The sequence below is a fragment of the Peromyscus maniculatus genome, chromosome 12, assembly GCF_049852395.1.
Source record: "Peromyscus maniculatus bairdii isolate BWxNUB_F1_BW_parent chromosome 12, HU_Pman_BW_mat_3.1, whole genome shotgun sequence".
Classification (NCBI taxonomy): domain Eukaryota; kingdom Metazoa; phylum Chordata; class Mammalia; order Rodentia; family Cricetidae; genus Peromyscus; species Peromyscus maniculatus.
In genome coordinates, this window is record NC_134863.1 from 54541359 (window position 1) to 54685537 (window position 144179).

The following is a 144179-nucleotide window of genomic DNA, read 5'->3' on the forward strand; positions in this document are numbered from 1 at the left end:
GGAGGGAGGGAGGGAGGGAGGGAGGGAGGGAGGGAGGGAGGGAGGGAGGGAGGAAGGAAGGAAGGAAGAAAGAAAGAAAGAAAGAAAGAAAGAAAGAAAGAAAGAAAGAAAGAAAGAAAGAAAGAAAGAAAGAAAGAAAGAAAGAAAGAAAGAAAGAAAGAAAGAAAGAAAGACACTATCTGCATTTGTAAAAGACTATTAGGGTATGGTTTTCATTCATTTCTATGACCTACTACTCAGGCAAAAAGCTATTTTGTCAAAATACCCTTCATAATCACTTTACTGTTATTTTGTTTTAGTTTCTGGAGATGGGGATAGCTCTATGTAGTCCTGGCTGTCCTGGAACTCACTAAGGAGACTCACAGATCCTCCTACCTCTGCCTTCTAACTGCGGGGATTAAAGCATCTGGCTATAATTATGTTCTAAAGCAATCCTTTACATCTTCTTCTGGTCATTCTTGTAAATTTTAGTAAGATCGGGTAATCAGCCTTCATCTGGCAGAAAAACATCACCTTCTGGGAAGAATGCGGAATATCTCCAAACCTGCTATTGTTCAGAGTGGCTTAATAAATTACACATGGCTTTTTCCTATAGTTTGGCATTTTAGTTTTTAAGACATACAAAATATCATGATACTAACAGAATACCTTAATGTAACACTGCTTAAAATTTAGTGGAAGATTTGAACATTTTTATTTAGTTGTTTCAACAAAAAGGAGTATTTAACCATGTACCCTGCTATTATGCTATGGTAAAACAGCCCACAGCAAACGAAGTCCAGAAGATCCCTTAACTGAAACCCCAATTGTCTTAAGGCTACTATTGCTCTGATGAAACACCATGATCACAGCAACTTGAAAAGGAATGTGCTTATCTGGCCTACGACATGTCGTCACTGAAGGAAGTCAGGACAGGAACTCAAGCAGGGCAGGAGCCTGGAGGCAGAGCTGATGCAGAGGCCATGGAGGGGTGCTGCAAATTGGCTTGCTCAACCTGCTTTCTTATAGAACCCAATACCACCAGCCCAGGGACGGCTCCACCACAATGGGTTGAGCCCTTCCCCCATCAATCACTAAGAAAATGCTCTACAGGCTGGCCTACAGTGGATCTCATGGAGGCATTTTCTCAACTGAGGTTCCTCCTCTCTGAAGACTCTAGCTTGTGTCAAGTCAACATAAAACTAGCCAGGACACCAATCATTCCATAGTCTACGTAAAGTGTTGTACTTGCCAGATTTCCCAAGTATTAGCTGGGTAAAATATAGCAAGACAGACTTGGAGGTCTTTCAGCTACCCCCTAACACACAGCCCTGGGTGGTGGGCCAAAGAAGTCAATCCTTTTGGTGCCAAGCTTCTTAAATAGACTTCAGTTCTTCAAGATTTCTTTCTCTGGACAGTTTCTTCATATCAGTTCCCTATATATCTTTGTTAGACTGCCTCAGAGTCAAGAACAGCCCACCAGCCCAAATGTAATTCTCTTAAATTTGAGTAATAAGGAGGCCCAAGTTTTTGCACATCTACATATTAAACCAAACGTGACCAAAAAAATATGGGGGGGGGGGGAACAACACCAAATTTGAAGCCTCCCCACCTAGAGTTTTGTTCATTTATCACTTCCCTACAATATGAGTATCTACTCTGAGAACAGATGCAGAGATTACCCAAAAAAAGGAGCCAATCCTTTCAATCTATTAAGACTATTTTAAAATTTTCAAGTTGACTTAAAACTATGTGTAGAAATCTGAGTCTTTTTTAAGCTTTTTATAGATTCAAAAGTCCAATACTGAAGATAACTGAAGAAAATGTTTCCATAGTCCGATACATACACCACAAGGGTAGTTTTTAATCTTGTGCTTTACTCGGGATATCTGTATCGATTCTTCAAACCCAAGGAAGTATAAAATCAAACTGAGTTTTCAAAACCCGAGCACAGGTAGAATGGGTCAATGTGACCTAGTTGTCTTACTTTATGAACATACAGTAACCATTTTGTAGACTGCTCTTTCTTTAAACCTAATTGTACTATACTAACAATATACATACGAGGAAAATCTGCTTTGTGGCGGTTAAATTGTCAAAGCTCTCCTTAAGAACTGTGGGCCAAATCTAAACAGTTGACTATTCTAATACACACAAAAAGAATTTCCTGTCTTTATTAACTTATGTTAGAACATACAGATTGTACTCTTCATAGAGGAATGCCACTAAAATAAAAGCGGAGGTGTGAACGCTTACCTCTTTTAATATTCATATTCAATCCCCCTAGATTATCAGAGTTAAATATAAAAATTAACAGGCATAAAATACCCTCATATTTTCCAAATAGTAATTTAAAAACAAATTCCTAACCAAATCCAAGGTCAGCAAATAGTTACCAGATGATGAGAAATTTAAACTTTAAGCTGGCAAGTCAACTTTAGATCTCAAATCTAGTAATACAAAGGTAAAAAAAACCTTTATGTTAGGCTATATGTATACATATTTTCCTACCCATGTTGTAAGTTCTAAATGGGCCTTGTTATTTTGAGGAGAGTCAACCTCAGCCACAATCAGGAGGAAGAACAGTAATTTGTTTGCTGGGAATTGTGCGTACTTTGAAAATTCCAAAGCCTGTTTTTCATCTTTAGGGTATCATAGTACATGTTCTATAAAACTGCTGGCTGAAGCCTGAGTAGTAGTAAGGTCTGTGTTGAAAACACCAAAATAGTTCAGAAAAGTAGCCGATTTTGAGATATTTGCTTGGACTAGAAAAGATAATTTGAAAGAGAAGTTTCAAAAAGGTGAAATAAGCTTTTCTTCCCAGAATAAATTATTGGACTTTTTGCACAAGTACATTATTTGTACTTTATATAATTAATAAGACTTTGCATTTATGCTAAACATCTCTAAACTGTTACCTTTTTTTTAGACAACACTTTAGTGAGATGCATTTTTTAAGATATCCAATAAGCCATGACTACTACTAATCTTTGCCACTTGGAGGTACAGAGATTAACAGGCTATTCACTAAATAAAATGAAAATATTACCTATGGTTTCTAAGGCACACAGTTATCTACAACATCTAAAGTGGGATTTATTTGCTGGACCACAATAAGTTCTCAGAACATTTGCTGTAACTTGGGTAGAAATAGGCAAGTATTCACATTAGTCTCCAGTCCAAAAATGTATTTCAGCTAAAATATGTCAATCCTCACATCTGCAGTCACTTAAAGATGATCAGTATTGTGCTGGGAAGTTTCTGCAGCTACTTTGGGATGACAATACAGTGCTCAGGGTTTTAGAGGATTGGGCAAATTCTGTTCCCTTTTGTTCAACAATGCCTCATCTCCACTACATAAAACCTGGTCTCCAGTCCCACTACCGGGGTTATTACACAAAGTGATTACATTATAAAAGGCCTCCAGATCACTCTGTTCAAATGTAACAGCTGGTTTCAGGGATGTTCCAGGAGCAAGGGAACTTCCTCCAACAATTCTCAGGTTGATAAATTTGATTTTCCAAGTATTTTCCACAAAAGGGCTACGGATAAGTCCAAAAATTTGTTCAAATATGCCCAAGCAAGTATTTCCTCTGTGGACAGTCCCTGCAACTCCAACCATAACTAATCCATGAGGAGAAGAAGCACATTTTAGTCCTTGAGAATCGAGGTTGGGACTGAGAAAAAGAAATTCCTCTTTCACTAATGACAGTAAACGAAGGCTCACAATTTCTGCTCCTTGGTAGTCTATCACGTTTTGTTCTGAGGTGCTATAATAAAACCTAAGCTTGACATCATGCCAGAAGTGCTGTGGGCCCCATTCTTCTTGAGGTGGTCCCAGAAAAGGATTCTGAGAATTAAGAAGTTCAAAGAACCAGTGGCAGAATTCTTCTCCTAAGCGACGGAAATCAACCTTTTCAGCGTTTTGCTCTTCTTTTGCCTGCTGGTTAAAACAAAGACAGAGGAAAGTGAAGGTTCACCTCTCACAGCCAAAGTTCTAAATGCAAATGTATTGGTCAGAGCAAAGACCAATGAACTACATCATGCACAGAACAACTTCTTCCAAAAGGAAGAGTGTTGCTGGTTGGTTTTGCTCTTTTGGGGGTCCACCACCCAGCTCCCAAATAAATATACATGGAGGTTTCTTTTTTTCCCCCAGAGGCTATGTATCTTTTTTTAATTAAGAATTTTTTTATTCATTTTTACATACCAACCACAGATGCCCCTCTTCCATCATCCTGCCCCTCCCACCTCCCCCCCTCAACCCACCCCTTATTCCTTCCTCCAACAAGGAAAGGCCTCCCATGGGGAGTCAGTAGATCCTGGTACATTCAGTTGAGGCAGGTCCAAGTCCCTCCCCCTGCATCAAGACTATGCAAGATGTCCTATCACAGGTAATGGGCTCCAAAAAGCCAGCTCATGCACCAGGGATGGATCCTGATCCTACTGCCAGAAGGTCCCTTAGGCAGATCAAGTTACACAACTGTCTCGCTTATGCAGAGGGCCTAGTCCAGTTCCATGGAGGTTCCACAGCTGTTGGTCTAAAGTTCATGAGTTCCCACTAGTTTGGTTCAGTTGTCTCTGTGGCATATTAATTATAAATGTCCAGCCTTAGGTTGGCTTGTTTCTTGCCAGCTTTTCTGAACTTATTATCCTATCTATCTTTTGCCTGTGGGCTTTTACCTTTCTCTATTCCTGTATACCTTTCACTACTTCTTACTCTGAGGCTTGCTATGTAGCTGGGTGGCTGGCTCCTTGCATCCTCCTCCTCTCGAACTTTCTTCTTCTTCCCCCAGATTTCCCCTTCTGTATATTCTCTCTGCCTGCCAGCCCCATCTATCCTTTCTCCTGCCTTGATATTGGATGTTCAGTCCTTTATTAGACCGTCAGGTGTTTTAGATAGGCAAGGTAACACAGCTTCACAGAGTTAAACAAATGCAACATAAACAAAAGTAACACACCTTAATAATATTCTACAACAGAAGAAAAAATCTTCAATTTAAATTTTATCTAAGTAAAATTTAACAAGCCCACTGCTGGGTTCAGTGTCACACAGCTAAGATGTCAGCTACTCAGGAGGCTGAGGGAGAAGAAGGCTGGCTTGAGCACAGGAACCCAAGACCAGCCTTAGCATTCTCTCATTCATTCATTCATCCATTCATTCATTCTCTTACTCTCCCTCTCTCTTCCCCTTCCTACCCCCTCTCATTTCTTTTTTTTCAATGTGTTTGGGATCAAACCAGATAGATAACCCTAGACCTTTATCTTCTTCTTCTAAGAAAGGGTCTTACTCTGTATCCAAAACTGACCTGGAGCTTGCAATCATCATGTCTCTTATCTCCTGTATGCTGAGGTTACAGGCATCTAACATTCCACCTATTCTGATACCCTGTTCTCCTCAAAACCAATTCTAAAACAGTAATACAGGAATGTTATTTGCAATTCCGATGATTTGATCTTAGAAAAAGTTAAAAAAAATAAAAATAAAAAATGAACAAAGCCCTTTAAAATAATCAATATCAGCATGAATAGTCAATGACAATGGTTTGTGCATAGTTTTCCCTTGACTGTACACATCTTCCAAAACTTTAAAACAAGTGCTTCAAATGGATCCTTTTTTTTTTTTTTTTGGTTTTTCGAGACAGGGTTTCTCTGTGTAGCTTTGTGCCTTTCCTGGAACTCACTTGGTAGCCCAGGCTGGCCTCGAACTCACAAAGATCCGCCTGCCTCAGCCTCCCGAGTGCTGGGATTAAAGGCGTGTGCCACCACCGCCCGGCTTTCAAATGGATCCTTTATTGAATGTAAATGTCAAAAAAGGTGATTATACAAATAATTTCAATAATTAATAAAACTCATGAGGAATTTGCATTTTTCTAACATCATCATAAATTCTATTGAAAAGTAAGCTCTTATTACTCATTCTATCTGCTCTAACATAAAATGACTATTATTTTTTTAATCAGGAAAAGTTTGTCAGAACTTTTTTAAAAAATTTCCCTCTACAAAAAAATAAACAAAATTTTAAAAAAAAATTCCCTCTACCTTCCTTAAACAGATACTTCTAAAGGTGTTTGAAATGGGTAATTTTCCATGACCAGAATAAATACTATTTTTTAATTAAAAGGGAATATTACTATAAAAACACACCCTATAAACTAGACTCCATGAACCTATGTATTTCAGAACATAGTACTTTACCAAAAATAAAATATGTCTTATTCTATACTACATGGAGTGCCTGCAATTCACTATATTTGGCACAGAATGTGGTATTTAAGTTTATTTTCCTGGTCTTCACAATAAGCTTGATAACATATTATTTCTATGAGCATTTCTTTTTCTCCTTTCAGTATATTAAGCAAACAAGACCTTAAAACATCCTTTTTTAGCTGCACTATGAAAGAATAGTAACTATCCAGAGTTCAATCTATCAACTTTAAGTACTCAGTAGTGCGCACAAACACACACACACACACACACACACACACACACACACACACACACACGAGCAGCCAGGATTAATTGAAGTGGAAATCATTTTCTTCAAGTTTTTTAAATGAGTTTTTTGCTTGACTACCAAAGACAGTGGTCTTGAATAAGATAATAAATGAGATAAAGACTAGAAAAGACAAGTACTATGAACCATGCACCTCAGAGCTAGGATTATTTGCATAGTTTCAGACAGAACAAGGATTCAGAACAAAGTACAAATTTAGTGTACCTGTTCAAAGAGCTGGATGTCCTCTGTCTTTGTATCTGATTCTGCTGTCTCCTTCAATTTTGGTGCCTGTTTTTCCCAATAATCTTTTGCATACTGAATAAGATTGTGCTTTTCAGTAGTTGGGGGTACAAACACCCCGTGTTTTGCCAAATACTTAAATATGACTTCTCGGTGGACTTTTTTGCGCCTCAGAAGTTCTTCTACATTTTGGCTATAAACTAATATTGCATGAATAGCATCTAGAAAAAAAATAACCATAATTAATAGACAATCACAAGGCATTTGCAAATTTGCCCAACATCAGCAAAAATTCTAGTGAAAAATATTTTAAGCTCACGATATTTGCTTTTGCATTAAGATGGCTCTGGCTTTGAAAAGCAAGAAGTCGCTCATCCATTTGTTTGCTTTTTAAATCCTTTATACTTTAAACTTCCTTTACCTTGCCAGTGATGGTGCCGGTGTTGACATGGTGGTAATGAGTGGTGATTCAGCCTTTAGTCCACTTGGGAGGCAGAGGCAGGCAGTTCTCTGAGTTCAAGGCCAGCCTGGTCTACAAAGCCAAGTCCAGGGTAGCCAGGGCTACACAGTGAAACCCTGTCCCCCAAAACCAAAATAAATAATATGAGTTGTTTTAATAAAAAAATATTTGACCCAGGAAAAATTTCTCTGCCCCAAATATCAAAAAAAAAAAAAAATCTATAAACCTTGAAAAAGTGATTAAAATGACAGTATTTGAGATGTCGAGGAATGTTGTTAAACTCCTGATTCTACAGATAATCGAAGTTGGTAAGTGGCCGAATCAGGAAGTTGCTTTTAAATTAAAAAGTTGTGCTACAAACACAGACTAAAATGTATCTTTTGGATACACAACGGGTGCAAAATGGCAAATATTAACTTTTAAAAAGTGCACTCGTTACCTATGTCTTCCAAAGATCTTATTCCACGGGACACACAGTATCTGTGAGGCCCCTATTTCAAACTTTCCTAAGGCAATCCTCTTTTTCCACCCATTTCAGGGTAGCTACTACATTCGATTGTTTGGTTTTTTTGTTTGGTTGGTTGGTTTTTGGGTTTTTTGTTGTTGTTGTTTTTAATAGGGGGTTGGTTGTCACTTCTATTCCTTTCTTTACAGCAACATACGTATCATTACTGTATTTAGTAAGGATGTTTTGAATGGTTTATAAATTCAACGTACATATATATCCTTTGTGTCTTACATATAACCTTTTTTAATTTAAAAACAAACAAAAACAAAAAACTTGTGGTTTTGCCACTTCTCAACTTTATCTGTCCGATGAAGAGACTGAGCATTCCTTGACAGATATGGATTAAAGCCACCGGCCTTTTGTTGGGTGTAGTAGGTATTTACCTAGGAGACCCACAAAAGGCGTCTGTGTTCTCCCTTCCGGGGGGAAAGAAAACCGCCAGATCAGCAGCAGCTGATGCCCTCGGAGGACAGAAACTTAAAATGAAACACACACTCTGGGGCTTTCTGGAAATCACGAAAAAAACAAAAACAAAAAACGGCTGACTCGTACTCGGGCCATCAAGTCCACAAAGTTTTACCGGGTCGGTATCTGACACTCGCAAAATCCCGGGAGCCGCTCCGCTGCCCGACCCTGCGGCGTGGGGGACGGCAGAGCTGGGCAGCCGCGGCCGGAGCGGCCTCTCCAGAGCGGGTTCTGGCCCGGGGGAGCGGAGCAGCCTCCCCGGACCGGAGCGGAGCAGACCCGAGCGGACCCCGCGGAGCGGAGGGAGGCGGTACCTTGGCGGTCCACAGGCTGCACCAGGCGGTTGGTGACGGTGTCGCACAGGGCCATGATCTCGTCATCGTCCAGCAGGCCGAGCAGGTGACGGCAGCCCTCCGTCTCTAAGTGGCTGAGCCCAGACATCTCGCCCCCGGGGAAGGGGGCAGAGGACGACGCCACCAATGCCGCCCTCTCGGCCCGCCGGCCGGCCGGCGCCTTAGCAACAGGCACCGGAAGTGCCTTTCCAGCCGCTCGTGCCGGAAGGAAGGGGCTCGGAGATTCCAGCCCCCTGGGCGGAAGTGCGGGCTCAGAAAGTCGGCGAGGAGACGCGCGGAGGGGCGGGGAGCCCGACTTGTGGGTCCCGGAGCCGTCTTGGGAGTTGCGTCCCACCGATGGCGCTTCAGAGAGGCGTCGTGAACATTCACCTTCCCCCACGAGGGCTGGTTAGAAAGGAAACTTGAAACTCACCAGCGCTGCCTCCTTTAAGAGCGACCTGAAGGGCGGCGCATGCACGGGCCTGCGGCGGGGGTGGGGGTGGGGGGTGGAGAGCGCAAGCGAGCTCCCGTCATCCCCCGGGGCTGGCAGGTGGAAGCCCTCCTTCCCCTTCCCCCTCTGGTGGCCCGGGAGCGTTTGAATGTTTTGTCGTCTCTGGCCACACCTAAGTTAGGTGAGCTGATCCCTTGATATTCTTTAGCTGCGCAAGTTAACACACACTTTTAAACACTAGGCTGAGAAAATGTTTTCAAAGAACTGTAACTTACTGACCCGTGATTCCATGCTTGCCCACGGTTGTGTCCAGATCTCAGTTTTTAAAGGCAAAAACCACAAGGTTATATCAGTTAGAGGTGCTAGTATGGGTACAATTCTGATTGGTTAGCTTCTGCAGACTTTCCAGAAACCTTATCTTTATCTTAAACCTAAGGGGGAGTGGATGCCTGTCACCGTTCCTGTTGACTGCCCTCAGATGGGGGCATTTCTGTGCTTAAGCAATCACTATAGAGACTAGGGTTGGGATACTCTGTACTTTGCACTAATTCCTGGAATCCAGTCAACTGGTTCCAGTAACTCGAGGCCTATACCTAAAATAGAGAACATTTAGGCCTCATTTTTTTAAATGGAGGAACTTAGTCTCACACCCACCTTGTAGATGACTTTATAATTGAGCCCAAGGATGAGATAGGGGAACCCCAATTTGCAACTGGTTAGTCACAAGTACAACTGAAACAACCTGAGGCTTCAGATTTGCGTGGAATGTGCAGCTGAAGGGACTCGGTGCCACACAGTCTTGAGACTGTGCCTCTAGCTGCATGACCTGACGCCATTAGATTTGAATTAGTGGCTAGTATCTCCCACTGCAGTAATAGTTGCTTGGTTGGTGTGGGGGAAAAATAGATACACAAACACTCATCTTGGGTAGAAAGTAATTTGTGTTGTGAGTATAAATAGGAGAGGCTAGATTTCAGTTAGAGTTTTTCGTAAATACAGAATCACTGAGATTTGAGCAGGATAATTTATCGTTGCAGAGGCTTAGTTCTGAATTGCAAGATGCTTAACACCATCATCCCTACATTTCTACAAGAAGTAGTGTGCCCTTCTCTGATTTGATGCAAGTGAAAATACCTCCAGACTACCAAATGTTCCCTGAGAAGGAAAATCATCCCCAAGTGAACCACTGATTCACTTTCCAAAAGGGTTTCTGAGATGATGAAGATAGTTTAACATTGCCTAGTACGAACCACTGTCCACATCTGTCTTGAGATCTTGCAGTTTGGAAGTAAAACTGAATAATTTCAAATTTTACTTGAATTTGAGTCAAGTTTTAATATCCACATGTGGCTAGTGGCTACTAAATTGGATCATGCTGAACTAAAGATTTGTAGGCCTTTCTGTAGACATGTATCTTTTATGTTTGACCTCTGACTTCAATTCCTTTTTTTTAATTTTCAAAACCCATTAGTGCAGATAAGTCACAAGGGTTTCCTTATGATTGCTTCCTTAGACTCGTATTCTAGGTCTCTGCTTCAAAGCCTTTGTTCTTGCTAATTAACTTGAAATGGTCTTCCCTTCAGACATCTCAACTGCTCATTTTCCCTACTGTTTATTCAGGTCCCTACTTCAAAATATTACCAGGGAAGCCTCACTGCACTGGCCCATTCAAAGTCACCATCAACACCCTACTTATGTTTCCTACCCATTTCATTTGTCTGCAAAGTGTTTATATAATTTAGTATACTATATTGTTCATTGCTCTCATTCCACTCCCAGCCCTTTATAAAGTGAGCTCTGTGAGGCAAGCAATTTTTGTTTTATTGTGTTTACGAAGCCTGGCACATAGTAGATAAGCTATTTTTTAAGTAACATTTGTAATAAATAAATTGTGAAGCCCGGAGGGTTTTAAACAGAGGGATGAAATGATCGAAGTTTCAAATAGGATCACTTTAAGTAATGGTATGAAGGGTAGACTGAAGGAAACAAAGAGGAAAGAGAGCCCAATTTGGAGGCCAGTACTACTTTTTCTGTGTGATAGAAAATGGTAAGCTGAGGCAGAGTGGAAGATCTGATAGTCTTGGATGACTGCAGGCTTTGGTTTGGGCCACCAGAGTTGCCATTTGCTGAGAAAAGGAAAACTGGATGAAGTAGGTTTGAATGAGGGATATAATAGCTAAGAGCTCAGACTTTCTGGAACATGTGATGGTACCTAAGAAAGAATAAATCAAAGAAAGAAGGTCGCTGAATTAATCATGACCAGGCAGCAGTGAAAAAAGTGCATGCAATAGAATAGTATGAAGGCAGGTAGAGTTTTAAGGCCAGATACAGAATAGTAATGATTACAAATATGGCAAAAATAATAACAAGAAGGACTTGGCATCTGGCCCTTCATTTATTAAATTCTTACAACCTTGCAGCAATAGTTGTCCCATTTTACAGAAATATAAAGTCAGTTGACTATCCTTTTAAAAAGAATTCATTAGCTCTGTGAGCATCTTGTACATTTTGATCATTACATTAACTCCCTTCCCCATATCTTGTGTCTTCTTATATTTTAGACCTGTCAAAACCAGCTTGTGTTGCCAAGTATCCTTGGTTGTATGGCCTTCAGCTGGAGCATGGTCAACTTACCAGAGGCTAATTAAACTCTTAACGAAAACTGACTTTCCCTTTCTAGGGGCTAAAATTGCTACTCCTCAGCTAGATCAGGACTGTGTCCCCAACTTTTCCTGTCCTTGTTGGATTTGGCCTGGCTTGAGCTTGCACATGTCTAGTGTCTGTTGTGATTTCATATTTGCTGTTGCCTGCTGTGTCTAGAAGACAGTTTTCTTGTCATCTACCACCTCTGTCTGTCCCTTACACTCTTTTCATCTCCTCTTCTGAAGTGATCCATGAAACTTGGTAAGCAGAATACTGAATGTGTTAGGCGTGGGGGAGGTGATGAGCATTCACAGTTTCTTATTCTCTACACCTTGGCCCTTTAGGAGTCTCTGTGGTAATAACCATCTACTACAGAGATAGAATTTTCTGATGAGGGTTGGGAGATGCATAATGATAAGTCATTATGTCCACTTAGTGGTATATTATTGCTTAGATTTCCAGAATAAAACTACCATTCTAGAATTTGAGTACAGTCGTACTTATCTACATACCCTTTTATCTGTTTCTAATAACTATGAACTGAATACTCTTTGTAAGAGGTGAAAGACGTATACATTGTGAGGAGACACCAGAGTATACTCAGTATATTTTTTGAGAGGTAAATACAATTTTCTCATGGGTTAAACCATTTCAGGTATTAGTTCTTACTGTCTACTGACTATGTCATTAAGTGCCTTCCAATGGGAGTGTTTGAGAAGGCTCTGAATTTAAGAGATTATCGTATAGGGAAATATGGTACACTGTTGTTTTTATCTAGTTTCAAACCTTAGCTTGTATAAGAGATTTATGATAGATGTAAAGGGCATTAGCTCACAGATAAGCACTAGGGAAACCAGGAATCTTTAACCACACAGGCTTATCTCTTCATTGGAAGGGATGTATACCTGTTTTCCAACTGCAAGGCTGAAAGTGGATGTTAATAACCTAGTGATAACTCTGTTGTCTTAGGGCTAGGCCTGATGTGACTCTCCGAGAATGTTTATCCCAGACTCTCCCTCCTTAGACCTTTAGCTTTAGCTTTGTTTCTCAGTCAGTAGGAGCCATTCTTAGGGGAGATGTCCCATGTACTTTATAGCCTGGTGACCTTTACACTGTCTTTGTCAGAGACCACACAAGATCCTAGGACAGTAAGCTATAGAACCCATCTTCATGATAAAGGCTGCTTGCACTTTGCAGAAGAGTCTCACTGTTGCCATGCTTTAAGTTTTGTTGTGCACATGAGATTGAAATAATTGTTACCAGGAAACTTTTTTCCCCAAAATTAAACATAATGTGTCTAAAATAAACTGCATGGTGTCAGACTCCAGAGATTTGAACCAGCCCAGCTAAGTCGTGCTGAACGAAGTTTCCGTCTTAAATCTTGAGGTTTGTTTCTCTGCCAGAAGTAGAGTTTGCTGGGACCCGGATGATATAAATAAAGGGTTCTTTAACCTAATATTTAACAAGCTTCCACGTGATGCCGATTGTACTGCTCCAAGGACTACACTTTTTAAGTCATTGCTAGAAGATAATGAATTGTCCACTAAGTATGTCCACCAGACTTCGTCCTGTCCCTGAAATCACTGATTCTCTGATAAGCTTGTCTCTGGACTTATTTCCATTCATGTTTGTAGGTAAAGTTGCATGGCAAAATGGAAAAATTTGATCATCCAGTTAGGAAACCCTTCTGACTCTTAGGCATCTAATGAGCAGTGTTCACATTAACACTTGAGTTGTTAGAAGAATTGGAGGTGACACATGGTGGGCACATGGGAATACAGTTAATGAAAAGCCATTTTTCTTCAGTACATAGCACTCCTCAATGAGATGAACATTTTTTTTTTTTTTTGATGAACATAACATTGAATAACCATTTTAAAATCTCGATACATAACCTGAACTTGTGTCCTGGTTAACCACTGATTCTTCAAATTAGTATGAATTTTATGCTGTTCGGATAGAGCATGTTTGATTTGAGCATGAACACAAGTTTCTGTGCCGGGAGCTTAGTCATACTAAGGTATAAAGAACACTAATTACCAGATCATTAGTCATCCTTGACAGTATTAACGTTTGAAGTTTGAAGGACTATGTTGGCTCCTTGAGCTTGTTACAGAACAGCATGGCTCCTTCTCACTTGTCCTTCTTGGCACATACATTGTCTGCATACACCCTCTGCTCTTCCAACCATACCATGATACAGTTAGGGTTGGAGTATGTTTTTTTGGCTTTTTAGCCCCCAACTGTGGGCTGCATAAAACATATTTGTACATTACCCAGTGTTGGGTATGGTGGCAACACCAAAAAGATGGAAAAACTATGAAAGCAACTTAATTTGATTATCTTATAAGAGAACTTAGTATTATTTCCCCAAAATTCTTCCAGTTCCAGAAAAGGAAAATGGAAAGTTACCTAAGCAACAACTTATCTAAATATCATAATAGATTCATTGTTCTGAAAATAGATTACATTTAGTCTAAGATCATACATCCCTCAGTCAGAAAATTCTACATTTCAGTGCTAGAATATTCCATTAGCATTTTCATGTATCAAACTGTTGTAATATATGCAAATCACTTTAAGTCATCTATTCATTCCTTTGCTTTCAAAGATTTTCTTTCTATTTATACACCATTTTTCAAATTTTTAAGTTATACCTAATAGTACAAGGTTGGGTTTGTTTGGTTTTTGTTTTTTCTTGTTACTGAACAAAAAGAGGAGCCCTCATGTCCAAGACCACTTTGGGATACAAAGCCTAATTTTCATGATTTTCTTTTTAAATACTGGCATTAAAACCAGGTCCTCAAGTATGCCAAACATTCTTCCACTGCTGAACCACACTCGTAATCCTTTTTAAAATAAGGATGAAAATCCTGAGCATGGCAGGAAAGATGTGTCCCAGGGAATAAGATATACCCTGACACTGAGTGACTCCCTCATTAAGTTCCAGAAAGCACTTCATCTTTGAAGACACAAATGTTAACATACTCATTTCCTGACATCTGCTGAGCTCTAATACTTCCTTTTGCCCCAAGTCTACAGTGTCATTAGTATCCTTTACCTGAAGGGACTTCAGTAACCATCATTTTGTGTGTGCGTGTTTGTCTGTGTGCATGTGTGTGTGTCCACCTGGTGCCCATGGAGGCCAGAAGAGGGTTTTAAACCCCCAGGAACTAGTGTTAAGACACTTGTGAACTGCCATATAGGTGCTGTGAGCTGAACCCAGGTCCTGTAGAAGAGCAGCAAGCACTCTATAAACCTCTGAGCCACCTTCTCAGCTTCCCTCTATCAACTCTCGCCCCTGCATCGGACTTAAAAACAACAAAAGCATACTTGCATCATTTTCTATCATGTTTCAAAAAGTTTCAAAAACCTAAATGTGATAACATTAACTGAAGTATTCCAGTTTTAGGAGGCATAAAAATTTCTTATAGGCTGAATTCTTCTTGAAATCAGTATACTACATAAAACTGAACACTTGCATTATCAACAAGGACAATGTTTTATTGAACAAATCTATGTACAATACAAAAAGTTTCTTGAAATGAGACACTATTGTTGATTTATTGCAATTCAATGGCTCAGTTTTAATTTGTACTTTATAAAATGCAAAGTAAAATAATTTAATGTTCAACAAGGAAGCACAAATTTCCCTTCTTGCTGAATTTGTAATATCTTTCACATAATAACAATTCCAAAATGCATATGCAGCATTTGCTCATTCTGAAAAGGTGTTTTGACAGTACCAAATAAATTAAAAAATAAACACTATCATCCCTTTTAAGCTTTTCATTCATACATTAAACCAAACATGAAAATACAGCTAAATGTTCAGTGTGATTTGAAAAGAATCACAAGATCAATGATATAAATTATGTATTCATTATATATTGGTGGTTTCAAAAACATGAATATGGCTAGTGCCCAAAGTACCAGTGTCCTTGTCCATGGAGACTCCCTCCTGTGCGTCTTCTGTGTCTAGCAGCAAGGATTCAGGTATGCACTTTTCCTGACCTCACTGACATAAATTTTATTTTAAAACAAAGATGTGAAACTTGGTCCATGTAGCCTCCACACAAAAGTAGAAAAGAAGAAAGGAGAGGGGAAAGGATGTAAGACAAAGCTTCCTTTCCTTCTAGATCCCAAACCAGAACTGCTGCAAGTTCACACAGGAGCAAAATGCACACATTCTTTAAGAGGTAAAACTGAGAAATATGTCAAGAGGTAAGAAAAATGTGGTCAAACAGAACTTTACGTGACATTTTGATTTGATTATATATGAACCAGTTTTATCTATAAGAAAAATTTTCTCCTAGCAACACAAGTCAAGAGAAACCTTTAAATTAAGCTTAAAGACAAAATAACAGGTGGAATTTGTTTAAGACATCTTCACACAAACTTCAAAATTCATGAAAATATAACACTTTGTGAAATTATTTTTATAGCAGTGGTTACAACTTATAAAAAATAAAGAAATGGTAAAATGTTATTAACTGGAAAATGTACAAAGCAGAAATTATGTTTCAAAAAAAACTTCATTGTGCAAATGAACCAGTTTCCAAACAGAATTTTTATTACAACATATACTTTTAAGATGAACTAAAAGTCAATTATTACATTTGTAGTGTCAGGAAATATGGAAAACATTTTGAGTTGAACTTCAAGGATTTAGAACTAACTTATGAGTTGTACTTTTCTGTTATCTGTGTGTAAATTCCACAGCCTAATGTAGGCTACATAACAAAACTAGAACAAACTGAACTCTGACTGGAATGGACTGATGACTGTCACTGCATAGTCGCAAATGCCCATGGAAAGTAAGAAAATGCAGAACTTTAAAACAATTCTCTGATAGAGATTATTAGAAAACATAATTTCTAAAAGTCTGGATGCCACCCTGAAAGTAATGTCACATTTTTATAACCTCATTCAAGTAGCCATAATGTTCCAAAAATTTGTAATGTGTGTGATGAGGTTGCTGGAATAACTGGAACACTCAGTTGACAGTGATGTAAAATGTGTCTAAAGAATTTGCCTTTGTGTTTGTAGTCTCTTTATCTCACCTTAGAATAATATACAATTAGGTAAAGGAGATCTGTAAGCATCTTCTTTTAATAATAGATAGTTGGGAAATATCTAGAGGATTTTTTTAAATCTGTAAAACATTTGTTTTAATAATTCATTAAGTTAAAATCTTCCTTAGGAAAATTAATGGTCACCAAGGACAGTAATGCATTAACATATCTTATTGTGTTCCTGTTGTGCAAATTCTGGTGTAAATACTTCCTTAAATATGAAAATTATTATGCGAGCCAAATTTATCACTATTGAAAAAAGTACATAGTATGGCTTACTTTGGAATAAATTCTCCTAACTGAATAAAATGAACTCTTGATCTGATTCTTAACTGACATACTTTTAAGCCAATTATTTTCATAGGACCATACTTAGATAACTCACACTAATGTCTAAAGGACTTTACTATGAATCATCAAGCAATGTCCTAATACTATGTACAGATAGAAATATCCCAGTGTGCTTTTACCATTATTCACATTGAAGAATTTTCAATTCAGTGTTTTCCTTCAGTTGTCTAGCATATGATGGTCTTAAATTCTTCTCGCATCCCCGCAAAGTAACTGATACTTTTCTACTTAACACTGCTGCCTTTTAAATATAACTAACTGTCTTTACAGAAGTGGAATGCTGAACATTCTTATCAAGAGCTTATTAGCCAAGCACTGTTTCTGTTTTGATTTTAATTTTTCAATGGTGGCATGCCATTCACTGAACTTTGACCTGTCTACTTAATTATCAGGAAAAAATGTTACAATCTTTAGTAGATAGCATGGTGGTAAATCAAGCTTCATTTCTATGTATCAGCTTCTAAATTATATCACAAACTAAAGAGCAATGAACAGTTCTATAAAATATGTTTGACCAGAAGGGAAGACATAATGAATATGCATAACAAGAAAACAATTCCCATTTTCAGAATGTTTTACATTGTTTATTGTAAACCAGCTCCCCCTCCACCTTGTATTATAATGAATCAACTTTTTCCTTTCTTTTCAGTAAGGCCATAGCTGGTTTTTATTTCTGACTAGTTATCCAGATGTGTTTTCACATAAGCAAAACTGAACATGCTGCTATTAATCACCATAAACTTTTAAAAAGTGTGGTTTCATGGATAACTGGTACTTTGGGAGTTTTATAACCCTTTTGGAGTCTTAGCTGGCACATCTCCTTTGCAAGTTCATTCCAGAAAATGTGCTTTGTCTTTTCTTTAGTAATCCGAGACCACTCTAAAATTAAGGCCATCAGGGAAATAGCAAACTGATGATGCATTTTCTTGTAGTGTGTTTTTTTAAACACTACTGCATGATCAACACATCTGAGACATTATCAGGCACCTGTAAAATAAAATACGTGTTAATTCAAATTGTATAGATTATAGAAGAAAAGCAAGCCTTATATTTCTGGTTTCCATGTGTGCAAGTGCTTTGTAGTGTACATGTATGTGTATGCATGCCTGTGTGTGGGCACATGTGGAGACCAGAGGCTGATGGTGGATTATCTTTCTTGATCCTTCTCCACTTTATTTGAGCAGGTTCTCTCACTGGAACCCATAGCTCACAGATATTGCCTATCTAGCTAACCAGCTTGCTTGGTGATCTTATCTGAGCCTCCTGTGTGCTGGGATTACAGGTGAGGTACTATGCCAGCCTAGCATTTACATGGGTGCTAGGGATTTGAATCTAGTCCTCACCAATGCACAGGAAGGAATTTATCTGCTGAGCCATCTCTCCAGACTCTTATGTTTTGACAGCAATTTAGTTTCACTTGTTTTATATACTACCATGCTGATAAAAATGACTGTTTCTACAAATTCTATTATGTGAAACTCAGAATGAAGAAAAGCCACTGGTAGTAGAAAGAGTATAGTACCGTAGGAAAATCAGGAGAAAAGAGTGAACAAGAACAGTATCAGATTCCACAAGTTCATAAGCCTATACAAACAACTTGTGAATTTGTTGTTTAATCCAAAACAAGGATATTAATCTCATAAAATCATAGTGGTTGTGGATTTAAAGGAAACGTGTGAAATAGTGCTTTATTATCTGGGCCACAGATGTTAATAGTACAAAGATACATTATGGCTATATTGATAGTATCTTTCTATAGATAGAGCTACTGAAAACACATAAGACTTACTTTCATCATCGGAATCAAATCCAAAGAGTGTCTGACATTTCTTTTGTGCAAGATGAGCCTCAAGTGCTTCTGCATTACAGTAGGTGGTCAGGCATTTGCCACATCGTAATCTTTTTACTTGTTTTTTACATATGTTATCTTGATCAGAACAGGAATCTACTCGATCAGTCAGAAATTTTCTGCGTTTTGGCATACTAAGGTATCGTTCATCAAGGTAACTGGGAGGCAAAGGTCTGACATATGGCTTTGTTAAAATTAAGCCATATGAAGTATGTTCACTTGTAAGATTTGGTTTGGATGGTGCCTGAGATACTGACAGGGCACTGTGATCTTGTGATACAACATTCGGTAAAATAGAACCATTTTCTGTCCTGTTTCTATCTGTTTTCAGATTAGGATCTGATACACCTAACAGTGTTTGCTCTATTTCACTGTGTCCATTGACTAAGTCACTGGTACTATGACTATTTTCAGGATTTGGCTCTATGGCAGGCATCTTTTGGTCTATCAAGCTTATATTTGAAACAGTATCATCAGAATGTTCATTTCCATTCTGAACTAAACTGTCTGTTTTCTTTTCCATAGTGTCTATACATGTCTTTGGTTCTGTAGAATCTTTCCTTGATTTACTAGTAGAAACTGGCTGATAAATCATTTGGTTCTCATTACTAGATGGGTCTATTTCCTGATGATTAGGAACTGCTGCACTCAGTTGTGCAGATGATTCCGGTGTTTTGCTTAAGTAATGCTGGGCCTCATGTTCATATAACAGAGGAAGATCTTCAAAAAGCTCGTGGCATTCTGGAAAACTACACTGAGCTTGAAATATCCTGTGACTTTTTGTATGCTGAGCAAGCTGGAATGGCAGCTTAAATGACTCATTGCAATTAAAATGCAAACAAAAGTACACATTTGGATAGCTGTGTCTATTAAGGTGGTCTATAAAATGTTGAGAATCTTCAAATTGCCTTTGGCAAAATTTGCATTTTCCTTTGCTCCACTTCATTACTGTTTGCCGCACATTTAAATCAGTTGGATGTACAGTCCTTGCATGCATATTTAAAAATCCAATTCTTTTAAATATCCTTACACAGCCAAGAGCAGGGCACTTGAAGTTGCCTTCTGGGTCTGTAGCATATACATCTTTTGGATGGCACACAGTTCCATTGATTTTATGAAGTACTGATGTTTCTTGATTCAGGTCATAATCATCTTCATAATCATCTTCATTTTCTTCCTCTTCATAGTCATCATCACACTGAGGTAAAGACTCTGAGATATTATTGAAAGAAGTGTCTGGTCTGCCATTTTCAATAGCATTCTCTGGTATACCAAGGGGAATTTTTATGAATTCAGCCATGTGTTCACGAATGACCTCTTTGTTTCTATCACTGGAAGTAGTCAATGTCTCTATTTCTAAACCTTTAGTATTTGAATTTCCATTTTCAAAAGAAATGGACGATTTGGAACAGTTTATTTCTTCCAGAGTGATGACTTCTGGATCATCCTGTTGTGCTGTAGCAATCTGCTGTCTCTGGATCTTCTTAACATGGTTCTTTAAATGCTTCTGCATAAGTCCTCTGTTTCTAAATTTCCTACCACAGATCACACAGGAAAAACTGCCTTTTTTCTGATGAGCCTGGGCATGCCTCACAATGTGGCCACCGAGGAATTCCTTGTTACATAACATACACCGATGCCTTGGGACACTGTGATCCACTTTGGAAGTGTTTAGAGCAGTGAGACTTCTCTTCACATTAACATGCCCTTTAGGCTGCACTCCAGACACATCATCAAGATCAGTCTCTCCAGGGCTCTGATCTGGGACTGTGTCAAGCCCTTCATCCACACTCTGCTGGCCCACTGTCTTTTTTAGACTACCTGCAGAATTCTCCAGTGTATTTTCATTCAGAAGTCTCACTGCTGACTTATCACGCAGTAATGCCACACAGTTCTTCTTAATCATTACAAAGTTCCAAAACTCAGGATCAAAAAACAACCCCTTTTTCAAAATTGGCAGTAATTCAAAGCGAACACGATTTTGAACAGTACTTGTGCCTTCGATATACTCTTCATCAGGACGTCTGTAAAGCTCTTCAACAGTGTGGTAGGCCTCTAAGGAACGCTCAAGAAAAAAGACTGAGAGAGCACAAACCCTGACGATCTCGAGATCATTTGGCAAAAAATGTGCAATTGTCTTATAAATGAGACATTTAGTTTCAGGATCATCATGAAGATCAAGCTGGAGGGCACAACCACATATTTCAACACAAATTTGTAAACCTTCTTCCTCAACCTGGAAAAACAAAAAGAATCCCACTAAATACAACTTAAAAAATCATTCTAACTGCTGTAGCATTTTAAATACAACTCCAAAAGGGAAAACTTTATAAAGAGTGTTCTGAAGTGTGGGAAGAATTGCTACTGTAGATCTCTTCAATAATTATGAGGTTTTTACTCTTCTATAATACATATCTTCTATTAAATGATAATAACCTGACATAGGTTTATATTTAATTTTCAAATGTGAAAAGACCAATAACCACAGTATAAAAATGTTTGCAAATTGTAGAATTTCTTTCCATTCTAGGCTCACTTGGGGGATCATTCTCATTCTATGACAGAAAGGCTAATGCATACCATTTCGAATAGATGCCAAGTAACTGTTTTTTTTAAGATCTATGCAAATTTTGTCATATTAAACAGCACTTATAATACTGATATAAGATATTATTATTGTTATTATATATGCTAGGCAAGTGCTTTATACAAATATGAAAGGGGGCATCATACAAATCTAATAAAGTATAAGAACAATAAGCCTACTAGAAATTGTATGAAAACAAGTCAACTTTTACTTCTGCTCATGATAATTATATTAGCTTTTACTGCAGAATTTTTAATGATCCACTGCAGTTGATTTTATGCCTCTAATGACTGAATAATCAATACTTATTTGAATAGGACAAGAAAACAGAATGTCTTTATGTTATAAGGTGTCTGTGTGTGTTGCATGTCATACTGCCTACATATGGTTATGGATTATAGGAAAAAGTAACCATTTGCAAGCCTCCTGTTCTCTTTGTCTCTTATATTATGGTAATCTCACTTAACTAAATAGAGTTTTACTATCAACTAAGATTTTCTGAGACAGTTACTGGGTGTGATCAGATCATTTGTAAATTAATGTTCAAAAACAAAATTTATAATGGTAAAATGATAAATATGCTTAAGTCATAAGAAAAACATTTCATATTGAAGCAATTGTTCTCAAATTAAGTAACAACAGACTGGCTTTTCCCCCTCTATTTCATGTACCATGCTGAATGTTTGAAGCTGGAGAGAAAAGATTGTGAAATACAGAGAATGCAGCCTTAAAAAAGCTAAAACTAAAAGGATAAATATCATATGTACCTCATCTTTAATGATTTTCATGAAAGGAAATATGACTCTCACATTAGTTGCTGTTCTTAAAAGTTGATAACATTGATCTACAAACACTTGTTTCGAAGGATTTGATTTAAGCTGTAGTTTACTCCATATGAAAATCAACTCCCTGCAAATGAGAAAAAACATATACCAAAAAAAGTTTATTCAAGTACAGACATTAGTTACCTTTCCCTGATTCTATACTATCCTAGCTATGATATACATAAAATAATTATAAATGTGCACATCATCTGTCCTACCTTTGAGATTAATAGAAATTAAGAGAGAAAAAATAAAAAAGAAATTATAATTTTGCATTGATAGTAATGATTTCCAATGCTAAGCTGGCACACCTAAGAAATCTATAGTGATGAATCAAAGCAGTTCTAATTTTAATGTACTAATACTGATGTTATAACTTTAAAACACACACATTGACCTTTAGTATACTATTGTCAGAATGCCATCCAGAATGGAGTCAGGTGAGATGAATTCTGAGTACTTGTGAGAAAGCTCCAAGAAAATAAGACAAAAGTCTTGTGACCTCATTTTCTTCAAAAACACAGAATTATTCTTGGAATGTGTTTTCATGCCCCTCCCAGGTATAGCAGATAGGAGTGAGTTTACTTCTGATTATTCATTACAACAGGCTATTGTTATTTGTTTATACACCTCTATGGAAAAACATGTTTTTGCCATGTGTGGCTTGCCCTTATGATTGTACACTGTACTCATGTGATTCCTCTTAACCCTCAGAGTATAAATTGTCTGATGCTCTCAATAAAGTTAGTTATTGCATGAGACTTTAGTCCACCTCATTTATTGGCTTCATTCTCCCAGGTTCCAGTGCCAACTAGAGCAATAAACATACTACTTGCAAATTTAGAAACCAGTATTGTAGAGTATTTCATTCTGTTAAGATACTAAAAGTAATTTTAAAATTTTAGCACTGTTATAGTACTGATTTTGAAACTGTATCCTTTATATCATCTTTAATCATGTGCTTTTCTGGTAACATGCAATACTTTTGAACAGACAAACTATAGATAGATTCTTTTCTAATCCATGGTCAAGGACGAACAAGAACAAATAAAGACAGTGGGTTTTGAGGTAAAGGCAGAGCATAAGGATATAACTCAAAATTAGCATACTTTAAAATCTGCTCTAACGTTATGCAAAGCATTGTCATTTGGAACTAATAAAAATAGTTGGTAGAAAGTTTTCCCTTTTTCCAAAGTTATTTACTCTGTCTTGTGAGCCCAACACATCAACACATGCAAGCAGATTTGGGCTCACTGGGCACTGGGCTCCTTTCTGCATAAGAGGGCGTGACCTTGTAAGTAACACCAGGTAAATATAATTCCACTAGAAAGAAATATAACAAATCTGGTATCAAAAAGTGCTTTGGGCCAGGACAGAGTAACAAACGTTCTTCAGTTAAAAATTCATTACTCCATTATTCTGTACTATGAAAATTTTTTAAATGATTATCACTGCTCTAGTAAGGAAGAAACAATGTGTTTGCTACTCACAGTGATTTTGATTTTAAATCTCCTTAAGCACTGCCTTCCTGGGATGCTGGATGGGCTTGTTTATATATTTTATGAATCATATTTCCCAGGACTAATGCACACAAATCTCCTCAGTAACACAATGCATGATGGAGACAGTAACTGACACTTAAAAACTAAAAAAGTCAATGTTCACAATAAAGATTCAATATCTTTTTTTAAGATTTATTTATTATGTATACAGTGTTCTGCCTGCAGGCCAGAAGAGGGCGCCAGATCTCATTACAGATGGTTGGGAGCCACCATGTGGTTGCTGGGAATTGAACTCAGTGCTCTTATCCACTGAGCCATCTCTCCAGCCCAAGATTCAATATCTTTAAAGACATCCCTAGAGAACTGCCTGGTAATGTACTAAAGTTTAATAAGTCACTAGCTTCCTACATACATTCAATGTAACCTTCAGGATACCAAGAAATAACATTTGTTCAATAAATTTTTGTTAGCTGATAATCTGGGGTATTTTATTTTATTTTTGGTCTGTTACCATTGTTTCACAGATGCCAATCAACTATTCTATAACTAAGCTATTGTCCCGATCCAGATAATCTGGTAACTGTTATATTCCTAAATGCTGAAGCTTCTTGAGGAATTTAGTAAGATAAGTATACACATGAAATGATATTAAAGATGATGGTAAACATTTTAAATAAGGAGTGTTTTTGTAAAAGGGAGATGGATAAAGAAAGTAAGCACATCAATCTGAATTATATTTAGGAGCATATATGGCCTAACTGCAACAGATTTATAAAACAAAATGATAGCTGGAAACCATAAGATAAATAATTCATTTAGTATTTTACAAATGAACATAATATATATATATATATATATATATATATATATATATATATATATATATCCCAACATATTTCAAAATAATATGTACATTCTTCGCACACACAAGTTTTATTTTGTTTTTTAATTCTTAGATGGTAAAAGCTTAATTTCCCTTTTGTCTGTGTTAAATTAGGGATGGGGGGTTGGACTTGGTAAGCAAAATATATCTCTGTACTCCCCACCCCCCGAAAAATGTGGCTGGAGAGATGGTCTGGTGGTTAAGAACTTGGAGTGCTGTTGTCGAAGACTCTAAGTCAGTTCCTAGCGCCCATGTTTGATGGCTCACAAACACCAGTCAACTCTAGCTCCAGACGTTCTGATGCCTTCTTCTGGTCTCCAAGGGTATCTGTACTCATATACACATACCCATATACATAGACACTAATAAAAATTAATAAACCTAAACCTTTTTAAGTAGTTGAACACTTTCACACAACTGTAAGGAAAATATAAAGTCCAAATCCACTTCTGTTCATCAGAACAGAATCAATCCTCCTTTTGTTCATCATTTCTCCATTTCTACTTATGATCAGAAACACTTACCATATGCAGTACATGTCCCCATTCTGGAGCTGTGGAATAAGAAAGGATTCACAGAGTTGTAAGGCTAGCAAAGTCTTGCCTTCCTTTTCAGTGTTACAGATGATATCAATTCCACTCTTGCAGTCAGTTTTCAACAAATGCTATAAGAAGAAAGGAAGAATCAGTTCTGTCATCAACAATGTATAAAAATCTAGTTGTGGTTACTGTTTAAAATACTTGCAAGTACTGGTAGATTTCTAGTTTCTTTTACAATTCTACACTATACTGAAATACTTTTATGGCCTCATAGTTTTAGAGTATAACATATGCATTTCACAAGTACTTGTAAGGTCATCAATGCTTATGGGTAAGTAAGATTCAGATTAGGAAAGAATTCCTTCTTTTATTGTGAAAAGCAAACATAAGCATTTAGCTTCTTAGCACTTTAAGAGGAAAATCATGTTTCTCAGTTTTTATTTGATGTCTGAATCATACCACAAATTTAGTAAATATATTGTATTAATTCAATCACTTGTTAATATCAGATCCTGACTAGTTCACATGAACTTAAAGAATGGTCCTAAGAGAACACATTCAGAAAATGTGATCTCTAAATCTTGGGTATTACTGCAAAAGAAATTCCCTAACAGTGGGCTTCTGTTTTAATTTTAGTAAGGTTAAAGTGGTAAGAGGAAAAAAATCGTCTCAGATGATACCTCCCGGAATAGCTGATCCTCTACGGGTGACATAAACAGACAGGTGAAGAGTGCTTGATGGAAGTACAAGTCTTTACCGATTTCTGGGTGATTTATACAAGATTTAATAAGAGCCATTGCTTCAGGTATGCGCTCACAGGCAATTAGGTATCTGGCACGTAGTTCAAAGAACAGTGGATTTTCAGAACTTAAGTATTTGTTCACTATATTAAAAAAAGAAAACATATTATTACTCTCAAAAAATATTCAAACTTTGCTTGAAACTTTACAACTAAAACATCCTATCTAATTAGATTTAAGTAACATGCTCCATAATGAAATTTTTATTTTTGCATAGGCAGTTAATACGGCTAATAAAATGAAAATAAAACACCAAAACAGTGCTCAAGAAATACTACTTGAGTCTTCTTAGTCTAAAAAAAGGGGTAAAAACAGATTTAAAATTTTAGAATAGGGAAAAAAAAAATCAAATGTTCTTTAGTTCATCAATGCATTAGAATGTTTTAAGTAGCAAGTGTAAAATGCTCCTCTAGTCTAAGATTACACACTTTTGCTTCTTGTAGTCCCACATTCTCATTATTATAAAATACTGAATGCTAAATTAGTACATTAAAACCACATTAAATCAGATTAACTGTAGAGAAGTGTAAGCTAAGTTAATGAAAAAGCTGAACCATGAATAAATAAATATTAAATAAAATTAATGCAAAGTTGTGCCAAAGAGGTCTATTACTGTGTTCATGTATCACCAAGGATAATTACTAATTTATGCTTACTTTCATTTTCATAATATACAAACACACTTAACTCTGTAAGTTTATTTAAGCATAACAACAACCTTATGACAGGTGCTATGCTATTCAATTTCGAGATTAAATGACTTTTCCAATGACAAAGAAATCAGTGGCAGAGACTAAAGTGGAACCTATAGTTTACGATTTTTAAATCCAAACATTTTGCAATTATTTAAGTTTCATCAAAAGCTACTCAAGTGCTGATGGACTATATTTTATTTTGACTTAAACATTTTACTTATACTTCTGTTTAAAATGTATAAGTAATGACCTTGATATCCTCCCAATGCTAATTCCCTGCCAGGTTCCACCCTCCTGAATGCTTATGGGAAGTTCCTTGTCTGTGTATCCTGAATAATGGGTGTTAACAGCTTAGATGCAAGATTGTAAAACATCAGTAGCGAACTTCTACCCTCCGGGGGTCCTCCCATTGTGCTGTAAGCCTGTATTTAAGACCTCCTACCTCCTTCAAGAAATGACATTCGACATTTAAAATTTAAATATATATATATATATATATATATATATATATATATATATATATATATAATTGAATGAATACTGGGAATGTAATCTATGAATACCACAAATGTGATTTATATCATGAGTGTAAGTAATGAATATCATGAGTGTAATTTAAAAAATAAATAAAAATTTTAAAAAATGTATAAGTAAACGCTGACTTGGAGTTAATGCAAAAATAAATTTCAGTCTGAACTTTACCATAATGACTACTATCAAAAGAGTCATCGATATTAAAGAGGCTCTAGAGAAAGAACCTCTGCCCAAAGACGGAATGCTAGTTAGTTAGAAAAGGCATGTTCATTATTTTAATGTGATGCCCACCTGAAGAGCCCTCAGCCTTCACACCAGCTAACAACAGGTCTGGCTCTTACTCAATGAAGCCTAAAAGCTCCCTTAAAAGCCTAATAAATTTTCTTCTCTTCTGCACTCTTAAAAAATTATATATATATATAAAAAAACAACTGTTAATGGTGTGTGTGTGTGTGTGTGAGAGAGAGAGAGAAAGAGAGAGAGAGAGAGAGAGAGAGAGAGAGAGAGAGAGAGAGAGAGAGAGAGAGAGAGAGAGAAGAGAGGGAGAGAGAGAATGTGTGCGTGCACGTGTGTATTGTACTCAGGTTAACAAGCTTGTCAATGTGGACTGTACTCGGGTTAACCAGCATGTGTGGTAAGTGCCGTTCCCTTCTGAGCCATCCAGCTAGCGCCTGCCTTCTCCATGTATGGCTTTCTTGATGCTACCCTCTATCTCCTCTGGCCACATTTCCTAGTTTCCTTTCATCATGCCCCTTATCTTTCCTATATTTTACTCTTCATAACTTTCCTCAATAAGCAAGTGTTTCGCCTCAATTCCAACTGTCTCCCTCTTGATCTTCTCTAAGTGCTTTCCAAGGTCAAAACATCAAGCAGCAGCTTCCCATGTTTCCCTTTCTCCACACTCAGTATTAAGCCCATAGTCCCTTCTCCACACACTCCACCTCTTAATCTGGTGCAAATGGGAATATCCTAACATGTTCAACACATGCTAGTGTAAACTGTTCCCAAGTTGGAAGGGCTTGTCTGTTCTCTTGCGCTTTCTTAGAACTGCACTTTATAAACTCTCTCCACGATTTCAAAATATTTTTTACATTTTTGTGCTTATTCACTAATGGTTAAGCTTACATCCTAGATGTTGGTGATCTAACATATCCTAGAACTCAGAACATTTTAATACTATGGGAAACTAAAGAATTAACAGGGAGGAGTAGAGAAGAGAGCCTCTGGCTTCAGTAAGAAATTTTGACTCCTAAGAGTCTACTGTGGATCTGTATGAAAGGAGCTGATATCAAAGAAGGATGTAAGTAATGAGGGGATGAGACAAATTTTTATTAGTTTAGGAAATACTATTTCTATTCTATTTGAAATTTTACTGATTCATTCATCATGTGATAATTCAACCAACATGTGTCCGTATTAAGCAATTACTGTGCACTGGGCATTGAACTAACTATAGATATAGATATAGTAGTATATTAAAATAGTAACAGGGATAATAAATTCAGAGTTTCAAGCTTCACAAGAGAACTCCTACGCAATGGATATTCTACATGTTCTTTTTATGAAAGGAAGTTTGGGGTTTGGGCTTTAAAAACAAAACAAAAAAAACAAAACAAACAAAAAAAGCATTCCTACTTAAACCGATTTCTAAAATGCAACTGAAGGGATAAAACAAATTCCCTGTAACATCCAGTAAATACGTCAGCATCCATGGTCCCATTACTAGGAAGAACTGTAACAACGCTGGCGTCAAGAAGCGTTGGGCCAAGTCAGAAAAGCAATGGCTGGGGTTTTGACTCTCCTGAAGTACCTATCTCCTGAGATGCCGGTTGGGCTTTAAGAACAGCTTGCAACACTGGATCTTCCCATGGGCCACCATCTCTAATGATTCGAGTCACCAGTTCCAGATTCACATTTCCATATCTGCGGAGGTGATTCTGGCATTCCTACGAGAGAAAAATCATTTCGGCTTTGTGAATTTAAAGGGGTTAAAAACTACTTGATCATCATTGTCCATAAAGTGACTGATGGCCATGTGATAGCTACTAAATTATAAGAGAAAAGGGTACCGTTGCAACCTAAGTAGGGTAACAAAACCCCATTAGTAACAAATAGGCTTAATGCCAAAGGTTACACAGATATACATGATCAGACTGAGAAAAGTCCCATTAAAACAGGGATAAAATGTAACCAAAGGGTGAAACTTACAGGTGAATCACTTGTAGGGAAAGAGCCAGGTTGCAAAAAGCTGGAAATTAAATGCTCTGTTAAATTTACATATGGATTCAAAAATTTCCTGTTAACAATGGCAGGCAAGAGCCTAAGGGGAGGAGCTGCTCAGAATGTACACTCTATCTATGCACAGGAGACACAGGCCCCTTGCTTTGTCCTGAACTTATGCCAAATCTAAGGTGCAGGAACAGGTTTCAAAACAGAAAACTCCACTTCCCTTTGTTTGGAAATAAATTTGTGATTAGCAGAAGAAGAAAAAACAGCTGAGGAAAGAATTAAACCTATGATAAGGAGCAGTTTACATCAAGTTTAGATAAAGATAATAGAGTAGTAATTAATAAGAACTCTCCATCCCCTGTATTTTTTAGGTATATACAGTGCTTTTCAATATCTTTCATTACATTGTGAAATCTGTTAAGGAAATTAAGTTGGTTCACTTAATCCTATTGACTGCGTTTGAGGGACTAGCTTTAAATATGGACCATTTGTTTACTTGTACTGTTCACTCTGGATCATTATGCACTAAGAGTTTGAAACGTTGTTCGGTACACTTAGTGAGAGATTTTTGAAACATGAACTAAGACTGAGTAAATTTATTTTTAAAAAGTAAGTTGAGCTTGAGCACTTAAGGAAAAAGACAATAATGAAGCTGACAGTATCTGAATATAGTTGAATATTATCTGCATAGCAATTAAAGCACAATTGCCAGAAGTTTTTCTGTACCTACAAAATGCCTCAGGCAGATACTTTAGCATCTTATAAATTTTGCTTCATTGTTTTTTAAATTGTGTTAAAATTTTTGCTTATTAGATGAATCATCAACTAATAAATTCATGGTGGCTGTTACTTTACTTGTATTAAACTATCATGTTTTATATCATTTGAGCATTACATTTTAGGCTAAACATTTCTACGTACTATTTTCACTTACTAGTTAAGGGAAAAGGGGGTTTTCTTTATTTTATTAAAGAACAAGATGGGAGAAATTGAAAAAAAAAAAAAAAAAAGAGTTTGAAATGCAGTATCCCTTTTCCCTGGGTTGGTCTCAGGTTGCTGAGCTCAATCTGTCCTCCCACATCAGGCTTCTAGGCAGCAGGAACTAGAGGAGTGCACCACACTCAAGAGCTCAAAGTTTTTTGGGTTTTGGTTGTTTTTTGTTTCTTTCTTTTTTAATAACAAAAAAAAAAAATATCAAGTAGGTCAAAGGATCATTAAGTTCAAACATTAGGAAATAAGTTAACTCATAAATGTTATTCAAGGGTGTCCCCAAATTAAAATAAGCAAGTAAAAAAAAAAATCCTGGAGTGGGCAAATTAGTTAAGCTCCTGTGCTCTAGCAGTTCACTGGTCTACTAAAAAGAACCTATTTCATAAGATTGTTGTGAGGGGTAAATAACAATACACAGTACTAAAAGGGTCTTGGGATATTACCTCACATATAGTAAGCAATCAATAAATGTTAGCTTTCATTTCCTACAGTAGTTTAACATTTTGAAAAAAAGTGTGTGTGCATGTGTCAAATAATATATTTTGGGATACCTACTTGCCTGAGCATCAAAAACAATGTGCATTTTCTCATCAGCATGCTAAAACATTTATTATTAAGCAGTATGTGGGAAGAAAAAGTATGTGTAACGGCACATGAATTACCAGCCAATTGTCAGTTATGCTGAGGTATTTAGAACTGGGCATCTGTTAGTGTACACTGTCAGTTTCCAAAGAAACAAGTGGAGGTTTAGTTTAAACCCTATGTTAAAAAAAAAAAAAAGTTCCAAAGCCCCCTATTTAGACCACTGAAAGATCCTCAGAGAAAGCCATAACAATCTTTTTATTTTTTGCAGTTACTACCCCCAAGAAAATTTAAGAGTAAGATAGGTAGCTGTGTGTGCGTGCATGCGTGCATGCAAGAGATGAGATATTACTGTTTTCCAGACTGCTCCCAGACTCCTATCCCAAACAATCCTAGCTCAGCTTCCGCCCTGACTAGGATGACAATACACACTCTGCATCTCATAAGATACATTTTCAACTCTACCCTCCTCATTTCATGTGTAGTCCATCAATGTGATTTTCCTGGTATGTTTATGTGTGTGCTTGTTGTGTAGTGTGTTACATTTTAGACAGCATTCCTATGATAAATAATATGATAGGTAATAAAAATGAAACATTACAGTGTGGTCTATTTTTTAAAAGACATAGTGAAAGAGAATAAATAAATAAGAAAGTAGTTCCCTTCTTTAACTAGTACTAATGGCTTTTGCATGGTATTAATCCAACACCTCCAAAGTTAGTAAGAAAGCACATACAGCACCATAGAATTGTTTTCTCTCCTAGAGCACAGGGGATATGTTTAGAATGTTTCTGAAACAAAACATAGGTGTACACAAACACACTCCTCTACCTTAACTATTTCCTGTTGTACTTAGTGCAGTGGGCTGATCACAATTCCTTCAGATATTTCCTGTCAATCTGGTGCCTTTGCCAGGGATATGAAGAAAACACAACTCTGTACTCACTTTTCTTTCAGAATCGATTGGAAAATGGGATTGATGTTCTGAAGGAAGGTTTTATTCCATACTACAGTGGATGCCATTTTAAATTCTACATGTGTCATAAAACAGTTTTTCAGTGTCTAGATCTTTTTAGAAACTGGTTTGACCCCTTGATCAACTTGTCATAATTAGAAATTGAAGGCCGAACCTGCATCCTTTTCTCCATCCTTATCTTCAACAAATTCCAATTCACCTTGTACTTTACCTGTGCCTTTTTCTCATGTCACTCTTCTCCAAATTCCACAAGGCTATCTGAAATTATCCTAATAAGTCAAATAATTGACTATTGTATTGTCTGTGTATATTTCCACTTCTTCTTCTTTTTTTTTTTTTTTTTTTGAGACAGGGTTTCTCTGTGTAGCTTTGCGCCTTTCCTGGGACTCACTTGGTAGCCCAGGTTGGCCTCGAAATCACAGAGATCCGCCTGGCTCTGCCTCCCGAGTGCTGGGATTAAAGGCGTGGGCCACCACCGCCCGGCTATATTTCCACTTCTTAAGAAGTGTTTGCTATCTACTTCAATCCATAATAAGATGTAACTACTGTAAATCTATACTAATCCACTCTTAATTATATATTAAGAAGAAGGTCTTGAGTGTTAGTACCTTACTTTCCTTAGGTAATTAGGAGTTTATTCAGGTCTGGAGCCATAACTCAGGGGGTCACAGCACTTGCTATGTATAAACAAGAGGACCTGGGTTTAATTCCCAAGCACTGCCATTAAAAAAAAAAAAAAAAAAAATCAGACATGCCTGTGACAACATTGTTGAGGGCAAAGGCAGACAGCTTCAGGAAACTCACTGGCCAGGCATCCAACTTCAGGTTTAAAGAGTGACCCTGTCTCAAAAGATCAGGCGGAGAGTGATAAAGGACACCCAATATCCTCTCTGTCCTGTGCATGTGAGCACATGAGTATAAGCACCAATGCACTCATTTGTGCATATACCATACAACATGCTTGCACAAACACACGTAAGCTTTTTTTTGTTGTTGTTGTTGTTAAAGTTTTTTTTTTTAATAGTCAGGAAAGGTATGCCAAAGAAGATCCTTTTTTTTTTTCTTTTAAAAATTTTCTTTTATTTCAGATGTTTTGCCTGCATTTATGTTTCTACACCATGTGTGTACAGTACAGTGCCCATGGAAGCCAGTAATGGCAGATTCCCTGGCACTGGAGTTACAGATGTTTATGAGCTGTCATGTAGGTACTAGGAATCAAACCTGGGTCTTCTGGAAGAGCAACATATTCTCTTAACAGCTGAGCTATCTCTCCAGACCCAGAGGTATATTCTTAATGTTAATTTTTTGATCAAAATAGATTTCACAGGCATTTGTGTAGATGAAGGCATCATGGGCATTTTTCTTACTTATAATATCATGTATCAAATTCTCTGTAAGTAAGTTACCATATCAAATGGAAGCAAAAATGGAAATGGTCTTCAGTATGGTTATTTACAAAATACACAGATCAGTAAAATCAAGATTGGGTATGTTGGCCCAGCATGCCCGAGGCATTGGGTTTGATCCTTAGCATCACATAAAACCACTGCACTGGGAATGCAACAGGAAGATCAGAAGCTCAACGTCATTTCAGGCTACATAGAGAGCTGGAGGCTAGGCTAGCATACAAAACTGTCTTCAAAAAAAAAAAAAAAAAAAAAAAAAACAAAAATCTTTACAGTACTTTGAAATGAAAAAAAGGTTTTAAAGATCATTTACCTATCACTGATTTTTATATTACAATTTCATTGCTATCACATGTCAAAAAATGTAATATTAATGGTTGTTATATATTTTTAAAATAAATTAATTTGTTTCTCTTTTCCATGATGAGTTCGAAAGTAACTAAAATATTCTATGTTTTCTAATATAAAGGAACATTCATAATAATAAAAACATTACTGTTTTAGAAAAAATACTTTTAATGGAGAAAATTTTCAGTGAATGTATATTTTCATCCTATGGTTGTTATTATTATTGGCATGCTATCTTTAAATTTTTAAGGCAGAATTTGCTGTTGAAAAGCCTTTCACTTGAAGTTTTTTAATGAGTTTTTGACCCATTTGTCAGGCCCTGAGCATCAGCTACAGAAAAGGAAGGTAGTGGAATGGTTCGGCTATAACAGAAACTAGGGCCAGGAAAATGGCTTGATCCATTAGAGAGAGTGCTTACCATGCATGAGGAACTGAGTTTGGATCCCTGAAAAAGTCAGATGTTTGACTGCACTTCCTGACCTACACCCTGTTCTTCACCCTTACATATCACACACAGTCCCTTGGGAAGGACAGCAGAGTCAGGGCCCAGAGGCAGACCTGCTCTAAGACAAAGAAGTCAAAAGAGATAGGGAGACTGCCTGAGGAGTCCATCATCATGAGACAAGAGAATCCCTGAAGCTTATTAGGCAGCCAACCTAGTCAAATTAATGAGCTTAGGGCTCAGTGAGAGCTACTACTTCAAGGACTAAGAGTGACTGAATACAACACCACCAGAAGTTGACCTCGAGCCTCCACGTGCACCTTCACACATATGCACACACTCACTCTAACAAGCACATAACATACACACAACATACTACAGACATACACAGCACATCACTGCACACAAAGGACTGGGGACGGGGGGGGGGGTGGGCATAATAGAAACTTAGAGGTCAACAGATTTCAACAAAACCTTTCTATAATAATTGGTATAAGGAATTTTAAACTGGGCATCATTATTACACAACATATTGTAAATAAATAATGAATTAACATAACTAGCAGACAATGTGCTAATCTTATTGTTCTAACCCATAACACAAGACCTGAAGATTTAAGATATGTATGTAAGACTTACTTGAACACAGGAGCCCACCCAAAGAAATACATGCAAAATCCAGTTTAGTAGAACAAGCACTTGCAGTCTGGAGAAGAAAGAGGTCCTATTGCTCTCTATGCTGCCTGCCACCAGCAGGGCAACTTACTAAATCTTAGATTTTGTCTGAATGGATGAATGAAAGACTCTCTTTGCTTCACTATGTTAAAATAGGACTGGCCTTAATATTCTCTACTATTCTGCATGCCTAATTTTCTGTGATATATGTTATCTGAGAAAATATGGACTGCCTCAAGCATTAATACATTGAGAATTTTAATTCTGTATTACAGTCTGCTTTCAGTGAACAATGAATATCAACTCTAATACGTTCTTAGAACTACTTACAAAATGCTAATCTTATCATTTTTTTGGTCATTTACATGCCTGCTCTTGACAACAGCAGACATCAAGGTGATCAGAATATAATATCTTTGTTTATTAACAAATTGGATACTGTATGGAAAAAGTATTACTGCACAATATTAATATCCTCTCGATATAACTGCTATTCCATGGCCAGGATTCTGCTCTTTCAGAAGACATATAATACATTGGTGGTGACAGTTCAATCTTTTTTTTTTTTTTTTTTAAAGATCTGTTTATTTATTATGTATACAGCATGCATGACTGTAGGCCAGAAGAGGGCACCAGATGGTTGTGAGCCACCATGTGGTTGCTGGGAACCGAACTCAGGACCTCTGGAGAAGCAGTCAGTGCTCTTAACCTCTGAGCCATCTCTCCAGCCCGACAGTTCAATCTTTTAAACACTTGAATCTAGCTAGCTTCTTGGGCTAACAGTCTCTTACTTAAAATTATGCTTCAGCCAGGGGTAGTGGCACACACCTTTTGTCCCAGCACTCAGGAGGCAGAGACAGATAGATCTCTGTGAGTTCGAGGCCAGTCTAGGCATAGTGACTTCCTGGACAGACCTTATCTGGGAGGAAAAACAGCTTAAAAATAACTCTGCCTTTTATACCTCCCTAAGTTATGTAAATTCAACAGATATATTTTTCAAACATAAGATTATTTTTAAACACCAAAAGCAAGCATTTCTCAGAGAACGATATATAAGAATTATGAAGTAGTTAGCTACTTGAAGTAGATAAATGCCAATGAAAAGTTACTAAAGCTTTATCTCATCCAATAAAACTAAGAACATAGTCTTCAGAAAATAGTTTAAGAATCTAAACTTAATTCTAACATCAATTATTTTCATTTTCAATGATACATGTATGGTATTTCATAGATGATACTATCTTTTCCTCTGTTTCTCACAATTAAACATTTTTTAAATTTTTATTTATTTTTATTTTATGGCATTGGTGTTTTGTGTGCATGTATGTCTGTGTGAGGGTTTTAGATCCCCTGGAACTGGAGTTATAGACAGTTGTGAATCTCCATGTAGGTGCTAGAAATTGAATCCAGGTCCTCTGGGAGAGCAGGCAGTGCTTTTAACCACTGAGCCATCTCTCTAGTCGCCAATTTTACTTTCCATTTTTATATACACTGTCAAAAGTAGGCTTCTTCAGTAAATATTTGAGGTTTTCATCCCACAGATTATTTATTGATCCAGCCCCTTTTGACTGTAACACCACACACACACCTAACTTTCCCTTAAGGGTTGTTTTGGGGTATGGGGGTTGACTGTGGCAGATTTTCAATAACTGATTATATTCTGCTCACAAGAGAAAAAAATACAAGATATATTTCTTCACAGATATTTACATACATTTTAAGTAAAAAACAACCTTAGTTGGAGTTGGGAAAATGCATGTAGACAAAAACACCCAGATACATAAAATAAAACTTTATATAAATGTATATATGTGCATATAAAAAAGGAATAAAAAAACTTTCAATGTCTCCCGCCACTAAGATGTTTCCCAGGATCAGCGCACAGCCATACTCGCTGAGCCCATCATTTAACACTGCCTGTCCTTCCTCCGGCACCACTGTGCCTGCATTCTCCAGCTCCTATCTGGTTTAACTCTAGTGTAGCTGCTGCTTTCCAAAATACTCACTTTAAAAGTTCTGACTTATTATCTTTCTGCCACGACTACAGAGTTCAGTATTCTGCTCACTGCTGTTTTTCATGGAGCTCAGTGCTGAGCACAGTGTGTGGACTCAATAAACATCGCTAAGCAGAGAAGTTCAAGAGTACATTACCAAAAACAGGTGTCAAACACAAAGTGAAATGGAAAAGTACTAAGTGTTAAAAACTTGAATATACAATGTGAATAGATTATGAATGTCATGAAAACACTTTTGCTTCAATTTTTGTTATTTCCTATTTGTGTATTTGTGAGGCAGGATTTCACTATGTACCTCTGGCTGATCTGGAAATCACTATGAAGACAAAACTGCTCTTGAATTCAGAGAGCAGCTGCCTGTTTCTGCCTACCAAGTGCTGATATTAGGAAAACAGGTATTTTGATCTATTTTGTTGAATTAAGAATAGGCACAGTAGAATGCTGAATATAATTTTCATAATACAGCTAAACTCCTTAGTGGTCGTAAGCCTTCAATACTATGGTAATATTATATATGACAGGCTGCAGATCAGCCCCTGGAGGTGCTTCAAGTATGCCATGTTTTATTCCAACCCCAAAGAAGTGCTGATGAATAGTGAAAATACATGGATGTGTTTGTGGTGTGGTTTGAAAAAGGAGTGGTGACCTCAGAGTAAGATCACACCCAGCTAGGTTTCCAACTTGTGAAAAGGAATTAAAGAAAAGCTTAGAGCCGGGTGTGGTGGTGAACATCTTTAATCCCAGCACTTGGAATACAGAGGCTGGTAAATCTCTGAGCCAGCCTGGTCTACAGAGCAAGTTTTAGGACAGCCAAGTTTAAGCAGTGAAAGGAACTATCGAAAACAGAAAGGTGGTGAAGAACTAATTGAACAAAGGGGCCATTTTCCAGCCCCAGGAAGCAGCAGAATTTGGCAGCTTCGGCCACATGGTACTGGTTTCAAGGATAAAAGAAAGGTGTTGTGGAACCTTCCTCAGTGGTTAAGGAAAGCTGCTGAGTCCAGGCATGTGTCAGGAAGCTTAGAGAGGCCATTTCGTCAAGCTGTGAAGGTGAAGCCTGGATTGCCTGGGAGACCCCAAGATGTTAAGAGATGCCAGAGCCATGGAATACCTGTCCAGGAAAGCTGCTCACAGGGAGTGAAACCAGCCCAAGAGAAAGAAGTATGTTGCAGTCAACAACACTGAAAGGAGTTGGAGATCTGAAAAGCCTTTTGACATCAGACATGGACATGCAGAGTTTGAAGTTTACCCAGCTGGTTTTCTGTCTTGCTTGTCCGGTATTTCCTCAATATGTTTCCTTCCCTATGTTTTAGAAGGGTAATGTATATCCTGTGCCATCATATGTTGAAAATATGTGATCTGCTTTTTGATTTTGATTTTATAGGTAATTACAATTAAAAGATTGCATGAATCTCAGAAGAAACTTTGAACTTTGGATTTTTAAATAAGTTTGGGATTATTATAGAATATGAGGACTTTTGAAGTTGGACTGAACACATTTTTACATTATGATATGGCTAAAAGCCTTTGGGGGCCAGGGAGTGGAATGTGGCAATTTGAAACAAAATGGTCCCCAAATAGAGTGGCACTATTAGGAGGTGTGGCCTTATTGGAGGAAGTGTGTCACTATGGAGGCAGCTTGGGGGTCTCCTATATGCTCAAGATACTACTCATTGTCTCAGTCTATTTCCTGTTGCCTGCATATCAACATGTAGCAGCTCCTCCAGCACCATGTCTGCCTACATGCCACCATGCTTCCCACCAAGATGATAATGGACTAAACCCCTGAAACTGTTAGCCCCCACCTCAATTAAACATTTTCTTTATAAGAGTTACCATGGGCCGGGCGTTGGTGGCGCACGCCTTTAATCCCAGCACTTGGGAGGCAGAGCCAGGCGGATCTCTGTGAGTTCGAGGCCAGCCTGGGCTACCAAGTGAGCTCCAGGAAAGGCGCAAAGCTACGCAGAGAAACCCTGTCTCGAAAAACAAAAAAAAAAAAAAAAAAGAGTTACCATGGTCATGGGGTCTCTTCACAGCAACCCTAACTAAGACTATTGTTTCCTAAATATATGGCTAAAAGAACCAAAATATTTTAGATGTATAGAAGGTCTTGAAATCTTTTAGCAGCCTATGTTTGTGCACTGGATGTATATATTCATGTGTGTGAGTTCATACATGTGCACATGGAAGTGTGTTCATGAGTGTGGAGGCAAGAGATTGATGGTGGATGTCTTCCTCAATTGTTCTCCACCTTATTTTTGAGAGTCTTTCAACTGAACCTGGAGCTTCTCAGTTCAGCTAGACTGGGTAGCCAGTGAGCTACTAGTCTCTGCACTGCAATTACGGAAGGATAACAACTATGTCTAACACTTTTTCTACAAGAATTTGTGTACATGTGTGAACACCTGCATGTCAAACCACACATGTGACATTTAGACAACAACCCCTTGGGAGTCTGTTTTCTCCTTCCTCCATGGAGGATCCAGGAATTGAACTCAAGTCATTCAGTGCTGTGGGACGGTCTGTATGTCAAATTGCTCTGATTGGTCAATAAATAAAACACTGATTGGCCAGTGGCCAGGCAGGAAGTAGGTGGGACAAGGAGAGAGGAGAATTCTGGGAAGCGGAAGGCTGAGGCGGAGAGACACTGCCAGCCGCAGCCATGACCAGCAGCATGTGAAGATGCCGGTAAGCCACCAGCCACGTGGCAAGGTATAGACTTATGGAAATGGATTAATTTAAGCTATAAGAAGAGTTAGCAAGAAGCCTGCCACGGCCATACAGTTTGTAAGCAATATAAGTCTCTGTGTTTACTTGGTTGGGTCTGAGCGGCTGTGGGACTGGCGGGTGACAAAGATTTGTCCTGACTGTGGGCAAGGCAGGAAAACTCTAGCTACAATGTGACATTTAGACAACAACCCCTTGGGAGTCTGTTTTCTCCTTCCTCCATGGAGGATCCAGGAATTGAACTCAAGTCATTCAGTTTGGCCACAATCACCTTTAGCCCTAAGTCATCTATCCAGCCCCTACACTAACTATTTTTCTTGGATGTTGGAAGCCAAACTCAGATCCTGATGTTTTTGAGGGCAGGTATTTTACCAACTGAGCCATTTCACTTCACTGGTCATTCTTGTCTAGATTTGTTTCTTTTCTTCCCCTACATTAGAGGCCAAAACAACCCACAAAGGTTACAATGAGATGGGAAAATCAGCTAGGCAAAGAAAAAAAGCAAGCTAGGGCAAGCAGTTTGCTTCTGTAATCATCAAGACTGCTTCTTCCCCAGGGGAAAGTTCTAGACCGGTGGGCAAGTCACTCTATTCCCACATGTGCTTAGGTTCTTTAAGCATGGTAGCCACGCTGGCCTACCTAATGTAGAATTAGTGTCCTGGATATAAGCTGCTTAGGAATACAGTTAAAATTGTTTTATGATCTTTCTTCATCTGCCAGTATAGGGAAATCTTTAAAACTGTCACTGTAGTGACCATAACAACTTTTAAGCAAAAATTTAATATGGCAAAGTATTTTTAGAGAATCAAACTGATGTATGTGTGTGTAAAAATGTAAAATAGTGAATTGTTTTACCTGGAATGAGCCAAGAATATCCTTTAAGGGTTCTTCATAAAACTCATCTCTTCCAAAGAACAGGAGCAACTCAAAGAAACTCCTGAAAAAGAAAATGCCATTTTCATTGCTTTGTGGTTTTGTTCTACCAAGTTATAACATCTATCTAGTACCAAGTATTTTACTTATAAATACTTGGTTTTAAAAAACTCATTAAAGGACTAGGAATTTAGCTCAATTGTCAAAGTACTTTGTTAGCATACATAAAGCCCCTCCTACTTCAGTCCCTAGGACAACACAGAAGAGGTGTATTGGTACGTGTTTCTAATCCCAGCACTTGGCAAGCGAAACCAAGATCAGAAGTTGACGGTCATCCTCAGTCACATAAATTTGAAGCCAGCCTGAATACATGAAACACTGCCCTCCTCCCACCCACCCACCCACCCATCCCCAACCAAAATACACCCAGTGGGAGCGGGTGAACAAGGGAGTGTACTGATGGGATGGATACAGGCAAAGTTTATTATATCTGTGTAAAAAAAAAAAATCTTATAATAAAACCCATTATTTTGTACAATGAATATACTCTAATAATGAAAAAAAGAGAAAAAAATTATGAAGTTGCCACATCAGTTGGTTCTCCTTTTCACAAAGACTTCTTTGGAATGTAATTCAGATAGCATCACCACGCTACAACATGAAGTAGAACTTCACAAAATTGGAATGAGCTAAGAATGTAGCTCAGTGGTAGAGTCCTTGCCTATCATGAGCAATACCCTAGGTTCAATCCCTAGCACCAGGGAGGAGAAAATCTGTGATCTTAGTAAAAATTGGAATGAAACTTTCAAACCTCTTTATAAACTGAGTTTGGTAGTATATTAGTCTTTTCTTGACCTTTTAGCAATATTTAATCTACTCTTCACCAAGAGTAAATTCTATCTCAAAAACCATTTTTCTTTTTGCACTAGAGACTCAGTCTCCCTGTGCCCAAAGGTTAACCTCAAACTTCTGGATTCAAGAAACCTACCCATGTCAACTTATCAAATAGCTCTGATAGGGCCATCTAAAAGCACTATACTTATTCATAAGAAGTAACACTTCCTATTTTAAAATTGATTATAGCAATTCATATCTCCAGGTTTCATGTGTAATTCTAATTTGATTTTTCTACTACATCTGCAGCTAATTCTTCTACTGGAGTCTTGAACCTTTCAAAAGTTATCCATCAAGGTTAGAATCAACTTTCCCATACATATTCATTCTCTCTCTCTCTCTCTCTCTCTCTCCCTCTCTCTCTCTCTCTCTCTCTCTCTCTCTCTCTCTCTCTCTCTCTCTCTCTCTCTCCCTCCCTCCCTCCCTCCCTCCCTCCTATGAACTACAAGTGTTTATTTCATTGCAACCTAGAATGATGAACCATTTCCAGAAGGTTTAAAATATAATTTGCTCAGATCCATCAGGGGATCACTACCTAAGACAAGTATCACCTTACAAAATAAAATTCTCGAATAATAAGACATGAAAGTTGAAGTTACTGCTCATTAAAAAATAGATATATAGCTGGGCGGTGGTGGCACACGCTTTTAATCCCAGCACTCGGGAGGCAGAGGCAGGCGTATCTCTGTGAGTTCGAGGCCAGCCTGGGCTACCAAGTGAGTTCCAGGAAAGGCGCAAAGCTACACAAGAGAAACCCTGTCTTGAAAAACCAAAAAAAAAAATAGATATATAAGCATTAAAATAACATTAATCTCATTGTAAACCTTCATCTGAGCAAACAGGTCCATTGACTGCAAATAGTATGCTTGGAAAGGAATCTTTCTCATTAAGCAGTAGGTCTCCAAACTGGACTAAAATATTCATCAAACCACGCTGTCACCAAACAGACGTGCCATCATTCAGGCATTGTTCTACTAGTAGAGCTTGGTAGATATTTGGTAGAATCCTTAAAGACCCTAGATTTTTCAGAAATGATAGACAAGCTTCAACACAGAGTCACCAGCCACATTAGTCATTAGTAAGAGTCAGCTTGGCTTGGTACAAACTTCTTTAGCCGTTTGAACCTCACAGTTGGGCTTCTTTGAACTTTTTTCCTTGTTGTTTGTAGTGGTATTTGCTCCACCCATGACTGTGGGCTATAAGGCCCAAAGGAGGTGGTGCTTCCTGCCGTTGTATGTTGTACGAGACCTCTTGTAAGGAGTTGGAGAAGGGTCAGGTGACTCACACGGCATTGGTTCTTGTATGCACTGCCAGAAGCACACGGCAGGAAGCACCACCTCCTTTGCACCACCCCATACCCCAAGGTCATGAGAAGAGCAAATACCACTACAGTTGTTCCTTTTCACTCAAAAAATGTTTACATGATCCTGCGTGTAGAGGTATACAAATCACTTATTGATAATAATCAGAAAAAATTTACTGTAAATAATTCTTCATTATACATTTAATTTTACCACTTACTAAAGATGAAAGCAAATTTCCAAAACCAACAAACATTTCTTTGTCTTCAGGGGGAGAAGAAATAGGAAAGTAGAAATCTACACGATGTATAGTTCTCTCTAAAATATAATTATGGAACAGAATACATGCAAAATTGTAAACAGTACTAAATAAGAGTTGATCAATATAATTAAAAGTTAAGACACAGTTAAGTGTGCTATTGTTGTAGAAAAGGGGTTCAGATTAGAACCTTTCCCTCTTCTTTCATGGGGCCTGCAAGATGGCTCAGTGCATAAAGGACTTACCATCAAGCCTGATGACCTGAGTTCAATCCCCAGGACCCACACCATAGGAGAGAACACACTACCTCAGGTGTCCTCTGACCTCCACACAAGTTATACACACACACACACACTGTAATTTAAAAAGAAGACAAATGTACCATCATAATTATTCTTTCTTCCTTTGATTTACAAATATTCTTTCTTCCTTTGATTTACAAATTGATTGATACTTGTATCTACTTTATAGTATAAGTGAATCAAATAAAACTTGGTTGCAATACAATAGAAAATCAAGGTTGAAATATAGTGCAATAAAGTAAGATAATCAAAAAGGATTGGTGATCTACCATTACACATGTGGTAAAGCCCCAAAATGTCTAATTGTTCTGAAAATGAAACTAATCATACATACTGCAACTTGAAATACTAAGATATACATGGGTATATGCTTTTTTTTTTTTTGCCACTGTACATATTAATGCTACTAGTTTAACCACTCCACTCCTCTGGTAATATCTGTGGACCTGATGGCTATCAGGCAAATACTTAACGTCCTATTTGCTCATCTCAGTCTGGTATGCTAAAAATCCATGAACATTCTTTCCTTGGTGAAAAAAAAAAAATGCTGGGAAAGCAACATTAATATCTGAATTTTATATAAAAGTGGTAGCTATCTGTTCTCAGTTTCATATGCCAATGTGTTTTATCTATGAAAGTTAGAAATTACAGCTATACTCATAGATCAGTGCCTTGTCCAGTCATCAAAGAGGCTTCCTGCAAGAGCAGATGGGAATGGGTGCAGAGATCCAGAGCCACATATTATGCAGAGAGAGTCTAAAGTGGAGGTCTCCATAGGTCCCTCCCCTCGGAGACTAGGGAGTCACATAGAAGAGGGGGAGTAGAGACTATAAGAGTCAGAGGGGATAGATGGCACCAGGAGAACATGGCTCCCAGAGACTGAAGCAGCAAGCACAGGGCCTTCAGGGGTCTGCATCAAGTCCTCTGCATATATGTTATGGGTGTTGGCTTGGTGTTTCTGTAGGACTCCTAACAGTGAGCAGGTAGATCTCTGACTTCCTTGCCTGCTCTTGAGACTCTTTTCCTCCTATTGGGTTGCCTTGACCAGTCTCAATATGAGGGCTTTCACCTTATCTTACTGTATATTGTTTTGTCCTGTTTGGCCATTGTGGCTAAGAGGCCTGCTCTTTTCTGAAGGGAAATGGAGGGGGAATGGATCTAAGGTAGAGGGGAAGTGGAGAGGGACTAGGAGGAGTGGAGGGAGGGGAAACTGTGGTTGGGATGTACTATATGAGAGAAGAATCTATTTTCAATAAGAGGGAGGGAGGGAGAAGGGAAAGGAGGATGTACTATATGAGAGAAGAATCTATTTTCAATAAGAGGGAGGGAGGGAGAAGGGAAAGGAAGAAAGAAATTGTTTAATCAATTTACAAGAGAAGAGAAAGACTAGATAGTCATAACTAGCTACCTGAAATTTGCAAGTCTCTAAACTTCTTTTTTTTTTTTTTTTTTTTTTTTTTTGGTTTTTCGAGACAGGGTTTCTCTGTGTAGCTTTGCGCCTTTCCTGGAGCTCACTTGGTAGCCCAGGCTGGCCTCGAACTCACAGAGATCCGCCTGGCTCTGCCTCCCGAGTGCTGGGATTAAAGGCGTGCGCCACCACCGCCCGGCTGTCTCTAAACTTCTTGATCCTCAGATTCTTTATCTACCAAGAATGAATTTTTGCAGTATACTTTAATTTAATATATAATATAAAACTTTCATTTCTTTATAAAATACAGCTTACAAAGAAAGGAAGTAAAGCCAGACATATTGTAGCTGCTGATTTAAAGTAAGTTTCTATATTGTAGCTGCTGATTTAAAGTAAGTTTCTACATGACTCTTCATTTCCAAAACATTTGAAAAATACTCCTGTAAATAAAGACAGAATTCATTTTCATTCTCTGCAAAGATCCCCTTAAGGCTATAATTCAACTGTCCAGCCTAGAGATGGCCTGTCTTCCTATAGGCATAATCATGTTAATAGAGAATTTGTAAAGATGGGCATATATAAATTACAGTAGCTTTTATATTTATATATAGCATATATATGCATATAATTACATGCATATAAAGCAGAATCTTAAACACATAGCATATATATATATATATATATATATATTACATGTGTGTGTCTTTTCACTGAATAAAAGTTACACATACCTGATATAAACTATGAAACAGAAGACTTCAAACAGAAACTAAATATAATGAATTCTGTGAATATTCTGGCTTCCTGTATAGGTGGGTACTCTATGTGGCTATGGGAGCCTCTTCTGCTGCTCCATCTAGCTATTCCTCATGTTCTTTCAGAAGTCACTAAGTGTTAACTCAACCAGAAGATTTCCCATAGCATCCAAGACCAGGTAAAACTTTTGCTATGCCTCTTCATTATACACTGCAATAATCTCAAAATTAAAATTACATAATAGTATAACTGGTGATTTAGTATCTCTAAACTCTCTGCAAGATTTTTGAGAATAAGACTTATTTGTTTCCAACTTTGGCCTAAGAAAAAAACACAGAGCTTTACAGGAAATAAAGAATAGTTATGGACTTCTGTACTTTTCTGGTTATTTTAGAAAAATAAAATACCATCATCACAAACTTATTACTATTTTAATGGAACAATCGTTTTGCTGCTTCTCTATTTTTCTTCTAGTATGGAAAATACAGCTCTCTTTTCTATTACAGTAAATTCCAATAATAAACTTTTCCTTTTAAAACACAGCACTACTTAATAAGCAGTTCAAATAACTAATTCTTTCACCCAGCATTCTCTATCTTACATAACATTTGATTCTTGTTTTTTGAGAGAGGGTTTTATGTAACCTATGCTGGCCTCAAACTCCCTATATAGGCAGCGATGACCATCAACTTCTGATTCTCCTGCCTCTACAAGATACATGCTGGGATTGCAGACGAGTGTAATCACACCCAGGGCACATAGTTTAAGATTTGATTCTTAAACTATTGTATTTTATCTGAGCAGCAGTAAATATGCTATCAAACAATAAAATAAAAATCACTATATAACATTTTAAATAATGGGAAAGGGGGGCTCTTACTAAATAGGGAGTGAAATAAATACAGGAGGGAAGATATAATAACAGTAGGGATGTCTTAAAAAATCATACTATTAACTATCTGTCTAAGAAAAACTATAATATACTTTAAGTCTGTGTATAAATGTACATAGTTTAAATGAAATTTTCTCATCTGGGCTGACAATGCTTCCTCCAAGAGCCCAAGACCACCTAATAAAAAACCTCAATACCAAGAAATGAGAATCCAAAACTATTCTAGTTAGGAAAGCTCAAAGTGATGACTGACTCCTTTTCTATATATGGGTATGAGTTGTTGGTCAGGGTTGTCCAAGACACTCCCCAAACATTAGAGACTATTGCTATTGTCCTTGGTCACCTCAGAAGTAGAATAGAAGTTTCTATTTCTGAAAACCACCATGCACTTCAGACACATGGCCCAAAGGCTCCCTGAGCTTGAAAGGATTTGAGTGTTTCTTTCCTGAGGATCAGCTTTCATAGTAACAGAAGGTGCCATGTAAGCTTCCAAAGGAGGGAAATCAACCAACAGTCCTAACCCTACTCTGATGCCTATGAACCACATCAACAACCAGCACAGCACAATAATCCTAAGGGTGCAGCAGCAACACACATACCTTGGTGGTAACTAATAGCTCTCTAATTGGCCTCATGACCAACTCAACAAGACGGAAATCATGCTTAGTAATGAATACCTAGCCAACAACTCAGGGTAAGTGAAATCATGGATCTTGAAGGAGAATGTTCAACTACCACTCTACTAAAGCAGCTAATTCCTAGAATAAAGCCAAGGGTATAATTTTAACTCAATGTTACCTACAAGCATTTTTTAAAACCAGGAGTTTCCTAACCTCTTTTTGGAAGGTTTTAAGGTCCCTCTCTGCTTACTACCATGGCCTCAATTACCATACTCTGAGACTTACCGTTAGAATTTTCCAAGGCCACCTGTAGAATTAAAACCCAATGCAGTGACCAGAAGAATGTGTGTACCACAAATTCACTTCACCCCAATAAAAGTAAAATCATTCTTAAATGTTGAAAATTAAAACAAAATAACTGAAGTGAAAAATGGTAATTTCTTTTTGAGGTAAGACATTAGGAAAGGTTCCTTCCTCAGAAAAAACACCAAAAGCCAATATACCAAAGCTTTTAAAAAACTGAGTTGATAATCAGTAAAGAGTACTTACACAGCAAGACTGCTCAAAACATACTGTACGTGCTCACATTCATCTGGGAAGGACGCGCTGGCTGAGGTGAAACAGCAAAGTGCAGTCTGAAGAACCTGAAGCTGTGGCAAAGGGACCTGCCATCGTCCAGCATAATCTTCAACCACCTTATAGAGAATTTAAAAGCACATTACTATGGAGAATGGTGCCAACTTGAAGTTTTCCAATGCAGACTAAACGTAAAGGATATGAGGAAACATTAGCTCTGTGTGAACACACATGCCTGAGAAGGAAGGAAAAGCATCCTATACAGTTTAGCTCATGGTATATATCTGAAAATAAAATCAACTGTCTTTGACAGTGGAAGAGAAATGCATTAAATGAATATATTCATCGACTTAACATACGATAATAAATTTGCATAAGAAAGAAGGAAATTAAGTAAAATCATATTATAAGAATGTATTCTACTCAAAAGGAAAGAAAAGACATCAAAACTAGTTTCTAGCCAGGCGTGGTGGCACACGCCTTTAATCCCAGCACTCGGGAGGCAGAACCAGGCGGATCTCTGTGAGTTCGAGGCCAGCCTGGGCTACCAAGTGAGCTCCAGGAAAGGCGCAAAGCTACACAGAGAAACTCTGTCTCGAAAAAACAAAACAAAAAACAAAAAAACAAACAAACAAACAAAAAAACTAGTTTCTAACAGAAATCAAATAGCTACACATAAAAGTTTGAAACAAACTCCAGATTTAGCACTACCATTATCAAATATACTTCTTAAAGCATTTCAACCTAAAAAACAATTTTCACATGAAAATATTCAACTAAAATCTAATATATGAAATAAAAGGAGTTTGGTAAATAATGAAATATTAAAATATTGATTAGATATTAGGCCTGTTTCACAGGAGGGGCTTTATACCTGGTACAGTAAACCTGGTCAAAAGCCCATGACTGGGAAGAACATAGGCCTTAGGGGGGGAAACCTACTGCTTTTTTTGGGGGGGCGTGGGGGGGAGCCGGTTTCTAAATACTTGTGTGTATACCCACAAAACAGAAGCACAAAAGTAGTTGAATTGTATCAGGCTCCCCAGTCCACAGTGCAGGATGGTGGAAGCAGAGGGGGAAGAAAGATGTGAGAGCCAATGGATGAGAAGGAGAGCAGAAACGATGCCGTCTGGAGATGACATGGATGTTACACACAGCAGCTATGGTTGCCTACACAAGACCTATCCATGAGCCAGCATGGGTAGGAGAGGGGCTCCCAAAGTCCCTAGTGAAGACTTGTCGGCAGCTGATGGCTGCTGAGGGATGGAGAGTCGCCCTCCTTTGAGTACTTGGCTACTGGGAGGTTGCCCATGCCCCAGTTATAGTCCTACATCATGCATAGAGGTAACACTAATTGGACTCAGAGAGTTATTAATAATACTTTTTAAAGGATGACATAAAAGTGAGAGGGAGACTAGGTCGTATGCACTTGAGGGAGTTATAAATGGAGAGTAGTGGATGTGTTATAATCACATTATATAAATATATGAACTCAAAAAACAAAACAAAAAAAAAATTTTTGAAAAAGTAAAGACAAAGTTATGTGGTGATGGTATATACCTTTAATCCCAGCACCTGGGAGGCAGAAGCAGGCAGATCTCTATGAGTTCAAAGCCAGCCTGGTCTACAGAGTGAGTTCCAGTACAGTCAGAGAAACTGTCTCAAAAAAAAAAAAAAAAGGAAGAAGGAAAGGAAAGAAAACAAAAAGACTACACCACATTATCTCCACACTAACAAGCAACCTTGGTTTGAGGTAACTGCCATTAAAACACGGTAAATAACTCTTTGAACTAAGATATTTGCAACATTTAAAATTAGCTTTGATTGCATATTTTAAATATTCTGTTAAACTTCATTCTGCTAGTTTACACAAATAATATGCGGCAGTTTCCAGTTAGCTTTTTTATTATTTTATTTTTTATTTTTTTTTAATCTTTATTTTTATTTTATGGGTATTTTGCCAGTATGTATGTCTGTCCACAGAGGCCAGAGGCACTGGACCCCTTGGAACTGGAGTTACGGAGGGTTGTGAGCCACAGTGTGGTGCTGGGACTTGAACCCGGGTCCTCTGCAAGAACAGCCGGTGCTCTTAACCGCTGAGCCGTCTCGTTAGCTCTAGCTTTTTTATTTTATTTTATTTTATTTTTTTTTTTTTGGTTTTTTGAGACACGGTTTCTCTGTGTAGCTTTGCGCCTTTCCTGTAACTCACTTGGTAGCCCAGGCTGGCCTCGAACTCACAAAGATCCGCCTGCCTCTGCCTCCCGAGTGCTGGGATTAAAGGCATGCGCCACCACCGCCCGGCGCTTTTTTATTTTTAAAAGGTAACTTTATCCAGATGCAATCAATTTTTTCTTACATTCCCACAATAGAAAAAATATTTTTGTTTTTTATCTATACTTTGTATAAAGTAAGAACCAACTTTCTTCTTTTTCGCTTCTGTAGCCAACACTTTCTATGTACTCAGGAAAGAGCTACAAAGCCTATACTGAAAGCTACATACTAGAAAGCTAATGAAAAAGAGAAGGGTAAACACCAAAACAGCACTCAGAATTCTCATACTCTACTTTTGTAGTATTTCCAAACTCTGGATAGTATGACTCTTTTTCACTACATTCTTGTCTATAAAATATGAACTTAGTCCTTCTCAAAATATACCATAGTGAAGACAAATTCCAACTCCTCCCAAAAAAGTCACTTAGTCCACGGGGTGATGTCTGCAATGATTAGTGAGATCCTACCAGCTATAGGCGGTTGTTGGGTGTTTTTGTTCTTTTGAGGGGGGCCTGCCACCCAGCTCCCAAATAAATCACACACAAAGCCTTATTCTTAATTATGAATGCCCAAGCCTTTTCTTGGCTTGTTTCTTGCCAGGTTTTCTTATCTTAAATTATCTCGTCTACCTTTTGTGTCTGGGCTTTTCCCTTTTCTTACTTCTGTATATCTTACTTTCACTCTAACTCCACAGATGGCTGGGTGGCTGGTCCCTGATGTCCTCCTCTCTTGTGTTTTCTTGCTCTTTCTCTTCTCCCAAATTTCTCCTTCTATTTATCATCTCTGTCTGCCAGCCCCACCTATCCTTTCTCCTGCCTCACTATTGACCTTTCAACTCTTTATTAGACCATCAGGTGTTTAGACTCAGAATTCTCATAGGTGTTAGACAGGCAAAGTAACACAGCTTCACAGAGTTAAACAAATGCAATATAAAAGAATGCAACACATCTCTGCATCATTAAGACAAATGTTCCAAAGCTAATTATAGGACAGAAATCTCAAAACTGAGTCAGAGTGGAAATCCAATTATGATAAAGTAGTCTTTTAAAAACTGATAGAAAACTGATAATAAAAGAATATAGAAAACCTCACCTTGAACACTGAGAAATCTATAAAAGTAACATAAAACTTGTACAGCTCTGACAGGTAGCAAAAAAGAGAAATTCTATTAAATCACCTGAAGCATTTCAAGCACATTTTGAGTTAATAATTAATACCAATGGCAATTATATAATCAGCATAGTGTCACAAAGGAAAGGCCTAGGGAGAAGAAAAGCAACAATGAAGAGAAAGTAGGAGATCTGCTTTAGCCAATAAGATTTTCATAATTGAAGAAGATAAGAGTGAGTCAATTTTGTTTGATACTGAAGATGTCTTGATTCAAACTCCTTGACATTTTAGTCTCTTGGCATCGTAGATGTATGAGACAGTGGGAGGAGTAAAATGCAAAGAGAAAGGAAAAGGAAGAAGGGAGGCAGGCAGGGAGGCAGGCAGGGAGGCAGGCAGGCAGGCAAGCAGGGAGGCAGGGAGGGAGGAAGGCAGGCAGGGAGGGAGGGAGGCAGGCAGGGAGGCAGGCAGGCAGGCAGGGAGGCAGGGAGGCTGGCCAATTCACAAGCAGTCTAAAAAGTAAAAACAAAACTCAGTGACGTTTATTGAAGTGAAGCATCCTATACCTACTACCATTCACAGAAATGTAACAAAGGGGATGTTTATCCTGCCAATAAAGTTAAATTATGTAGGACTTAGAACAATTAAAAGAAAAGTAGACAAAAGATTGAAAGGAATATATAGAATAGACAAGGTCAGTATACTGTTCTTGCAAGAACCCAAGTTCAGTTCCCAGAACCCACATTGGGTAGCTCACAACCTATAGCTCCAGCTCCAGAAGATCCTACAGCCTCCTCTGACTTCTGTGGGCACTTGCACTCACACGCACATATCCACAAACTGAAACACAATTAGAAATAAAACAATGGGGGCGGGGGTTCTTAAAAAAGAGGCACTCCTTCATTGGATTAAAAAAAATATTTCAAAAACATCTAAAAGAACTTCATGTTTTGGTTATTATGTAAGTGATGTGAACATGGAGCAGAAGACTGCTTTCATGATTTAGCTTAGTAAGTTTAAAAATGTCAGGATGCAGCGACAACCCAGGTAACCAAGTGCTAAAAGTGTCTTAGCACCAGGCTGAAAAGAGACACGAGACCGGACACTGGGCGACTGGAGGACAAGAGCTGCACCTGGGGTTCTTCAGACAGTACGTGCTGTGCTCCACGCACATGCCACACCTACTCTAGCAAAAAGTACCAGGACGCCACCGAAAAACTATGATTAAAGTCCTTAGTATGCCCTACTGCTAATGTAGGAACCACCAATTAAGACCTTGTACCTGTGGCTGTAAACCACTGAGTTCGTAAAAGTTGTAAAGGAAAAATTCAAACTACTTGCAGGAATGTAAAAATGTTTGGGATAAGGAATCTCTGCTCAAAAGGAATATATACATACATATATATATATATATATATACATATATATATGTATGTATGTATACACACATACATACATACAGTGGCATAAACCACTTGGTGAAGCTTTCAAGTAAAATTTAAATGCAAATAGAGGAGAGAGGGCTCAGTTAGGAAAAGGCCTGCCACCCAGGCATGAGGACCTGAGTTCAGATCCCTAAACTCACATGCAAACTGGGCACAGCAGATTGAGTCTGTAGCCTTGCTGAGTGATAAATTCGTGTCCAGTGCTCTCTACTAGCTCTCTCAGCCAGCCTGAGTTCCAGCTTGAGTAAGACCCTGTTTTAAATTATGATGGAGCTGGGCATAATGGTGCACACCTTTAGTCCCAACACTCAGGAGGCTGACAGTCTGATTTCAGTGAGTTCTGAGGCCAATCTGGTCTACAGAGTTCTAATACAGCCAGAGCTACATAGAGAGACCTTGTGTTTTAAAAGAAAAGAAAATTTGCCAGGCAGTGGTGGCACACGACTTTAATCTCAGCACTCGAGAGGCAGAGACAAGCGGATCTCTTTAAGTTTGAGACCAGCCTGGTCTACAGAGCAAGTTCCAGGACAGGCTCCAAAGCTACAAAGAAACCCTGTCTCGGGGGCGGGGGTGGGGGGGAATTAAGGTGGAACAACATTTAAGACACCTGAAGTTGGCCTCTGCCCCCCACATGTATGTGCACATACATGCAAGTAAATAAACATGGTTTCAAATAGTTAATAATAATGACTGCTAAAGCTGGAAACAAACACTTCATATAGTTTTTGATCTGTTTTGATTTGGATATAAAGTATCTCCCAAAGCCTCATGTGTTGAAATTACAAGAGTCTTGACCTAATAAATGCATTAATCCACTAAGTTTCATAATTTGATGGCATTATTGAAGGTTATTAAATTTTTCAGAGGTGGGGCCTAGGTGAAGACAATAGGTCACTGGAGGCATGTTGTTAATGGTTGTATCTTGTCATTGGCTCCTCCCTGCTCAGCTTCCTGGCTACCATGAATTGAGCAGCTCTGTTCCACCAATCGTCATCTCAGGCCCTAAGCAATATGGCCAGACAACCATGGTCTGAAATCTCTGGTAACAGGAGACAATTCAATCAAACAAACAGATATGTTAATCAGTAGATTAAATTTGATACATTTAATCAGCTAAACCAAAGCTATTCAACCCCCAAATTAAAACCTGAAAGGAAGTTTAAACTTAATAAATGATCATAGTGGACAGTGTTAGCTTGGTTATAGAACAAAAACTCTGTAAATGCAGGGCCTGGGATTGACCGACCCTTAGTCTCACAAGGGGGCAGCCAAAGGAAAATGGAAGCAATCTGACTGAGTCTATGGTAACTCCTACAGAGCCTGAGCACTAGTGAAGGAAAGAAAACAAGTTCTGCATTTCAACAGACACATCAGCTACTTTAAACTTCATTGTTCTTACACCAGAAAGAACATCCTCAAATTAATAAATATGTTATCATAGCTACATGATGCATTATCACTAGATGATAAACAGTTTCTGTTCTTTCTTAAAAGAATTTACTAATAGTTGAAACAGGAATATACTAACTCTCTGAGCCAGCAAATCATCTGACTCATTTGATTTCTTACTTGTTGCTTCTACTGTTTATTAACAGCATATCTCCAGGTATTCAGATTAGAACCTGGTGGAATTTCAAGAAATTCTTTTGGGCATCTTCTCCTCATTCACAAAATGCTAACATTTCTAGTAACTGTCCTCTCCCTTCACTCTCACTAATCTGTCAGGCCTTCAATCATTTATTTTCTAGCTACTCAACAACAGTATCCTTTTTTGGGTAGGCTTTCATACTTTACCTTCTCTAATATATCTTAAAACATTTAAGGTTCCCAAAAAGATGGCTTTGCTTTAATCTCTGTGCATACTGTTCCATAAAATTCAAACTCCTAAGCCAAGTTCTAGATGAATTCATCTTTCCAGTCTGATGCTGTAAATCTCAGAGTCCATTGAGGATAGACTCCTCCCTCAAAGTAAGCTTTGCATTGTACTTCCTGTTTCCCTGGTAACTCTAAAAAGGTAAACATACCAGCTTTGCCACTCTTGGGCCTCCTGGTCAAAAGAATAAAATAACTCTGGCCCTGGGTGGAGACCATGACATTCTGATCTGTTCTAAAGATTAGAACATTATATAGCATTGTCTCTTTTAAGAGGCAATCCAGCTAAGCCTGTCAATCACCTGGCCAGGAGTCCATGCCACAGGAAATTTGATTTACTTGAAAAAAATGCTAAGAGGAGGAGAGGAAAAAGCATACCTATTCCCTTTCCTTCTGTCTCTTCTTTCAGACAGTGATCAACCCTAGACGTGTTAACCCTAACTCTCTGGGCTTTTTCCCTGTCTCGGAAGTTTCTCCCTTTCTGCCAGGCAGCTGCTTACCAACCTTCACTGCTGAACATGCCAGCTTTCAGACTCTTTAACCCAAGCAGCATGAATTTCTTCTTCCTTCTTCCAAAACTGCTGAGATTTACAGCTTGTCTGTGTTGGTTTTTTTCCCTCTAAATTGCTGATTAAATTGTTCTTAGGCTTTCCATTCCTTAACTGAATTCTTTGACTAGCAAGACCCAGTTCACACTAGTATCAACATAAGAATATGGACATCTTATCATGAAAAGCATGCGTACCTAGACTCTGGTTCCGGTTTCAATGTACATTCAATGGAATGTAAAGTAATGAATGCATATCTACTCTTTTTATAAACACAGGATGGCACACATGAAACTAAAGTAATAATTTTTAAGCACTGCTTTTAATATTCTCATAATTGTTGTCTACTTAATCTTTAGACCTTGTTCCTATCTTGATTACAAGTTATACACATTTATTTATTTAATTTGAACAACATTTAAGAAAAAAATTATCCAGCATTAATTTACTCACCTATAACCACTAACACCTTGCTATGCTTCTGTATTTACCTATGTGTCTTAAGACTAGGTGCTTACTCAGGCATGGTGGAGAACACCTTAATCCCAGCACTCAAAGAGTAGAGGCAGGCAGATCGCTGTGAATTAGAGGCCAGCCTGGTCTATGAAGTAAGTTCCAGGATAGCCAGGGCTACATAATAAAGAAATAAAGAAATCCTGTCTCAAAAAAAAAAAAAGAAAGAAAAGAGAGAGGAAAGGAGGGGGGAGGGAGGGAGGGAGGGAGGGAGGGAGGGAGGGAGGGAGGGAGGAAGGAAGGAAGGAAGGAAGGAAGGAAGGAAGGAAGGAAGGAAGGAAGGAAGGAAGGAAGGAAGGAAGGAAATGTGCTTTACCTCTCTGAACCACAGCTGCATAAAATAAACATAAAAATAGTACTTAACAGGGGTGGTGGTGGTGGTGGTGCACACCTTTAATTCCAGCACTCAGGAGGCAGAGGCAGGCGATCTCTGAGTTCCAGGCCAGCCTGGTCTACAGAGTAAGTTCTAGAACAACCATGGCTACACAGAGAAAACTTTTCTTGAAAAACCAAAAAATAAATACATAAGTGAATGATGAATAAATAAGTAAATAAAGACAGTGCTTAATGTTGTTGCAAATAATAAATAGGAACCTAAGACACAGTGACCCTTTTTTTTTTCTTAAAAGACCAGCACTTGGCTTAAGGGCTGCATACATCCTCTACCCTAGCTGCTCCCGTCCTGAATGCAACGGCAGAAAAGAGATGAACCCAGGAGCAACTGCCCCAATGCTGACTTGCAAACAGCCAGGCAGTGTTGCTGTGCCACGCCATGGGCAGCAGAGATTCACCACTCTGCGTGTTTGGATTACTGCTGGGGTTTGTTTGGAAGGCAAGAATTCTAACATTTCCATTTCAGAAGGCTTGAAGCTTCAAGACATCCTCTTTCCAGTGAAATATGTCATCTCAATCAATATTCTTTAAAATACTTCCTTTGCCCTTAAATTCCAGATGTAAGTACAAAAGGGATGAGATGATTTATAGTCAAACTGTGTATTCCCACTACAAATGAAGTGTTTTGATTTTTTTGAGTTATTGTATTTTCTAGGTTGCTACATATTAATTAAAACATCAGTTTTCTGGATAAAAATGTTTTAGGTCATGAGAGTTGAAAGAAAGTTAAAATGCACAAATTATTTTGCAAGTGTCTTAATTATGGTCCAAAAGATTATGGTGATTTTTGATCCTTCAGAGGACAATGAGAAACAATTTTACCACCATCATATACATAAAATACATACAAATTGCCAGGCAGTGGTGGCTCACGCCTTTAATTCCAGCACTCAGGAAGCAGAGGCAGGTGGATCTCTGTGAGTTCTAGGCCAGCCTGGGCTACAGAGTGAGTTCCAGGACAGGCTCCAAAACTACACAGAGAAATCCTGTCTCAGAAAACCAAAAAAAAAAAAAAAAAAGTACAAATTTTACAAATTTACAAGTAACATCTATAATCTAGAAGATCGTAGGTAATGGTTCTTAAAGGGTGCTAAACTGAAAGACAATATAGGAAAAAAAAAACGTATATGTACTTTATTTAGAGTTGGTAGGGACTTCTAAGTACATTGGACAGATAAAACTTTCATCATTTATTAACATTTAAAATCTTCCATATTTTCCTCTTTTAAAAAGATAATAGACATAATTTCTACTGATCTGAAATCATCACAAAGTTTACACTGAGACTAATTGCTGCCATAAGCCACGGCTTTTGAGACACGTGGGTCTTCACGTAGGTTTATAGGGGACATGGAATAAGAGTTAAGAATTATTTTTTGTAAGAAATTTCAAAAAGCTTGTTTTGGGTTTTGGGGTTTTTGGGGTTTTCTGTTTTATTTTGCTTTGTTTCTTTGTTTCTTTTTCTTCCCTTTTCCCTTTTTTCTCTTCCACATGGTAGTGACTGGAATGAAAATGTTTCCCATAGGTTCCTCAATTGGTGGTGTTGTCTGGGGAGGTGAGCCAGTATGGCCTTGCTGAAGGAAAAATGTCACTAGGGAAGGCTCTGAGAGTTAAAAGCCTGTGCCCCTTCCAGCTGGCTTGTGTTCTGCTCCTGCTTGGATCTGAAGTTATGGTCTCTCAGCTGTCTGCTCCTGTCCCCATGCCTGCTGCTTGCTGCCATGCCTCCCAGACATGATGGAGTCTTGTCCCTCTGCAACTGTAAGCCCAAAGAAACTTTCTTCCATGAACGGCTTTGGGTCCTGGTGTTTTATCACTGCAACAGGTAAGTAATACACATGTTGATGAACAGCAATCGTTTTGTTGTCTTGTGTTATTTATAAAATTGGTGTCCGTGACACTACTACTCAATAATGAATTTTAAACGCTATAACATATGTCAAGGGCTGGAGAGATGGCTCAGAGGTTAAGAGCACTGACTGCTCTTCCAGAGGTCCTGAGTTCAATCCCCAGCACCCACATGTGGGTTCACAGCCATCTATAATGAGATCTGGTGCCCTCTTCTGGCATGCAAAGTTACATGGTGGCAGAATGTTGTATACATAATAAATAAATAAATCTTAAAAAAAAAAACCCAAAACATATGTCAAATGCTTGTCTCATATAGAATACAGTTTATATGTCTACCATAGTAGCTAAAATGTACAGGCTGGTTTTGATTAGTAAGACCAGCCAGGTTATATATAGTCTGATTATCACATACTAGCAACATAACTTGGCTAAATCATCTGCTCTCTCAATCTTATGATAAATGAAAATAATGGCACATACCATGAAAGGCAGCAAATTAAATGCATTACAGTAGGCAAAGCAATTACCAAATCTCTGATGCATGGATAACACTGAAAGTAGGAGTAATATGTATACATACATAGAGTTCAATCTAAAAAAATGCTCTGGATATTTAAAACTGCTTTAGTTTGAATATCTCTTCTAAAGTTTGTGTTCTGGAAACTTAATTTACTTTCTCATCGTGTTTGCAATTGGGCAATCATGATAGCATTAGTGGTTTTACATTCCTCCCCCCCAAAAAAGAAGAGGAAACCCTAGTATACATGCTCCCTTGCTCTTGACATACAATGTTTTCCACCGAGTTTTGATTCAGTAAGAAGGCCCTAACCATATGCTGCAGGTTCTAGTCTTGTAATGGCTAACTTCCAGAACTGAAAGAAATCTTTTGTCTTTATAAATTACCTAAGTCTGTGGTATTCTATTTTAGCAACAGAAAATATACTAAGACAATATTAAGTTTTTGTTATCATAAGTATTTTTTTTAAATCACTGTCCATGCCAGTCAACACAATAACATTAAATAGAATTTAGAACATTTAAACCTTATAGTAGTGAAAATACCCTGGAAATGTCAACTTTAGTAGGAGAAATATTTATTAACAAACAGAGTACATATGTATTGGGATAGTGTTGATGAGCAATTTTCTCATAATTGAAAGATTCCTTCTTAGACTCAGGAAATAAACAACCCTCCTAAATTCAGCAAAGTTGACGCTTATGGGACTCCCAAGTTTATACAGTTAACAACTTCTGCAAGAGGAGACTCTCTTAATGACTGAGCTATCTGCAAGTTAAGCAGGGGTCTCCAAGGATGCAGCCTTCATGAATCATCACCATAGGGGCTGGGGGCTCAGGAATGAGTCACCCATGCTCCTGCACAAAACCCCTTATCCATACTCTCCTAAATAACCTTAATAAACTCATTAGTTTGGCAAGTTTGACTTTGGTAGAATCATTACTTCAGTCTGTCACTGGTTCCCTATCTGGAGTGAACAGACACTTTTTCATGGCTCTTCAGGAAAAGTTGACACAACAGATAATGTAGATAGACTACCACAGATTTCCACAGTAGACAGAGCAATGCTCTGCACCTAAACACAAATCACTACCGACATCAGCACTTCTGTATTATTCTTTCACTTCTCTATGTTGTTTTGTCCTACATGAAGCCAGAAAACAAGCCTGTCCACCTCTTTTCTTAAAGTTAATTAAGTGATCAATTATACAGTATGTCCCCCATTCCTGAATCTGGAAGTTATGGCCTCCTTGCCTTTACTAGGACAGATGAGCACTGATAGTGTAAGGTATAAACTAGTGCCACTCTATATCCAGTATCAATAAACTCAAATGATCCTGTCTATTAATTCAAACTACCTTCTCAAGCAGCTGCCATTTTAGACATCTGTTCTCTATCTCCAGGCACCCCAACTCTCAACAAATCAAATTTTCTGCTATTGGTAACCTCCCTATCTTCCTGAAACTTAGCTAGCTGTTTGCCTTCTGTTCCCTGGTTTTCTCCAATAATTAACTCTCCTCAGACTTCATTTACAGAACAGTCTTCCCATGGACCATTTGATTGTGGAGTTCCTCCAAGAGCTTCTGTTCTGATTCCTCATCTTATGAACCTAGTTGTTATTTTCTCCCTATGTGAAAATGACTGGTATCATATCATATTATATCTGGTATCAAATACCATCCACATAGCTACAAAAAAAAAAAAATAGACTTCCCTTGCTAAGTTGTGATTTCTGGATGCCCAGCTATCTTTGAACTCAACTTAAACGGGGCAATATACTGTAAATTTCATGCTTAAACCAAAGAACTTCAGCAGAGCTCAACTTGTATGAGAATCCAAAAACAGTCATGTCTATGAGCTCCATGTATATAACTTTACACTTTCTTCTCAAGGAGCCTCTATAAACATGTATCAACACTGGCATCAATAGTTTGTCTAGTACATAGATGGGGAGAGTTTTCCATTCTTTTCTGATTCACTGCTGGTTTGAAGTTGACCACATAGAGTATTAATGTATTCAACTTGAGAATCTTACACATCACATTCTACAAATCCATCTTTTTCTCATATTTGTGTTGGTACTACTTCCTGCTTGACCATCTCCTGAGTCCCTTACCATTACATACTAATATGCACCTAAAATGGCATTCAATCAACTAGATTATATTGACTACTAATTTACTACATACTAATTTCTTGTTTTTCTTCTGCAGTGCTAGGAATTTGTCAGACCCAGCTACACAAATTTCTTCAACTTGATTGAATATGTGTGTGTGTGTTCTTAATGGTTAGGGTATAATTTGGCACATTTAGCAAGAAAAAAAAATAGGCCAAAAACAAGAGTACAATAACCTTTTTTTGACAAGACGACAAAAATTATTTAAAAAATAAAGCAATAAACTTCCTTAAAAGTATTTCCTTCTAGGATATTATTTACAAAATTAAAATTGGGGATCAAACCAAGAGATTGATCAAACAAATATTCTAGACAAACGATGTGTCACACAGCCGCAACCTCAGCCTGAGATAGCTTTTCAAAGTAAGGTAACTAGGGATTTGGAAGACAATGGTAAACATGTGAAAGTCTTTGGGTCAATAAATTACTTCCATTTAGGATTTCACTGGTAAATGTAAAAAATAACCTTTACTACATTCACTTAAGCAAATTATCATTTCCCTATACCCACCCCAAAGTAGAGGTATTTCAGTCATCCTTGGGAATAAGAGAAAATTTCATTATGCGAAATGACTGCACTTAGAAAATTATCTAAGCAAGAAAATAAAATAAATTTTATCCTGTAATTTCCCTTCATTAAAAAAAGTAGGTTTTTTTAAGAGCTGTGCATGGTGATGCACACCTTTAATCCCAGCATTTGGGAGGCAGCAAAGCCAGGTGGATCTCTGAGTTCATGACCAACCTGGTCTCAGAGTGAGTTCCAGGACAGCCAGAGCTACACAGAGAAACCCTGTCTTTAAAAAAAAGAAAGACAGACAGACAGACAGAGAGAGAGGGAGGGAGGGAGGGAGGGAGGGAGGAAGGAAGGAAGGAAGGAAGGAAGGAAGGAAGGAAGGAAGGAAGGAAGGAAGGAAGGAAGGAAGGAAGGAAGGGAGAAAAATATGAAGTAGGTTTTAATAAAGAAAATAAACAGATAAAAGGAATAATATAATTCAGCCATAAACATATCACCAAGAGATTCCACACTTGTCTACATTTGAGGGTTCAAAGTGAAATGCTATACACTGAAAAAAAAAAGTATACAACTTCCTTCAGCTTATGAATAAGGTGTATGGGAAGCAAATGAATTTAGGGTTTCGATCTAGGTCTCATCTGCAATGTATCATATGGCTATATGCAAATACTCTAAAATCTGGGGAGTAACCACCATATTGGACTGAGGGGGATAGTGTGATCTAGCTCTAGAACTTAGGAGGGAGAGGGAGGCAGATCTCTGATTTCAAAACACAACCTGTTCTACATAGTTTCTGGCCAACCAAAGCTACATGTTGAGACCCTGTCTCAAACAAAAGTAAATAAATAAAAATAAAATCCTAAATGAAAAACACTTCTATCTGGTCTTAAGCATCTTGGATAAGAGTTAGTCAGCCTGCTAAAACAGTTATGCATGTGGATAAGTGTTCTTTACAAACATGCCTTGGGGGAGGGGACATAGATTCCCATGCCATTTGTCACTGAAGTTGTTCTCAGTAATTTGCTATTATTGTATTATTAGGAACACTTAGACTTCACTGTGTAAGTCAACCTAAAAAGTATTAAAGAACAACATGAGACTAATTGATTTTGTTTTGTGCTCCCTAGTTATTAATAAATAAGTAAATTGCCTTTCATGAACTTCACCTTTTATGAACATGAACACTGAAAATGTCTCTAATACTCAATTCCTGAAAACCATTGTTTAAAGACCACTTTTTAAAGAAGACTAGAAGGAACATATATATATGCATCATATAAAGTGATGCAGTAATTGATTTGTAGCTCTGAACACTCATAATACAATAGACCATGGAGACTACTTGGCAAAGGGAGTAAATCAGGGCAAAGTTACTGTCCATACTTGCCTTCATCTTTTATGTTTATTCTTTTGTTTTTATTGTTTGTTTTTGTTGAGACAGGGTTTCTCTATGTAGCCCTGGTTATTCTGTAACTCACTCTGTAAACCAGGCTGGCCTCGAACTCACAGATCTCACTACCTCTGCCTCCCAAGTGCTGGGATTAAAGGTGGAAACCACCACACATGGATAAATACAACATTGTATTTATTCTTTACTGAGCTAATTTTCAACAATTATTTAGATGTGGCAGAATAAACACACAAATTTACTTCTGTTCTCATTTGAAAACTCCACTGGTTAAAATGCTTTTGTTGTAAAAGACCTAAACACACAAAGATGTCAAAACGTAGAATTCATGACTACATTTTGGAAGCTAGAAAGTAGCTGGATGAAGCTGTTCCTAGCTTGAGACCTGGGGAGATAAAATATAAACCATCAGTGGAGGAAGTTCAGGAACAATCCTGGGGGGAGGGGGGCAAGGCTTGTTGAGATTATAGGAATGTAAGGAACTACATACTTGTAAAAGTGGAAGTAAAAAGAGTAAAAAAAAAAATCACAAAAATGGGATAAAAATTTCCCCCAGGTCTCCTTCTCCATAATGGAACCTAACCCTTAGTTGTTTCTGTGGAGAGAACTGTAAGAAAGGGACTCAAAATAAACAGAAAAAAGGTCTCCATAAGGGACACGTGAAGAAAATGAGTAGACACAAGAGTTCAAGCTGGATGTACTACTCAGTAACAGAAAGGCAAGGAGGTCCCTACTTTCTCCCTCACCTAGGCCACCTGATCACACCGAAAATTAAGGGGGGGGGAATCATAAGTAGGTAAGTGGTGTGTGTGTGTGTGTGTGTGTGTGTGTGTGTGTGTGTGTGTGTGTGTGTATATAAGTTGCAAGTGACTGTCTCTGAAAAGAAAGTTTTTTTTAAGTTATGCTCCCCCCTTCAAAGAAGTTGGTTGACTTTTTTTTTTTTTTTTTTTTCCGAGACAGGGTTTCTCTGCGTAGCTTTGCGCCTTTCCTGGAGCTCACTTGGTAGCCCAGGCTGGCCTCGAACTCACAGAGATCCGCCTGGCTCTGCCTCCCGAGTGCTGGGATTAAAGGCATGCGCCACCACCGCCCGGCGTTGACTTTTAATTCAATACCCAAACTTGTTTCCTTACTTACTTACTAAATAGAATCAAAAGCACCAATTAATCATTTTTAATAAGTTCTAACATTCTTTGTGGATGGGGGATGCCTAAACAAGCTGGAAGAAGCCTGTGAAGAGGATTTAAGGCAAGATATTTTTCTTTTTCTTTTCTTTTTTTCTCTTTTTTTTTTTTTGGTTTTTCCAGACAAGGTTTCTGTGTAGCTTTATGCCTTTTCTGGAACTCACTCTGTAGACCAGGCTGGCCTCGAACTCACAGAGATCCGCCTGGCTCTGCCTCCCAAGTGCTGGGATTAAAGGCATGCGCCACCACTGCCCAGCAAGATATTTTTTAGCTACCCCACAGAAATACCCTGGTCTTGTCACAAAAAAGTCAGCTGTGATAGCTGCAATCCCAGCACATATCTTGGCTTATCGGATAAACCAGGAAGAGAAGGGTGGCTAAGAAATAGCAACTGTGCAATCATAGTGAGACTACAGTGCCATCCCTGCACTATCTAGTCAAGACTTTTTACATGAGCAGTAAATATCTACAATTGTTTAAGCTACTTCAATCAGGTCTGAACTTGCGGCAAAAAGGAATTCCTCATATTTAGGCCTTATATATGACTTTTTTAAAATATGTTCATTGATTAAAGATAAATTAAAAGGTAATGCCAATTAATAGCAAGAATTAATAATAATAATAGTAATTAGTGCCGGGCGGTGGTGGCACACGCCTTTAATCCCAGCACTCGGGAGGCAGAGCCAGGCGGATCTCTGTGAGTTCGAGGCCAACCTGGGCTACCAAGTGAGTCCCAGGAAAGGCGCAAAGCTACACAGAGAAACCCTGTCTCGAAAAACCAAAAAAAAAAAAAAGTGAATTATACACCCTCAGAAATCTTTCATAAAAGTGTAAATATTGTGTAAATTTTGCACCAAGTCCAACATATTAAGGCTGTTTTCTAAGACAATTTGAATTTCTTTGAAAAGACATTAAATATGGATTTTGTAAAAAAATGAAATAATGAGGCAAACCCCTTTTCTGTTAAGACCCATCTCTTTAGATGTCTTGCAGAGAGCACAACTGCTGTTAAACTTACTGAAGAATTATTAGTACCTTTTGCTCAGAACAACCCAAATAGAAAACCAGCTTGTTTCAGAGTCAAACTTAAAGGTATAGCAGGCTTTCTCACCTAGGTACCACCTGCATGTTAGACCAGGTTTACTGTTGGGCGCTAGAGGCTGGGCAGCATTTCTAGCCCCCACCCACTAGTTGCCTGTCAGGACAATCCATTCCGAGACTGCCAAATGCCCCTTGCAGGAAATAAAGTCCCGAAAACCCACCAGAAAGAAAATGTAACTGCTTTGCAAATCACTGTGCCTTATTCATCAGGAGCATCTAGCTATGACAATCTTTACAAACACTAAAATTTAAAGATGGTAACATTTTAAAAATATTCTCTGAAGTTCATTATGAAATAAAAGCTATCAACTCCAAAGATAGGATTATCTCTAATGCCCCTCTTAAACTGGCAGGGGATTTTGCATCACAGAAATATTAATAGCTTCTGTCTCTTTACTCCTACCCATGTGCTAGGTAGGAACATGAGAGCTTTGTGTTCATTATGTCCATTCCCTCATTTTATACGCTGTTGTCTTCCTTGGGTGCTGTTAAGCCCACGGTAGTACAAAGTAATTTTACACTCTACCATACCTCTCAGATCCAGCTATGTGTCTCATTATAATCATTCTGCTACTCAAACTAAGAATGAAGTATTTTAACTTGTTTACCTGACAATATATGACCAAAGTCAAATTATTGTAGGTCTTAGGAAATGAGGGAATGTTTCCTATACTTAACAAGTCAAGAGAGATAAAATGATGTTTTTTGAAATGAGTTTTATTACTATGGTATAATAAAGCATCCCTTTTAAACTTTTCTTTTAAACTTTAGGTGGTTTTTGTTTTTCTTTTGGTTTAGTTTGGTTGGTTGGTTTGTTTTTTGAGACAGTCTGTCTACATAGTCCTGGCTGTCCTGGAACTCACTATGTAGACCAGGCTGGCCTCTAACTCACAGAGCTCCATCTGCCTCTGCCTCCTGAGTGCAGGAATTAAAGGCGTGTGCCACTTCAGCACACCTGGCTCTTTGAAACTTTGTATCTGTGCTTCCTTGAGTCCTTTCAGGATTTTTCCCCCTGCTGGTTACTAACTTTTCACCACTCAATCCCATCCACACCACACAATTCAAAGTATGTGTTTGATGATTTGTCTTGCAGTAGATATTGAAGTCAGCGTTCAAATCCTAGCTTGCCCTTCCTTTGGAATGTAAGAAAATGTAAGAATGTAAGAAAAGTGAACTTGTTTAGGCTTCAAATTCTGCTTTGTAACTCGATATCTGAAGGTGAAGAGTTAATAGGCTCTTAGTAAAAGTTGCCTTCCCTTCCCGCTCCTATCAAAGCAAATAAGTATGGGTTAGGTACCCATTCTACTGGAGTATTACTTGCGCAGATAACTTAACATAGGCCATGGGAGGAGGTAATTAGTGGCAATTAGTCCAGGGAGTCTTTTGTTTTACTTTCCCTTAAAAGAATTGTTCCATTCCTTTCTCCCATAACCCTAGCAGCTACTGCCAAGAAATTTTGATTCATATTTCCCTCCAAAAAGTAGATAAGTTGTAGATTTTCTTCTCAATATCACTAAGCTGTATACATAATTCATATATTTAGCTCACTGTCAGACAGTAGATAAGAGTAACTTATCTATTTTAAGAATTATTCATGATTAGGTAATTTGCTAATAAATGAAAGTTATTTATTATCACTATTAGTAAATAATAGAATCTTAATTGTTTAAAAGAACTAATCTTTGAGAATGCAATTATATAGGCCACTGTTTTCCTTACTGGAAAATCAAACCCCTATTTTATTAAGTAATAGATAAAATGTCATTCATTAAGTGATTCTTTCATTCCATTTAAAATATGTAAAAATAATATATATAAATATAAAGCTCACTTGGAAAATAAAACCAGAATAGGAATTCAAAAACAGCTCTATTAGTAATCTCTAAAATAGGTAATGAATTTTCATAAAAAAATTGGTAATCTGAAGGTATGTCAATATAACACTCATAATTTAGTTGTATAAAAGTTCACTACATTTTTCCTGTTCAGTTTTAGTCTTGGTTACTCATAAGTTAGAATCTCAAAAAACAGTCAACTTCATCTGTTCTTAAAACATTTTAAAGTCAACGATCAGAATCTGATTTTGTTTTGTTTACTGACTCAGGGTCTCCCAATGTAGCCCAGGCAACCCTTGAACTTGTGCTCCTGGTGTCCCTCCCTCAGCTGTAGTCACACTTCTTCATAAGCTAAATTTGCTCATTTGTTCTTAAAAAATTAACTTCAAGAAGAAATTAAGGGTAGGTAAAAGTTCTCCAAAAAATGCTCTGGCACTCAAAATTTTCAGCAATGCAGAGTCATTGAGCAAGTAAACTAACACTACCAAGCTGCGGGTAGAACTGGTAGATCTAGCCTTGGTTTCAATGCCCAGTGTACAACACACACACACACACACACACACACACACACACACACTAGGGGTGGGGGTGGGGAGCAGAAACAGAGAGAAAGAGAAAAGTTGTTCTTTTAAAAAGTAAAAAAAGAAAGGTGTGATACCATTTGTCTCAGAATATATTTAAATATCAAATGCATGCTAATTTGCCTGTTTGAAGTTCCTAAGTACATAGTCTACAAACATAACGGTTGCTGAACATTAAACACGTAATTAGAAGACAAATGCTCTAAAAATCAAGACAGTGAACTTCAGTGACATCAACTGTCAAGATGAAAACACTTTTTCAAGAAAGTCACTAAATAGAGAAAAAAAAATGTTAAAGATACACTGTGCACACCCAGACTGTTTCGACCTTCAAACCAATTCACCTATGACATTGGCAAAAACTTGCCAAAAGAAAATTTAAATTCAACCATTAGTAACTTATCCCAAAATATCAACTTTATCCTTTTTTCCTCCCTTAAATGCTTGGCAGGACATAAAATGAAATGTCAACCAATTTAATGCCCACTCATTGTTCGCTTTATTTCGCACCTGTGACCTGAGTGAAATTAACGGCTAGCTGATGCAAACCATTCATGTATTTACCCAGCTAGCAACTATCCCAATTGACAAAAGAGGAAACTAAGGCACAGAGGTTAAGTAACTTGTACAGGTAAACCGTTAAGAAATAGTAGCGCAGGGACGTGAACAATAAGAAACATTTTTTAAAGGTAGTATGAAAAAAGTATCTTTTTTCTTAAGAAGCAAGAGTTGGGAATGCAAAAAAAAAAAAAAAAAAAAGACGTGTATTACAAATGAATGCGGATGAGAATGCAGATTTTACAAACTATTCCTAAACATGTAGGTTGTCCCTATATTTGCTCACAACTCAATACAAAACTACATTCAATCCTAAAAGCAGTCCGCAGACTAAATAATTGACTGTCACTTTCCCGATACTGAGTGTAACAGACTAACCAAAAAACGTGTAACTTCAAGGATGGGGGAGGGGCGGTGTAACCAGGGCGATAGTTTCAGGAAAACGACTTTCTCTGTGTGCAGTTAATTAGGAAACTGTGTTTGTCAGACAAGGGGGGTCAAAAAAAAAAAGGGGAAAGATGACAATCACTCCACCAACGTCCCACACCCCAAACACCCCCCCCCAGACACACACGCACGCACACACACGCCCGGGGGAAGGGGGAAAAGTAGCTAACGGTGGGTCAGTGCCCAAGCCAACTGAAGAACCAACCGGCCCAGAGGGACCCAGTGAGGGAATGACAGGAGACCCTAGCAGAGGGGGAGGGGTGGGGATGACAGGAGGGCAGGCAAGTGGGGTGATAGCAGGCGTGGGGTCTCCCAAAACGAGAATGCCGGGGGACGGGGGGGACGGGGGGGGGGGGACACACGGGAGGTCTTAAGAGAAAGGCAGGGGAGCTCGGCAGAAGAAGTGAGAGGAACCAACCGGGCAGGCAACGTAGAAAGGCGGGACCCTCGGGCACGAAGGGGGGTCTGCGTGAGGAGGCAGGGACATGTCAGGACGCGGTTCCTTCCAGCTGACCGTCCTGCTCCCGGCCCCCCACCACCACCCCACCACGACAAACTCACTTTCTCCTCACCCCAAAGTCCGCAAGTCGTCACTCCCCCCCCCACTCCCCAACCTGCTCCCCGTCCCCCCTCGCCGAGCCGGAGAGGATCAGAGAGAGAGAGAGAGAGAGAGAGAGGGGACCCGGGGGGCTCCCCGTCCGTCCGGCTGGGAGGGATCGGTCCCGGACACACAGCCCCGATCCGTGGGCCACAAGGCCAGGAGCCGCGCGGAGGCCCAGGAGCCGGGTGACAAGTCCGGGGCGGCCGACGGGCGCCTCACCTGACAGAAGCGTCGGCAGTAATCCCGGCTGCTGATCCCGACGCCGCCGCCACCGCCGCCGCCGCCGCCGCAGCCGCTCACGCCGGCCGCCCCTCTGCCGTCGCCCGCAGCTCGGAGCCCCACCGGGCCCGGGGGGGACTCCACAATGGCCACGAGCTCTTCTCCGAGGCGTTCGGCCTCTTGATCGCTCTCTTCCTCCGCCATGAGGCTCTCGCCGCCCAGCGCGTACCCAGCCCCTGCGCTGCCGCTGCCGCCGCCGCCGCCGCCGCCGCTGCCTGGGTTAACCTCCTCCTCCTCCTCCTCCTCCTCCTGCTCTAGTTCCCTCCTCCTTTCCCTCCGCCCCAGCCGGACAGGGGCCACTCGGCTGGGCTCTACTTCCGGCTCCGCCCACCCACGCCCCCAGTTTTCACTGGAGGAAGGGCACCGCCAATCATAAGCACGCCCGCCCTCCATGCCCATTGGCTCGGCCGGCCGTCCGTCGGGCAGCCCCGCCGTCTGTTGGCCGAGGCCGCTCGGCGGTTGCTGAGCACCGCCTACGAGCTCTGCCATAGGGCGCGCCCGAGGACGGGGCGCGGCGGGGGACACGGCGGCCGCGGCGGGGTGCGCTCGGGCGGCGGCGGCGGCGGCAGCGGCGGCGGCGGCGGCAGCAGCAGCGGCAGCAGCAGCAGCGGCGGCCGCAGCGGGACCTCCTTCATCCCGTTGCTCTGCCTTCCCTCCCTCCTCCTCCTCCTCCTCCTGTCGTTCCCCGCCGAGGGCTCGTGCGCTTCCCCTAACGGCGGCCCGATCCTACGGTCCCGAAGAGCTGGGAAGACGGAAGGTGGGCTTGGCCGTTGGTGCGGGGCGGCGGGCCGGGGCCTTGGGGGCCCCCGGGGAGAGGGAGCCGGGGGCGGGGCCGGCGGCCCGAGGAGAAGGAGGAGGAGGGAGGAGGAGGAGGGAGGAGGAGAGGACGGGCGACCTGACAGCGACGGCCTCGGCCCCCTTCCCCGGGGACAGCCACCGAGTCGGCGGCCGACTTGCCGGGCCCTCGCAGGGCAGCGGGGACGCGGCCCCGGGGGCCCCGCAGGCGGGGTCTCGGCGCTGGGGCGCCACCCCGGCCGGCGCGGCGGGAGGAGGGCTGTCTAGACGGTCGGGCGGCCGGCGCCCGCCTTCCCCGCCCCCACCGGAGCCTCGGGCCTGCGGAGCTCGCTCGCGCGCGCGCGCGGGCCGCGGGGGACACCCGCCCCGGGGCCACACGGCCCGGAGCTGCCTGGAGGTCTGGGCCGGTCCCCACCCACCCACCCTCCGCCCCCGGATCGCGCACGGGAAGGCTGCAGCAGCCGGGGCGTGCGTGCCCTTAGACGCTCGGCGGCGGCGGCGGCGGGCCCGCGGCCGACCTTTCCCGCCCCTCCACCATCTTCCTTTTCTGTTTGTTTTCGTGTTTTTACAGTAAAGGCATGACTGCCCGGCGCCGCAGGGAAAATAGGGTGCAAGCCCAGAAACTCTTGCCCCACCACCACCTGTTGAAAAACTGATTCGAAGGCGTCTCCGGGTCTGAACGAACGGAAAGTTGCCGGGATTGGATGCGGCTCTCGTTTTGCACCGGAAAACCCTCACTGCTTAATATCAAGGAACAAGAGAGAAAAAAAAAAAACTGGAAATTAAGCCGGTAAACATTTCGACTTGAAAACTTCTTAGTTTTGCTTTAGTAAATTGGCTGCTTCGCTTTTGTTAGCTAGTTCTTGCGCTTAACCTCTCTACTTCCTCATTTGTTTAAAATGTTTCTGACTTTTGAAAATACTTGTAACTGAGATCGTCACCCCTCTACGGGGTGGATATTTGCATCGGCAATATCCGGAACAAACTTTTTTCAAGTTAAAAGATCAGAAAAGTTCAGACCTCACATTAGTACAAGAATTACAGATTCATTATTTCTAAGATTGTAGTCCAAGTGCTTAAATGTACTTCCACGGAGAAAAAAAATCTAAGGGGAACCCAAAACAAAAATTCAGGATTTTTCATAACTGTCTTATAGCTGTTCGTTGTTACTAGAACAGGTTGGTTTGGTAGGTATAGAATACATGTAGAAATTGCAAATATTTGCACTGATACTCACTGAGTATTTTAGGCAGAATTCATTGACATGTCTGTCTTTCCTGTCGTGGAAAAATCTCTACCCCAACACAGTATCTGAGGACAAGACTTGTGTCAAAGATGCAATGGGGCAGAAATCCACAAAAATTAAACATTAAATTCTAGACTTTTTGTGCCTTACAGAATTTTTTTTCCAAGACAGAGTTTCTTTGTCTAGTGTTGGTGCTTGTCCTGGACCCCGCTCTGTAGACCAGGCTGGCCTCGAACTCACAGAGCTTCTCCTGACTCTGCCTCCTGAGTGCTGGGATTAAAAGCATGCGCCACCACCTCTTGGCTCAGAATTTTCATGACTTGCTAAGTCCTCTAATTTGGATCCATAGATTTTTGCTAACATACTGACAAAAATTGAAAGAATGTTGATGTTGCCCAGCAAGTAAACTAATACAGTGGAATACTCCATGATTTGTAATTATACTTATAAAAACTAATTCATGCCTGGTGGTGGCAGCGGCGGTGGCAGCTGCGCATGCCTTTAATCCAAGTACTCAGGAGGCAGAGGCAGGCGGATCTTTGTGAGTTCGAGGCCAGCCTGGGCTACAGAGTGAATTCCAAGAAAGGTGCAAAGCTACACAGAGAACCCTATCTCGAAAAACAAAATAAATAAATAAATAAAATAAACACTAATTCTTTAGAACATATTTGGAAATATTTCTCCAACACGTTTATCACAGAAAATTATTCCATTTGAATTTTACCATTCATTTTAGTATCCTTAAATTTTGATTATTATAAGAAGTTAGCTCAGAGGCATGGTCCCAGGGGTGTAAAACTTACTAATCATTTGTTACCAAAGTGTATTCATTGTCTTGGGTTTTCAATACTTGTAATTGTATTAAGCTGATAGTCCAGTGATCGTTTGAAGAGGTTTGTGGGACTGGTGAGATGACCCAGAGAATAAAGATGCTTCCTGCCAAGTCTGACAACCATGAGTTCAATCCCTGCAACCACTTGGTGGAAAGGGAGATCCAACTCCCTCTCCCTCCAGTTGTCTTCTGAACTCCACACATGTGCTGGTACAGAGGCTCACACGCACACATTCATACATACATATATGTAACTGTAAGAAGTAAAAAGCAAGCCGGGCGGTGGTGGCGCACGCCTTTAATCCCAGCACTCGGGAGGCAGAGCCAGGTGGATCTCTGTGAGTTCGAGGCCAGCCTGGGCTACCAAGTGAGCTCCAGGAAAGGCGCAAAGCTACACAGAGAAACCCTGTCTCAAAAAACCAAAAAAAAAAAAAAAAAAAAAAAAAAAAAAAAAAAAAAAAAAGAAGTAAAAAGCAGCCACATATGGTGGCACATACCTGTAACCCCAACTACTCAGGACACTGGCAGGAGGATTTCACATTGAAAACCAGGCTGGACAACAGGTTTTTTGTTTTTTAAAGTTTGTGATTTGGCTAAAGTGAGTTAGTAAGCTGCTTCTAAATTATGTATTTGGATAAATGGTTACTCGGGGATTTTTGTTCATTTGGTTTTGGCTTTTTTGTGTGTGTGTTTGTTTTATTTTGGTTTGGGTTTTTTTGCATTGCTGGGGTCAAACCCAGGACTTAGCTCACATGAGGCAATTGCTCTGCTAGTGAATTGTACACCAAGCCATTCATTTACTCTTTCAAACATCAAGTTTGATCGATTCTCTGTTACATATTGGTCACTGTGTTAAGAGAAATAAAAATTATTCTTCAATGGAAATGAAACCCAGTGTTAAAGAACATGATGCCTTCTCTTGATTATCTCCCTTTAAAAGAACTTAGAGATACATACGTGTGTATTAAAAATAACTTATTTTTTCCAGGCGTGGTGTCATACACTTAAAATCTCAAGCACTCAGGAGGAGGCAAAGATGGGTTGATCTCTCTGTCTACAGAGTGAGGCCCTGTCCTTTTTTTTGAAAAAGGGTTTCTCTTTGTAGCCTTGGCTGTCCTGGAACTCTGTATCTATAGACTAGGCTGGGCTGGAACTCAGAGATCAGCCTGCCTCTGCCTCCACAGTGCTGGGACTAAAAAAAGGGTGCACCACCACCACCACCAGGCAGTGAAACCCTTCCTTAAATACTTATTTTCAACTATACATAAGCCTCAAGTTTTAATGTCATTGTACATAGTTGCACTTGTTCATGTTCTTTGTTTTTCTCTTAAAAACAAGTTTTGCTGTCATGTTTGTGCACAGCTGAGTTCTCAAAATCAGTTTCCCACAAGAAACACTTTACCTTGAACATATCTGACTTGGGCTATTAATTAGTGCTATTAATACTCTGAATGGCCGGGCGGCGGTAGCACACGCCTTTAAACCCACCACTCGAGATTCAGAGCCAAGTGGATCTCTGTGAGTTCGAGGCCAGCCTGGTCTACAGAGGGAGTTCCAGGAAAGGCGCAAAGCTACACAGAGAAACCCTGTCTTGAAAAAAAAAAACTCTGTTTACTGTGATTGGGATTTCCTAAAAGATAGAAATATCTAGAATAATTTGAGTTATTCATAAATCTAATTTATTTGTCTTAAAAGTCAAGGTATTGGGAAGTTGGCTTAGGTGTACTGCTTCCTGTGCAAGTATGTGGACCTGAGTTCAGATCCCCAGCATCCATGTAGAAGCTGATCTCAGCAGAGTCTGTAATTCCAGTTCTGGGTGCAGTTAGACAAGCTACTCAAAAAAACTAAGGTGTACACATGGGCATATACCACATACACACAAATGTCAAGGAATGGACATTTGTTGTTTGCTGCTAATTTGGTTTAGTTTTGCTTTCCTTGAGTATTTCAGATAAGATTTAAAAGACAACCTACCAAATTGAATTAAGCATTTGGGGGATGTTGAAGATCATTGAATTAAGTTTGGGGGTTGCGGGGGAGGAGGAGGGATTGGTATTCCTTTAAATCTTAACTCTTCAAAAAACACAACTCTACCCTTTATTGTTAAACACTTATATAGAATGAACTATTTTCATAATACTTACATCTTTCTCTTGTCATAGAAGAACCTTACTCAGTCAAAATGGAACGGTTTGTAGTAACAGCCCCACCTGCCCGAAATCGTTCTAAGACTGCTTTGTATGTGACCCCTCTGGATCGAGTCACTGAATTTGGAGGTGAGCTTCATGAAGATGGAGGGAAACTCTTCTGCACTTCTTGCAATGTGGTTCTGAATCATGTTCGCAAGTCTGCCATCAGTGACCACCTCAAGTCAAAGACTCACACCAAGAGGAAGGCAGAATTTGAAGAGCAAAATGTGAGAAAGAAGCAGAGGCCCCTGACTGCATCTCTCCAGTGCAACAGTACTGCGCAGACAGAGAAAGTCAGTGTCATCCAGGACTTTGTGAAGATGTGCCTGGAAGCCAACATCCCCCTGGAGAAGGCTGATCATCCAGCAGTCCGAGCGTTCCTGTCTCGACATGTGAAGAACGGAGGATCCATACCTAAGTCAGACCAGCTGAGGAGAGCCTATCTGCCTGATGGATATGAGAATGAAAATCAGCTCCTCAACTCACAAGATTGTTGACAAGGCAGTTCTGACCATTGTGATCAAGATAAATAATGTGGAGTATTAAAGTTAATGTGTTGATTGTGTGGTTCATTTTTATATTTATTTCATTAAAATCATGTGATACAGAATAGTTTTGCAATGTGTATATAGTTGCAGGCAAAAGAAAAAAAAAAACCTCACTGCAAAACGTATTGCTAATTTTAGTCACCGATGGTATAAAGCAAAACTTAGCTCTAGAGTGAGTGTATTAGGATATCTGAAACGTGGTGGTTATCTTTAATTAAACCCGATGGCTTTTCTCCTGAAATGTTTGTGCATGGAGGACCTGGCCTGTGCTGTAGCCATGCTGCCATATACAATTATTTCTTGTGAGGTTACTGAATTCTTTGGATTGAGAACGAGCCTAGAAAGTTGAAGCTGCTGCCAGGCTATACCCCTCACAGGAACTTGAAGAAGGTTGAGTTCTTTTCAAAATAGAAGGTGGGAAATGTTCTTAGAGCTTGAGATCTCTAGGAGAAATGACTGTTCAAACTGCGTTTTATTTGTATGTGAAATGATTGCCTAACCTTTACTTCCTCACGGTCTTCTTTGCCTTTTTAAAGATTTGTTCTTTAGTAGCAGCTTCAAGTGACCAAAAGACTAAAATCTCTTAATGTCTTTGCCAAAAGCCATGGGGGATTTTGCAGTGATGAGATTTTCGTCTCGAACTATGAACACAAATTTTTGAACCATAATTTTCATGTTAAATACCATCTTGGATTTGCAAACTTTTTATGTCTTGGTATTAAAAGACTACAGGACTTTTTTTTTCTCATTTAAATACACTGTGGTTCAGTTTCCTCTTTTGACAGGGAATTAGTTCCTTTTTGGCTGACAGCAAATAAGAAAATTGCTTTCTATACATTAATTTTTCCATAAGAGTTTATTTAGGTAAATAGACTAGAAATGAGTTTTAGTTTGACTTTTACTGCTTTGCCTCTGGTGATACAGGTTTTAAAACTTTGATGCTAAACAGTTGTCTAAAAATATGAGGCAAGAATTTTATAGTAGAGATAAGCAGGATGCTGTTTAGCTGTTTGAGTCAGAAAGAATCAGTTCTGTTAAAGGTCAACCATGCTTAGGTTCTCTGAACCTCACTGTTCTTCAAGCTTATTAGAAGGAAGTTAGCTCAGATAAGTCCTCTTCATCAGATCCAAATTATATTTTTTAAAAGTTTAGTAACAGAAGACTTAGTTAGAGCTTTAATATAAAAATAAAAAAATCAAATAGTTGAAAACATTGAAGTTATATTTCTACTGTAAATCAGTGGCAAGATGCCCTGTGTGACTTGGAGTTACCTTTCAGGTCATTGTGCCGCAAATTTCCATTAAACAAAAAGCCAAAGTTAGTAAAAAGTAATATAATTTGTGGGGTTGGTTTTTTTGTTTGTTTTTTGTTTTGGGTTTTTTTTTTTTTTTTTTTTTTTTTGAGACAAGGTCTTTCTACATAGACCTGGCTGTCCAGAAACTCACTATGCAGACCAGGCTAACCTTGAACTCACAGAGATCCACCTGCACCTGCCTCTTTCCCTGCTGAGTGTTGGGATTAAAGGCGTGCACCACCACACCCAGCAATAATTTGTGTTTTTAAGAACAGCTTGTCTTAGGGTCCTTTGTAGATTTAACATTCCCAATTCAGGTTGTCAAAGTGACCACTTGTTTCTTCTATTTTAAAAGCCTGCTATGGAAGAGAAAAAAAAATCAGTTCTCAAAATTTGTGGTTTCCATTTTCTCATGTTTGGTTATATTCATGTAGAACATAAATGTCTAGACTAGTTGTTTACTAACTGCAGTTGGTAAAGCACACAGAAATCAGCAAAGTGTAAACAGTGTATTGCTTCCTCAAAGACTTGGCAGGCAACCATTTTTAAATTGTCTAAGATGGTAGGAAATCTAAGCAACTAAAGAAATAATTGAATTTTATACCACTATTTTCCGAATAAAAACAATCATTCTAATTTTTCAGGATTCCATGTGATTTGGACTATTCCCTATTGTCTGGGACTATGCACTATCAGTAAACATGGCAGAACAGCGCCTAGTAATCTAGTAACATGTTTGATGTTGCACTAGGAAAACAATTCACCTTTGCCTTTCTTGCAGTTATAATGACTTCACAGTCACTGAGTTCCTGTAGAACTGCTTTTCCAGGCTTGCAACTATTACATTTTTGCATCTCTAGGGGCATAGTTCATTCTGTTAGGGTTGGATCATGTCCTTAGAATGAGTTTTCCATTCTCTTGGGGAAAGTTAGTATTAATGTTTCTTCACTGATTATGAAAGTTTGTTTCTTGGAACTGGTTAAATTTGTCTCATAAATAATACAAGTGGTTATATAGTAGCCTGCTCAAACTGGTAAAGATTTGCAAAACTATGATTGGCATGTTAGATAACATGAGACCAAGGCATGTGCTACTTGGGAGGCGAAGTGAACGTGTGTACAGAAGCTTTCAATCTTATATAGTGGTAGTATGATGCTATATTATTGGACCAATAGCAGCTTTTTTTCTAAGTTGGATGCATTATTAAAAGCTTTGTAATGTTTCATTTATAAACTGCCTTCAACACATGCTTACCTGTTAATGTTTTCTCAGAGTATCGTAGTATGTCTTCCAGAACCTCACTATATCCTGACAGTAAATAGTCCTAGCTTCTTGAATTTTCTGTTGGTTTCTTTTTCATTATCTGTGGCATATAGCAAGCCTGAAACATATTGTAATCATTTTTTACAGAGTGAGAAATTAGATTGTGTATGACAGCCTATATAGTTATTTTCTCCATTATCTTTGATTAAGGCTTTCTAATATTATTTAGTAAATGCTACTTCCAGTTAATGCCTGTGGCCCTACTGAATTTTAAGGGACCAGAAAACTTTTACAAGTTTTACATCTTACTGTTTAAACAGTTGTGTGTCTGCTTGGGAATGTTCTGAAGGTGAACATACAATTGGCAAGATTTCCAAGCTAAAACTTTGGCCTGAAAGAAGTTGTACATGAATGTTAGCAAATATATAAAAGCAAATTAAATTTAAGGTGACCTAAAACAAAGGCTAGAAACAAGTTTTTGTTTGGTTCTTAGTCTTTGTAAGGGCTTTCTGTGTTTGACTTACCTCAACTGCCACTTAATGAGGACAGATCACCTTAAAATAATTGATGAACATGGAAAGTTAGTCCTATAGTTTCCATAATAGATTGTTTTGGCTTTTGGTCGGCACTGATGAAAATGTGAAGTGGCTATCCTAAACCTTGGATGATCTCAACCCATACTCACAGATCACTGAGGTAACTTACAGTCCTTACCTAGTGCTATTCTACTTGTATCCAGAATACTGTATTAAAATTTTACTATGTTAATTTTCGTCTTCCTGTGCTTATTTTTTACTTTTGCTCATGCCCGTATTTTAGTATAAATGTGTTGCTTTTTAAAAGTTTGTGACATTTAGAAATAAATTTCAAAAGTTTCTAAAGTTTTTGAAAGCATATTCTGTTTTATGAGCCAATGACAAACGTTTCATAATTTCAAGGTTTTGCCTACTGAATTTTGATTTTTCTACCAATCTTTTCTCCTGTTTGTGGTGTTAGCCTTGTTGCCCTGTGTGAAAGCATGTTGTTTTAGGCCAGAGTGACATCATAGCTTCAAATTGCCCTGTTCTCCCAGAATACTATAGGCCATGTTTAAGTTCAGTCAACATCTTAATGGGAACATTTTACGAGTATTATGAAGGGCCTGGGTCATGGCTCTTGTTAAGAGGACTTACACTCTTGTACAGGGTTCCCAGCACTCATACTGATTGGCTTACAACATTCTATAACTCCAGCTGCAGGGGACCTGACACATTCTTTCAGCTTCCTCAGGCACCTGCATGCAAGTACGTGTAAACTCGTACAGACACACATAAAGATATATCTTTAGAAATGTCATGAATGTTAGCCACCGCAGGACTGGTCAATTAAAAAATAATATATGAAAAGGGCCTTGTTTGCATCTTCTATATGTTTTGAAACTCATGAACTAAGACAATAAAGTTATTTTAAATCAATTTTATATGGTTTGTCATAGCTGTCATTGCCTCCACTCACATCTGTGACCAAAAAAAAAAAAACAAAAAACAAAAAACAAAAACAAAAAAAACACGAATGCATTACGGTGTTTAGAGGTTTTTTTGTTGTTTTTGCTTTTTTTTTTTTCTGAAGTCAAGCTGGTAGAAAAGATCTTTAGAAAGCACCCCATACTATTCAGTTTTATGTTAGCAAACTGTCTTCAGGTTTTCTAAAGCTCAGTTTACTAAGAGTAAACCCAACTAGTATGCAATGAGTCTCTTCAATGTTCCTGACATAATATATGGTGACATCAGAGAGATGTCTGCCCTCAGGACTCAAGGACAGTGGCATGCTGCAAAAGGACAGGCCTTTGTTTCCAGGCAACTATAAACATTTCTCATGAGAATTGCTACCAGCCAATTTTTCTTGTCTGGATCCTCAAATACCTGCAGACATGTATGTCTTAGAAATCTGGTATTCCTCTGGGCGGTGGTGGTGCACACTTTTAATCCCTGCATTCAGCAGGCAGAGGCAGGTAGATCTCTGAGTTCAAGCCTGAGCTACAGAGCGAGTCTCAGAACAGCCAGGGCAACTTAGAGAAACCCTGTATCGAAAAAACAAACCAAAAAAGAAAAAGAAAAATCTGGTTTTGTATATAATTTATAGAATACCAATTTCAGATTTAAAAAAAAAATCAAGTAATGGTATTTGCCAGTTGAAATCCTTGCAAAGAACCCACCACAAGAATTTTATTGAGTTGTGCACAAAATACCAAATACCTAATTCATTGTTCAGTATGAAGATAGTCATAAGTGTACATAAGCAAGATAGTCATAAGTGTACATAAGCACATTCTCAATGATTATCATAACCCAAACCTCTGGGTTCGTATGTATATCATAATAAATGCTCCAAAGTTTTTTGTTCAAGCATGAAAGCATTCTATCTTGCATTTTTTCACCTCTTAACCATGCTATTTAATACCTAGTCAGTAAAATAATGATGGGTGCTAAGAGATGGCACAGTGGTTAAAAAACAGTTGCTGCTCTTGCAGAAGACCAGAGTTCAATACCCAGCACCCTAATTAAGTGTCTCAGATCATTCTGTAACTCCAGTTCCCAGAATCCATTGCACTCTTTTGATTACCACAGGCTCTGTATGCACAAGGTGTTGTTGGGAGTTTTTTGGCTCCTTTTGGGGAGCCCACCACCCAGCTCCCAAATAAAGCACACATGGAGGCTTATTCTTATTTATGAATGCCTGGCCTTAGCTTGGCTTAGTTTCTAGACAGCTTTCCTTAATTTATCCCACCTACCTTTTACCTCTGGGCTTTTCTCATTTTAGTACTTCTGTAAATCTTACTCTTACTCCATGACTTGCTGTGTAGCTGGGTGGCTGGCGCCTGATGTCCTCCCGTAGCCATAAGTTTTTCCGGTCCCACCAGGCCCCACAATCCTGTTTCTCCAGTCCTGCCCAGCCCCACGGTCCCACAGCTACTTACAAAATAGTCACACAGAGGCTTAATATTAATTGCAAATTATATGGCCTATGGGTCAGGTTTCTTGCTAGCTAACTCTTATAACTTAACTCAGCCCATTTCTATTAATCTGTATGTTGTCACATGGCTGTGGCATTGCCAGTCTGCTGGCATCTTATTGCTTCTTCGGCAGTGGGCTGGCATCTCCTCAATTCCACCCTTCTTCCTGTCTTCAGTTTGAATGTACTGCCTAACTTTATCCTGCCCTGCCATAGGCCAATGCAGCTTTATTTATCAACCAATCAGAGCAACACATATCACAGCATCCTCCACCTTCTCTGGCTCCTAGATCTTCCTTTCTTCCCTAGCTAGTTCTTTCCCTTTCCTCTCTTCTCTCCCTGTATATATTCTCTCTGCCTGCCAACCCCGCCTATCCTTTCTCTTGCCTTGCTATTGGCCAATTCTTTATCAGACCATCAGGTGTTTTACACAGGCACAGTAACACAGCTTCACAGAGTTAAACAAATGCAACATAAACAAAAGTAACACACCTTAAAATAATATTCCCCAACAACAGGGTGCACAAACAGGAAAGCTGTCACATGCATGAGAATAAAATATAAAAAATAAAGTTTGATAATTTTATATATTCCCTTTTATCTAGTAAATTTCCCCTTTGAATACAAATAGCAAGTGTAAATTATATGTAAAAGGAGATGTGGGGATTGGGGGCGGGGCGGGGGGGGGGTTATGAAACAGAGTGTGCTGCCTAGTCTTATGTCAACTTGACACATAAACTGGAGTTATCTGAAAGGAGAGAACCTCAATTGAGAAAATGCCTCCATAAGATCTTGCTGTAGGGCATCTTCTCAATGAGTAATCAATGGGTGAGGGCCCAGCCCATTTTGGGTGGTGCCATCCCTGGGCTCCTGAATTTGGTTTCTATAAGAAAGCAGACTGAGCAAGCCAGGGGAAGCAATCCAGTAAGCAGCACCCTCCATGGTCTCCCTATCAGCTCCTTCCCACCCACCACCCACCCCCCGATCCTGCCCTGTTTGAGTTCTTGTTCTGACTTCCTTCAATGATAAATAGTACTGTGGAAGTGTAAGCCAAATATATCCTTTCTTCCCCAACTTACTTTTCGTCATGGCGTTTTGTCACAGCAATAGAAACCCTAACAAGACACAGAATCTCGCCACCTAGCCCCATCTGTCCTGGAACTCACTAGGTAGTATAGACCAGTCTAGCCTCAAACTCACAGAGCTCCATTTACCCCTGCCTCTCAAGTGCTGGGAGTAAGGCCATGCTGCCGCCATTTCTGTCTGGCTCATTTTAATGCAATGAAAACCAACAGTAAGTACTCTAAAAGTTCAGCAGTAGAGTGATGGGTAAAATGTATGGCATAGATGTATTGTAAACTACTGAAGTTATCTAAACATTTGGACCAGATTTGTCTATGCTAATTGCTAAGTTTAAAATATATAGTGTATATTTTCTCACCTTTGAAAAGAACAACACTACCTAAGTGTAATATGTTTGTATGAGATGGACGGATACTCATCAGATATAAAAATAACGGGAAATGTAGACATTGGATATGGCAAGAGGAGAATATTTACTTTTTTTAATACACTCCTTTATGATTGACTCATTTACAATAGCATATGTTATCATTACCATACACATAAAATATGAAGTAACTCATTAAAACCAGCTTACATGAAAGTCATATCTAAATGCAAAGAATAACAAGTTGAATAATTCATCCTCCTTATTATGGAAATATTAAACATTGTAAGTATTTAATTCTTTAACTTCCATTTCAGAATGTTAATTGATAAAATATTTGTAAATCTATAAAATTTAACTACACATTTGTAAAGTTAAGTCTTTTTTTACTCAAGTTATTTTTATAGGTAAAGGGGAGTGAAGTTCAAATCTCTGATCTCTATGTCTTTACATTATGATTCCTTTCATAACCAAGAACTTCCAATTTGTTACAGTACGTGTATACATTAGTCCATTATAATTCATGATGCTTCTTACCAACAAATATCGAACCACTGCCAAAGCCCTGGAACATATTTAAAAATCCACCAATTAACAGAAATAAGACAAATGTTACATAATATCATTGGCTAATTCTTTAGAACTCATGACGACAACTTCTATATACTATTTTAATTTTTCCACTTTAGAAAAATACTACAAGATCAGGATTAAAAATGCACATTTGGAGCCGGGCGGTGGTGGCGCACGCCTTTAATCCCAGCACTCGGGAGGCAGAGGCAGGCGGATCTCTGTGAGTTCGAGGCCAGCCTGGTCTACAAAGTGAGTTCCAGGAAAAAGGCGCAAAGCTACACAGAGAAACCCTGTCTTGAAAAACCAAAAAAAAAAAAAAAAAAAAAAAAAAAAAAATGCACATTTGGTATTTAAAGGTTGCTAGCTCAGAACTTAAATCTTTTGAATGTTCTTTTCCTTCTTAGAAATTGCTTAGTATATCCTGGCTTGCTGACGTCATACTTTTTTGTACAAAGCTGAAGACATAAAGTGCAATCTTTCCCTCTACGGCTGGCTCTTTTGTGAATGTGTGCCTACCTGATTCCTTCTCTGTTAAGGCCTCTGTCGATTCCTGATGTTGCTGCTTTGCATAACAAAATATTATCAGTTCACTGTGAGACCCCACACATTGATCATGTCCAGAAGCTTGTCGTTATCAGTCCACATTTTTAAATACACCCAGAACATAAAGCAAAGTTGTCCAATTCAGTCATCATATACTAACAGAACGTGACAGCTAGTGTCTTGACTAACTTGCCTATAAATATGACTTCAGATTCTACATTCCCATACAAGTGAGAATGGCAATAAAACTCTCTACATTACTCTAAGGCTTTTAGCATGAAACTCATTAGATGAGTATTAATGTGTCTGTCATATTGGCTTTTTGTGTTAGCCAGTATTAATGAAGTTAATACTGTAAGTATCTGATCAACTTAATTGCTGTCTCCATAAGCCCGTGTAGAGTATCAATCATCATGCTACATTTAAGAAATAACATTTCTAGATGTGTTTTAAAATTATATCCAGAATAATGGTGTGGTGATATTGTGTTCCCCAATATAGTGTGAACACTAATAAACTTATCTGGGGTCAGAGAACAGAACAGCCACTAGATATAGAGGCCAGAAAATAGTGGCACACACACCTTTAATCCTAGCATTCCAGAGGCAGAGATCCGTCTGGATCTCTGTGAGTTCAAAGCCACACTGGAAACAGGCAGACATGGTGACACACGCCGTTAATCCCAGGAAGTGATGGCAGGAAGTAGAAAGGTATATAAGGCATGAGGACCAGAAACTAGAGATGTTATGTTAAGCTTTTAGGCTTTTTTTTTTTTTTTTTTTTTTGTAGTTTTTCGAGACAGGGTTTCTCCGTGTAGCTTTGGAACCTGTCCTGAAACTCACTCTGTAGCCCAGGCTGGCCTCAAACTCACAGAGACCTGCCTGGCTCTGCCTCCCGAGTGCTTGTTTTAAAGGCGTGCGCCACCACCACCCGGCTGCTTTTAAGCTTTTGAGCAGCAGTTCAGCTGAGTTTCATTCGGATGAGGACTCAGAGGCTTCCAGTCTGAGGAAACAGGATCAGCTGAGAAGTTGGCAAGGTAAGGTTAGCTGTGGCTGGTTCTGCTTCTCTGATCTTTCAGTGTTCACTCCAAGACCTGGCTCCGGGTTTTTATTAATAAGACCTTTTAAGATTCATGTTACATAATGGGGTTTAATTTTTTGCTTCTGATTCTTTTAAAGTTTGATTTTGTGAGAACAATAGGTGCACATGACTTAAGACATTGGATGATGCAAAGAGGCCACGTCAGTGGTCTCTGTCTACCCTCTCATTTTCCTTATTCTCCTAGGTGCTACTAAATCTCCCCTTTTGAAAGTCCTTCAGATGTTTAGTATGATCATCACTTTCCTTTTTCTGAATAAAACGTTTGTGCTATTATCAATTTTAGTCATGAACCTTCAAAAAATTAGTTTACCTTTTGTCGTATGATCATCCATCCCATAATTTCCTTCACCACAGGATTTGTTATATGGTTAAAACCAATAGATAAGGTTTTCCATCACTATGACCATGTAAATGACTGTCCACTGTTGAACAATGGGTATTAATCTCTTCATATAATTTTCAACATTTCTTTAAAGTCATTTGTAAAAAAGGATAACTTCCTTTAATTTGCTGTTTCATTTATTCCAAAAGATATAGCCAACATCCATAAAGGATCCTCCAAATGCTTGGATATGCCAAATCAACTATCAGTTGCACCTCTTCCTGACCATGGCCCTTTCCAGCTTCCTTTCTCTTCAGTTAGAATCTGAATGTTTTCCCTTCAGGTCTAATACAGTCATGATTCTAAAATATCTCCTCCATTCATGTGGAGCTTTTCTGGCTGGAGCCTTCCTTAACTGGGTCCCACAGCCTATGCTTTGCTTAATCAATTCTTTGGCTTTCCCAGGTCAAATGTTTCCTAGGAGGACTGGAAGAATGGTTCAGTTGGTAAAGTGACTGACTGTGAGCACAAGGACCACCAGGCATGACATGGGACACTGAAGTTTGTCTTCCTGCCTCCACACATGATGACTCACACATACTTGCAAGTGCACCTTCATATACACGAGCACACACGTGCACTAACAAATGTTTTATCTCTGGGAAAGAATGCAACGAAGGTACAGTTCTTCACACCTTGCAGAACTAAAGATAACTTTATTATTCCCTCACAATTGATTGAAAGTTTGACTAAATAACTTGAAAGTAATTTCCTTTAGTTATTTTTAAAATACTCTATAAACAGAAATAACAACACTGTTTGCTCATTCCATGTCCCATGTGTTAGAATAGAAAGTTTGGTGCTTTTCTCTGTCTTCCTCAACATGGATTTATATCATCTTTTTATACATTATATTATAAATAGTTACTGCTGCAAAACAGGAATTCAAAGACAACTCAAAATGACTTAGAGAGACAAGTTTTGATTACAGTAAGAATAAAGAAGACAGAGAAAGGAGAGCTCCATAAAGATGAATATGTGTTATTATCTTATACTTATATTGTGGTATTGATAATCTAGTTGCTGTGTGTAGTTTTTTGGTTTTTTGAGACAGGGTTTCTCTGCATAGTTTTGGTGCCTGTCCTGAATCTCGCTCTGTAGACCAGGCTGGCCTTGAATTCACAGAGATCCACCTGCCTCTGCCTCCCAAGTGCTGGGATTAAAGGCATGTGCCACCACCGCCCAACGCTATGTGTAGTTTTATTCTTTTGATATATAAGACATTGTCTTAGTTCTATTGCTATGACACCATGATCAGGGTAACTCTTATAAAGGAAAGCATTTAATTGGGGCTGCTTGATTACAGTTCAGAGGTTCAGCCCATTATCATCATGGTAGGACACGATGGAGTACAGGAAGACATGATGCTGTAACTGTAGCTGAGAGTCCTACATCTTGCAGGCAACAGGAAGTGACTGTGACACTGAGCGAAGCTTAAGCAAAAGAGACCTCAAAGCCTGCCCCCAACAGAGACACACTTTCTCCAACAAGGCCACACCTCCCAATAGTGCCACACCTCCCAATAGTGCCACTCCCTATGAGCTTATGGGTGCCAATTACATTCAAACTACCACAGACATCTTTGCTGTTTTAGAATATTTACTTTTAATAACATCCTATTTTAAGTTCATTATTGCAGTATCTTATATTCCTGTGGCTATTAAAGTTTTTAAAAATCTAAAGAAGTTTAGGTCATCCTCAGCTACATAAGGTGGACTTGGGGTCAGCCTTGGATACATGAGGCCCTGTCTCAAAAAACATTATAAAAACAAAGTAATCCCAGCACTCGGGAGACAAAGCCAGGTGGATCTTTGTGAGTGCAAGGCCAGCCTGGTCTACAGAGCAAGATCCCAGGAAAAGCACAAAGCTACACAGAGAAACCCTGTCTCGAAAAACCAAAAAAAAAAAAAAAGAAGAAGAAGAAGAAGAAGAAAGAAAGAAAGAAAGAAAGAAAGAAAGAAAGAAAGAAAGAAAGAAAGAAAGAAAGAAAGAAAAGAAAGAAAGAAGTGGGGGTGTTTTTAGAGAGTTGGAGGGATGGTGCAGTGGTTCAAAGCACTGGCTCCTCTTCCAGAAGACCTGGGTTCAATTCCCAGCACCCACATGGCAGCTGACAACTGTCTGTAACTCCAGTTCCAGGGAATCTGATGCCCTTACACAGGTCTGTATGCAAGCAAAATTCTGATGCACATGAAATAAATAAATAATTCTTAAATAAGTAAATAAAATACAAAATAAATAAAGGCATTCAGCCAGGCGGTGGTGGCATATACCTTTAATCCCAGCATTCAGGAGGCAGAGGCTGGTGGAGCTCTGTGAGTTCAGGGCCAGCCTACTCTACAGAGGAGATCCAGGACAGCCAGGGTTGTTACACAGAGAAACCCTGTCTCAAAAATCCAAATAAATAAATAAATAAAAACTATTCTTCTCCCTTACATTGTCTCTTTTCCACCAGGCTTCTTTGTTTCTAACTCTGTATTTCAATGATTGAACTGTTCCTCGATGACTGGAGATATTTAAGTTTCTAGAGGTCATTGACTATTTGTTCCTACATAAGAACCAAACTGCTGGGGCTGGAGAGGTGGCTCAGCAGTTAAGAGCACTGGCTGCTCTTCCAGAGGACCCGAGTTTAATTCCTAGCACCCACATGGCAGCTCACAACTGTCTTTAACTTCAGTTACAGGGGATCCCATACTCTCACGTAGACAGACATGCAGGCAAAACACCAATGCACATGTAATAAAAATAAAGAAAATATGAAAAAAAGTCTAAAGTCATCCGTAGGAACATAGAAAACAAACCACAATCTTTACAGAATGCCAAAGTCTTAAAAACAACTTTCCTAAAGGAGAGCAGGAGTTGAGTTAGGTGTTCACGTGCTGAAATCTTAGCATCCAGTTCTGCAAGATACGAACTTATGTTTAAACAGGCTTGTTAGTGATGGCATAGGATAAGCCATACTAGTGTAGAATAGGCCCTTGATTAATGTAGATGGCACCAATGCAAGCTCAAAGAATAGCAAGACAGAGACTGAAATGATCCAACCCAAAGCCTCAAACCACCTAAAGCTAGAGACTGAAATGATCCAGCCCAAAGCCTCAAACCACCTAAAGCTAGAGACAGGCATGAAATATAACCTGCTACAGAGACCTCTGAGGGAATTCACCTTGCTCCAACTGTGGTCTTCAACCCTGCACTATTGTGAGGCAATGTATTTCAGCTGTGGAAGACACTCAGGTTGTCCTGGGTGTTCCATTGTTAATGGAAGCAGAGAGAAATCAACTTATAAGAAGGAAAGGCTGCCAGGCCTTCAATCCCAGCACTCAGGAGGCAGAGGCAGGCAGATGTCTCAGTTCAAAGCCATCCTGGTCTATAGAGAGAGTTCCAGGACAGCCAGTGCTGCACAGAGAAACCCTGTCTCGAAGAGCAAAAATAAAAACAAAAAATAAATGAATAGAGAAGGGAAAGTTTATTTGGGCCCAGAAGTTTCAGTCCTAGGCGACTAGGCTTTTTGCTTTTGGCCAGTGGAAAGGCAAGATGGCACAATAGGGAACATGTGGAAAGGATGCTGTGCACTTACTTCATAGTGGTTCAGAACCAGAGAGAGCATGTGGGTAGGGGATGGGATGGGGAGGCCCCAAATCCTACTATCCCCTTCAAGGGCATGCCCTTAGTAGCCTAACTTTTTCCTGATAAGCCACTCCCACTTAAAGACTTCACCAACTCTGAATTGTGCTACAGACTAAAGAAACATCTTCCAAGATATGGATCCTTGGAGCATATCCAGGATCCCTACTATCATAAATTCCAACTACAACCACAAGCACATTACAGCAAAGAAGACTGCAAGTGTGACATTATCTTTATTTTGTTGCAAATAGGATTTTGTGTCAGGTATTCATAAAAACTTGAGTTCGTACATAGACAAGTATATGTGAAGCAATTTCATCTCTAGTGAGATGCAAATATGTGTCAGCTTGATAGTGTACAATGTAAGTATTAATTTTACATAACTACCTAAGTCACAGGATATGAAGAAGATGAAAAACCTCATGGGTTGCTAACCTCAGTTCTAGGAAACGGGTGAATATGTTTTCATGTAGCACTACATCTTTGATACTGCCTTTAGTTAGAGATTAAGTATAGATTAAGTAGATACTTATGGGTATCAAGTTACAGGTAGACTTGTGACGGTTTCATGAGTAGGCTGACTTGGCCAAGAGGTACATGGAAATTTGTTATTATTCTGGTGGTGACTGTGAGGGTGCTTTTGAAGGACATTCATACTTGAATTGTGGACTGAAGAAAGATTCTTCTCCCAAATGTGAATGGGCCGTGACAAAAGCCCATTCATTCAAGTGTGGCCTTCCTTCTTCTGGAAAAAGAGGAGAGCTGGGAGGCATAACTTAGACCTTTGTCCTTCATCTCCTTATAACTCAAGTGTCACTTCACTGGCTATGGTCTTCTTGCAAGTGAGATTGATAGGAAAAGGATTCACATAGTTGCAACAAACCCCAGGAAATCCAGCTATATCCATTTCCCAGCAATCCTGTAGCAAGAACCATAACGTGGGTAGCTAAAAACACCACCAGTGTATTCTCCCACAATTCTGGAAATTGCAAACTTAAAGTCAAGGTGTTGGCAGGTGGCTGATTGCTGATAAGGCACTTGCCTGTGAAACATGAGCCCTTGCGGGGAGGAGGTCTGGAGACTTACCAGAACTCTACTCTTGAAATCTGAAAGAGAGACTACTTCCTGGCCCTTGCTAGCTTCTGTGGTTTGTCGGCAATCTTTGACCCTCCTTGACTGACAACTGCGGCCTCCAGTCTCTACCTCTGGTGTTCTTTGGAATTCTTTCTTTGTGTCTGTATTTAAACTTCCCTATGCTTGTAGGAACACCATTCACGCCGAACTAGGAACATTTTAATGCCTTCTTAACTTAATTAAGTCTGTAATTTGTTCTAGGGATGCTTCTTAGGTGGTGATGAATTATCTCCTGATCAGCTCCATTGTGAGTGGAAAACATCTATCACAAATTTTAAAAATGCGTCTGATATACTTAACGATTGAACCCCACAGCTGCGCAGCACAGTGTGCTCCTAATATCAGTTGTTCATCTTCATGCTCACGTGGCTCACTGTTAACTATGTATTCCTGCCCACTGCTACACAGCATGACAAGAAAACATTACAAAATCCAGGAAATGCTCAAAATTTGAAGGTTTTTAAAGTTTAACGCACCAATTAATAAAAAAAATTTAAAAACGTCTGCCATAGGTGCAGCAAGATGACAAAGGAGATAGTGGAGCCCCACAAGCTGAAGCTTGCTGAACTTAAACAGGAATGACTTGCAGGTGTTTTGTAGACATGTGGATTAAAGCCAGACCTTATCAACAGGCTCTGGGGGTATCTTGAAGAACATGCTGAAAACTAAGCAAGTCAAGAAGATCTAGTTAGACTCTGTCCCACCAGCCAGCTTCCAAATAACCACACAGAGAGGTCTTATTAATTATAAAAGCTCAGCCAATAGCTTAAGCTTGTTACTAACTAGATCTTACAACTTAAATTAACCCATTTTTATCAATCTATATGTTGCTACATGACTCATGGCATTTATCTGTTCTCTTGTATGTCTTGCTCCCTGTCCGTCTGGCTGGCAACTCCTTTCTTCTCCCCAGAGTTCTCTCTCTCTGACTCTCTCACCTATACCTCCTCCTGTCTAGCTATTGGCTATTTAGCTCTTTATTAAACCAATGAGAGCAACACATCTTCTCAGTGTACAAAAAGATTACACCATAACAAGATGTACTGAGAGATAAAACAGGGAGAACTTGCTCTGTAGGCCAGGCTGGCCTCAAACTCACAAAGATCTGCCTGCCTCTGCCTCCCGAGTGCTGGGATTAAAGGTGTGAGCCACCACTACCTGGCTGACTACTGCACTCTTAAACTCACAAGATCTGTAGAGGATCTGGCTTGTTAATACCCTGTCATGGTGGGAAGAGGAACTCATGGGACTCCACCCCTCCCTGAGGATTTATGTGTAGCTAGCGTTTGCTCGGGGAGTTAGGTACATTTTCATCAATAATGAGTGTAGCCACTGGTAGGGTGCCATGCACCTGTAAGCAACCAATACCCATGTTCCTATGAGCAATTCTAATCTCTCTCTCTCTCTCTCTCTCTCTCTCTCTCTCCTTGGCCACCATTACAACTTGCTTGCCTATGACCTTCACCAGCCCAAATCGCTGCTTAAGCGCTCAGCTTTTGGGAAACTCAGCTTGTGGCTGACACATCATTTCCCCTCTCCTACAACCTATAAAGTCTCCCAGCTTTAGTTCGGGGGTGCAGCTCCTCAGGCCTCGGCCTCTGGGATTTTGCGCAAATAATCCTGTTGTTACTCTTTTCCAATTCTGCTTGATCTATCCTACTTTGTCTTTGTCGGAGGAGAAATTTATTATGGGAGGGTGGGGGGCAAAAACCTATTACTAGGTACTGAATTGACTTTAAAAAATAATAATCGCCAGGCAGTGGTGGCCCACGTCTTTAATCCCAGCACTCAGGAGGCAGAGCCAGGCAGATCTCTGTGAGTTCGAGGCCAACCTGGTCTACAGAGCGAGATCCAGGACAGGCACCAAAACTACACAGAGAAACCCTGTCTCGAAAAATTAAAAAAAAATTAATAATAATTATTTTTGTAAGGTTAATAAATATACACATAAAATGCATGTGCCATACACTGAGCTGTCAATAACTGTGATACTTGGACGAGAAGATTTGTCCCTTAGAATAAGTTTCTTCCGGTGAAGTCTCCATCTACTTTTCTTGCTATTCATACCACGTTACTGAGTGCCTGTCCCATTTCAGCTAGGCACTGAGCTAAGTGGCAGCTTCTGTCCTGTGGGGCTCAGAGTCCTCAAATCAGATATGTAAAACCATAGGGTTCCACAACCAAGGCGCTGAGGCATCGCACGCATACACACCGTGTGACACACAGACAGCACAAGTCTAGGAAAGTTACTATACGCACTTTCAGTGGGCGAGTCCATCCACAGCCAGAACAAACCATGTCTGAGTTTCCCCGGAGAGATGCAGATAACAGGAACAGCATTGTTAATTACAGCATTGTTAATCACAGCTTGGTCACAAGCTCAAGTGAAGTAAATTCGAGTTAGCGCCAGCCTTTGCTAGCTGGGTCTGTTACAAAGGGGCTTGGTATGAGATGCTAGCTCTTTGTTAAGGATACATGAAAGGTAAAACTGTGCATCCGGTGCCAGCCACCAGAGACGTTGCCAAACCAAACAATTAACACAGAGAGACTGAAAGTGAAACTAGTTTGAGTGAACTCCACCGCCGCCTGAGGGGTATTATGCCTCACCCTCTCCTTGCACATTTCCATCAGCTCTGCAGTGTGCAGTTTTACTGTCCTAAGAGTCAGTTGGTCTCCACCCTCCAGGACGCACTTCACCGCCGGACAAACCCTGCATTGGAAACTACTAACTGACTGAGATGTGAAACATTCCAAGGAAAAGAAAGCACACAGGAAACCAAGCTCTCCACCCAACGTGCTCTATCTCCCAGCCCAGCCTCCCTCTTTCTGAGCCGTGTTGCTACTGTTCCACACAAAAAAAAGTTGATGAAGGATTTCAAAAAGTAATACTTTGTGATCAAGTATGCTGGCCTTTCATTCATGCAAATGTATGAACTAAGTAACAGCTACATTCCCAGTGCATGAAATTACATGAGATACATTAGTAACACAAATGATTTGTTTAGCAAATTATTTTTCAAGTATTTTTTACTAGCACATATTAATTTAATATATTATATATTATAATAGGTCTCATTGTGACCATTGTGACATTTACATATGTGGATATATTACATATTATATTATATTATATCAAGTTATATTAATTAAATTATTTATATAATAATTATAGGCTGGGCATTGGTGGTACACGGCTTTAATCCCAGCACTTGGGAGGCAGAAGCAGGTGGATCTCTGTGAGTTTGAGGCCACCCTGGCCTGCAGAGTGAGTTCCAGGACACCAGGACTGTTATACAAAGAAACCTTATCTCAAAAACCCAAATATATGTATAATTATATTCAAATTAAATTGCATGTAAATGCATATTAATATATCAATGCCATATTTAATCTCTCCACCCTCCTTTACTCTGATCCTCTTTGTTCTCTCAACCAGTCCCCCTTCTACTTGTCTTTTTTATGTGTGACCCAATGAATTTCATTAGTGTTTACATGGGGGAGGCATGAAGGTCTTCATGCTCACAGATAAGCACTAGGGAACCAGAAATGTTAAACACACAGGGTTGTTCCTTCAAAGTAAGGACATATAACCAGAAGGCTATACTACCCAGAAGGTTATCTACCCAGAAGGCTAGGAGCAGACCAGGTTAATGTCAGGATGACCTTTTTGTGCTATCTGTGTGGCCAAGACCACATACCAAATCCTGCCCCAGGCCCTTATCTGTGAGCTTGTCAGTCTCTAGAGCCTACCTTTATGGAAGGTGTCACATGTAGTTAATCTATAGAATCCATCTTTATGGAAGCTGTCACTTGTCCTTTATAAAGAATTTCAATGTAGTCATGCTTTAAACTTTATTGTGCACATGAGATTGAGTTAATTATCATCAGGAAAGTTTACACCAAATTGTGCTGCACTTAAATATGCTGAACATAAACTACTCAGGGTCAAACTCTTGGCAGTTTGAACTGATGTTGAGTACTTAGTCATGTTGAAATTAACTACTTTCTTGCTTCCCAAGGATTATTACTCTGCTGGCTGTGGTGGTTGCAGAGAACCCTACATTTACAGGATCATGGGTTCTTGCTATGTTTGTTCACAGGAGCATGGGCACCTTATCAGTGCCTATTCCCTGGGGAAAATGTCTCTCCCTTCCCCAGAAACCATCAACTGCATGTAAATCCTCAGAGATGAGAGGGGTCCCATGAGCTCCTCTTCTTCCTGTGGCAGGATGTTGACAAACAATCTTGAGCAGATACTCACAGCTGCTGTGAGTTTAAGAGTGTAAGGGATGGGGCTGGAGAGATGGCTCAGAGGTTAAGAGCATTGGCTGCTCTTCCAAAGGTTCTGAGTTCAATTCCCAACAACCACATGGTGGCTCACAACCATCTGGTATGAGATCTGGTTCCCTCTTCTGGCCTGTCGGCATGCAAGCAGGCAGAACACTGTACATATAATAAATAAATAAATCTTTTTAAAAAAGTATATAACAAGGGACATCTCATGCCAGGGAGTCTATGTTCCTATTGCTTTCCTCCTTTCCTCCAGCTCCTACATTGTTTCTACCCCTTCTTTCTTGATGTTCCTTGAGCCTTGGAAGAGATAATATAGATGTCCCATTGATGGACATTCAGTTATCACTTGTTTTTGGTATTTTGTCTAGTTATGAGTCTGTGCAGTTGCTGCTGATGACTGAAAAAGGAAGCCCTTATAAGCAAAGTTGACAGCAGCACTACTCTATGCACATAAACAGGTGGTTTAGAAAGCAATTTGACAAGTATATCCTGTCTATTTAGCAATACAACAGTAGCAGTTTCCCACTAGTACCTGTCACAGAATCATTTTTGTTGCTAAATATTTGATTACACTGTGTAAAGATATGTCACTGTGATTGGTTTAATAAAAAGCTAAACAGCCAATAGCTAGGCAGAAGGTATAAGTGGGACTTCTGGACAGAATGAGCTCTGGGAGGAAGAAAGGGGAAGACACCAGCCAGGCAGAGGAAGCAGGACAGGCAGGAAGAGAAGTAAAATCCATGAGTCACGTGGCAGTACATAGATTGATAGAAATGGGTTAATTTAACTTTTAAGAGCTAGTTAGAAACAAGCCTAAGCTAAGGCCGACCTTTCATAATTAATAGTAAGTCTCTGTGTCATTATTTGGGAGCTGGCTGGTAGGACAGAAAAAGACTTGTCACATATGGCACCCAATGTGGGCCTTGAATATCCAAACATAGGGCCTGAGAAAGCTAACAAAAGTTCTAGACAAAGAGCCAGACATGGCTTCCTAGTCCTGCAGTCTCTTAGGTAGCCGGTACCTGGCATACAGAGGCATGACTACTGGCCTCTGTCTGTGGGCTGGAGGCAGCTGCCAGCACCACACACGAGCTCCATGCACTAAGCTGAGTCACACGGTGGCTGACATAACAGTTTAAGTGGTCGGAGAATGCTGAAGGTGCTTAGTCAAGTGAAATTCAGACAGAAAATCTATAAAAAGGTTCAGCATGTTTAAAAATATGCTTAGATGCTGAAGAAAGAAAAGAAAATCGGTATGGACAGTCATAAGAATAAATAGTCTAAAAATAATAAAGTCTTTAAGGAGAGAGTAAAGTAATATAAGAAAAATAAGCCATGTAAAATATATAAGGTGTCTAGATCCTATATGGTGTTTTGTTTATTTTGAATTTTGTGAATGTTGATGAGTGAATGGCAGCTGCTGAAAGGCATGGGACTGTGGAAGAGAGTGCTGAATTAAACCAGCCCATATACTTTAGAGATGTCTTGGCTTCAGAATGGAAGCCAAAAATGTGTTGTGTTAGGAAAGAGGTTGTGTTTTTGTTTCCACAGGAAAAAGTTTTCTTCACAGTTAGTAGAGATTAGATTTGTGTAGATGTAACCAACCATCTTATTAAATAAGAAACACAGAAACAATGTAAAAGAGAGAGCCGAGAAGTCAGAGCTCAGAGCTAAAATCTCACCCTTCCTCCTGCTGTCCCAGCTTCGCGAAAAGAGACCTACTTCCTGTCGGTTCGTTTTTTTAAAGTATGTTGTTCTGCCTTCTCATTGGTTGTAAACCCAAACACATGACTGCCTCGTCACTGTCTGAATGTACAGCCCCCTAGGTCTTAAAGGCATATGTCTCCAATGCTGGCTGTATCCCTGAACACACAGAGATCTTATGGGATTAAAGGCGTGTGCCACAACCGCCACACTCTTGCTATGGCTCTAATAGCTCTGACTCCCAGACAACTTTATTTATTAACATACAATCAAAATAATAATTCAGTACAATTAGATTATCACCACATTTCCCCTTTTCTATTTTAATAAAAAGAAAAAGAAAGCAAAAGGTTATAACTAACAAAAGAAAAACTATATACAAAAGTACAATAACTATATACAATATATACAAGTAATAAATACCTAAACAGGTATTTGACAAATCAGAGAAAATAATTCCATTATCTATCCTATTTTGGTAATCCCAAGATGTATCTAATGTACTTTCTATCCTAATTAATTTTCAACTATAACTAACTAATCTTCAACCATAACTAACTAATCTTCAACTCCCTCAGAGACCCAAGAAGGGAATAATATTAGCTAACAAAAATAAAAACAGGAAGTGCATGCAAGCAACTTCCAAAAAATTTTGTGAGTTGATAGAAACAGCCAGCTGCCTGGGCAGTCACCTGAGGTTTCTCCGCAGTGTTGGGGCATCATCTTCAGCCTATAGGCTTAGTGTATCTGACAGACTCATTTGTGAAGTAGGATGTACACAAGGTCAACAGTTCAACCTCACATTGGGTGAGAGCAGTCCACGTACCAGAAACACCTGAATTCCACTAGTGTCCTGTCATGATTCAGGATTTTAAATTCTGGAAATTGTTGACAGTTTTTTAATTCAGCTGTCCATTCTTCTTGGCTGTGTATATATGGCTTCATCTCAGCATCCCCTTCTTCTCCACATCCCTCTATTAAATGCCAGTCTACTTTTGAGAGGCATGAGCTTTCAGCTGCTGTTCCATTGTACAACAGAATCCATCGGCCCTCTGCCTGTTAAGCTGCCTTCGAAGAAAAGGGCACCGTACCTTTTCCGGATGCGAAGGCCACTTCAGGGATGGGGCCATATTGTCCTGGCCTCAGAAGATGCCTTTTGATAAAGCCATAACCACACTTGTTTTGGCAAGAATCAGTAGTCCCTTGTTTCGTGATCTGTCTGTCCATTTTGTCCTGTTGATTCGAGGATACTTTGTTGTCCAGTGGCTAACTTTTGCCAGAATGAAAGTTGACTCCATATGCAGTTTCTTCAATGCCCATATTTTCTCTAAAGTAGATTGGTACTGCCAGGAGCCGACATGTCTCAAAAAAGAAAAATTTTCTAAGTTATTAAAACATTTTAAATGCCATATTCTGTAGATCTCTGAAGGGTTTGAAGATGACCTGTCTAAAACATCTCTGCTCAATTTTTAAAACATATCCAATATGACTACAAGTTCTATGATAATGTCTAACTACTAGCTTTCATTTCTTTATATCCTAATAGTTGATAATAATAACATTCAAGGATCAGAAATTTGCATTACATTGTTAAATGGATGGAATAAATACAATTAGAAATATACATATAGCATTTTCTAACAATATCAGTTTCAAATTTGTGTACAATATAAAACAATTCAATCCAATGTAAAGTATTTAAAACTAGTAATTGTCTTTCTCTTTTCTTTCTTTCTTTTCTTTCTTTCTTTCTTTCTTTCTTTCTTTCTTTCTTTCTTTCTTTCTTTCTTTCTTTCTTTCTTTCTTTCTTTTTTTTTTTTAAACAAGAACCTTAAATCTAATCTCCTTTGCTTAGCCTTTTTCCTAACCCTTGACAATAACTTGTAACCAACCCCCCCTAAATACTGAAAATTATCCCAGACCCAGAACCCATTAAAAAGACCAAAAAACCACCTGCCCCACACCACCTCTTTGGGAATGTGGGCGTCGTATTCTTAAAATTGCTTCCTGCTGGGTATGGGCGAAGTTTTCTTTATCCTGAAAGAAAAATTTTAGGTTAATTGTCAAATTCTAAGAGAGGTAACTATATCCTTCACTATCCAGTCTGTGTATAATGCCAAAGTTCAGGGTTTATCTCAAGTCCTTATTCAAGTAGTCTTTGAGACTGGATCATCTCAGCTAGTCATCTCAAAATTGCTCTGAGCACCTTGTAGTTCAAAGCTGATCTGTGGATGATGTTTGTCAGCTTAATGATATTATTATTGTCCACGTGGAATTGTTGTTGTTGTGGGGCCCCATCTTCTTTCTGGAGACTTCAGTTGATGTTAGGCCTGGCCGTGATTTCCTGCAGAAAACTAATAAGAGACTCGAACACAAAAACATATATATGCAGCTAGCCTTTTTTCTAGAATTAGTTAGTACTCTATGTGACCATTCATATCTTAACAAAGTTTAAAATGTAGATATATATATTAATCTTGTAAATTTTGATATAAAATTTATACTTTGAGAAAAGTTTAAAGAATCAGAATAGAATCAAAGAGTTGAGACTAGTAATAGAATAGTCCCTTAATTAATTTTGCTTTTGTCCTGTACCATAGCAGAAGATGGCTCTTATTCTGGCATGATACAGGGAGTTTGCATTTTCCTTTTAACAACATGCTTGATTTTAAAGAAGGAGAGAGCCATTCTCCAACTCCAAAGTCAGCTTTAAATTTTAATTGAACTGGGACTGTTAGAAGACCAATAGTGTTAAATCTTTAGAGAAAAGCAGAAACAAACATTCAGGAAGACATAAAATTTTTTTTAGATAATATATACCCATACACCGTTTCACTCTGTTTCTTGGGATAGATGATTTGTCCCTTTTCTTCAGTTGTCTCATTTGTCCAGTGTTCTTCAGATTCCTTAACCTTCATTCTCCTAAAAGACAAAAACAAAAACCTTTCCCCAAGACTAATTTTGGGGATGCTCCTTTTTGGCAAGTTATTATCTGATGAAATGAAAAGGCATGTTTTATTGATACAAGTTAGTTTAAATTGGATGTTCATGCTGGTTGATGAACTATCACCTCCTCTAATTAAGAGGTCTCTCTTGTTCAAATCGAACCTTTATCAATTTTGATGGTACCCACAGCTTATCTTCTCCTGTAGAAACAAAAGCAAAACCACGTCCCCAATGTAATACATACCCTGGTTTCCATTCTGAGGTCAGCACATCCTTAAAGTATATAGGCTGATTTAATTCTGTAGTTTTTTCTATTATCCAATGTCTCTCTGCAGCTGTTGTTCCTTTCTCATTGGCATTCAGAAAATTCAAAGTTAGAAGACCATTATGCAGTCTATTTCTGGGGGGTTTTGTTACCCATTTCTGTTTATTTAGCATATCCTTTAGAGTTCTGTTTGATCTTTCTATAACTGCTTGACCTGTAGGATTATGTGGTATGCCTGTAATATGCTTTATATTGTAATAATCAAAAAACTGTTTCATTTTAACAGAGACATATGATGGAGCATTGTCAGTTTTGATTTGTGCAGGTATACCCATGATGGCCATAACTTCTAGCAAATGAGTGATTACAGAATCAGCTTTTTCAGAACTCAAAGCAGTTGCCCATTGAAATCCTGAATAAGTATCGATAGTGTGGTGTACATATTTCAATTTTCCAAATTCTGCAAAGTGAAACACGTCCATCTGCCAGATTTCATTTCTCTGAGTACCCTTTGGGTTACATCCTGCTGGTAATGGCGTCTGATTGTAGAAGGAACAAGTAGGACATTTCTTTACTATTTCTTTGGCTTGTTGCCAGGTTATGGAAAAATCCTTTTTTAAACCTTTACTATTGACGTGATGTTTTTTATGAAATTCTGAGGCCTCCAGCACATTTCCTATCAATAATTTATCAATCTCATCATTGCCTTGTGCTAGAGGGCCTGGCAGACCAGTATGGGATCGAATGTGAGTTATATATAAAGGATGATTCCTTTTCCTGATTGTATCTTGTAATTGAATAAATAGTGAAGTTAATTCTGAAGCATCAGGGATAAATTCTGCAGTCTCAATATGTAACACCACTCTTTCAGCATACTGAGAGTCAGTTACTATGTTGAGAGGTTCTGAAAAATCCATTAATACCAACAGAATAGCATACAATTCTGATTTTTGAACTGAATTATACGGACTTTGAACCACTTTACTTAAATTTTCTGATTTGTAACCTGCCTTTCCTTCTTTGTTGGCATCTGTATAAAATGTATGAACTCCAGATATGGGTTTTTGCCGTACAATTCGAGGCAAGATCCAATCAGCTCTCTTTATAAGATCAATTCTATTGCTTTTGGGATATTTGCTGTTAATTTCTCCCAAAAAATTACTGCAAGCTCTTTGCCAAGGTTCAATTTCTGTCCATAATTTTTCAATGTCCTCCTTAGTTAATGGTACGACAATTTCTGCTGGGTCTATGCCTGCTAATTGACGAAGTCTCATTTTTCCTTTGTAAATCAAGTCAGAGATTTTTTCCACATAAGTTTTTAATTTTTTATTTGGTTTATTTGGTAAAAATATCCATTCCAATATAATATCTTCCCTCTGCATTAATATTCCAGTAGGAGAACGCCTAGAAGGTAAGATAACCAAAATGCAATCCAGCTTTGGATCAATACGATTCACGTGTCCTTCATGCACTTTCTTTTCTACCAAGGCTAATTCTTTCTCAGCTTCAGGTGATAATTCTCTTGGACTATTTAAGTCCTTGTCACCTTCTAAGGTTTTGAACAAATTAGTCAGTTCATCATTTTTTACCCCAACAATAGTTCGTAGATGAGAAATATCTCCAAATAATCTTTGAAAGTCATTAAGAGTCTGTAGTCTATCTCTCCTAATTTGCACCTTTTGGGGTCTAATTTTTTGTAGCTCTATTTTATATCCTAAATAATTAATAGAATCTCCTCTTTGTATCTTTTCAGGAGCAATTTGTAATCCCCAGCGAGGCAAAATTTTCTTTACTTCTTCAAACATTATTTCTAAAGTATCTGCATTTGAGTCAGCTAGTAAAATATCGTCCATATAATGATAAATTATAGATTTAGGAAATTTTTTATGTATCACTTCCAATGGCTGTTGTACAAAATATTGGCACAGAGTTGGGCTATTCAACATTCCCTGTGGGAGGACTCTCCATTGAAATCTTTTAACCGGTTGAGAATTATTATAAGTAGGCACTGTAAAAGCAAATCTTTCTCTGTCTTTTTCTTGTAAGGGTATTGAAAAGAAACAGTCTTTTAAATCAATAACTATGAGAGGCCATCCTTTTGGTAACAGAGTAGGCAAAGGCATCCCAGATTGTAGAGAACCCATTGGCTGAATTACTTTGTTAATTGCCCTAAGGTCTGTTACCATTCTCCATTTACCAGATTTCTTTTTAATAACAAATACAGGAGAATTCCAAGGGCTGGTTGATTCTTCAATATGCTGAGCATTTAACTGTTCTTCTACCAGCTCTTCTAAAGCCTGGAGTTTCTCTGTTGTTAAAGGCCATTGCTGGACCCATACAGGCTTGTCTGTTAACCATTTTAAAGGTAGAGCTGTTGGTGTCTTTGGAAGATCATCAGTTATTGTGCCCTGTTCTTGTATAATATGGATGGCTGGTGACCACTCATTAGAACAATATCTTCTAATATTTCTCTCAGTAACATGTGCTAGTTTATGATTTGTTTCTGAGATTGGAGGGATGTTAATCTGAGTATTCCATTGTTGCAACAAGTCTCGACCCCACAGGTTCATAGTTATGTTAGCCACATATGGTTTTAATTTTCCTCTCTGTCCTTCTGGACCTATACATTCGAGCCATCTTGCACTCTGTTTCACCTGAGATAATGTCCCAATTCCTAACAGTTGAACGTTTACCTCCTGAAGAGGCCAAGTTGGATGCCAAAATTCTGGTGCAATTATGGTAACGTCCGCACCTGTGTCTACCAGACCAGACAACAAAACACCATTTATTTTTATTGTTAATTTTGGTCTTTGTTCATTAATAGAAGTTTGCCAAAAAATTTTCTTTATGTTTTCTCCTGAATTTTCTATTCTCTCTGTTTCATCATCCTGACCAGCATGATTTATTCCAATAGGCATTTGGTTATTTAATCGCTCTCCAGAGCAGCCATTTCCTCTATGGCTGCCGGAAAGGTTTGAACTGGATTTGCACTGGGGGCCTGCCTGAGGCCCCTCTGGGAGTTTCCCGAAGACTGAGGCAAAGGATTACCCTGTCTGTCCTTTGTTGATCTACATTCGTTGGTCCAGTGTTTTCCCTTACCACACCTTCTGCATACTCCAGAAGGAAGGGGCATTCTGTTGCCATTGTTCCTTGAAGAAACATTGTTTCTGGAAATGACCTGTCTACAGTCCCTTTTCAAATGTCCTTGCTTTCCACATCCAAAACATCTAACACTCCTCAAACCTTTTGAAATTACTTCTCCTACCCATGTATCATCATGCTCATCAGCTTCAACATTAATTGTTTCTCTAATCCAATCTTCCATAGGTGCAGATCTTGCCCTTAATGGCCTGATTATTCTTTTGCATGCTGCATTCGCATTCTCAAAGGCCAAAGATTCAATTATTGCCTTACCAGCTTCTGAATCCGAGACCGTTCTCTTTACTGCTGAAGCCAGTCTTTGTAAAAAATCTGTAAAAGACTCTTTTGGGCCTTGCTTCACCTTTGTAAATGACTCAGATTTTTTTCCTGGTTCCTCAACTTTGTCCCATGCATTCAAGGCTGCCGTTCGACATAAAATTAGGGTTTGGACATCATATAAACATTGTGCTTGTGCTGAAGCATATTGGCCTTCGCCCATAAGCTGATCCTGGCAAACTTGTACTCCTTTATCCCTCCATTGTTTTTCTATGTTTTTAGCCTCCTCCTTAAACCAAGTCAGAAATTGAAGTCTCTGGCTGGGTTCCAGAACACCTTGTGCGAGGTCCCGCCAGTCCTGTGGTACTATCCTATTATATGTTGACCAAGTGTTTAACATTTGCTTTACATATGGGGAATGCATGCCATAAGATACTATTGCCTCCTTAAACCTTTTTAAATCCAACATTTCAATTGGAGCCCAAGTATTTTGTGTAGCCATTTGATCAGGCATCTGCTGTACTGTTACAGGATAAATTAAGGGTGACTGTGTGAAAACAGGCTTTCTTTCTGCAACCTTATGATCCCGACTTGAAACAACTTCACTGTTAATTTCTTCTGTCTGAATTTTTACAGGTTTAACAAGTTCTTCTAAAGCTGTTATCCTGGCACTTAAATTGACTATCTTTTTAAATATTAAAATGTGGATTATTATAGTGATAAGGTGCATAATTCCACCAATACTAATATTATATAGTTGTTCCATTGCCAGACTGCCTAAAATTTCGAACAAAAACCAATTTTCTTCCAATGTACACATAAAACCCACTTGTTTTTTAATGTGGAAAAAATTCTCTTTTAGATAGTTTCCTTTAAAATATCTGATATATTATGACTTACCAAATCTGCGTAGAACAGTAGAAATCCGAGGGGATTTTCAAAGCAGCCACCTAGTGTCCCAGGTGTAAATCCAGAGAGAGAGAGAGAGAGAGAGAGAGAGAGAGAGAGAGAGAGAGAGAGAGGAAAGAGAGAACGCACAAGAAAGCGTAGCCGGCTAAAGCTTAAATGCAGCCACGTGTTCCCTCTTGTGCCGAGTCAAGGCTTGGGTCTGGCTTCCTTAAGCTCTGACCACGTGCGTTGGCTTTACAGGCAGGGCCCTGTTCGGCAGGGCAGGTCTGAGTTGTTTGTAGCACCGGCTTTAGGCAAGCTGCTCACAGACCTAGGCCCGGGCTAGAAGTTGCTACCCGGACTAGGAAGCCGGAAGCTCGGACTAGGACGCCGGCAGCTCGGACTAAGACGCCGGCCGCTTCCTGCCGCTTCCTCCGCCGCCTGCCACCGCCTGCCGCCCTTGCGGGAAAGCGGACCTGCCGTCAAGCCAAGCGGTTTTTAATGGATTCTCGTCACGTTGGGCGCCAGATGTAGATGTAACCAACCGTCTTATTAAATAAGAAACACAGAAACAATGTAAAAGAGAGAGCCGAGAAGTCAGAGCTCAGAGCTAAAATCTCACCCTTCCTCCTGCTGTCCCAGCTTCGCGAAAAGAGACCTACTTCCTGTCGGTTCGTTTTTTTAAAGTATGTTGTTCTGCCTTCTCATTGGTTGTAAACCCAAACACATGACTGCCTCATCACTGTCTGAATGTACAGCCCCCTAGGTCTTAAAGGCATATGTCTCCAATGCTGGCTGTATCCCTGAACACACAGAGATCTTATGGGATTAAAGGCGTGTGCCACCACCGCCACACTCTTGCTATGGCTCTAATAGCTCTGACCCTGAACACACAGATATCTATGGGATTAAAGGCGTGTGCCACCACCGCCACACTCTTGCTATGGCTCTAATAGCTCTGACTCCCAGACAACTTTATTTATTAACATACAATCAAAATAATAATTCAGTACAATTAGATTATCACCACAGATTTGACTGGGGGAGATCTCCTCAAAGTCTTGGCTACAAGCATTAAAAAAAAAGGAACAAAAGAAAAACTACAAGACAGGTGATGTATATGCTGATCCTTTGACATGGGAACAGCTCTGAGACTGGATGAGACATGATAAATCTTGTTGGCTACAGAATCCTCATGACTTATTATTACATGCCATCTTTTCATATGGCATGGATAGAGATTTATATTATAATTTGGTTATACAATCCAAACAAATTTATAAAGTTAACAGATTTAACAAATGCCTTTAACAAATTACCTGTTCAAACATAAAACAAAACATCATCTTTAACTGACATGTGCACACTGCATATTCCATTTTTGAGTTTATATATATATATGTATATATACATACATACATACACAAATATAACACACACACACACACACACACACACACACACACATATATATATATATATATATATATATATATATATATATATATATATATATCAAACACCTTTATAAGTTTGTGTGTTTTCAGAAAAGAAAAAGGACCAGCCAGGCGGTGGTGGCGCACGCCTTTAATCCCAGCACTTGGGAGGCAGAGCCAGGTGGATCTCTGTGAGTTCGAGGCCAGCCTGGGCTACCAAGTGAATTCCAGGAAAGGCGCAAAGCTACACAGAGAAACCCTGTCTCAAAAAACCAAAAAAAAAAAAAAAAAGGACCAGACACCAATAAAAAACAAGTAACAGCCCAGGTGATCCAGCCTTTTAGAATATCTCTTTTGCAGTTTCCTCAAAACTCTGCATCCAGAACATCTTCAAAGCTGCTAGCTGAGATGGTCCAGCCTCACAGACTACTCTCACAAGGTCTTCAGATAAGCCTTGCACTTTCTCATTACACAGAGAATGGACAACAAATGACACAGCTAGCTCTCCCAGGACTTGGCCATTATCCCAATTTTCTCAGGATCCCCTAAAGATGCCATCACCCCAAGACAACAGGAAGTAGTATAGAGAACATGATGTTCTCATTCCCAGGAGGTGGGGTGGGTAGTTTTTGGTCATTCGGTGGGTTGTGGATATTTGTCATTGTTTAGGGGTGGTTGATTACAAGTTGTTATTGGTAATTGACAGGAAATATAGATGAACAAAGGAGATTAGATTCAGGGTTCTCTTTCTGAAGGAAAAAAAGGGGGGGTATAGTATATAAATGATAAGATAAAGGGATGTATTATTGAGTCTACTTTTAAAGAACCACTAGTCTCAAATATTTTACATTGGTATGGATTTTTGTATGTTGATACAAATTTAAGGTTATTTTTGTTAACTGTATATATGTTTCTACTCTTGTTTAAGGTATTGTACCTATAAACCTCATTTAACAATGTAATGTAACATTCTAGTCTTCAAAAGCTATTTAGTATAGGAAAGAAATACAGGTTAATAGTTATCTATAATGATCAAACTTATAGTTATGCTTTATATATTTTCAAGGTCATTCAGAGATGTATTTTAAATAGATGGCCTTCAAACACTTCACAGACCTATACAATATGGCATTTTATTGTTCTAATAATATAGGACTTTTCTTGACCATGAGACATGTCTGCTTCTGGCAGCATCAATCTACTTCATAAAAGGATGATGGCATTGAAGAACCTCCATATAAAGTTTGCTTTTATTGTGGCAAAGTTAGTGATTGGACAAGAAACTGCCCTTGTCTCAACTGCTGACAGTATGCTGTCCAAAATGGACAAGCAGGACACAAAAGAAGGTAACTGTTGAACTTTGCCAAGACAGGGTTAGATCGCCCTTCAAAGTTTTGCTTCACAAAAAAAGTCTGTCAGGAATTCTAGGCCTGTAGACTGAAGATGGATGCCTCATCATTGCAGAGGAAACTTGTGTGACTGTCCAGGCAGCCAGCTGTCTCTGTCATATCTGTAGTTTTGGAGGTTGTTTGCTCTGTACTTCCTGTTTATTCAGGGGTTGAAGACTATATAGTTATCGTTTTACAGTTTTCTTTGTTGCCAAATTCAAAAAAGAAACTTATATCAGACATGTAAAGTTTATAAGGTTAAAAAACATTAACAGTTAAGTTGCTTATCTAAAAAATGTTTTGGGATCTTGATAGTTTGGGGTTGGTAATGCAAGTTATTATAAAAAGTGGTTTAGGTATAAAACATTAAACTTATCAAATAGGATATTTTCCCCTAAATTACCAAATACAAATGGACACTGTAAATATAATCCTTACTCGATAATTGTTCTTATTGTATATAGCTTTACTATGTTATGGTTAAACTCTCCTTTTTATTTAGACAAAAAGGGGAAAATGTTGAGAGTTTTTGATTACACTGTGTAAAGATATGTCACTGTGATTGGTTTAATAAAAAGCTAAACAGCCAATAGAGAAGCAGAAAATATAGGTGGGACTTAAGGACCAAGAGAGCTCTGGAAAGAAGAAAGGGGGAGTCACTAGCTGGACACAGAAGAAGCAGGACATGCAGGAGGAGAGATAAAGTCCACATGACAGGCCTGGAGAGATGGCTCAGAGGTTAAGAGCACTGACTGCTCTTCCAGAGGTCCTGAGTTCAATTCCCAGCAACCACATGGTAGCTTACAGCCATCTATAATGAGATCTGGTGCCCTCTTCTGGTGTGCAGACATACGTACAAACAGAACACTGTATACACAATAAATAAATAAATCTTTAAAAAAAAAAGCTGGGCGATGGTGGCACATGCCTTTAATCCCAGCACTCGGGAGGCAGAGGCAGGCGGATCTCTGTGAGTTTGAGGCCAGCCTAGTCTACAGAGCGATCTAGGAAAGGCTCAAAGCTACACAGAGAAACCCTGTCTCAAAAAAAAAAAAAAAAAGTCCACATGACAGCACATAGATTACTAGAAATTGTTAATTTAAATTATAAGAGCTATTTAGAAATAAGCCTAAGCTAAGGCTGAGTTTTCATAATTAATAAGAAGTCTCCTTGTCATTATTTAGGAGCTGGCTAGTGAAAAAGAGAAAGACTCATTATATATCATGGCTGGAATACTGGACCCTACACTCTAAACTTATTAGGCCCCAAGCATCACTTCCCTTTTCCCAGCTTCTCTTTCTGTTTTGGCCATGAGCGTTCTTGGCTTCTTGATCCTTTTGGCTTCTCTCTTGGTCTTGCTGTGAAATAATGCCCTTGTACACACTGGTTTAATAAAATGCTGATTGGCCAGTAGACAGGCAGGAAGAATAGGTGGAGTGAGCAGACTAGGTGAATTCTGGGAAGAGGAAGGCTGAGTCAGGAGTTGCCAGCCAGACACAGAGGAAGCAAGATGACAAGGCAGAACTGAGAAAAGGTACCAAGCCATATGACTAAACATAGATAAGAATTATGGGTTAATTTAAGTGTAAGAGCTAGTCTGTAATAAGCCTGAGCTAATGGCCAAGTACTTATAATTAATATAAGCTTCTGAGTGATTATTTTATAAGCAAGCCACGGGACTTCAGGGGCCTGTCAGGAATGGAGAAACCTTTGGACTACATGGTCCAATTGTCCTCTGCTTTCTTCTCTCTTGCTCTTCCTCCCTCCTCACAGTCAGGCCTATTATGCTGGCCACATTCAGCCTGGACTCTTCCAGATGCCTCTTGCTTTTCTCTCCTCTCATATCTACAGTAGAAACCTCTTCTCAATCATACTTGGAGGGGTCATGTCCTCATTTTCATTCAGAGCCCTTCTCTTGTTTGGTTTTTTTTTTTCCTCACTCAATTTTATTTCTTTGTTCTTCAGATCCTCTCTTCTCTTGTGCTTGTTCTATCCCCCCAGCAAGAGGATGTCCTAGAAGTATCAAAATCTCAGTGTTTCATTGCTTTCGGGTAATTTTAATTTACTCAAGTGATCTTACACTCATTTTTGTTTCCTGGCAGCGTGTTTGTAAGAGGTGTCCTGAGACCTTGATTGTTTCTAGCTCATGTTTTATTTTTCTACTTCACAATGTTCTATAATAAATGTCATCACACTTTGCCTGCCTCTTATCTGGGTGAAGGACAAGTGAGCTGTCTCCACAGCTCCACACTACTCTCACAAATAACGCTACGTTAAACGTGCATTGTTCCTTTAGTGACCTGTGCAAGACTGTCTTGGACTCTGAACAAGGAAACAGCTTATTGATTTGCCTGTCTCTGTTATCTTTCCAAAGAATCAGCCCTGCCTTGTTGATTTCCCCTTTCACTCCTTGGTTTTTATTTACTTTTCATTGTCATTTTCTATTTGATTTATACTGTTTCTTTTTCTGTTAATACACTTCCCCACTTTTTCCTCCTCTTCTATACATTTACTCTCTTCTTCCTTTTCTAGCTTCTTGGATTAAGCTCAGCCCATTAGTTTTTAATTGTTTAAGCTTTCTGATAAATCCAAACTATAATATTTCCATTAAACATTGGTTCAGTAGTATTCCAAAGACTTGATATATAGTATTAAGTGTTTCAAGTCCCCCCCAACTTGCTGTGGGATGTTCTGTATGTCCTGTGGGAGCCCATTCTCAGGTTCCTCGTGGCTTTACCCTGCAGGTCCACATAGAGGATGATTAGGACCATGGGCCTGAGTGCAGGTGTCTGAGATAGTCTGCACTTGGCTGTGCTGTGGGATGGTCTGTATGGCAAATGTGTTGCTCTGATTGGTCAATAAATAAAACACTGATTGGCCCGTGGCTAGGCAGGAAGTATAGGCGGGACTAACAGAAAGGAGAAAAGAGAGAACAGGAAGGCAGAAGGAGTCACTGCCAGCTGCTGCCAGGACTAGCCGCATGTGAAGATGCTGGTAAGCCACGAGCCACATGGCAAGGTATAGATTTATGGAAATGGATTAATTTAAGCTATAAGAACAGTTAGCAAGAAGCCTGCCACAGCCATACAGTTTGTAAGTAATATAAGTCTCTGTGTTTACTTGGTTGGGTCTGAGCGACTGTGGGACTGGTGGGTGACAAAGATTTGTCCTGACTGTGGGCCAGGCAGGAAAACTAGCTACACCAACCCTTTTTTTTTTTTTTTTTTCTGTTTAACCAACAAGTTGGTGATTGCACATGCCTATTAAAGTTTTCAGATGCCCTGGAGTTCCAAGATATTTCTGTATGCTTGAATGTAAAGATTAACTGTTCAATATACTGGAGGGAGCTAAAAGCAAGTTGCTGCCATACTGAACTTACTCAGATGTGCCCTGAAGGAGCATGTGGAAGGGAGCCTCCCAGAGGGTGAGGCTTCAAGCAGAACGAGACTTTACTGTAGATGGAGAAGCAACCTGAAAGAAGGCTACAGGTAAGATATGAGAAGCCACTGAACCATCTCCAGTCCCGCCACAAAGTCTTTGATGTACCAGTCTCTGCTGCTGGTAGATCTGGAATTCACCACAGTCATCTGCAGTTTCTCAGGCCATCTTCCTATTGTGAGAACTCCTTTCCATTCTATTGTGACAGTTCACTGAAATGAAGATCAGCAACTAGACAAAGGATTTAATATGGCATGAAGAGGCCTGTGTTTTGCAAAGGTGGGTGTGTTATAGCAATTTTGGCCACATCCACTGTGCAATCACATTTTGCATATGCTGTAGTTTGGATATGGTTTGAGACTTCTAGTCTAATGCCTAGATGCCTCTAATGCCCATGTCCTGTAGGCTTTGTCCCAGCATGATAATGTTTAAAAGGTAGAATCTATACCGGGCAGTGGTGGCGCGCACCTTTAACCCCAGCACTCGGGAGGCAGAGCCAGGCTGATCTCTGTGAGTTCAAGGCCAGCCTGATCTGCAGAGTGAGATCCAGGACAGGCACCAAAGCTACATAGAGAAACCCTGTCTCGAAAAATGGGGTGTGTGTTTTTGTGTGTGTTGGGGGGAGAGGTAGAATCTAGTGGAGGTGATTAGGTCACGGAGGCATTTTTAGAAGGGATTGATCTAGTTCTATAGGAACCCTAGTTGGTTCTTGTGAGAATTTTTTGGAGACAGAGTCTCATTATGTAGCCCTGGCTGGCCTGGAACTTGCTTTGTAGACCAGGCTGCCCTTGAACTCACAGAGATCTGCCTGCCTCTACCTCCCAGAGTGCTGGGATTAAAGGTGTGTGCCACCACGTGTGGCTGGAGAACGAGTTCTTGTGGAGACTGAAGCTGGCCTGGTTTCCTGTCTTACCACATAAGCACTTTCATATGTATTCAAACCAGAGTGATACAATCTGTCGACAGAGGGACTAACTTGGGGTGCTAATACTAGAGAATATTCAAGTTTTGACTCTTAGTCCTCAAATTATGAGCCACGATGATATGGAATGGGAAGTCTGGAACTTAGGGGATTCAGTGGATGACACAGCCACGGAAAACAGGGCAAGGAAACCACACGTGGTAGTAACTGCTGAGGTGGAGCATCCAAAGCCTTTAGTCGGAAGAGTTCCTGTTCCTCAGGAGGCTGTGTAGCATAGGTGGAGTGTACTGAAACCTCCACAGAGTAACTATCCATGGGAGAAGCTCTCAATCAATGAGGGACAAATGGCCATTATTGCCCCTGCCTCGAACAAATCTCAGGCATGCTCTGTATCTCTCAAAGGGCTCCAGGGAGAGTTAGCCCCATATTCCTAAGTGATAACTTGCTCACGGTTAACTGTTTGATATGAATTGCGCCCCCCCCCAAAGCCTCATGTGTTGAAAGCTTGATGCCAGTGGGTAGATCCAATTACTGAGTGGCAACTGGATCGTGAGGCTCTGAGCTAATCAGTGGATTACCTTATTGAGAGATTTATGATGTGATGGCACACTTAGGAGGAGGTGGAGCCAGGATGGAGGAAGTAGGTCACGGAAAGCATGTCCATATAGCAGTTGTATCTTCCGCCTAGACTCCTCTCTGTCTTTTTCTGCTTCCCAGCTGCCATTAACTGAGCAGATCTGTTGCAGTGTGATGCTCTGCCTCCATAAGTGCAAAGCAATTGGAGCCTGAAACCATTTAAAGAGTGAGCACAAATAGATTGTCCCCCTTCAAGCTGGTGATGGGAGGTGTTTTGATACAGTGACTAATGAACTTACTAATGTGCCCTGAGTCTACTACTATCTTCCTTTCCACATGTCTCACTTCTGCATTCCTCTCTGCAGATGTTCTTGGAAACATCAACACATTAAAATATCTGCATTCAAATTCGAGGTTCAGGTTGTGATTCTAGGAAAATCTAGCCTAACACTGAGTATGTTCCCTTCAAAGAAGATTGCGGAGATCCTTGTCCTAGCCCTCTTTCGGCTCCTACCAATCTTTCCATTCTTTTCTAGCTGGGCTGACATTCATCCACCTCAGAATCCCTTCCCCTTTTGATACTGTTTGTATGAAACAGGAAATGTTACTTATTCCACTCTCTTCTTTGTGGAATGCATCTGAACAAAAAAATGCAATCAAAGGAGGAGCTCATGACGACTCCTAAAGTATGGAGAAGACTTTTATTGTAGAGATAAGAAGAAAGCAGGCAGAGGGACAAGTGCAGGCTAAACATGGCCGGAGACTGTGCCAGACCATAAGAGGAGAAAGTGATTAGGAGAGCAAGGGAGGATCCCCTGGCCAAGAGAAGTGGCCTGGGTCCAAAAATGGCTGAGTTCTATAGGGGTCTTCCAGGTGGAAGGGAAGTAGAAGCTCCCGACCCAGGGAGGGAGAGGTTTAGGGTAGGGCAGGATGAAAAGTCCTGGGAATCCCTAAATGTACTGAATGAGGCTGGGAGAGCTGGTTAATGCCTGCTTTGATGTGTTAATAGGCACCTCAGCCATTCCTCTGGGGTTTCTGAGACCTAACAGCATCTACCTGTTTTCAAATAATAGGGATATGTGATTAAACTACTCAGACTTTATATTATGAGAGCCAAAGTGACATTTTAACTAAGACTTCCCTGAAACAAAAATACCTCTGATCTGCAAGCCCCTTGCCCAAGGACAGAGTTCCTAAAATGCTGGAGGATATTGCTTATGGGAGATAAGTTTGTTTGACTCATCTGCACTGGATGTGCTTGATCACATGTGGGCGGGAAGCTCACAGACAGGAAATATATCAGGATATATGTTTGTCCCTGATTGGACCTGATGGGAAATGTGATGAATTATGGGTTTTCCTTCTTTTTTTCTTTTTCTTTTTGATTTTTTGAGACAGGGTTTCTCTGTGTAGCTTTGGTGCCTGCCCTGGATCTTGCTCTGTAGAACAGGGTGGCCTCGAACTTACAGAGATCAGCATGGCTCTGCCTCCCCAGTACTGGGATTAAAGGTGGGCCCCACCACTGCCCAACGGGTTTTCTTTCTTAAGGCCTTGCCGTACTTGATTCTGAGCCATTTCCTGGGAATCTGGGTATCGATCTGGCCAGAACACACCCACCTGGCCAGTGTTTAATTAAAGATTGCTTCAAATTTGGCTTTAAACTGTGGTAGTAATCTTATCTTGATCAGTGGAATTAGCAATATGATTGAGAACATTTAAATGATTACCTGGATATAAAATTCTAATTCAAAATTTCTTCAATGCTTAAAAAAAAAAGTGTGACTCTTTTGTCAAGCAAACAGACATACCCGAGCTTCAGACAGCAAGACTGTCCAAGTGGCAGGTTTTCCTGAGATGTCTTTTGAAGCTTGTAAGAAGTCTGTTTTGTACCACACATGCTATTAGATGCACGTGTACATACGGTGTCTCTGTTAACCAACAATGTTTCTGAATCTGTAAGGGATTTAGAACCTTAATTGTCAATGCTATAGACTTATCCTACTCAGCCAAAGACTGTAAATTTTGTTTTAGAAGTAGAAGCTAAAGTAATACAAAACAGGCTTCGGTGTAGTTCTGTGTAATGAAACTAATTGTTGCTGGCTTTGTTATATGTAGGGATGCCACTTACACTGAGATACTCTTTAAGCCTTCTACGGATTGATAGGTATTTTGGATATTTGTAAATCTGCACATAAGTACTAAATTATCAAATTAATTTTACTCTTGTTGCTTGTGTTTTTGTAAAACTTTATAACCACATATTGGCTGTTATTTAATAAGTGTGTTTTTGTGAACCCTTATAATGGTCTGTTAATGTCCTTCAGAAGTGCCACTTCAGAAGAAGGAACCTGAGCATATTTTTGAGATGCTTAGACATTACTCACAGGACAAACAGAATGGACTTCAGGCAAGTCATCCCTAGGAGCAACCCCTTCTGCGCCTCCCACTCGCTTAAAATTGGGCCCAAAGGGTTTATTGGCACGAACTCCTTGTTATTGGTTTCTTACCTGCACAATGTGGGATCGAATCAGACCAGCCAGGACTGATGTTGTCCTGGCGATGAAGGGAAGTAGAGAACAAGACACCAGACTGTTGATCGTGAGGTCTTCAGAGTGTAACTATAACCTTTGTAGACAAAGAGAAAGTTATCAGAACGTAATGAAGTCGTGGAGGGCGTGTTGGTGCTTGCCTGTAATCCTAGGACTTGGGAAGTTGAAGGAAAGGGGGGAGGGGCCTAAGTGTGAGGCCAGTCCAGGCTTTGTGTCGAAACCCTGTCTCAGAACATCAAGAAGGAACTGCTTGTGCCAGCCCTTCCAAAAGTCATTAAGAGCTAAGAGGTTGAGCTAAGAGGTTATTCTGAGATGGTAGTTATGCTAGCTAACCCGACACTAACGGAATGTGTTCTAACCTTGGTTTCTACAGGTATTTGCTTATGATCTTTGCAGGCACAGACGTACCTTAAGATTTAGGTGTTAAAACAGACTGAGGGATAAAACCTGCTTGCCTGGAGGGAATGACTGACTATGTATATGTATATATGTATGTGTATGTTTGGTTTTTTGAGACAGGGTTTCTCTCTGTAGCCCTGGCCGTCCCGGAACTCATTCTGTAGACCAGCCTAGCCTCAAACTCACAGAGATGCCTTTGCCTCCTGAGCGCTGGGATTAAAGGTGTGTACCTTTTACCTCCAGGCCGGGAAATGATTTAAGCTTCTGCTTTGGCTATCGGACTGTTGAAAGAATGGACTCTAAGGAATTAGAATTTCTCCAGGAATCTCCTGCTAGGAGTGCAAGTGGCTGAAGCCCTGGGGGTATTCAAAGGTAAAGCCTACCTTCCAGAGAAATATTTAGAGCCAGTCAGATGATCTTGCAGCTGGGGACTGACCTTGAAGACGAGGATTAGAGCCCGTGCAGTTGTGGGCGAGGTACCACAAGTTGCTGCACTTCTGTAGTTATGTATATCTCTTGCTTTCTGTTTAAATTCTACCTTTACAGGACCCCTGGAGATGACCTTGACCTTTGGGAGTTGTTGGGTGGGTGTAATTCTTCCCAGTGTGGCCAATTGAATATATCTCCTTTTTCTGCTTCTTTCTTACACACACACACACACACACACACACACACACACACACACACACACACACACACCTCAAGGCCAGCCAGGTCTACAAAGGGAGTTCCAGGACTACGAGGGAAAAACCCTGTCTTGAAAATAACGAAAAACAGCCCGACTGTGGTGGCACACGCCTTTTTTTAATCCCAGCACTAGGGAGGCAGAGGCAGGAGGATCTCTGTGAATACAGAGAGAGTTCTAGGACAGGCTCCAAAGCCACAAAGAAACCCTGTCTGGAAAAACCAAAAACAGAAAAAAGAAAAGAAAAGAACAAAAATAACAATAATTCTTGCTCAACTGTGAATAGTCACGATGATGCTCCCTAGAGTGTTTTCCCCTTTGTACATAGTTTTCACATTAACTGTAGTATCAAACTGTTCATATGAGATGTTGCTAAAATAATACACATTATATTTGACAATCAAAAGCATTGTTATGATGGGGCTGTAGCTCATTGGTAGGGTGTTTGCCTAGAATGTGCAAATCCCTGGGTTTAATCTACAGCAACTCTCACCCTTCCCCAATCTCAGTAAAACGATTTGTTATTACTGAGAAAGAACGCTTCAAGGGCCACTATAATTTGAATGGCAAAAGGAGCAACCACAGAAGTAGGATGCTACTTAGGTGTTCCCTCAAGAGAGCTTCCCATAAGCAGAGTAATGAGCAAGACCATCTTGAAGTCTCTCTCATCAGTTCCCAGGATAAACGAACCACAAAAGGATATTAGATGATGAAGCACAGGGTACTAGACAGAGAAAACGCCTCTTCAAACTGAAACTCCTTTATGAAATTCGAGTTCTGCACTGTGACGACAGAATTCTCAGTGCTATACCCTGCTTGGGTCTTCCCTTCCACAACCCCCTTTCCTTCCTCCCTTTCTCAGGGAAGACGGTGTTGGCCTATTAGCTCTCCTTACCTACTCTCCCTGCTCCCCCACCTCTAATGTACCGTGACATGCTCAGATTTCTAATTGCATCATGATGCCTGTTTCCGGGAGGACGGAGACCCATCAGAATAAGCGAGTGTACTCTGTGTTAATTATTTAAGCCCAGGTCAGAAGACTCACTGTCCGATTGCTTCCTTATATGACGCTGCAGGTGTTCTGCCTCTGTCCTCTACGATCCTCCATTTTTCTCTAGAACTCAGCAATGTGTGCAGTGAACTGAATTTGGGGCTCGTGTGTGTGTGTGTGTGTGTGTGTGTGTGTGTGTGTGTGTGTGTGAACAAACACATTATGCACACAAATATTATATACATATACACACATATGAATATGTATTTATCACAGAATCTTCTTACAAGATTGCTGGCTTGATATGGTATATTTCACATTTATACTATAAAAAGAATGTCAATGCTTAGAATTTTATTTATTTATTTATTTATTTATTTATTTATTTATTTATTTTTTTGGTTTTTTCGAGACAGGGTTTCTCTGTGTAGCTTTGCGCCTTTCCTGGGACTCACTTGGTAGTCCAGGCTGGCCTCGAACTCACAGAGATCCACCTGGCTCTGCCTCCTGAGTGCTGGGATTAAAGGCGTGCACCACCACCGCCCGGCTTTAGAATTATCTTTTGAGTCCATTCATAGTTTACTAAACAGACTGATTTTGTCACAGTAGATAGCAAGTAGGATATTGGCTGGCAGTACTTTTATTTATTTTTGTTTTTTGAGACAGGGTTTCTCTGTGTAGCTTTGCGACTTTCCTGGAACTCGCTTTGTAGACCAGGCTGGCCTCGAACTCACAGAGATCTGGGCTGGCAGTACTTACAATGTCACTCCTATTACTCCTTTAGCTTCAAGAATCTGTGAGCAGTTCTGATTCCTAGAAAATAAATGTTTCCCATCCTTTGCATTTTACGTTTTACAAAACATTAAAGCTTAACTCAGACACAGTAATTCAGAGTATGTTTCCAGACTCTAATATCAACTTCATAAAGATGGTTGAAGAATATTAATTTTTTAAAGATTCATTTTTTCACTCTTATTTTTATTTATGTGTGTGTTTGTATGTGGATATATGATGTGTATGTGTGTTTATGCTGAAGCCAGAAGAAGGTATTTTAAGCCTTGAAGTTGGAATTATATGAAACCTCTAACCCCATGGTGCTGAGAAGAGAGTTGGGCCATATGGTAGGGCAGCAAGTTCTTTTAGCCACTCAGCTATTTCTCCATAATATCCGTGTACTATCATAATATCCATGGTATGCAGATATGAACAGTGATGTTTTTGCTTAGTGGGAAGCACTAAATACTTAGCTTTCTGTTCTTATCTAAAATAGACTACTGTGGAAATACTTTATTGAACTCATACTTAGTTGTTTTTTTTTTTTTTAATAAAAACCACAGAATTAGGAGGCATTGCATAACAGCTGCATTCTGCAACTGTACCTCAAAGCCACACCTGCACTAACACTGGGCTCTGAGTATGTACATGGCAGTCATTTTGAGGTGTTTCTTGTAAGAAAAATACCCTTCATTATCTGTTTCTGGTGTGTGTATGCTTGTGTGAGTATGTGTGTGTTTGTGAATGTGTGTACATATGTATGTGTATGCATGTATTTGTGCGTGCATGCGTGCGTGTGTGTGTGTGTGTGGGGGGGGGGGGTTGTGTGGGGGTATGATGGGGGAACATTTTTTTGTGGATGCACTAGAAGTTTCTTGACTACAATGCAGTATCATTGATTTTAATGTACAATTTAGCACTCAATAATTGTTAGAAATTAGTGCCTGCTTTTCTTTTTTTTGTTTTGTTTTTTGAGACAGGGTTTCTCTGTATAGCTTTGCGCCTTTCCTGGATCTCGCTCTGTAGACCAGGCTGGCCTCAAACTCACAAAGATCCTCCTGGCTCTGCCTCCCGAGTGCTGGGATTAAAGGCGGGCGCCACCACTGCCCGGCCTAAGTGCCTGCTTTTCAAGACAACCTGTTAAAAGTTGAAAATATGAGCAAGCATGAATACATTTCAAACAGTTTAAATTTATTATTAACTTTTACTAATAATCAAATTTCTTTCTTTCTTTCTTTCTCTTTTTTTTTTTTTTTTTTTTTTGATTTTTCGAGACAGGGTTTCTCTGTGTAGCTTTGTGCCTTTCCTGGAGCTCACTTGGTAGCCCAGGCTGGCATTGAACTCACAGAGATCCGCCTGTCTCTGCCTCCAGAGTGCTGGGATTAAAGGCGTGCGCCACCACCGCCCGGCCAAATTTCTTGTAATCTAGAGATTATCACACTTATAATTTCAGGCTGAATGCCTTCTTCGTCCTTCTCCTCTTCTTTCTCCCTCTCCTCTTCCTCTCTCTTATCCCCATTTTTCTCCTTTCTCTCTTCTTCTTGCTGTCCCCAATTCCCCTCCTCATCTTTCTCCTCTCCTGGAAAAACTCTTAATGTTGAACATTGAGATGTTGAACAGAAGTCTTAATGAAGGAAATAGGCTTTTCATCTCAAATGACTGATATATTAGATGATTCTAGATCTTCTAATTTTTCCACAATGGCCAGTTGTAATCCTACTGTGATTTGTCTGGCTTGGTGATCTAACTCAGATGTGATGAAATCTCTACCTTTGACTGTATTTGTAACTCTTTTCAGTGCCTTGCTCACCCCTGCCCCAAAGGGGGGAATATCAAAATTGTATCAGCATTCTAGGAGTAGTTTGGGAAGGGTGATAGCAAGCATGTTGACATATGAACTTGGTCTTTTTTTTTTTTTTAAAGATTTATTTATTTTGGGATGAGTGTTTGTTTGCATGTGTATATGTGTATGATGTGCACTCCTGGTGCCTGTGGAGGTCAGAATAGGGCATTGGATTCCCTGGGAACTGGAGTTGCAGATGTTTGTTAGCTATGATGTAGATCCTGGGAACTGAACTCATGTCCTCTGCAAGAGAATTGAGTGCCTTTAACCTCTGAACCAACTCTTCCGGCCTACCTAAATCCTTTCCAGATTCATTGCAACATTGAGTGGATGTAATAAAGGATTGATGGGCCATTTCCATTTTCTTTTTAAAGTGGTAGTGTTTTCAGTTGGTAGAAGTGTCTGTACTATTGTTTCAGTATAGTCTTCTAATGCAATAGAATTGTTTCTTAGTTATCCCCTACAATGTTTGTTTTAGAACTATGGTAGGCTACAAGCTAAGGAGCGAGAGAAAGAGATAGAAGAAAGACGGCATACTGTACTAATTTGGTTTCTGTTGCTGTGATAAACATACATTGAGAGGAGCCAAGTGAGGAACCTGGAGGCAGAAACTGAGGCCAGAGATCATGGAGACATGCCAGGCTACCTTTCTTAAATATCCCAGGACTCCCTCCCTAAGGATTATAGGACCAAGCATTTAGAAACTAATTGGTGGGCATCTAAATAATTCATGAGTCAAAGAAACCCAAAGAAAGCCAAAAATTTTATGCTGAATATGTATCTTATTTTTTTAAGTGTAGCTTATCCAAGGTACATAAGGCTTATTAAACCTTCAAATGTCAATCAATAATCATATTGATAAACTAAAGAGAAAAGCTGTATTATCTCAATGGATATGGAAAAACCTTTTAACAAAATCTAACACCCGCTCTTGATCCAAAATAAAAACCAGAAAGTTTTAGTAAAATGGAGATGGGACATCTTCAGCTAAAAATAGAGATTTATGAAAAACCTACAGTTAGCACCATTTTTAAAGGTGAATGCCAGCCATCTAGGATCAGAAAATAAAATACAATAATACCAAAGCTATAGTATCAGAACTCCTATTGACCACTGTGGAAAAAGGTCTAGCCAATGTAAATAGGCAGAAAAGGAATAAATCAAAGGAGCATGGTCTAAAAAAGAGATGCAATTTTCTTAATTAGACAGTGAGGAAATAATCTACATAGTAATCCCACAAAACCTACAGGACAAAAATGAAACAAACAAATCAATCTGCTATGTTTACATAATCATAGGCATTAACATAGCTGGTAGGGGCTGGAGAGATGGCTCAGAGGTTAAGGGCACTGGCTGCTCTCCTAGAGGTCCTGAGTTCAATTCCCAGCAACCACAGGGTGGCTCACAACCATCCGTAATGAGATCTGGTGCCCTCTTCTGGCCTGAAGGGACACATACAGGCAGAACACTATATATAATAAATAAATAAATCTAAAAAAAAGAAAGAAAAGAAAAAAAAAACAGCTGATAAAAGAAGAAATGAAGTTTTCACTCCCCGTGTAGAGCTCTGTCTGCAATTGTAGACTGGTAGATGCATGACTCCCCTGTGGAGAACAGGCTGTACTCGGCATGGCAAGAGGACAACAGTCCCACTGCTGTTATGACAGTGGCACCCAATGTGGTGGGCCGCTCTACAGAGTTATTTTTTAATTGTTCCTGAAAACCGCTCAAACACACAAGCTAGCTTTTCCTTGGTAACAGCCCCTTCCCCACTCCCTTTCTTCATTCCCTGCTATCTCTCAAGTGTAAGATCCTACCTGCTCTGCTTTGCTCTTCCCCCATTCGGTTTCATCTAACTGCAGTCTGTCCTCCACGACAGTTATTGAAGCTACCTACCTCTTAGACTTGAAAGGGAAGCCAGTCCTTCCCTGCTTTACAGCCTTCATTGGCTTCCCTTGCCTCTGAGACATCCACACTGTTCAGCAAGGTGTACAAGGTTAGTCCTGCCTTCCTCTCCAACTTCATTTCATACAGAGAAATAAATCCCTACACTTAATATTCCAGTCAACCAAATTTCCAAAATCCTGATCAATTTTTGTTTTCGTCTTGAACTCAGCTGACATGATATGCATGTTATAAACCTCTTGGGTTGGGAATTTAGCTCAGTGGTAGAGCGCTTGCCTAGCAAGCACAAGGCCCTGGGTTCAGTCCTCAGCTCTGGAAAAAAGAAAATGAAAAAAAACAAAAACAAAAACAAAACAAAACCTTCTTTCAGCTTCCTCTAAATGCTGACCTTGCTGTTCTTCTCTAGCCTATTTCCTTTCAACACGACACCTTTTCTCTCTTATAGCTCTTTTCATCTTCTATAAACTTCTTCACTCCTTAATATTAAACTGCATGTGTACTGCTCAGTTTTTATAAACTTGATGCAAACTAAGGCCCTTAGGAAGAGAGAATCCTAAATGAAGAATTGCCTCCCTCAGATTGGCCTGTGAATGAATAAGTCTGGGGGGGGGAGCATTTTCTTGATTTCTAATTGACATAGGAGGGTCCCGTATGTATTATCTCAATAGATAAGGTTTTTCTGTATCTATTGAGATAATACAGCTTTTCTCTTTAGTTTATCAATATGATTATTGATTGACATTTGAATGTTTAATAGACTTATGTACCTGGGATAAGGTGCACTTAAAAAATAAGATACATATTCAGCACAAAAATAATTTTTGGCTTTTCTTTGGGTTTCTTTGACTCATGAATTATTTAGAAGCCCACCAATTAGTTTCTAAATGCTTGGGGATCTTTAAAATAGTTTTTCTTTAACATGGATTTTTTATTTTACCATGATCAGTGAACTTGCTGGGTATAACATGACATTTAGATCAACTGAGACTCATTTACTATTTGGTATATGACAAAGTATTTCATATGCACTTAGCAGAGCTGTGAATTGTGCTAGTGCTGAAGGTCAAGTTCTCTATCTGTAGCTCAAACTGGTCAAACTATCCTGACCTGCATCATGTGTCAGCAAGCTTGAAACAGAAAAGCTGCATGCTTCATGGGCCCCATGAATAATTATGCTATTCCTTAGATAGAAGCAATTCTTGAGATTTTGTTCTCTTAAACATCTGGCTAAATTCTGTTATAGTGGTGCTTCACATTTGATGTGTTTGACCTTGTCTTCATTCAGTAGAAGCTGGTTCAGCCCACTGCCAGTTTCTCCCTGAGCTCTTCTCTGGCAGAGTGAAGTCACTCATAGATGTTACCTAAGTGAACCTGCTTCTCTCTGCTTCAATAAAATATTTACAAAGACAGATGGGAAATGGAGAGGGATAGATTTAGTGTTCTGCCTGTAGATGGCTGGTCCCTGCTCGACTTCCTTACTGATTTTCCATCTACCTGTTCATCAGTGACTGGGAGAGCAGTGTTAGCTATGTCACTGAGATACTTGAATGTGCTCAGGAATCTCCTTGGAGTTCCACGAATGTTGATACGAATGTTCGGAAGCTTCGCTATTAGATATTAATCACATAGAAAAAGTATGTTTACTAACCTTGATATAACAACCATAATGAAAAAGCACTCTTTATCGTAGAAGATTTCTTTGATTGGAAGCCGGATTGATATGTTAGAGTCACCACCTCACTTCCTTTTGGTGGTGAGTGATAATATGACAGTCCTCTGAATTAGTCACTCCCTTGGTGCTAGGAACAAATATCTAGTAAGAGGCAACTTCAAGGACAAAATACTTACTTTGTGTTACAGTTTGAGGATGAAGTCCATCACGGCAGGGAAGGCATGGCAACAGGAGTGTGAATGGTTAGTGGCTGGGCACAGTGAGTTTTTAAGCAGAGGAAGGGAAGTCATTGGGGTCAAGTTATCAAGCCTCAAGTCTCAGTGACTTGCTTCCTTCAGCAAGGCTCCACTTCCCAAAACAGTCACACCAGCCGGGGACAACTTGTGCCTATGGGTGTCAAACCATAACAACATTTTTCTATTCTTGCCTTTAAAAATTTTTTTTTGAGACAATGTTGTGGAATATTAGCCCAAGATGTGTTACATTCATTTAAGCTGTGGAATATTTGTTTAATGATGCAAAGATGTGTTGCATTCTTTTATATTGCATGTTGAAGGATATTATTTTAAGGTGTATTACTTTTGTTTATATTGCATTTGCTTAACTCTGTAAAGCTGTGTTACTTTGCTCATCTAAAACACCGGATCAGTCTAATGAAGAGCTGAATGGCCAATAGCTAGGCAAGAGAGAGGGATAGGCAGGGCTGCCAGGCAGAGAGAATACATAGGAAGAGAAAACTAGGCTCTAAAAAAGAAAGGAACAAGAAAAGGAGAAGAAGAGGATGGCAGGGGCCAGCCACCCAGCCACACCACCAGCCAAGAGTAAGAAGGAAAGAAAGATAATAGAATAGAAAATGGTAAAAAGCCCAGAGACAAAATGTAGTTAAAGAGAAACAGGATAATTTAAGTTAATTTAAGTTAACAAGCCAAGCTAAGGATGGTCATTCATAAGTAAGAATGAGTCTCTGTGTATTTATTTGGGAGCTGTAAAAGAAAAACCAACTACAAGACAAAAGATCACTGTGTAGTTTTGGGTAGCCTGGAGCTTGCAGTGTAGACCAGGCTGGCCTCAAATCACTGAAATCCACCTTTCCCTGCCTCCCAACTACAGGGATTAAAGGTGTGAACCATCATGCCTGGCTATCCTTTAACTTTTAATTTATTTGTATCTTTGTATTTAAAGTTCTTTTCACATTGGTAACATAGATTTGGGTCTTGATTTTTAATTTTCTATTTTATTTTATTTTGTTTTTTGAGATGGTTTCTCTGTGTAGCTCTGGCTGTCCTGGAACTCGCTCTGTAGGCCAGGCTGGCCTTGAACTCAGAGATCCACACCTGCCTCTGCCTCCTGAGTGTTTGGATTAAAGGTGTGTGCCACTATCTCCTGGCAGGTCTTGATTTTTTTTTTAATTCATCTGACAATTTGTTTCTTTTCTTAGATTACTTGAAAAATTTAGATTGAATATGTTTATTAACAAGGCTAAGCACACTCACAAACATACAACACTACACTCTGCTTTGATATGTCATCTTATTAATATTTATTTCTATTTGACCTGAATGTTTTCTATTTTAATTGTCTTCATTTCCTTATTTTTCCTCCCCCCATTTGGTTTAGAATTTGTATAATTTCCTTAATCTACAGTCTTTCAATCATTTATTACATGTCTGTTTTTCATCTTAGTGAGTATTTTAAGGTTTATACTATGCTTCTTTACATTGTCGTGTTTACCTTTAGATAACACTACACTATTTCTAGGGCAGCATAAATCCTCATGTTTATATGCTTTACAGCCTCTTCTCCTGACCTTTATATTACCGGGAAATTTTACTTTTTTTTTTTTTTTTTTTTTGGTTTTTTGAGACAGGGTTTCTCTGTGTAGCTTTGCGCCTTTCCTGGAACTCACTTGGTAGCCCAGGCTGGCCTCGAACTCACAAAGATCCGCCTGGCTCTGCCTCCCGAGTGCTGGGATTAAAGGCATGCGCCACCACCGCCCGGCCAGAAATTTTACTTTTTTATATGTTACCAACTTCACACTACACTGTGACTATTTTTGTTTAAAACCATTCATCTTAAAAGCTTTAAATGATAGGAAAACACGAATTTTCACTAACACACTTGTTATTTTGAGGGCTCTTCATGTCTTGGTGCAGAACTTACTGCCATCTTTCTGCTCTGACTGAAAGGTTTCCTTTAATAACTCTGATAGTGTGGGTATGTTGACATCTTTCAGCTTTTGTGTGTTTAAAGATGTCTAGAACCTTTTTTTAAATAATAATCTTATTAGGATAGAATTAAGTTTTTTGTTGTTGTTCCTTTAAAGCTTTAAGATTTTTTTAAAAAAAGATTTATTTATTATGTATACAGTGTTCTGTTTGCATATACACCTGCAGGCCAGAAGAGGGCACCAGATCTCATTATGAATGCTTGTGAGCCACCATGTGGTTGCAGGGAATTGAACTCAGGACCCCTAGAAGAGCAGCCAATACTCTTAACCTCTGAGCCATCTCTCCAGCCCCAGCTTTAAGATTTTTACTCTTTTGTCTTCTAGCTTGTCTTGTTTCTGCCATTATGAATTTTCCTACCTCTGTAAATACATTTATATATTTATTTGGGGGACAAGCCTCCCTGTGTAGCCTGGGTTGACCCAAAGTTCTCCATAGACCAAGCTGGCATTCATATCGTCACAGGCATGTGTCACCATATCCATATATATATGTTTGTTTTGTTTTTCGAGACAGGGTTTCTATGTGCAGTTTTGGTGCCTGTCCTGGATCTCACTCTGTAGACGAGGCTGGCTTTGAACTCAAAGAGATCCACCTGGCTCTGTCTCCCGAGTGCTGGGATTAAAGGTGTGCGCCACCACCGCCGGCCCATATCCAGATACTATTGTCTTTTTTGTCTGCTCACTTTAAGACTGCCCTGGCCAGGAGCTCTTTGGTGCCTTGGTATAGTTTTCATTCTGTTTCTTGTGTTTGACTTTGCTGAGCTTTCTAGATCTGGGACTGTACAGTTAATAAATAGTTTGGGGGAAAATCAGCAATATTTCTTTTTTATATTTAACATAATTTAACCCCAATTCTGTTTACCTCCCAGTCCCTCCATATCTTCTCCTTCTCCCCCTGCAGCTCCCACCCTGCAAAACGAAAATTAAAACAAAAACAAAACAAAACAAAACAAAAAAGCAACCAAAACCAGCAAGCAAGCAAACAGAACAAAAAAAACCAAAACAACAGCAAAAAAACCCCTTTATCTTTCCCGCCCCCCCCCTTACCTTTTCATTTGTCCTGGTGGCCTTGGGAACAGTGTGTCACACAGTACACCCTTTTGTCCTATCAGCTTTGTTTGCAGATGTTCATTGCAGTGAGTCATTGGTCTGGTTCAAGGCCTCTGGTTTCCGGTACACCATCATCCTCGGACCTGGCTGAAACTCTCAGACCTGTGGCCAGCCCCAGGCATGAAGATCCTGCAGTTATCCTTCCACAGAACCAGTCCTTTCACGAGCTCCAGCAGGTCCCAGATGGAGTAAATATTAGGGTGGGTGCACCCCAGGCCCTGCTGTGGCCTTGGGTTGTAGTTGAGCTGGTCAGTCCAGGCCATAGGGCCAACCCCCTCAGGCGAGGGTAGGAGCCACCTCCTCTGTGCCCTGACCATCAGCCTCAGCTCTTCCTTGCCAGTGTTTGAGGGGTGGGACCATCTCTCCTGAGTCGGTGGGCGGGGCAGAGGCGGGGTCAGCTCTCCCATCCAGCTCTATTGCTGCAGTGTCCAGGAGGGCCAGGTCCAGCTATCTCAGAGCCAGCGAACGGCATGGCCAGCTCGGCATTGCCCTCTCATTCCATCACGCATTGTTCCCATGGTCCCCTGAAGTGATATGGGCCACAGACATTAACACAGACCACAGCTGCAGCAGGACCATGGACCCAGATGTGGCCCTCGACAGCACCTTGGTCCCAGATGACATCCTGTCTCTGGGTGGAGGCACAGGCTACCCAGATCAGGATGGATGGGTGGTAGCATGCCCCTGGATACCAACAAGGTCACAGATTGTACCCTGACCCCGGGCTTTCGTGTAATCTTTGGTGGCAACACAGACCCTGGCTGTGATGAGACCACGGACCCAGACATGGTCCTCTCCAGCAGCTGGGTCTGGATGTCACCGTAGCTCCAGGTGGAAATGCAGAGCACCCAGATCGGCACAGCTCTAGCAGCAATGTGACCCTCGAACACTAGCACACCCCACATCTCAGGTATCCACATGGTCTTCGATGGTAATAGGAACCTCGGACATCAGCATAGACCCTGGCTGCTGTAGGGCCACGGACCTAGACACGGCCCTCAGCTGCAGCTCTGTCCCGGATGCAACCATGGTATCCGGTAGCAGTGGAGGCCGCTCAGAACAGCATGGCCCTCAGACTCTAACAAGGGCACACGTTGTTTCCCAGACCCTGGGCCTCCACATGGCCCCCAGTGTCAACATGGGCCATGGACTTCAACACAGACCCCGGCTGCAGTAGGACCACGGACCCAGACATGGTCCTCATTAGCAGCCGGGGTCTGGACGTCACTATGCCCCCTGGCCTCAGTGCTGTCCTCGGACACCAACACTGCCCCAGGTCTCGGTCGAGACCCGGGGAATCTGCATGACCCTCTTGGCAACAGGAGCCATGGACATCAACACAGACCCTGGCTAGTAGGTCCCAGAGAAATATTTCTTTAAATATTTTTTCTGCTCCCCTCTTTTCGTTTCTTCCTTCAGTGACTTAAAAGTATGTGCAGATTAACCACTTGTGCAGATTTGTCAACTGATCCACAATTCACAGATTTGTTCATTTAAAAAGTTTTCTGTAGGGCGTGGGGCCGCTGGAGAGGTGGCTCAATGGTTACACCTCACTCACATCTGGTGGTTCACAACTGCCTATGGACTCTAGGGGAGCCATTGCTCTCTTCTGGTCTCTATGGCTCTACACACACCCACATACACACACATACACACACATACACACACACACACACACACACACACACTTTTTTTAAAAATTAAAAAAAGCTTACTTTTCTCTATGTATATGTATTTTAACAGTCTTTTAATTTCTTGGTCAGAATATTAATAATTCTATCAGTAATTATATGCAATACGTTCATGTCACATACTAGTTTTAACTTCTAAAATCTTGGTGTAGTTCTTTTAATATTCATGTCTCTACTGATGTTTTTGAATGTATGGAGCACAGTTACATTTTTAAAAATTATCTTGCTAATTAAACTTGCTTATTCTGTAATGTTTTTGGTTGAGTCGCTGATGTTTTCATATTGTGTTACACTTTCTGCTTTTTCCATGGCTAGTGATATGTACTGGGAAATTTGACTTTGTTGGGTGTTGGATGCTTCTGCAAACCTATAAATATTTTCTGGGTTTTGTTTTGTGTTTTATGTTGCTTGAGAAAGAGTTTGGTCTTCGTGTTCTTATTTAAGATTTCATAGCAACTCAATGTTTTGGATAATCCCTATTGCTCAAATGAGTGCCTTGTTTGTATGACTCCTGGTGTTTACCATGTTATGGGTTTTCTGGTATGGCTAGTAGGGATAACACTACTTCTGGGCTTCTGTGAGTGTGAGTGGGTCACTGCAGGCTCAAATATTTGAAATGATCTGTAATAGAACCCCAGAAGGGATAATGTTGAGAAAAGCACAGAGTAACAGTGAATACTTGGGTTAGTGTGGTCAGAGGAAGTTGTTCTGAGGATGGGGCTTTGGAAAACAAGTCTCAGTGGAAATAAAGTAGCAACACGAGGCTTCAAATAATTAAATTGATAGTATTTTTAAATTTGGAAACCACTGATGACCTTTTCTATTTTCAGTGGGATTGGAGTTAGCCTGGTAGAGAGGAAGAGGATCAGTCCTTGCTAGCCAGAATTCCCTGACTCATAAGGAACAGAGGCCTAGGACGACAGTCTAGTTCTCTATTCACACCGTAACCTGGGAGCCTTCCCGGCAGCCATGTGGTTATTCTAATGTTATGCCCAGATCGCAGGGACCCCCAAAAGACCACCACAGAGACCGAATCCCACATGTAAAAGCAAAGAGCCTTTTATTTCAAGCTCTGAGCTTGGTCCCTCTGTCTGTCTGACATAGTGGTGAGAGCAGAGAGCCCTGAGCTCAGGCAGGGTGAGATTTTTATCATAGCAGAGGTTGGGGTGAGGGGATTTCCAGGGTTCAGGACCCTGATTGGCTGACAATTGTCTGGAGGCATCTGTAAAACGAAAATAGGTGTGTGCTAGACTCAAGGACATCTGGCCACCTAATGGTTGGAAAGTTAGGTATTTCCTCATACTTAGGTGGATTCCTGCATGGTATCAACTTGAGGCTTTTCCCGGATCTGGGTTTTGCCTGCCAGTAAGCCTGTCTCAGAAGCCATGTCTAGGCCCCTAAGCCTGTCATGGCTGCTGTGTGGTCACGCTATTTTTGGGGCCCCTTTACCCTAACACACCTGCTGAGGCATTTTCCCTTGTCTGTCCCATTCCTTTCTGAGGCTTTGTGCCATGGAAAGTGGGTATAAAGCTCCTTTGTTGAATAATAGATCCTTCAGTGGCTATCCTTAGAAAATCACTTCACTTCGTGTTTGAGTTGCAAGTGAACTAGGTAGTTAGATGTTTTTAACTTGACAGAGTGACTGGCAGCCAAGCCATGATTACTCCGACGTGAGTAATCACTTTTTCAAAGATGAATAAAGCAAGCTTGTCATGTCAAGAACTATAATTGACAACGTTAATTGCCAATATCAAGTTCTAGGCTTTTGAACAAGAGGGGCCAGAAGCCTTGTATGGGACTTGCCTTTTAGTACTTTTTAAAATAACTTTTCCCTAAGGTTATCTGGTCAGGGGCCAGAAGCCTGCCCTCCTGGGTGACTCTTCCTAAACGATGACTCGAGATGCTCTTTTATAATTTTCATAGTGATAAATGATCTCTTTCCTTTCGAGTGGGTACCTACTCTAAAGAACTAAGAACTACACTTGGAATGTGTGATTTAGCAATTTTATTATCTTACCAGTAAGGGGCAGCAAATAACAGTGTTTGCTTGATGTACGAAAGTATTGCTCAGTTAATTTTAAACTTCTCTACCTCCTCTGTCTTCCTCTCTTACCCCCCCTCCCCCTGTCATTCTCTCCCCTCCCCTCCTCACTTCCACTCCTCCACCCCTCCCTGTCCCCTCCCTTCTTCATTTACTCAGTGGGCCTCTGATTTTCCTGCTGTTTTTCTATTTCACTTTCCTATTCTTCCTAGTGATGCTAAAGCCAGAGCTATTGAGAGCCACAACCATGTTCAAAAGGGAAAAGAGTATATGAAAACATTTAAAAATACAACAGTGAACAGGGCAAGACCTACTGAAAAGAGCTTTGTCTTAACAAATGATGATTCAGAACTTCTAAAGTTGGGTCTTAGAAATACACAGCCACATAGGAAGCATTCATTAAAATTACCTGAGTCCAGCCAGTACTGGCCTCAAGTCTGCATTTTTCTTAAAACACTGGTTTCCCACCTGAATTTTAGCTGTCTAGCTTATTCATTTTATTTCATGTTAATGAGCATGTGTCCACCACAAGTCACAAACTACTACAATGCTGGACCGGTGAGAACTGAGATCAATACAACACTCTTCTCCTGGTGCAGTGTATGGTGGGGAAAATGTCCAGACAAAGAGCGGTGCTGGGTGGGAGAGGAGACATTACCACACATCAGTGAAGAAATGGGCAGGTGACAAGGTCTAGCCCCGCCAAGATGTCACCAGAAACTTCAGTCTTTCAGTGTATCTTTTCTAACCTCAGGTGCTACTGTAGCATGCTTTTCTTGTATCTGGGTGACATCTTCATTTCTATCTGAAGGCAAAAGCTCCTTTTTTTTTTTTTCCAGGTAAACTTTACTCTTCTAAGATTTATGAAGTTCTCAAATTGAAGATCTGCTTTCCCTAAAACTTTTCCATTCTAGATTTGGGAAAAGGCTCATTTCTTATTATTTGATCTGCCTCAGTATGGTGTTATCTTTGAAAGATAGATCATTTCACATGGTGCCCAGGGATTCTCTTCTTATCTGGGCATCAGTATCAAGATGTAGTTGCAACCAGGATGAGACGTAATGTAGTGACTTTGCTTTGCACCTTAAATGGCTGTTCCTGGGTAGCTGGCGCGTGTGCCTCTTTTTCTCAGTCTTGCTCCTGCTCTGACCTCTGCATCCTTTCATGCTGTCGTAGGCCAGAATACCCAGTGGTGCTGCAACAGATTTGGTCTGCTTTCAGCACATTACACAGCCATATTTCAGAACTGCTTGCATGTTCTTCTTAAATAGAAAATTCTGTGTAATACAAGAGTCTTAGATACTCAGGGTCTCAGAAAAAAAGGATCTCAGAAACTCTATTTTCATGCTGTGCAATCCCTTCTGGAGTTTTCCATGATCCATCCTTAACCTTGACTACTCAGTTGTTGGAGAATTTGAATGAGACTAATATCCCTTTATATTTCTCTTGTGTTATTCTGCCATCGAGGCTTTTTTCCCCCCCTTAAACTTGAAAAGTCAATGTTTGCATTTATTCTAGGGAATTACCTTGGCTGAGAGACAGCCAAGCTAATGTAAACAGAACAGAATGAGGTGGTAACAAATGTGTGTGTGTGTGTGGGGGGGGGTAAGGTGAGGGGGTGGAGGGAGCGGGGAGAGCTAGATGGTATAATGCATCAAATTGTTATTTAAAAATTGAAACCAAATCAATGCTTAACTTCCCTCTCAGTTACAGTATATTTTTAAAAATTTTTTCATTTTACATATCAACCATAGTTCCCCCTCTCTCTCCTCCTCCCGCTTTCCCCCTCCCCCCACTCCACCCCTACCTCCTATTCTTTAGAGAAGGTAAGGCCTCCTTTGGGGGAGTCAACAAAGTCTAGAATACCAAGTTGAGGCAGGGCCGAGCCCCTCCCTGCTGCATCAATGCTGAGCAAGGTATCCATCCATAGGGAATGGGCTCCAAAAAGCCAGTTCATGCACCAGGGATAAATCCTGGTCCCGCTGCCAGGGGCCCCACAAACAGACCAAGCCACACAACTGTCACCCATATTCAGAGGGTCTAGTTTGGTCCCATGCAGGTACCTCACGATGTTTTTTTTTTTTTTTTTTTTTTTTTTTTTTTGTGGTGCTCTTGTCCCCAAGGAAAAGTCAAGACACACGACAAAATTCATTAACAAGAGTTTTATCAAGACAAAGAGAAAGGGATAGATGTGATCAGCTTGTGGAAGGACACGTGGGAGAAAGAGGGTGGGGGAACATGGGGCCCGCCTTATAAAGGCCAGAATGCACCTGCACACACAGGCCCACGTGGCTATTCCATGAATGCGCATAGATCATGCAGTCATGTCCGAGTGACTACATGACTGCATAACCATGGGTCATGGGTCATGCAGGAGGTATGACCAGGAAATGACTAGGCGGAGATGACTAAGTGTCCCGCCAGACATGCATGACTGTGGGGGTGTGGTTGGAATCCCTATCACCCCAGCCTTCAGTCCAGAGTCCTTGAGCTCCCATTAGCTCAGATCAGCTGTCTCTATAGGTTTCCCCGTCATGATATTGACCCCCCTTGCTCATATGATCCCTCCTCCTCCTCTTTGACCGGACTCCAGGAGCTCAGCCCAGTGCTTAGCTGTGGATCTCTGCATCTGCTTCCATCAGTTACTAGATGTAGGTTCTATGATGAGAATAAAAGGTAGTCACCGATCTGATTACAGGAGGAGGCCAGTTCAGGCACCCTCTCCACTATTGCTAGGAGTCCTAGCTGGGGTCATCCTTGTAGATTCCTGGGAATTTCCTTAGCACCAAGTTTCTCCCTAACTCCATAATGGCCCCCTCTATCAAGATGTCTCTTTCATTGCTCTCCTCCATCCCTCCCCAGTATTAATTTCCTTTTATTTAAAAACTCTTAAGGGGAGGGGCGTCTTCATTTCTTAATAATCTAACATGCATTATTTTTTGAGTCACATAACATAGAAATACTTTGCAGTTTCATGAATATTTCTGCTTCAAGTTCACAAATACACATCTTCATTGTAATGTTATCACACGCCACATGGTGAGGCTCCTGTTAGCAATGGACCACACATTCAAAGGTGTCTTCGTAGTATTACAATGGAGTTGAAACATGTTTATCCCTGAGTAAATAGTCTGTATTCTTGTTATTCCCTTTCCATGTTTAGGGGTGTTTAGATGGGAACTTATCATTGTGTTACAGTTGCCTATAGTTCTCACATTGTGCAAGCTTTGTAGCTGAAAGCAATAAGTTGTAACACATAGCTTATTGTGCAGTTGGCTATACCATTGAGGTGTGTGAAAGTGCACTCTCATAGCTGTTGTATGATATTTTGTTTGTGTTCTTGCCTGGAGATCAGAGGGTAGAGCTAGCCACAAGTTAACCACAGAGGCTAGGCAATGATGGCACACACCTTTAATCCCAGCACTTGGGAGGAGGAAGCAAGAAGATCAGGAGTTCAAACCCACTCTGGGCTACACGAGATTGAATCAGTCTAAAAGAGAAACAGCTGAGCAGTGATGAAGCTCATGCCTTGAATCCCAGTGCTAGGGAGGTGGAGACAGGAATATAAGATGCGTAGAGACAAGATCTCACATTCAGTCTGAGGATTCCTAGAGACAGGCTGACCCATTCGGTCTGAGATTCATAGAGGCAGGAAGTCTGGTGGCTGGCTGTTCTGCTTCTCTGATCTTTCCGCTTTCACTCTTGATATCGGACTCCAGGCTTTTATTGTTAAGACTAATTAGGATTCTCACTTCAGATAGCTGTGTGATGAAATTGTCCATACTTAGGTTCTAAGGCTTAGAACATTTCCACACTGTTAAACAGTGCATGGCTAGCTTCATATGGGGATTTTTTTTTTTCTCAATCTCATTGTGACTTTTAGATTCGTCTGTAGAGGGCGGCAAAGAGCAGCTCAGTTCCCCACTTCATGCCTAAACCTCAAAGTATTAATGTTCACATTGTCTGAAATCAACAGGGAAGATTTGCTTAACATAAGGAAGATTTTTTTTTCTTTTTGGTGTGGCTGCTTTTTTATAGAGAAAAATAAGTGTGAGACTGACAGGGAAAATAAGTAGCTAAATTTATTTTGTAGCTCTCATTCCCTAGAACTTCTAGAGCTTTCTTCCAGACAAATAGGACTTGCTGCCTGAGAGGACAAGGCAATCTGCTTCTCCTTGTAGACTGTCACATTAGTCCAACACTCAGAATTATATTCTCCTCCAGGGGGAAAACAATTGCTCAGCTTTCCAAATTCCTACCTCTGTTCTCATCCCCAAATGGTTATAATTTAAACAATAGCTGCATTTGCCATGAATACTCTATCCTCCACAAATAGAATTACTGAGTCATAATTACCTAAAATGAAGCTACTTGTGAAAAGGATAGTTTTTGTAGCAGGATGTTTCATTTTGTTTCTTTGGTTTTGAGACAAGTTTTGGCTATGCAGACCAGGCTGGTCTTGAACTCACCACTCAGCCCAGGTTGGCCTTGACCTAGTCCCTTTCCTGCCTCAGGCTCCCAGGGCTAGGATTACAGGCATATTTCACCACACTTGGAGGCAGGATGATACTTTTTTTTAAAAAATCATCTTGTAAAAGCACAAAAATGTAACGAACGATTTTAAAATATTGACATTTTCTGCAACCTTAAATTATTTCGGAAACCAGCACCTGTTAGGTCTCCACTTTCACTCATGCTCCCCGGCATTAGTCAATCCATAATCTACTTTCTGTTTAATACAGATGTTTTTTCTTTACAGAATTTTCTTTTAAAAATTAAACCATACAAAAATGAATACATGAGATTTACTTTTTCTATTTTTGATAATATTTTAACTTTCATTCATGTTAAGGCATTTATCATTTCTTTTGAATTAACTTAATTCTTTGTTTCATATATGTATGAAATGCATTTTAATTATTTTTTATTCCCATTGTTTTTTTTTATTTTCCTTTCACTCATATCAACCTCTTCTTGTTCCTATCATTCTCTTTCCCCGATTCATGACTTTTGATTTTGTTGTGTGGCCCATTTAACTTAATCAGAGCTATTTGTGTAACCTCTGGATTGGGGCTATCTGTTGGAGCCTGGTGGGGTCACCAATGCATACATAACTAAACCAATGACTCTTCCTTTTCACGAATCTACCCATAGAAAATAATTGAGCAGTGAAGGATAGGGTTGTCTAAGTCTGTGCTGGGTCTATTCCCACCTATTGATGGCCCATTTTTGTGCTGATCCCATGCAGTAAGGATGGTATTGTTGCCTTCACTCTCATTGGCAAGTTCGTCTACTCTGCTGCTGAGGCGTTCCTTCACCGGCATAGAGCCAACTCCTTTGGCACCATATATTGAAGACCAGCCCAGACATCTTGCCTCATGGACTGAACACCTACTAGATTCTTGATCTTTCTATTAGGAGACAACTGTTTTTGGACTACTTGGACCGCAGACTGTAAACCACTCTAATAAATCCACTTTTAGTACATTTAGATTCGTGTTATCAGTTCTGTTCCTCTAGAGAACTCTGACTGAAACAGTGAAATAAAACAACATTTCTCAATACTGAGACAAATGATTCATAATTATAAAAACTGACAAAGGAAGAAAGGAGGATAAAACTTGTACCAGCATCAAAACAAACCTCCCAAACTAGTGCCACCAATGAAAAGAAAAGGCATAGTATCAAAGCAGAAGCAGAAGACGTATTCATACCGGATTACACTTTCCACCCTCACTTTCCTTTCCTTTCCTTTTCTTTTTTCTTTCTTTCTTTCTTTCTTTCTTTCTTTCTTTCTTTCTTTCTTTCTTTCTTTCTTTCTTTCTTTCTTTCTTTCTTTTTGTAAAAGGTATTACAGAATATTCTGAAAATTCTTATTCTTGTTGTCTGGTTTTGGATGCTTGCAATTGTGGAGTAAGGAGTCCTGAGCAAAAACCAACAAGACCTGTAGAAGTACAACCTCTTGGGAATTCATCTGAAGAATAAAGCAGATTTGTGAGCTTTGATGGAGCTTCACAATGCTGTATTGACAACCAGTCTAATCTTATGAGTGGATCTCAGAAAGGAACTCAGGGGCCAGGTCTCCAGCTAAGCTAACGGAAGAGCTTTAGCACTGGAAGGAACCATCAGCCACCTATCCTGATAAGGTAGGAAGGGCATCAATGAAAATGTATCTCTATCATATTGGGAAATAATACCTGATGGTAAATCCTGCCAAAGAAAAATATGTGATGCCGTTTGTAGAGCGACACTCAAGGGAGAAGACGCAACAGAGGAAAGTGGAAGGAAAGGATGTATGATAGAATAAAAGAAAGAATTAGAAACAAAAGAAGAAAAGAAAAGATGAAAGGAAAAAACACAACCAGGAGAAAGCCTATAATTTGCAAAGTATTATTCAATATCAAGAAACAGAGTCTTTGTGAACTATGTTATGAAATAATATAAAAAATTCAATAAAACCCTAAAAATCAAGATAATTAGTCAGTTAGAATTAACACGTGAAAAGGAGATTTCAGAAATCAGAAAAAAGTTTGAGAACATGCAGTTGTAAATGCGGTAAATTGTGGTGTCCAAAACAAGGGATAAAATACATTATAATAAAAAATGTGCAAGGTGAAGATGATTGTTATGAACAGAGCAAACTTTATCAATTTTATTTCCACTGCTAGTGCTTGGTTAAGGAAACACTAGCCAGGTCCTGGTGCTGAAAAAAGCTACAGTTCTGAGTAAATGTTTCTTTTCTTTTCTTCTTTTTTTCTGTCCTGAAACTTACCATGCAGACCAGGCTGGCCTCCACCTCACAGAGAACTTCCTTTCTCTGCCTTTCAAATGCTGGAATTAAAGGCATGCACCACCATGTCGGCCTGAGCAAAAGTTTTTTTTTTTTTTTTTTTTTTTTTTTGGTTTTTCGAGACAGGGTTTCTCCGTGTAGCTTTGTTCCTTTCCTGGATCTTGCTCTGTAGACCAGGCTGGCCTCGAACTCACAGAGATCCGCCTGGCTCTGCCTCCCGAGTGCTGGGATTAAAGGCGTGCGCCACCACCGCCCGGCGCAAAAGTATTTTTTTTTTTTTTTTTTTTTTTTTGTAATAGATTTTCTTTTTTATTTGATTGCAGGTTCTTATTTATTCTTTTTTTTTTATTATTATTATTATTATTTTACAACACCATTCAGTTCAACATAATAGCCACAGAATCCCCTGTTCTCCCCCTCTCGCAAAAGTATTTTTAAAAGTGTTTCTCCATAACTTCTCAGAACACGTGAATCACACCAAGGACTGATACAGACACCCTAGCTGCTAAGGACTGAAACCCAGGTTTCCTGCATGCTATGCAAGTTCTCTACCAACTGAGCTGCATCCTAATGCAAACAAAATCCAAATTTAAGATCCACCATACTTGAATTGCAAATAATTTAAAAAGAAAGAAAGAAAAATGAAAACATTCTTGAGGATTTGATGGTATTATTTTTAAAGGAAAAATTCAAATCCTATTTCTTGATTTGCTGGTGAGAAATCCTTTATCTTTTTCTTCTCCCATATAGTTGAAAAAACACAAGAAACATCCATCCTGTATATCCTATGCCTGAAAAAAGGAAATGGCAGCTTTCTTGGGGTTGGCTTCAATTTTAAAGGTTCTATGTTGATTGACACCCGTGCTGGATAGTTTTATGTCAATGTGACACAAGTTATAGTCATCTGAGAGGAGACTACCTCAATTAAGAAAATGACTACACAAGATCTGGCTGTAGGAAACCTGTAGGGCATTTTCTGATTAGTGATTCATGAGGCTAACATGGTACTGGAGAAGGAATTGAGAGTTCTACATCTGGATCCACCGACAACAGGAAGAGAATGCTACACTTGGTGTTGCTTGAGCATCTCCGACTTCAAAGCCTGCCTACAGTGACACACTTCCTCTAACAAGGCCACACCTACTCTGACAAGGCCATGCCTCCTAAGAGTGCCAATCCCTATGAGTCTATGAGACCATTTTCATTTTCAAACTACTACAACCTGTGAGTTTTATTATTTATTTATTTATTTATTTATTTATTTATTTATTTATTTATTTATTTATTAAAGCAGTATCAAACATGGTAAGGATACCGTACAGGTAAATGCATTATTCCAGTTTTATTTGTTTCCCTAAGTTAACTGAATTGAGTTAGTCAGGCCAAGTATAAAACACAATTTACTCTGAAGACTCAACAGAAAGCTCCTCTGTGTGGCATGAAAGGTGACCAAAAAGCTGAGTAGAAGAAAATAAACTATGTGGCCTTTTTGTTTTAGTTTTGCATGAACCCAGTTGTCTTAAGCATAGTAAGGGAGTTGAAGCAGGAAAGGTGCTCTGGTGACTGTCTGTGCTCCAAGGTCCAAGACCACAGCTTCTGTTGAACTTCACAGTACTCAAAGCAGCTCAAGGAGGCAGGTGCAGTTGAGTGTGTGTGTTAGGTTGGCCAGAGGGAAAGAGTCATTTGGGTCCTGGTTCTGATTAACATGGTAGCAATGAAGTGGCTGAAATCTCCAGTGAGTGTCTCTCTGAAGCAGAGCTGTAGAATACAGAGGGAAGCTAGAAGGAAGAAGGAGAGGAGGAGGAGAGGGAACCAAATAAACCAGAGCAGTGTAACTTTTCTCCAGAAGGTCCTATCACTCATTCACAAATATTTGGGACTAGGTGAGAATGTCTGACCTAATTCCCCAACCGCTACCCCAGAACATGTACTTCTCAACAATGAATGAAAACACTCCTTTATGGGATATGCGAAAACATCTTTGACTAATAATATAACCTTTCCTTGCATCCTTTTCAATGCCAACACTCCCCGCTTTGTTGTTTATCAAGATATATTTTGAGGAAGGGATGTCAAAGAAGTTGTTTTTTCACAATTTGATACACAATTCAATGTCGTTAGAGTCAAAAGTGCTTTTGTAAGCCTGGTCCTCAGAATACAACACATCTATGCTCAAATATTATCTAGACTACTTCAAAAGCCACTTTTACTGATGTGTGTTTTGTTGTTGATCAGGAAAATTGTGTTTGTCTTAAATTGAGATTTCAAAACTCAAGTGTCAGGTCTCTAGTTTTGTTGAGGTGAAGAACCAGGGAAGAGAAGGTGATAGTAGGTTTTACAGCTAAGGAAGGAAGGAAGGTTCCCTTACACTTGGATGGCCACAGATGCTATGGAAACCCATTCCGATGCTTACAACCTCTAGAAGCTGCACATTAGTTATTTTTTTTTGTAGGTTTCTGTGTTTTTAAAGGTTTTTAATTTTATGTATTAATTTTTATTGTGTGCATGGACATATATGATGTGTACATGTGTGTGTCTATGGGAGGTGGTGGTGGTGCATGTGCCACAGGACATATGTGGAGCTAAGAGGACAACTTTGTGGAGTGTGTTGTCTCCTACATTTCTGTGGGTTCAGAGGTGAAACACACGTCATCAGATATGCACTGTAGGAAATTATACACGTTTGCCTGCTGAGCCATCTTGCTGGTCTACGTTTCTTTTTAAAAAATATATCTACGCTGGGCAGTGGTGGCACACGCCTGTAATCCCAGTACTCGGGAGGCAGAGGCAGGTGGATCTCTGTGAGTCTGAGGCCAGCCTGGTCTAAAGAGTGAGTTCCAGGATAGCTAGGGCTACACAGAGAAACCCCGTTTCAACAAATAAATAAACAAAACCAACCAAACAACCAAATATACATACATACATACATGTGTGTGTGTGTGTGTGTGTGTGTGTGTGTGTGTGTGTGTGTGTGAAGGAGCATATGTACATGTGTACACGAACATATGTATGTGTATAGATGCCAGCGATTATTTCCTTAAGACCTGTCCACCTTGATTTTTGAGACAGGGTCTCTCCTAAGGACCTGGGGTTCATAGGTTTGTCTAGGCTCTCTGTTCAGAGAGCCCCAGAGATCCCTTGTTTCACCTCCCCAGAAATGGGATTACAGATGGGTGCTACCATGCCTATCTGTTTATGTGTGTACTGAGAATTGAACTCAGGTCCTCATGTTTTTGAGCAAGCATTTTACTGACTGAGCCATCTCCCCTCACCCCCTTTAGAATTCTTAGTAGAACACCACAGGACATGCTGAAATGATTAAGTGAAACCCAGCACATAGCATTTAAAGAATATGGTTTATTTCACATTTTCCTTTCTTTTAGGCTAAGCAGCATCAACTTGCCGCATATATTCATTTATCATTGTTTAACGACAGCAACAAATCAAGCAGATTCTTTTATCTGGTAGGCTGTTACAATCCATGTTTGAACATTTTCTATAGTATGAACAACTGGCATTAAAATTATTAAAATGAATGTAACTTTTTTTCATGGCTTTTAAAAATTAAATTAGACATTGCATATTACTTTCATCAATGATTTTGAGAAAGAAACTGAACTTGTATTTTACCTTAAGCTTAATGGCACACTTAGACCTTTACTTCAGAAATTACTCAGTGGAAATTACAGATAAGAGAAGTCAGCTATCCAACTTGAGCCTTTGGATGCTTTGTGTATGATATACTAACGAAGCTAGGGACATCATAGTCCTATGTGTGCATGCACTTATGACTGCATGTTTTTAAAAAATATAAATATGATAAACAGAATAGATAGGATTTAAACTTCTAAACTTATAAAGGAGGTTTAAAAAAGAAAAGAAAATCAAGCTTAAGACAAAAGTGACTGTTGAGTTCAGTTTCATATTTCTAAACATAAGTAAAATCAGAAATATAGTAGATTATTAACTTGTAATTAATCTCCCCCCACCCCTTTAGGGGTACATAATTAAAACTTGAGTTTGAAGGTCAGTGGACAGCTAAGGCATTAGACGTAGATGAAGAAAGCAGCTTGGCAGCCAGAGTTAAAATATTGTATTTTCCCCAAGCTTGGACAGATTTTCAGGTGATTGCAGAGGAGAGGGGCAGTTTAAAAGTTGCTCTTTTTATGTTTGGGCAGCTATTCATCTCTTGGACCACAATCACGTAGGACGGGAAAATAGTTGTGGGCCGCACGTATTATCTCTGTTTAGAAGGTTGAGTTATGATGGGCAGTGGTGGTGCACAGGAGGCAGAGGCAGAGGCAGATGGATCTCTAAGTCAAGGCCAGACTCATCTATAGAGAGAGTTCCAGGACAGCCAGGGCTACACAGATTAAACCCCGACTCAAAAAGGAAAGAAAGTTGAGCTAAATAAAACGGACTAAGTTCCTTCTCTTACTTCAGCTTTAAAACCAGTGAAGTCAGCTCTAGATTCTCCCAGAGAGAATTGTTCTTTTGGAATGGAAGAACTCAGGGTACTTTTTACTCCACTGCAGAGATACTTCTGAGTGTAAGAAACCATTGCCTTTTCATCTGTACATAAATCACTGAAGAGAAGAGGCCAGGGCACAGTAAGGAAATGTGATGAGTAATTTCATATGTTGGTTGGGCTGGATGTCAATAACTTAACTTTAAATAACTGAGTGTATTTATTTTTACATCTATTTCAAAATAGTAATAAAAATATTCCCTTTGGGAATAGGCAATTACTTACATATTGCATATATAACTGATAATGCATTATAGTGATGAATACTAAATAACATTGACATTTATTATCATGTACAGACATTTCCAGAAAAATCACTGTCCTTTGAATTTCATATATTTCATTGTCAGTAAGCTATCCCTAATAACTGAAAAATAAAGACTCCTTTTCTAATGTTAGTAAACTTTTAGCCTCTTCCTAATAACACACTTCACTTCTATTTCTTTATTAATCACAAGCATAAAGAGAAACCTGCAGTTTAAGTCAGTTACTAGAGGACACAACACAGTGGACCAGGCTTGCTTAGAAAGGAGATAGTCATCGAAGTGTGTTTGGGACCATGGAGACATGATGGGAAACACCTGAAATCCCAACACACAGGAATCCCAGGCAGGAGGATCGCCAATTTGAGGTCCACTGAGTTTTTATAGTGAGACCATGTTCCAAAAAGAAAAACAAAATCTATGTGTGATGGCCTTGGCATGCCTTTGATCCTAGCACTGGGAAGGCAGAGACAGAAGGATCTCTGTGTGTTTGAGGCTAGCCTGGTCTGCAGAGCTAGTTGCAGAACATCTAGGGTGACAGGGAGATTTGGGTCAAAAAGCAGAGACAAATGAACCGAGGCCGCATGCCCCTGAATCTACAGAGAAATGAGCACAAGGTCTCTTAAGTAACTTAAAATTATCATCTTAGTTATTAAGAAAACCTAGTATTTATGAGGAAAGTTGAAATATTTAAAGAAAATAAGGAATAAGTGGAAATAATGTTGTGTGTCACTGACTTTAAGGACAGTAGGGATTCAGTTTCAAACTGGAATTTAATTTGTGCTTTGAAGGGTGCATTGCTCAACAGCAAGGAAGCAGGTATTTGAGGGGAAGACAATGGCTGAAGAAGCAAGGTTCACAACGTGAGGGCATGGGAGAGAGAGCCCAGACCTGAGCAGACAGCGTTTGTTAGGACAAAGCAGGATAGTGGGAGGTAAGGTTTTCCTGAGTGTTCTTTTCTTATTAATACCAAGACTAAAAGCCACAGTGTGTACTGGCAGGAGCAATAGCGAGACAATACTACTTTCTTCAAATATTAATATTCTCTAATCTGAATATATTAATATTCATATAATTAAATAGTATTTTGAACTCTGTAGAACTAAAATCTAGCCTTCCAATTTTATTTTAATCATCCGAATTCAAATGAAAATTTCTTTTAGCTATTTAATGTATAAAAATCCTGGAACATATGGGATGTCATCTGAATGTATTAACAGTGAGAATGAATGGTTATGGTTACTAATTGCAGTTATGGTTTTAATTGGGCAGACAGATCACATTACCACTTTCGACAAAGGTAAAGTAGTTAGAAGATGCCATGGTTGTAGCAATGTGGATGGCAGAGCAGAGCAAGGAGAAAGGCGGGGTAGAACCTCCAGAATGGGGCAAGGAGAGGACTGGCACCCACATGTGTGGCCTTTGTGAGGCTTGGTAAGGCTTCTGAGCCCTTCTGCTGTGCTAGGCATGATACTTCCAGGAGAGTGAGAAGTTTCTCAATGCTGTTGACTTGCACCTCTCCAGACTCACAGGCTCACACTGAGGGGCTGCCTGTTCCAAGTGTGCTCTCACTCATTAGGAGTAATCATGGTGACTTACATTTTCTAGTCTTTAACTTTTGAGTATGCTCACTTTCTCTCACCATTTTATTCCTTCAACTCTACTCTGAGGAAAGGGGGATTGCCCAGGTTAATGGTTATCAAAAGAAATGGGACTCCAATCTAGCCTTTTCAGATTTTTAAATATAGAACATCATATGTCTAAATAGCTGCTTCCTATGTCATGGACAATTTGCTCTATGCCCTGGAAAATTTAAACAACATTCTCACTGAGAACGGAATATGTTTTATTCTTAACTAAATGTGTTATCCTCTATAATGTTTTTGGTTTTGACCTCAAATTCTGCAGTATTGCATTAGTAGTGGCAAGGTCACCTTTTGGATTCTGATTCAGTCTGTTACTAAAATGACAGACTAATTTCATTTCAGTTCCCATACTTAATGAGCTAGGGCCTTTTAAATCACTGGTGTCCAGAACTGAAGTCCTAGGCTCCACCTTCACTGGAACAATCTAAGTGCTGAGTGCATGGGATCAGGACTGAATTCACACACTCACATGCCCACCTTTGTAACAAACACCAAAGGTGATTTTTATTCACACAAGTTGTAAAAATCTGAAACCAGATATTCTCTCAAAAGAAATTCTCTTCTTACTTCATCTTCAAGCTCAACAGTATATTTAGTTCAACAGTATATTTAGTTCAGATGATTTTCCCCCCTAGATCACTTCTTTTTAACATCAACTTACTTTGCAAAAGATAAACTAATACATATTTGCACATTCCTATCCTCTCTACTAGGGTTAGAATTGACTCATGGCCAAGCCTACTATATAAGGCAAAATAGTATGTGTGTATGTAGAGGGAGGGGAATGAATATAGTTTTCCTTTATTAATTTTGTTGATTAATAACTTCAAGGCAGCAACTTCAGCAACAGAGTATGACTACATAATAATGATTCAACACATCAATTGTGAGTGATTTTTGGCATACACAGTGAGTGTATATGTCTTAGGAATATTAATATAATATGAAACTATCGGGGACAAATCTAGCTTTACCATGTCTACACAACCCAGAAGAATCATCTCAGTGTAACTGCTGAAGTGGAGCTTGTCCACAGCAAAAAGTAGGACAGACACTAAACACAAGTTTTTTTTTTTTTTTTGGTTTTTCGAGACAGGGTTTCTCTGTGTAGCTTTGCGTCTCTCCTGGAACTCACTTGGTAGCCCAGGCTGGCCTCGAACTCACAAAGATCCGCCTGCCTCTGCCTCCCGAGTGCTGGGACTAAAGGCGTGCGCCACCACCGCCCGGCTAAACACAAGTTTTAATGGAAAACTGCTTGGACATGAGGCTCCTCTTGATAAAACTAATAATCTAACTTTTTCTTAAAGGGGAATTTTCACAATTTCTATCCCAGTCAGAGGTTCTATTATTATCATTTAATGCCATTTTCCTGGTTAGATTTTGAACATCTTTAGGCTTTGGAGAAGATGTTCCATATCAATAGACACACATTACAGTGTTAGGTAATGTTTCTCTCAGTCATAAGTTCCTCATTTTAAATAGTAGAAGAAAGTCAACTAATTAAAAAGACCAAGACAAGTCATTAGAAAAGATTTACTTTATTCATGACAAAAATATTAACTTGATTCTAGAAATATTTTATGGTAAGGGGAGGGTCTAAGCATGATCACTTTGGTTACGAGGAAGGTACTAGAAGCACACATCTGGAACGAGCTGCTTTAATAGGGGTGCATTTCAAAGTAAGCAGAATTATTTTTGAAGGACTTTGGGATATATAAAGAAAAAAAAACTTCCATGTTTCTACTGCACAAATTAGGAAACCTGATTCTCTGACCTAGAAATAAAAAAAAAGTCTATAAATTCAAGAGAAAATGGTTTCATACTTGAGGCAAAGACAGAGATTATCAGTAATGAATTTATGATCACGTCTGCCTTCATGGCATTTGGGGGAACAAACCAACCTATTTCATAGCAATTGGATTTAAATTACTTTCCCACTTATTTCTATGAAAACTTTTTGGTAAAAGGCACAGGTTAAATGGAGGGTGTGACTATGGGGTTCAGGCTACGGCGAGGGGATGGATTTGTTACTGATGTAGTGATGTAAGCAAAGCAGATGCCTGCCCTATGCAGGCCGGGTGCAGAGAGCTGGGGGATCAAATCCTTAGGGAAGCCAAGTGAGAATGGCTTTGGAAATTCATTAGGGAGGTTGTTCTTAAAGATGGGCTCATCGCCTTCCACTAACTAGTTATTGGTGATCAGTCTTCTTTTATAAAAGAAGACAAAGAAACAAAACAAAGCAAAACACATTGACCCAGGCAGTTCATAGTCTTAAACTTGAAAGAAAGCTCCTGTTTCATAAGCGTGTGACATTTCAAATACAGTCCATGTGCAGCTATGTGTGCCGACATATTAGACTGATTTTAATATCCACTCATTTAACTTTCTCATGACTTTTGTGTCTGGTCTTTGCTTTTAATACATCTTTTATTTGAAGAGATTTAGAAGATAACTTAATAGAATAGAATAAAAGCTTTGATTGATTTTATGGTGCCACTATAGTAAGATTCTAGTAGGAAGTACATTTTCATATCTTATATTTAAACACCTTTGATGATATTTATGTTTTCACCTTCTGTCTTATCAGATAAAAGAGGAATCACTATATTGCATTAATTTTTTCCTTTGTGACAGTTTTTAGCTACTTAGAAATTTTTTATTCAAAGGATAAAGTGAATACATTCTGAGAAGTCCATCTTGTTAACTGTAATGTGTTCTGCATACATTTCAAAGGAAGTGTTTGAGATGGACCGCCCTTATATTGCCACCATTTAAAGATATTGAACATATATCTTGATTGATGCATATTCATTAGTGATGGCAAAGCCTGAAACCTCAGCATGTGGGGCAAATGTAGATGAACTCATACTGCACTGTGTTGCAGCCCCTTTGGATTAAATGATGAGGTTGCAACACACAAAAAAAGTGAATTCGATTTTCTCCTGATCTCTGAAGGGAGATAGATGCAACTTCTTTGGCACTTATGACATTATTTTTCTACATCTGAGATTTGGTCTAACTCAGATCCAAGGGCAGTATATGTACCTAGGTTTACTTTGCTTGAAATAGTTGTTGGTTTGTGTCTCAAGAGTTTTCCTGCCAGGTGGGATGCCTTTAATCCCAGCACTTGGGCGGCAGAGGCAGG

At 39.5% G+C, this 144179-nt stretch overlaps 3 protein-coding genes across 5 annotated transcripts; 1 reads left to right on the forward strand and 2 right to left on the reverse strand.

Moving 5' to 3' along the window:
• Positions 1–3050: 3050 nt before the first annotated feature.
• C12H3orf38 (chromosome 12 C3orf38 homolog) lies at positions 3051–8949 on the reverse strand. The gene is made up of 3 exons (XM_006981619.4): positions 8466–8949; positions 6701–6939; positions 3051–3922 (listed from the first exon to the last, which is right to left on the reverse strand). The coding sequence occupies exons 1-3, from the start codon at positions 8590–8592 to the stop codon at positions 3272–3274; spliced, it is 1017 nt and encodes a 338-aa protein (XP_006981681.1). The 5' UTR covers positions 8593–8949; the 3' UTR covers positions 3051–3271.
• An 8616-nt stretch (positions 8950–17565) lies between these two features.
• On the reverse strand, positions 17566–69275 carry Znf654 (zinc finger protein 654). 2 transcript variants are annotated; one of them, XM_006981620.4, is made up of 9 exons: positions 68620–69275; positions 47458–47603; positions 40459–40540; positions 29027–29162; positions 25868–26070; positions 25173–25312; positions 22207–22348; positions 18793–21088; positions 17566–17990 (listed from the first exon to the last, which is right to left on the reverse strand). In XM_006981620.4, the coding sequence occupies exons 1-9, from the start codon at positions 69166–69168 to the stop codon at positions 17983–17985; spliced, it is 3702 nt and encodes a 1233-aa protein (XP_006981682.3). In that variant the 5' UTR covers positions 69169–69275; the 3' UTR covers positions 17566–17982. The 2 variants fall into 2 exon arrangements, with proteins under 2 accessions (XP_006981682.3, XP_076405206.1); XM_076549091.1 differs by lacking the exon at positions 29027–29162 and having other exon boundaries at positions 68620–68715.
• An 845-nt stretch (positions 69276–70120) lies between these two features.
• On the forward strand, positions 70121–77614 carry Cggbp1 (CGG triplet repeat binding protein 1). Of its 2 annotated transcripts, none has more exons than XM_006981622.4 (2): positions 70121–70264; positions 73715–77614. In XM_006981622.4, the coding sequence occupies exon 2, from the start codon at positions 73735–73737 to the stop codon at positions 74236–74238; it is 504 nt and encodes a 167-aa protein (XP_006981684.1). In that variant the 5' UTR covers positions 70121–70264; positions 73715–73734; the 3' UTR covers positions 74239–77614. The 2 variants fall into 2 exon arrangements, with proteins under 2 accessions (XP_006981684.1, XP_042115412.1); XM_042259478.2 differs by having other exon boundaries at positions 70122–70264; positions 73718–77614.
• Positions 77615–144179: the final 66565 nt, after the last annotated feature.

What these genes read in the sequence shown, in the direction of transcription:
- C12H3orf38 (XM_006981619.4), bottom strand. Translation starts at nt 8,592, where the DNA reads ATGTCTGGGCTCAGCCACTTAGAGACGGAGGGCTGCCGTCACCTGCTC. An exon ending in GCAGCCTGTGGACCGCCAAG is followed by an intron (nt 6,940 to 8,465) that starts GTACCGCCTCCC and finishes TTTTTTTTCTAG; the next exon opens with ATGCTATTCATGCAATATTA. An exon ending in ACATCCAGCTCTTTGAACAG is followed by an intron (nt 3,923 to 6,700) that starts GTACACTAAATT and finishes TGTTTTAACCAG; the next exon opens with CAGGCAAAAGAAGAGCAAAA.
- Znf654 (XM_006981620.4), bottom strand. Translation starts at nt 69,168, where the DNA reads ATGGCAGAGCTCGTAGGCGGTGCTCAGCAACCGCCGAGCGGCCTCGGC. An exon ending in ACTGCCGACGCTTCTGTCAG is followed by an intron (nt 47,604 to 68,619) that starts GTGAGGCGCCCG and finishes ATTCTCTATAAG; the next exon opens with GTGGTTGAAGATTATGCTGG. An exon ending in TGAAAATCATTAAAGATGAG is followed by an intron (nt 21,089 to 22,206) that starts GTACATATGATA and finishes TTGTTTTTCCAG; the next exon opens with GTTGAGGAAGAAGGTTTACA.
- Cggbp1 (XM_006981622.4), top strand. Translation starts at nt 73,735, where the DNA reads ATGGAACGGTTTGTAGTAACAGCCCCACCTGCCCGAAATCGTTCTAAG.